This window comes from Leptosomus discolor, chromosome 1 (genome assembly GCF_034619465.1).
Source record: "Leptosomus discolor isolate bLepDis1 chromosome 1, bLepDis1.hap2, whole genome shotgun sequence".
Classification (NCBI taxonomy): Eukaryota; Metazoa; Chordata; class Aves; order Leptosomiformes; family Leptosomidae; genus Leptosomus; species Leptosomus discolor.
In genome coordinates, this window is record NC_141391.1 from 218,183,035 (window position 1) to 218,319,817 (window position 136,783).

Here is a 136,783-nt window from a genome sequence, read left to right on the forward strand (position 1 = left end):
GGCAGAGGAGGAGGAGGAGGAGGGCCTGCCGCCCCGGGGCTGCGCGCAGGGAGCCCAACGCCAGCCCCGCTCTAAAAATACAGGCCTGACCCTGTTCTAAAAATGACCGTCCGGCACCCGCCGCCGGCAGCGCCGCGGGCCCCGAGCTGCGGATCCGGCAGCGGGAACGGCTCCCGCTGCATCCCTGCCTGGGGAGCGCTGCATTGCACCGGGAGCCGGGGGCTGGGGGGGCTGGGGGGGCTGGGGGGGCTGGGGGGGACTGGCAGGGGGTGGCATGGGCTGTTGGGGACTGGCGGGGACTGGGGGAGCTGGCAGGGACTGAGAGCGGCTGGCAGGGACTGGGGGGACTGGCAGAGGATGGCAGGGGTGACAGGAGCTGGGGGGGGCTGGTAGGAGCTGGGGTGGGTGACAGGGGTCTGGCAGAGGCTGGGGGGGCTGGCAGGGGCTGGCAGAGGGTGGCAGGGGCTGGCATGGGGTGGCAGGGGCTTGGGGGGCTGGCAGGGACTGTTGGGGGCTGGCAGAGTCTGGCAGGGGACTGGCAGGGGCTGGCAGCGGCTGTGGGGGCTTGCAGGGGCTGGGGGGGGGCTGGCAGAGTCTGGCAGGGGCTGGCAGAGGCCGGCAGGGGCTGGTGCAGGCAGCAGAGCACACCCAGCGCCCTGGGGGGACAGGTGACATTTTGGGGCCCATTCCCCACGATTATGGCACCAGGAGCCACGACACACCCCCCTTCCCGCCCCCCCCCCCCCAGCTCCCCACAGGGCGACCCCATCGACCTGCCGTGCGGCCACCGCACCAGCGACAGACGGACGGATGGATGGGCGATGGGGGATGTCCCCATCATCCGGTTGCCATGGAAACCGAAGGGAATCACCCCCCCCCGAGAGCCTCCCTGCAGCACCTCGGGGACACCCCACCCCCCCCCCCCCATCCTCCAGGCAAGCAGCAGGGACGCAGACACGGCTAGCCCCCACCCCTGCACCCCGAGGAGGGGGCTGCCACCCCGTCCCCCATCCCCCCGAGGAGGGGGCTGCCACGGTTTCAGCGCCCCATCGTGCCTGGGGACAACTGGGAGCGTGGGGGGGCACCGAACCCCGAAGCCACGCCGCGAGGGGACACCGTGGCAGGTGCCACCCTGGGGCGAACCCGGAATGAAGGTGCCCATCACCCGCCCCCCCCGGCATGGCGGCGCCTTAATCCCCGTTTTGGATTTATTCGAGCCGCCCTCCTCAGCCGCCGCCCTCAGCGGAGGGATTAAGCCGCCGCAGTCTCCCGCACCCCGCGGGGGGAACCGTGGGGTTTGGGGGTTCCTCCAGCCAACGGCCCCGGCGCGGAGGGGGGTACGGCCTGACCCCCCTCCCCGCGGCCAGCCGGGAACCCTGCCCTGCCCCAGCTCGCAGGGAAGGGTCCGAGGAGCGGCCCCCAGGGACATTGGGGTCCTGACCCCCCCTGCAGAGGCCCTCCACGGCTGCACCCCGAGCGGGGAGCCGGCACCCGATGCCTCTCGGCCGTGCCGTGCCGTGCCGTGCCGTGCCGTGCCGTGCCGTGCCGTGCCGGCCCTGCAAGCCGCTGATGGAGGGCGCGAGCCAAACCAGACCCCTCTGCCCGCCGGGAGCCCCGGCTGCGCCTGCCGAGCCGGGATGAAAAGCAGCAGCACGGCGCAGCCGGCACCAGTGCCGTTATTACCGGTGCTACCGGCACCGAGATCCTCCCAAGCTGGTGGTGCCCGGCACCACCGGGAGGAGCAGGGTGAGACCCGCGGTAGCCGCCGCCATGGGCCACGGCCATCACAGGCCGGGGGTCAAAGCCGTCCCCCGTCTCACGGCCCCACCGCGGAGGGGCCCGTCCCAGCACCGCCACCCCCGCTCCGGCGGTGCCTGCCAGCGCCGAGACCCGGCTCGGCTCAGCCCGGGGGAAGCGGCAGCTGCGGCTTTGTTCGAGCCCCCATCGAAATTCCACGTGCATCCAGGCCAGATGGGGCGAAACGCCGCAGGGGTCGGCGCGGGAAGGAGGAACGCGGCCCGGCGAGGCGGCCAAGGCCGAGGTGGGGGGCGAGCGCCCGCCGTGCGCCCTCCCGGCTGCCCACCGCACCCGCTGGGCACCCCCCCGCGGCGGGCACCGAGGGGCTGGGAGGTCCTGGGCGGCTGGAAAAGCCACGCTTTTCCCCTGCCGATGGGCAGAGGTGGGCAGGAGGCCCCGAGAGCGGGCAGGAGGCGGGCGAGGAAGCGCCATGGGATGTGCCAGGGCCTGGCTGGCGCGGGGCGGCGAGCCTGGCTGAGCCGGAGCCGCCAGGATGCGCCAGGGAAGCCGCAGGATGCCCCTGGGGGGCGGGTCAGCGGTTTCCAGCCGCCGGCCGCACGCCGCAAGACGCCGAGGAGGGACGGGGATGCCGGCCACGTCCCCGCGGCCGCCGACCGGCGGTATCGTGGGTGGGCGCGGGCTCTGGGTGCTCCTGACGCCCGCGGCTGGGTGCGGGGCCCTGCCCCCGCCGCCGCAGGCACCTCTGCATCCACGGCCACGTCTGCATCCCTGCCCACAGCTGCATCCCTGCACACAGCTGCATCCCTGCCCACAGCTGCATCCCTGCACACAGCTGCATCTGCAGCCACGTCTGCATCCGTGCAGACAACCGCATCCATGTCCATAACTGCATCCACGGCCCCATCCTTATCCGTGCACACAACTGCATGTGTGTCCACATCTGCATCTGCAGCCACAACTGCATCCCTGCACACATCTGCATCCCTGCACACATCTGCATCCCTGCACACAACTGCATCCCTGCACACATCTGCATCCGTGTCCATAACTGCACCCTGTGGCCACCCCTGCACCCGTGCAGACAACTGCATCCCACGGCCACATCTGCACCCGCACCCCCGCGCGGTGCAGCCCCGGTCCCCACCCCGCCGGCCCCCCCACCCCCTCGAGGTGCCGGGGCGCAGCCGCGCGCTCCGGGGGTCCGGGTGCCATCCTGCACCCCGCTGGCTGCGGCGGAGAGGGGCGAGCGGGGCGGCGCAGCGCGGCGCAGGGCAGCCCTGTCCTCACGCTGGTGGGCTCGTCCAGCGGAGGCGAGGAGATGCTCTGCAGGAGGAGGAGGAGGAGGAGGAGGAGGAGGAGGAGGAGGAGGCCGGGGGAAACCAGGCCACGGCGCAGAGGCTGAGCGTGCCCGAGTGGAGAAACCCCTGGCTGCATCGCTGCTGCCCCCGCTCCGCCAGGAAAACGGCAGCTCAGCCACCCCAGCTCCTCCCAGTTTCTTCCCCAGCTCCTCTAGTTTCTGCCCCAGCTCCCCCAGTTTCTTCCCCAGCTCCCCCAGTTTCTTCCCCAGCTCCCCCGGGAATGGGGCAAGAGGAAGGCGCCACCTCTCCCCGTGCAATCCCGCACCGGCACCGCAGCGGGTCCATACCTGCCCGCAGCCCCCGCTTGCCTGAGGGGGCTCATTTAGTCGCGCTGGGATATAAGGGCGGCACCCAGCCCCCCCCCGAAAGCGAAGGGCACCCCCCGCTCCGGTTCCACAGAAGCCGGTGCAGGACCCCCTGCGCCGAGCAGCCGCGGGCGCCGCAGCAGCCAGCGCCGAGCCGGGTCCCACCACGAGCTGCCAAAATCGGCCGCACCTCGAGCGGGCGAGGGTCCGCGTGGTCAAGGGGGGGGGGGGGTCGAGCTGCTGCACCACGACGGGGAGGAGGGGAAGGTAACGACGGCCAACGCACAGGGAGGGAGGAATTACCGCCGGCACCGCCGCGAGGGCGGCCGTACAGCCGGGGAAGGGGCGAGAGCGGGGAAGAGCCCAGTCGTCTGCGCCTAACGTGCCGAGTTTTACCTGGGGGAGGTGGCTAAAGGCAGCGGAGGGGATTATTTTTGGGGTCCTATACTGAAATTTTGAATCACGGCGCAAAATAACCGCACAAAAGGGCTCTCGCGCTCCGGCGCCGCCAAAGTTTCCATCCAAGAAGTCACCCGGGAATTTCTGGAGTATCGAGAGACCGTGCCCCGGGGCGGGGAGGCAGGAGGGGGCTTCGCTGTGACACACCCCCCCCCCCCCCCCCCCCCCCCACTGCTCACACGCGTGTGCGCCCCGGGTCCGGCCTCGTGTCCCCCCCCCCAGCGCTCTGCCCCGCACCCGGCCTCGCCCGCAGGATGCGGCCACGGCGCTCACGTCCCCCCCCAAAGCCCTGGGGAGAATCGGGAGGCGAAGCACCGAGCGGCACCCAAACCTGCCGCCCCCGAGAGCCGCCCGCCGGGAACGCCGGCCGGGGGGCCTGGCACGCGGGGGGTCCTCGCCGGGTGCCGGGACCCTTTTTCCTTCCGAAGATCGAAAGAAAGGGAAAATTTCTAATTTTTTTTCAGCTGAGCAGAGATCGCTGCCCCCCTGCAGGGCGATTTATGGAATCAGTGTGAGCCGAGGCCGCACAAGGTCATCGGCCGCTCCTGGCGAGCAGGGCCCTGCCGGCGCTGCCGGGAGCTGCCTGCGCCGGTGCTGCCAAGGTGCTGCATCAGCCCCGCTGCCCACGGCAGCTCCGGCGCTCGCCGGCCGCGCAGGCCCCGTGCACCCGTCACGCACCCGCCGCGCGTCTGCCGCGGCCGCCGGGCAGCTGCTGGGCATCGACCAGCTCAGCCGCCGCGCTGCTGCCCTGCAGCCGCCCTGCATGCACCGTGCGTCTGCCCTGCATCTGCTGGGCATGCACCGTGCATCTGCCCTGCATCCACGGCGCTTCTGCTGTGCATCCACCACACGACCACCGTGCATCTGCCCTGCAGCCGCTGTGCAACCTCACACACCCACTGTGCATCCACCGTGCGTCCGCCCTGCATCTGCTGGGCATGCACTGTGCATCTGCCCTGCATCCACCATGCATCTGCCCTGCATCCACCATGCATCTGCCCTGCATCCACCATGGATCTGCCCTGCATCCATGGCACTCCTGCTGTGCATCCTCCACACGACCACTGTGCATCTACCCTGCATCCACCATGCATCCGCCCTGCATCTGCCCTGCATCCACCATGCATCTGCCCTGCATCCATGGCACTCCTGCTGTGCATCCACCACACGTCCACCGTGCGTCTGCCCTGCAGCCGCTGTGCTGCTCCTGTGCAACCGCCACACGTCCACCGTGCATCCTCCCTGCACCCACGATGGGTCCGCTGTGCAGCCACTGCAATTCTGCTGGGCGGCCCCACGCAACCGCTGCGCAGCCGCCACGCACCTGCGGTGCACCCACCCTGCATCCGCTGTGCAACCCCACGGAACCACCGCGAATCTGCCGTGCAGCCGCCCTGCACGTACTGAGCAGCCGCCCTGCATCCACCCTGCATCTGCTCTGCATTCGTCCTGCATCCACTGTGCAACCACCGTGCATCCGCCCTGCATCTGCCCTGCATCCACTATGCATCTGCCCTGCATCTGCTGTGCATCTGCCGTGCATCCTCCCTGCATCTGCTGTGCATCCGCCGTGCATCCATCCTGCATCTACCATGCATCCACGCTGCATCCGCCCTGCACCCGCCGTGTACCCACCATGCATCTGCCCTGCATCCTCCCTGTATCTGCTCTGCATCCGCCCTGCATCCACCGTGCATCCATCCTACATCCATCATGCATTCACCCTGCATCCTCCCTCTATCCGCTCTGCATCCACCATGCATCTGCCCTGCATCTGCTGCGCTTCCACTGCGCAACCCCACAGAACCACTGTGAATCTGCCGTGCAGCCACGCTGCACGTACTGAGCATCTGCCCTGCATCCACCCTGCATGCACCCTGCAGCTGCCCTGCATGCACCCTGCATGCACCCTGCATGCACCTGCAGCCGCCCTGCATGCACCCTGCATGCACCCTGCATGCACCCTGCAGCCGCCCTGCATGCACCCTGCATCCACCCTGCATGCACCCTGCACCCGCCGCTCATCCCGCCTCCCTGCAGAGCACCGCAAACCACCGCTGAGGACCCCGATCTGCTCCCCCCGCCTCGGCACACCCCGTCTGCTCGGAAGGGCCCTGACACAGCCCCACCCCGGCGCACCCCGTTTGCAGCGGGGGTACGGGGAAAGCCCCCCCCGGCAGCACAGGGGGCCGCCAGCGCAGCGCTTGGTGGCTTTGCCTCGCCGGTGCCGCCGGAGCAGCCGGCCGAGGTGATGCCCTGGGTGGTCCCGGAGACGGCCAAACCCTCACCAAGGCAGCTGCTGGGGGGGTGGGGGGTGGTGTTACCCCGTGTGCACCCCAACCCACCGCAGGGTCCCTCCTCATCTTCAGGGCCGCAGCAGCCCTTCCTCCCGCCGGTGCCGGAGCTTTGCCGGCGCGGCCGCACGCTGCGTCCCGCTTCCTCCGCGCTCTCCTTTTCTGCCGGCATCAGCTCTCCGCTCGCCCGGTTGCGGCAGGCCAGGTGCTCCGCGGGGTCACCGCTTCGGCAGCTTTGCCGGGACACGGGCCCGGCCCCCAGCAGGATGTGGCCCCCTCTGCCAAGCCGGAGCTCCCCCCCCCAGCCCCGGTGCTGTGCCGCGCCATCCCCCAGCCGGCAGGACCAGGCGGCTGCAGGAGCAGGGCGAGCAGATGCCCAGCCTGTGGCTGGCTCCCCACCACCGAGGTGGGGATTTGGGGGATGCAGTTGGGTTCCCAGTCCTCCCCAGTCCCCCCCAGTTCTCCTTAGGGTGGGACTAGTAGCGCCGCGCCAGACGAACGCGGGGTACCGGAGCTGCAGCCGCCACCACCGCTCGGAGCAGAGACCGTGATTCGGTACCGATTTCCACCAAAACCAAACGTCCGGGGATGCTCTTGGCATCACCCGCCACCCACCCGCCGCCGGAGCGTGCTGGGCCGGGGGTCCCCAGGGCACGGCTCAGCCCTGGCAGCCCCCCGGGCGCAGCCGCAGCTCAGAGCCCCGCGCACCGGCGCATCGCCAGGCCCCGGCACCGCGGCGAAACCACGGCGCGCCAACGCTAGAGCCTCGGTGAGGAGCGCGGGGCCAAACCCCGCCGTGAGCCGGGTCCACGCGGGGTTTCCCCGAGCACCAAGCCACTTGCGGAGACCGGGGACGAGTCGCCACCGGCCGGTCCCTCCCGCCCCGGCCCCGAGCCGGCGTGCCGCAGCCCCCCGGCCCCCTGTGCCGCAGCCCCCCGGCCCCCCGCGCCGCCGAGCGTCCCCTACCTCTCGCTGCAGCACCAGCTCCTTGGTGAAGTGCGTGGCCTCCTCGCTGAAGGGCTCACCCTCCTGCACCAGCCCCGGCAGGTTCCTGGCGCCCCGGGGACACTCGATGCCTGTGGGGAGGAAGAGGAGGAAGAGGAGAGTGAGGGGCTTGGAGGAAGGCGGCGGGGTGACGGCGTGCCATCGCTGGGGACGTCACCTGAAAGATGTGTTTCGGGGGGGGGGGGGCGCAAAGGGGCCACCGGAGCCTGGGTGGGATGAGACCAGCTCGTGGGACACGGGAGGGTCCCCAGAGCTGGCACTGGGGCAGGGAGAGCCTGGGACAGCTCTGGGGCCAGGAGGGTTGGGGACATGGGGACAAGGAGGGCAAGAGCCAGCAGGGATGGGGACATGGGGACAAGCAGGAGAAGAGCCAGCAGGGATGGGGACACGGGGACGAGCAGGAGAAGAGCCAGCAGGGGTGGGGACACGGGGACGAGGAGGGCAAGAGCCAGCAGGGATGGGGACACGGGGACGAGCAGGAGAAGAGCCAGCAGGGATGGGGACACGGGGACGAGGAGGGCAAGAGCCAGCAGGGGTGGGGACACGGGGACAAGGAGGGCAAGAGCCAGCAGGGATGGGGACATGGGGACGAGCAGGAGAAGAGCCAGCAGGGATGGGGACATGGGGATGAGCAGGAGAAGAGCCAGCAGGGATGGGGACATGGGGACGAAGAGGGCAAGAGCCAGCAGGGATGGGGACATGGGGATGAGCAGGAGAAGAGCCAGCAGGGATGGGGACATGGGGACGAAGAGGGCAAGAGCCAGCAGGGATGGGGACATGGGGACGAGCAGGAGAAGAGCCAGCAGGGATGGGGACACGGGGACGAGCAGGAGAAGAGCCAGCAGGGGTGGGGACATGGGGACGAGGAGGGCAAGAGCCAGCAGGGATGGGGACATGGGGACGAGGAGGGCAAGAGCCAGCAGGGGTGGGGACATGGGGACGAGCAGGAGAAGAGCCAGCAGGGATGGGGACACGGGGACGAGGAGGGCAAGAGCCAGCAGGGATGGGGACACGGGGACGAGCAGGAGAAGAGCCAGCAGGGATGGGGACACGGGGACGAGGAGGGCAAGAGCCAGCAGGGATGGGGACATGGGGACAAGGAGGGCAAGAGCCAGCAGGGATGGGGACATGGGGACGAGCAGGAGAAGAGCCAGCAGGGATGGGGACATGGGGATGAGCAGGAGAAGAGCCAGCAGGGATGGGGACATGGGGACGAAGAGGGCAAGAGCCAGCAGGGATGGGGACATGGGGATGAGCAGGAGAAGAGCCAGCAGGGATGGGGACATGGGGACAAGGAGGGCAAGAGCCAGCAGGGATGGGGACATGGGGACAAGCAGGAGAAGAGCCAGCAGGGATGGGGACATGGGGACGAGCAGGAGAAGAGCCAGCAGGGATGGGGACAGGGGGACGAGCAGGAGAAGAGCCAGCAGGGGTGGGGACATGGGGACGAGCAGGAGAAGAGCCAGCAGGGATGGGGACATGGGGACGAGGAGGGCAAGAGCCAGCAGGGGTGGGGACATGGGGACGAGCAGGAGAAGAGCCAGCAGGGATGGGGACACGGGGACGAGCAGGAGAAGAGCCAGCAGGGGTGGGGACACGGGGACGAGCAGGAGAAGAGCCAGCAGGGGTGGGGACATGGGGACAAAGAGGGCAAGAGCCAGCAGGGATGGGGACACGGGGACAAGGAGGGCAAGAGCCAGCAGGGATGGGGACATGGGGACGAGGAGGGCAAGAGCCAGCAGGGATGGGGACACGGGGACGAGGAGGGCAAGAGCCAGCAGGGATGGGGACATGGGGACAAGGAGGGCAAGAGCCAGCAGGGGTGGGGACATGGGGACAAGCAGGAGAAGAGCCAGCAGGGGTGGGGACACAGGGATAAGGATGGCAAGAGCCAGCAGGGGTGGGGACACAGGGACGAGCTCCTTGCTGTGTCCCAGGCTGGGGGCAGGGAGGACCCCCTGCTCCTGTCCCTGTCCCCAAACTTCCCCCCCTGCCAGAGGAGCTGCCCCCCCCTCCGGGTCTCTCCCTGCTGCAGCCGCCCTCACCAGGGGGGTTTGGGGACGCCAGGGTGCAGCTGGGGTGTGACACCCCATTCACGCCGTGCCACGGCGAGCCCCACGCCGCCAACCCCTGCCGTGGCGCAGACCCTGCAGCACCGGAGGCACCAGCTGGGCAAGGTCCTGTGCAAGGTCCTGTGCAAGGTCCTGTGCAAGGTCCTCTGCAAGGTCCTCTGCAAAGTCACCCTGTGCAAGGTCCTGTGCAAGGTCACCCTGTGCAAGGTCTTGTGCAAAGTCCCCCTGTGCAAGGTCCCCCTGTGCAAGATCCTGTGCAAGATCCCCCTGTGCAATGTCCCCCTGTGCAATGTCCCCCTGTGCAAGATCCCCCTGCGCAAGGTCCTGTGCAAGATCCCCCTGTGCAAGATTCCCCTGTGCAAGATTCCCCTGTGCAAGGTCTTGTGCAAAGTCCCCCTGTGCAAGATCCCCCTGTGCAAGGTCCTGTGCAAGGTCCTGTGCAAGATTCCCCTGTGCAAGATTCCCCTGTGCAAGGTCCTGTGCAAGATCCCCCTGTGCAAGATCTCCCTGTGCAAGATCCCCCCCTGCAAGGTCCTGTGCAAGATTCCCCTGTGCAAGATCCCCCTGTGCAAGGTCCTGTGCAAGATCCCCCTGTGCAAGATCCCCCTGTGCAAGATTCCCCTGTGCAAGATCCCCCTGTGCATCACAGCCGCGGGGGCAGGTCAAGCCCCGGCCCCACAAACCACCCCTAAAAACTAAACCACTGAAAAAACCCGGAGGGAAGGAGGCCGAGCGCTGCGGGGGGTCACCCCGACCCACGCCCAGGTGTCCCCCCCCAAACCGGGATGCCCACCCGGCGCTCCCCTCGGCCAGAGGGCTGCCAGCGCCGGCGGTGCCACCGCTCGTCCGACCGGGAAGCCCCGCGTTACTAATTCCATTTTGCATACTCGGTTGTTAACGAGGTGCCGGGGGTTCCACGCAGCAGCCCCCACATCTTGGCGGGGGGGGGGGGTGGGGGGGGTGTTCCAGGGCCCGGGCGGCTGCTTTGGGCACGGGGAGGGGGGCGGTTGGAGCGGTGGCACTCGCCGGCTCGCCAGGACGGTGGCACAGCTCGGTGCCTGCCGGCTCAGCACCCGCAGGGCTACAAACGCCACCTTGTTCCAGCCGGGACCCCCCCCAGGGTGGCTCTGGGAAGGTTGGGGTGACGGCCGCACCGCCGGCACCGCACCGGGCGGCAGCACCGAACCCGGGAAGGGCGACAATCCCTTGATTGAGCCATTAATTAATCATTTCCAAAGCGGGGGGTGCAGGCCCCCAGCAGAGCCCGGTGGCACCCCCCCCACCCCCCACCCCCCCCAAACCCCCCGAGATGGGGCATGGCGGCAGGCTCACCCGCGGCGGGGGAGAAGCACCCGGTGTCACCAAGGCTTGACGACGTGGCTGACGATTAAAAGGGGTGATTTGCATCGCTCCCAATTAACACCCTGCCATTAGGGGCTCGGGGGGGGGGGGGGGGGCTATAGGGGAGGGGCCGCGGGACCCCCAGCTCCCCCCCTGGGGCGCTCCCCACTGCATCACGGCCACCCCAGCTGGGACTGGTGGGGACCAGCGGGGTCCCCAGCCCCGCTGCAGGGATGGGTGGGGGTCCCCGGCTGCTCCCGGGCCCTGCAGCAGCGGGGAGGGGGGTGCGTCACCCCCACCTCCGCCCCGCAGAGCACCCAGGAAGGAGCCCGGTGCAGCGGGAAGCTGCCCCGCTGCCCCCCGCACCCCGGCGCTGCTCCGGCTCCCCGAGGGACCCCACCGAGGTGGCCCCACCGCCGCCTGGCTGGGGGGGCGGGAGCCAGACTGCAATCCAGGAGGACGTGTCCTTGTCCCCGTCCCAGTCCCCAGCCCTGTCCCTGCCCCTACTGCATCCCCATGCCCATCCCTGTCCTCATTCCTGTCCCTATGCCATCCCCATCCCTGTCCCTATCACCATCCCCATCCTTGTCCCCATCCCTATCCTCATCCCTGTCCCTGTCCCCATCCCTGTCCCTATTGCATCCCCATCCCCATTCCCTTCCCTGTCCCTATGCCATCCCCATCCCTGTCCCTGTCCTCATTCCTGCTCCTATCCCCATCCCCATCCTTGTCCCCATCCCCACCCCTGTCCTTGTCCCTATTGCATCCCCATCCCCATCCCTGTCCCTATGGCATCCCTGTCCCTGTCTCCAACCCTGTCCCTGTCCCTATGGCATCCCCATTCCTGCTCCTATCCCCATCCCCATCCTTGTCCCCATCCTCACCCCTGTCCCTGTCCCTATTGCATCTCCATCCCCATCCCTGTTCCTCTTCCTGTCCCCATCCCCATCCCCTTCCTTGTCCCTGTCCCCATCCCCATCCCCGTCCCTGTCCCCATCCCCACCCTTGTCGCATCCCGAACCCCCATCCCCATCCCAATCCCTGTCCCTGTCCCCTCCACCCAACCCCCGCCCCCACCATCGCCATCACCGCGACGGCAGAGCCCTGCTGCCGGCGCCGGGCAAAACAACCCACCCCAAACCAACCCCTTTTCCCCCTCTTTCCACCCCAAATTCTCCACGCTGGCGTCCCACCCAGCCGGGTCCCCCCCGGGGGAGGGGGCACCCCTGCACCCCAAGGGTGCAGGGATGGGAGGGGGGGACAGGCTTTCGGTGGCAGCCCCCTGACTCCTGCACCCCAAATCAGCCCAGCACCGCAGCCAACAGACAGACCCCGGTGTGAGCGGGAGGAAGGAGCGGAGATGCACCTCCTCCTCCTCCTCCTCCTCCTCCTCCTCCTCCTCCTCCTCCTCCTCCTCCTCCTCCTCCTCCTCCCGGTGCCCTGGCACTGGGCAGCGGCCGGTGGGCACAGCTCCGGCACGGCACGCATCCCAGCCACGGCACCAGCATCTCCAGGCAGGAGCATCCTCCAGCACCGCGCTGGGAGGGGGGGAAATGAGGAGCCAGAGCTGCCAAGAGCGTGTCTTCCCTTCCTCCTCCTCCTCCTCCTCCTCCTCACGGAGCGAGCAGGGGCTGGGGGAAGGGAGCCACGGCGAGGGCTCACGTGCCGTGACGGCGATTGTGGGGTTTTTTTTCCCTAAAGAATTTGAAGGAACAGCTGAGGAAGCGTCCGAGCCCTTCGCAGGAAAACGCGCAGCGCAGCGGTTCCCCGGCGGGCGGGCGGCCCCGCGGCGATGCCGCCGCACGCGGGCTCCCATCCCCAGCAGCCCGCGCCGCAGCTCGGGGTGCCACCGCGGGTCCTCGCTCGGCCCCTGCTGCCTCCTCGACCCGCACGAGCCTTTTGGAAAAGGAAAAAAAAAAAAAGGAAAAAATAATAGGAAAAAGAAAAAAAGGCTGGGATGAGGGCGCTCAGCCCCAGACAGAACCGCGCCGGCTGCCGTAACGGCGCGGGGACGCGGCTGCTCGGCACTCGCTGGGCCCGGCAAAGTTACCCAGCACTTAAAACCAAAAAACACCTAAACCCGAAGCCGCGGCTCTTCCCGGGAAGCCGTAACCGTATCGACCGGCGCCGACGGGGGCCGCGGTTCAAAAGGCTCCGGAGAATCCCACCACAAACCCCCGTTGCCACACGCTTCTGCCGAGCAGCGAGACCCGGCTCCTGGGCTGGACGGAGGCGACGGCTGCGGGGCTGCGGAGGGTGCTCCCACCCTGGCCGCCCCCATCTCTGCAGGGCTGGAGGTCGAGGGCTGGGGGGGGGGGGGGGGCAAACATGCTGCAGCATCCCGGCGGGATCCTAATCTCGGGGCATCCTGCAGCATCCCAGGGTATCCTGCGGCATCCCGGGGCATCCCACAGCATCCCTGGGATATCCTGCAGCATCCCACAGCACCCACACCATCCTGGGACATCCCACAGCATCCTGGGACACCCCGCAGCATCCCTGCAGTATCCTGCAGCATCCCAGGGGTATCCTGCAGCATCCCAGGGTATCCCACAGCATTCCTGGGGTATCCCGCAGCATCCCAGAGCATCCTGGGGCATCCCACAGCATCTTGGGACACCCTGCAGCATCCCAGGGTATCCCACAGCATTCCTGGGGTATCCCCCAGCATCCCAGAGCACCCTGGGGCATCCCACAGCATCTTGGGACACCCTGCAGCATCCCAGGGTATCCCACAGTATTCCTGGGGCATCCCACAGCATCTTGGGACACCCTGCAGCATCCCTGCGGTATCCCACAGCATTCCTGGGGTATCCCCCAGCATCCCAGAGCATCCCGGAGCATCCTGCAGCATTCCTGGGGTATCCCACAGCATCCCAGGGGATCCTGCAGCAGGGAGCACAGCCCCCAGCCCCCCAGCCCTGGCACATCCACGAAGCCACTCATTAACATTTCATCTCACCGGCTTCGTGGCCTCACCGGGTACCGCCGGCACGGCACGGCACGGCACGGCACAGCACCGGCATCGCCCGCCTCTCCCCTCCCTCCGGGAGCTCATTCAAAACCTCTCTCCGATTTCTCCAAGGAAAATGCCTTGGATTTACCCCCGAGTTCCCCTGGAGTGGGGGCTTTTCCAGCCCAAATTTCTGGGCTCTAAACAGCTTTCCCCCCCTCCCTGGCCCCGCCTTGCTGTGCCATAACCGCAACCGGCGCGGCGAGCTGCGGAGCGGGCACGGCACCGCGCGAGGGTCGCCTGTCCGGGAGCGCTCGCGCCGGCGCGGAGCTGGATCCGGGGGGGGATTTCTGGGCTTTGGGGGCCGAAGGGGGCAGAGGAGCCGCGCGGCAGCATCCGTCACCGGCACGAAGCCGCCCGGTAATGGCCGGGAGCACGACCTCAACGCCAAGGACCCGCGCCAGATCCCGGGATGCGAGCTGCTGCCGCGGCGGCACCGGACCCTGGTGGCCCAAGGGCTTCGGGTCGGATCGGTCAGAACCAGCAGCGCCGGGCAGGATGATGCTGCCCATCCCTGGGGGGGGAGCCGAGCCGGGGCTGGCGGCGCTGCCGGCCTCCGAGTCGTGATGGCAACTTGGCGGGTGCCGCGGAGCCCGTGTGGGAGCGCGGCGTATTTTTACCACCCGTCCCTACCAAAATAGAGGCTGTCGGGAACAGGGAAACAGACGGCAGCGGGGAGGTGGCCGCGCGCTGCCGAATCACGCCGGCTCCCGCAGCCTGGAGTCGAGGGTGGGGGGCTGCCTGGGGACCCCCCCCTGCCCGGGATGCCGGCAGAGGGGTGCAGCAGCCCAGCGGCGGCGCTCAGCTCAGCGCAGCCCCGGGGAGCCGCAGCCGGCGCCGGAGGGACCGGGGGGCACGCCAGCCTGGGGGGAGCTGCTGCTCCGCTGCGCCCCGGCACGGCAGGGCTGCGGTTTTCGGGGTCACCGTGTCGCCAGCACTGCACGTCTGCAGCCGTTGGGGTCACCGCACCCCAACACCGCCCACCTGCAGCCGTTGGGGTCCCCGTGCCTTGGCACCCTGCACCTGCAGTGGTTGGGGTCACCGCACCCCAACACCGCCCACCTGCAGCCGTTGGGGTCACCACACCCCAACACCGCCCACCTGCAGCCTTTGGGGGTCCCCGCATCCCAACCCCACACCCCCGCATCCCCCGCCGAGCCCCTGCCCCGTGGCCAAGCAGCGGCGCCCCAAGACCCCAGCGCACCCCCAACGTCCCCGGGATGTGCCCCCACGGCGGGAAGGGGCTCCCGACGGTGCCACCCCGCTGGCTCCTGCCGCGGGACCAGCCAGGCTGCTGCGACACCGTCCCCGCCGCGCTCACCCCTCCACGGGCCGCGGCGGGCACAACCTCGGGGGGCCGCAGCCGTGCCCTGCAACCCGGGCAGAAACCCCATTTTCACCTTCTTTTTCCGCCCAAAAGCAGATAAATGCCCCAATTTGGCACCCCGGGGCTCTCCGTCTCCCCTCTCCGCGGGCTGCCGGGCACGGGCAGCCCCTTCCCACGACGGCGGCCGGTTTCACCCCCCTCCCCGAGGCTTGGCAGCCCCCCTACGCCGATACACATCCCCCTCCTCGCAGAACAGACGCCGCGATCTCCAGCCCAACCTCACGAGGTTGAGGGGCACCCAACCCCCGGGGCCACGCAGCACCCCGCACCCCACCAGCGCCGGGGGCGCAGCGCGGCCCCCCTCGCCCCTCGGGGCACGTTCTCCCCCCCGCGCCGCTGCCGGCCCCCGCGCCGAGAAGGCGTCAGGCTGCAGAGTCTCGCCGGGGAAAGAGGAACCCGGGATTAAATTAGCGCCTCTCTATTTGCACATATTTATAGCGCTCCAACGTATATATTTTAGCTGGAAAGACGGGATGAGGCTCCCTTGGGAGCATCCCTGAAGTCACATTTACAAGGGACCTGTCTTCCCTTCGTGATGCTCATTTGCATTTGAGATATAGATATAAATATAAAAAAACCCCCGCAAGGTAGGCATTGATAAAATGCAGGTATTTATCACATTCCCGGCCCTGAGCGCCGGCACCGCGCCGAGCGGGTGGACGAGGGGCTGGGGAGCACCGGCGGAGCACCGCGCCGGCCGCTGCGGCGCTGCTCCGCTCGGGAGCACCGAGAGCTGCTCCTGGGATCGGCTGGAAACCATCCCCCTCCCCCCAAAAAAAAGTAGGAAAAAGGGAAGAGCGGGGGTGAGCACCCAGGCCCTGAAGCCCCCGCCGGGCTCGCTGCCACCAGCCCCCGCCGCCCCGCAGCTCGCCGCGCCGCGGCCCCGCCGCGGTGGTTTATATGACGCAATTAATTCATTAATCAATCAAGTGAGGAGCAAGCGCCCCGCGGGGGGCAGCATAGGGGGACCCCCCCCCCCCCCCGGCAGGTCCCCCAGAGAAGGGGGCCCATGGGAGCGCGGGAGGATGCCCACCGCGGGGGTGAAGCGCACTGGTGAGGGTCCCAAACTGGGATCCTCCCAAACTGGGATCCTCCCTCCACGCTGGGACCCCCTGCTCCATCGGGGGCCTGCAGCAGCGCTCGCAGTGGGCGCCCTGGGGTGGGCACCAAGCTGGAGGGGGGGGGGGGTGTGGCTGAAGGTGGGGTGGGGGCCCTCAGCCCCCCCCGCAGGACATGGGTGTTGTGTCGGAGCTAATGCTGGATGGGGAGTTGGGGGGAGCCAAGAGGCCACCCCAAAAGGCAGTCGCTGGGAGCGAGTGGAGGCTGGGGGGAGGGCTGGAGGCTTGGGGGATGCTCCGGCAGCCCTGTGGGGGACAGGGACACTGGGGTGTCATGGAGCAGGACCACGAAGCAGGGATCCCCAGGGAGCAGGGACCTCCATGGAGCAGGAGCATGGAGCAGGAGCATGGAGCAGGGACCCCCATGGAGTAGGACCCCCCTAGAGCAGGACCATGGAGAAGGGATCCCCAAGGAGCAGAACCACGGAGCAGGGACCCCCATGGAGCAGGGATCCCCAAGGAGCGGGGATCTCCACGGAGCAGGGCCATGGAGCAGGACCACAGAGCAGGGACCCCAATGGAGCAGGACCCCCACAGACCAGGACCATGGAGCAGGGCCATGGAGCAGCGAGTCCCACAGAGCAGGGACCTCCTTGAAGCAGGACCCCAACGGAGCAGGACCACAGAGCAGGGACCCCCATGGAGCAGGACCATGGTCCAGGGATCCCCAAGGAGCAGGACCATGGAGCAGGGCCACAGAGCAGGGACCCCCACGGAGCAGGGCCACAGAGCAGGACCCCAATAAAGCAGTCCCATGGAGCAGAGACCCCCACGGAACAGGACCAGGGAGCAGGGACCCCCACGGAGCAGGACCACGGAGCAGGGACCCCCATGGAGCAGGGACCCCCACGGAGCAGGACCAGGACCCCCACAGAGTGGGGCTCAGCCAGACGCAGACTCCACCATCGCGGGGCTGGGGACCCCCTGGGCTACCAACACTTGGAGGTTGGGGACCACCCATCTCCTTGGAGCAGGACCCCCCTCTTCTCCCCTCTCCTCTCGCCCTCCTGGCGCAGCCAGCAGCTCACCACGGCGACCCCCACCCCCCCCAAACTGCGGGCTGGGAAGCCCGGGAGCCCCCCCGGCACCCGACCTCTCGTTAGCGGTTTCACTGAGTAATTAATCAGGGGCTCGTCACCGGCGGAGCTGCTTCAATACCCAAATCTGCCTCCAAGCTCCATCTCCCAGCGCCGCGAGCTGGCAGAGGTGCCAACCCCCCACGTCCCACTCCCCGGCGGCTCCCGCCGGCACGGTGGTGGGCCTGGCACGGCGGTTGGTGCCGGCAGCTCCCCCGCAGCTTTCCGGAGAGCCACGGGAGCAGCTTGGGATTGCGGGCGGGATCCCGAAATCGCACCGGGCCGGCGCGCCATGGCGGCGATGGGCACGGCGGTGGCGGGCCCGGTGTGCCAGGGCAGGAGGGTGGGAAGTCACCCCAGTCGCCGGCACGATCCACGCTCCAAGGAACAGGTGAGAGGGCAAGGGGAGCGGCGGCAGGCAGGGCGACAACATCGGGTGCCGCATTGCCGGGGAGTTCCGCGCCATTCCCACCCCATCCCTCTCCTCGCCGGCTCCCACCGTGCCGCCGCCGCGTTCCCACTCCGGCAGCGCCCTGCCTGCACACCCTGCCTGCACAGCGGACCCCAGGAGGGGCTCAGGGTCCCCCCGACCCCCCCAGGGGTCGCACCCGCAGGATGCCGGGCTCTGGCTTCAAGGTTTGCCGCCGGCCGGAGCAACCGGGCCGAGGAGGGGACGCGGGGCTGAGGCACGGAGCTCGCCGGCGCCGGTTCCCGGCGCTGCCATCGGGAGGAATCCAGCCGAACGCCAGGAACACCGGCACTGGCAGAGGTGCGGGGTCTGCAGTGGGGGAAGACAGAAGGGGCGCGTCATCTTCCACGCTAATGAGCACGTTACCTGCCTTTTGGAGCCTGCAATTAACGTGCCCAGCTTGATTAGAGAGCCTGGGCGGGGGAAGGTCTCCTCGGGAGCAGAGCTGCGGGAGAGGAGGAGCCGCGGCTCCCCCAGCGCCAAGGGGGCCGGGGACGCAGAGGGACGGTTTGCTCCAGCGCCCCAGAAGCGGCTCCAGCAACACCATGAGCCCGGCTCAGCACGCTGAGGCTCTGGGATGGGCAAATCAGGATGGTCCTGTGCAACGCAGGACGGTCCCGTGCAACGCAGAAGGATTCTGTGCAATGCAGGGTGCTCCTGTGCAACACGGGATGGCCCTGTGCAATGCAGGATGACTTGATGCAACGCAGGGTGCTCCTGTGCAATATGGGATGGTCCTGTGCAATGCAGGATGCTCCTGTGCAACACAGGATGACCCTGTGCAATGCAGGATGCTCCTGTGCAATGCAGGATGACTTGATGCAACGCAGGGTGCTCCTGCACAACATGGGATGCTCCTGTGCAATGCACAACGATCCTGCGCAACACAGGATGACCCTGTGGCAATGCAGCATGCTCCTGTGCAACACGGGGTGCTCCTGTGCAATGCAGGAGGATTCTGTGCAATGCAGGATGGCTTGATGCAATGCAGGGTGCTCCTGTGCAATGCAGGGTGCTCCTGTGCAACACAGGCTGACCCTGTGCAACGCAGGATGACTTGATGCAATGCAGGGTGCTCCTGTGCAATGCAGGATGCTCCCGTGGGACGCAGGACACCCCAGGAGACGCAGAGCCTGCCGCGAAGGGCTGCAGCTGCATTTCTTGGTGGTGGCTGCCCACGGGCACGCCGGTCCCACGGCACTAGACCCCCCCCAAACCTTGGCTCCGGAGCACGGCCCAAGCTTCGTTCACCCGCTCGATATTTCCAACCCTCTGCCCGCAGCGGCCCCCCCGATTGCTCCAGGGACCCCCAACAGCTCCGGGCCCCCCCCCCCCCGCCCGAGACCGCCTGGGCTGGGGGGTTTAGTCACCCCTTTGGGAACTTTTTGGGAGCAAAAGCAGCCCCTGGGCGCGGGCGACAGCCGGGCGGTCTCCACAGCAACGGGGACTCAATCGGACCGGCAGCCAGCGCGCTCCCCCCGGAGCCATCCATCTCCAGGCTGCCCCGGCGTCCTCCCCGTTAATTTAAAAATTACCCGACTAAGCGGAAAGGCCGAGCCAGAGCCTCCCCCGCTCGCCGCGAGCGGCCGGGAACCACCGGCACCACCGGCAGGGACGGCTGGACGTAACCCCGGACCCCCGGGGGTGGGAGGGCAGGATCCCCGCTCACCCCACCGCGGGAGGGGATCCATCGCTGCCGACCCCACGGAGGTCCTGCGGGACCCGGGGTGCACGTCCCCGCACCGGCATCCCGGCGGTGAGGGCGAGGACGGGCCGCGGCCACCGGCACCGGGAACGGCGACGGCTCCTTCCCCGCTCCCACAAAACGGCCACGGCACCACCCCCGGGGGAGCGAAGCGAATCCCACCCGGCACCGGGAGGGGAAGAGCATCCCAGAGCGTGCCGGTGGGACCCGGGGGTGACGCCGGATCCGCCGGGACGGCGCTCTGCCAGCAGCTCCCCTCGCCGGGAGCGCTCGGAGGAGCCGGCGGGGTTCTCACGTACACGGAACGCGGCCGAACCCTGCGGCAGCCTCTTCAGCTCACCCAGAAATATTTAAATAGATCTAAATTCCTCCTCCCGAGCACGTGGGAGTTTTATCGCTTCTTAAAATTTTAATGTCTCCGTCGCAGGCAAGGGGGAGTCTCGTTTCCCCGTCTTTTGCAGCTGACTTTAAGAATGGTTAATTATAAATAAGACTGTGGGACTATTTATACGCACAAGCACGCGGAGAAGGACAGGTTTAGGACACGCTTCCCACACGGCAGCAGCCAGCCCGCAGCCGGGCTGGGGATGCTGGTGCTCCGGCCGCCACGGGGACGGGCTGTCCCCAGGCGAGAGCATCCCCCCGAGGGGGTTTGCTCACCGGAGGGTGATGGTGACCATCAGCAGTGGCGGGGGTCCCTGTCCCCGAGCGGTCCGCCAGCACCCGTGGCTCAGACAGACGGGGGGACAGGCAGGGATCCGCGCCTTTGGGTGCGACGGCAAAGGGCTCCGGGGGGCGAGGGGCCGGGGTTTGCTCCCCGGGGCGAGCGGGTGAAGGAGAGGGGGACCACGGCATCACTCCCGGCCACGCCGGCACAGCGGTTTGACCTGCGTCACCGGGACCAGGCACGGGCCTTCCCCGCTCCCCAAAGCCCTCGGCGCTCCCCAGCCGGGGTGCCGGTGGCCTTGGGGGACGGCGAAGGGCAGGTCCCGTGCCGCACGCTGGAACTCTGGGGTCAAAGGGGTGGGTAAAGCCTTCCCGACCCCACCCTGGCTCCCCCCCCCGGATAAATATTCCTTCGGTGGGAGCGGCGAGAGTTGCTGCTTACGGAAACCTCGGTGGTTTTATCCCCCTATAAGATCTATTTATATGCTTATTGAATTTTTCATAACCAAGTTGTGAACGATCGGCGTTCAGGGTCATCCTTCATACACGGTTATCGCCATAGAAACGGGAGCGAGCGACGAGCCGCCCCACATCCTCTCCCATCGAGGGACCCGGCTCTGCGAGCCGCCCTCCTCACCGGCAACGGGCTTCCCCGGCTCGCTGCCCTGCCACGACACCCCGGCACAGGCCACCGTCTGCCCGTCCCGCTGCCGGCCGAGAAGGCGGCACCTCCAACCACCCGGCGCTCCCTCGGCTGACACCCGCGCCACCAGCAGCGTGGGTTTAGTGGGGGAATCCGCCAGGGGTTGTTTTTTTGTAGGACCTACCAAAACTACCTGCGCTGTGCGCCCTCCTCCCGCCGCGTGGCCAAGCCCCTGGGGTGACGCAGCCCGAGCGCCCGCGGGCACCTCCACCGGCCCAGCCGCCCGGCCCCGCAGCCCCGTCACCTCCTCGCCCCGTCTCTCCTGGGGTTCGCCGCCTGCTCCCCAGTTTTGGGGGAGGAGAGAGTCCTTCCTGGGGCTCCCCCCCGCCATCGCTGCACCTCGGAGCAGCCCCCCCCCTGCCCCATCCTGCGGGCACAAGGGAGGAGGAGGAGGAGGGAAGAGGGGGGCGAGCAGCCACGCCACAGGGCACCCCAACGCCACCCCACGGGGGGGCTCTGCAGAGCAAACCCCGCAGTGCAGGGGGGGGCAGCTGGGAGGCGCAGAGCCCCACTGGGGCACAGGGCAGGAGCAGCCCCCCCAGCCCCCCCAGCAGCCCCCAAACCCTCTGGTCCTCCCCAATTAGCGCTCCCCAACCTCATTAACCCCCTTCAAGCTCGACGGCGTTACCTTCCCCCGCAGCCCCGTTGGGGTGAGGGAGGACCGTGCACCCAAGCGGGGCGACGAAAACCCCCCTCCCCCCCCCCCCAGTCTGCCTCAAGCCCGGCAGCGGGGCCCGATCCTGCACGCGGCGGGGGGCTCACCTGCGAGGAGGAAGGTGATGAGGCAGGTTTCCTTTGGCATGAAGAGCTTCAGCCGGGAGCCGCTGAAGACGTACTCCACCACGGCCTCGGAGCGGCCGGCGCGCTGCAGGAAGGGCAGGAACTGCTTCGCCTTCTGGGTGTCCTGGGCAGGGGGGGAAACAGCGGGGAGGCGGGGGGTCAGGGCGGGGGTGGTACGGCGTGCCAGGGGGGCACCGACCGCCCCCCTTGATGGGGCGGGGGGCCGCTGGCACCCCGACGCCCCGTGGCGTGGGGATAACGGGCGCCGCTTGCCACGGGCTCGGTGCCGGTGGATGCAGGGATCCGACTTCTCCCGGTTCAGGATGGACCGTGCACCCCGTGTCGGCACCCACGGCCCCGGGGAGGGGGCTCTGCCTGGGTGCAGGCAGGGGCGGGCAGGCCAGATCCTTCCCCACCTCTTCCCTCCCTAACGGAGCATCCCGAGACCCCCCTTTCCCGGGATAACCCCGCTTTCCCGGGATAACCCGCCTTTCCCGGGATAACCCAGCTCCGCGCATCACTCGCCCCCTTCCCAGCAGCAAGCCCCTGCGTACGAAGCCAGGCACGTTCGTTAATGAAAACCTAACAAGCTGCCGAGCAGCTCAGGAGGCCGGGGCTGGCGGGGTGCGGGGGTCCCCCGGTGTGTGCACCCCCAGCCAGCCGCACCGCGGGCGCCGCCGTCCCTGCGAGGGGCCGGGGCAGCACCCACGGAGCGGCAGACCCGACGCCCAGCACCGTCCCGCTGCCACCGCCGGCTGAACGGGCCAAAACCCCTCCGCACGGTGCAACCGCAGCCGGGGAACCGCAGGCCGCGGCGGCCACCAGCCCACCGGCGCCTCGGCCGGCACCTCGGCGCGCCGCCACGGGGGCGAGAGGTTGCGACCCCCCCGGTTTATCTCCCCAAGGAAGAAGGAAACCGAAGCAGCTCCCGAAAGGAAAGGCAGCCGGGGGGCTTTGCATCTCGCCCCGGCCTTGATCTAGAAAAAGGAGCTGCAGGGGAGAGCAGGGGGCGCGCCATGGCCAAAACCGGGCACCTCTCTCTCGGTGGGATCTGGCACCGGCTCTGCCGGGCAGGGATGGAGGCAGGAGCCGCTCCGCGGCCGGAGCGGGGCTCACCAACTTTCATCGAGCTCAACGCAACGCGCCGGCGATGGCAGCGGGGAGGGCAGGGGCAGGCAGGCGAGCGGAGGCGGCTGCACTTCTCTGGAGCGGAGGCTGGGAGCCAGGGTGGGAGCGGGGAAGGCGCCGGCATCCGCTGGCAGAGGAGCCGGTGCCGCTCCCAGAGCCGGCTGTGAGGTGGCAGCGGCGGAAGAGGCACATCCCCGTGCCCCGCCGGGGATGGCGGAGCCGCGGCACGCCGACACCGCCAGCTGAAGGAGCGGGAGCCGCGTGGCTCCGCCAGCAGCTCCGGCGGGGATCGGCGAGAGCGAGGGGGCCGGTGGGTCCTCCCCGTTTTCACGCCGCGCGACCCGAAGCCGCCGGCGCCGGTGGCCGGGGTGGAGCCGCTCCAGGCATCGAGCAGGCGCAGACCTCGGCGCTCCCCGCGCGCCGGAGCTGCCACCCTCCTCCAGGTTTGGCACGGGCAAGGACACCGTCCTGTGCCACGCCGGCGCCTTCGCCCCTTTCTCGAGCACCCGGGGTGCCCGCCCGGCTCCAGCCCCGGGCACCCACCCCGTCCACCCATGTCCCAGGCAAACCCGACCCCCTCCCAGCACAAGCCTCCCCCCCACCCCCAAAACCCTGCCGCACCGCTCCCCGCCGCGCCGGGTGCCGGATCGCTCGCCGCCACGTGCTCTCGGTGCACGCAACACGCCCGGGGAGGGTTTTTTTGGAGCAGATGTGCAGCCAAGAAGTTAATACGACACATGTAAGCGCGATCTGCACGCCAAGGCAAACCGCACTCCCCGACGTTAACCACTCGGGTCTAACATATGCAAATCTAAAATGGGAGCTGCTAATGAAGGCCGCTAATTAGCGGTAATCGCTATCCAGTCACGATTTGATTAGCTTAGGGGGAAAAAAAACCAAGGCCTGCGAGAAGGAGCCCACCGTGGGGTGGGTTTCCCTGCACGGTCCCAAAAGGGGGTGATCGGGGTGGGGGGGAACCCCCCACCTCGCCGGCTGGGTGGCGGAGGCAGCGAGGAAGAGCTCGGCGCCGAAGACCATCCCCCCCGTGTCGGCGCCGAAAGGAGGCGGCGGCGCTTGGAACGTGCCGGAGAATGACCTCAAAAATCCGCGGGGATTCGGGGAAGACAAAGCAGCCCTTCCGCGAGCAGGGCAGAGGCGTGCCAGCGCCCATCGGTCCCGGAGAGCGGCGAGTCCTGCGCGGCGAGGCGCGCCGGCGGCCCGGCCCGGGGCGGGGGGGTGGGTTTCCACTGGGCCCCCGACGGCCCTGTTAGGGGTGGTTTGTCTGGGGCTTTGGGCGCTAAGGGGGAGAGGAGCCGCCCCGCTGGGAGGATGCGCTGCCTCGCCCGCCCAAGCGCCCTGGGCGGGGGTGACGCCAGCTCCACCACGCAGGCCGGCACCCCGGTCTCCTGCTCCCACCCCCGCGGGCGCCGGGAAAAGCTGGGCGCGATGCAGGGGCTGGGGGTTCGACCCTCCTCCCAACGGCTGCCCCCCCACCGGGGCTGCCCCGGCGCCCACCGAGGGTGCGCAGTGGCCGCCCCGCGGTGCGGGGCGAGGGGACGGTGCCCGCCAAAAACGGGCCACGGGGGCGGGGAGAGGCCGGGCTCAGACGCCGAGCTGCAGCGTTGACCACCGGGGAAACGGGACCCCAAGCGCATCCTCTGCCCCCACCGTGGCGTCTCCCCTCCTGCCGTCCCCACCGACCGGAGCAGCGGGATGAACGGCAGCGCCGAAGCTCGCCGTGCGCATCCCACGCCTGCCGCCACGGAGCCGGTGCCGTCCCTGTCCCCGTCCCCGCACAGACCCCGCGGAAACTCCTGCATCTCTTCCCGGTGGCGCCGAGCGCCGCACCACGGCCCCACGCCGAGCCGGTTGGGCTCCCCTGGGATGGCACACGCATCGCCGGGACGGCATCGCCCGCCGAGGGGCCTGGGGGGCTGCGGTGCCGGCAGCCGGCGGGACGGGGGAGGAGCAGGGCGAGCAGCCGCCAGCGGAAGGGACGGCTGGGCCAACGCCGGGAGCGATGTCTGGGCAGCGCCGGGGGCAGCTCTGGCTCCGCGGCACGGGTCTGAGCGGCCGTGGCACAGGGGTGCGCGACTGCCCGGCGAGTGGCCTTAGGGACGGGTGGCAGCTGGGGCAGCGAGAAGCCACCGCAGCCAGCCTTTGCCTTCGTGCTGAAGGACACGGGCGGACGTCCTTCGCCGCCGCCGCCGGCTCCAGGGCTCTGCGGCGGGAGGAAGGAGCCGAGCATCCCACGCCGCCATGCCCAGCTCCGGCAGGGCCCTGGGGACAGCCGGACACGGAGGGCACGGAGACGAGGAGCTCCCGGATCCGCTCTCCAGGGCTGGCGAGGCCACGCTCCTCCGCCTCGGCACGGGCCGGCGAGGTCCCAGCCGCCCCGGGAGGGGCCTGCGCCGGGCAAAGAGCCCCCAGCCCGCACCGATCCCGCCGCGGGAGCTGAGCCGGCGGCCCCAGAGGGGGTCACGGCTCTGCGGGGGGTGCGTGCAGGAGCGGGTGCTGGGTTGGGGCGCTCCCAGGCGTGTCCCGTCGAGGGGACGTCATGGGACACGCCTGCACGGGGACGCGGTGACAGAGGATCTGCCGGACACGGCGGGAGCCTACGCCGGCGGCTGGGAGGCACCACCGGATAAATTCAGCCCGGGAAGCGACGCGGGGGATCTCTGCCGCGCTGGCATCTCCCTTTCCCCACCGGCTCCCACCACCCAGCACCAGGCAGGATTCGTCCCCTGCCACCGAGCCGGCAGCTCAGGCTCCTTTCACCATCCCCGGGGAGAAAGAGGCGCTTCCAGGGCACGACCCCCCCACCCCCCCTACTTCATCCATCCGCCTCGGGGGGGGGGGGGGCAAACCCCCCTCCCCCGGCACCCCCATCCTGCACCTTTTCAGGGCTCCCCCCTTCACCGCGGACCGGGGTGTCACACCGCGGCGCTGCCGGCTCTGCTCCCTCCTGCCCAGGTGCTATCACCCCTGTCCCTCTTAATTTTAACACTTCCAGCGTTTAATTAGCTGGGAATTGAAGGAAAATTATGCATCGAGCGAGGAGGGGGGTGGGGATAAAACCATCCGAACTCCATTTTTATGTGAAGCTTCGCCAATTATGCAAAATTATTCCAAGGACTTTGCACAAGGGCAGGAGGCTTTCCGGCGGCAGGGCTGCCTGTGCTCTCGTGCCGGAGCGGACGCCAACGTGGGTTTGCGTGGCCGCTGCGCTTCTCTTTTGGCTTTTTCTCCGTTTTTTTTTGGGTGGGGGGATTTTTTCTCGCTTGCAGCCTCGCGGGTCCATGAGGACAGAATTCCTGCCTGCGGAAGCGGGGAGGACTCGGGGTGCAGGATGCTCCTGGGATGCTCTGGTGTCCCCTGGCCCGGTGGCCACCAGGGCACCAGCCATCAGATGGCTCAAACCATGGGAAAGTGGCATTTCCCGGCAGGAGGAGAGGAGGCTGTGCCAGAGCCGGGAAAAACCGGGCTGAATCCTGTGTTTGAGCTAATTTGCCGACTTTTGCAGAGCCAGCCGGGATGCTGGGGAATGGGGAGGCGAGGTAAGGCAGAGCTGGGGACCGGCAGCTTGCCGGGGTGGGGACGGAGATGACAACGCAGGGACAAGGACATAGCGACGGTGTCACCACGGTGGACAGCACAGGTCGACACCCACGGGCAGGGGGTGCGCCGAAGCCACCCCACGGGGCGCAACGGCACCCGTCAGGGTTGGGGACCGAGGCATGGGTGGCACCGAGGGTCCTGCGCCCGCCCTGTCACCACGACCTGAAAGGTAAACCAGCCCAAAAGTCCGCGTTTTCCCGGCGCCGTCTCCCCACAGGGTGCCACAGCAAGGGCAGCGGGCATCGCTGGGAAAAACCGCGGGAGCGCCGGGCATGGAAGAGCCCGGGGATGTCTCCAGCGCACGAGGGACCCGGAGCAACGCCACACAAGCCAGGCCATTGCTAGCGCCGTGCCAGCGCCGGTGCCCCTTTGCCAGAGTGCCACGGAGCCCGGCGGCGCCGCTGCCTGCTCTCTGCCGGGCACGCCGGCGCGGCGGCTGGGATGGAACGGTCGGTGATCACGCTGTGCCGCGCGCAGCCACCTCTGCCTGGCGGCTCAGCGTCCCGCTGTTGGCGTCACCGGCACCCCAGTAGATCACCGTCCCCCAGCCCTCCCTGGCTCCTGCCTCCCGTCGTGGCACAGCACCGGAGAGGGCTCCAGTTTGGTGCTGGGCAGCCGGGAGGGACAGCAGGGCCCGGGGAACCGCGAGGCGCCCCCCTCCCGTCACCCCGAACCCCCGTGGGAGGCGGGGTGCCGGTGCTCGCCGATGCCGGCGGGCGCCGGGCAGCGGGAGGAGCGCGCCGACGCTAATTCGCCCGGAGTTATTTTGGCGGAGGCAAAGCACCCGCTGTCAGCTCGGCGCGCGCCCGCATCCATCACGCCGCGCAACCGCTGACACGCGGCTGACGAAGGCCCCCGGATCAATCGACAGCGCACTACGAAAGATTAAAAAAGATTAACGAATCTTCATAAAAGCCGTGATGCATCAGCCTAATTTTGCTGGCGGGGGCCCTCCCTCTTCCGTCCGCCTCCAACCCTGATTGCGTTATGGGGGCTCCCCACCGTCCCGGCGGCAGCTCGGCACCGGCGCGGGGACCCTGCCGGGAGCGGGGCCGCGGGGCTCGGAGCAGGGGCGTCCCCGCGTCCCGACGCCACCCGTTTGCCTCGCTCTTTGCAGGCACCAGCGGGTGGTTTTTACAAGCCTCAGGGGCGGCCGAGCCCCGGGGATGCGGCAGCTCTGCCGTGGGGGTGTCCCCAGGAGCGGGTGGTGGCGCGGACAGCACCCTCCCCCCGCACCCCGGCCGGTGGGGACCCCACAAGGGCGAGAAAGGTCCATCTCGTACGGGCAGCGGACAGCGCCCCAGCAACGAACAGCAGGGCAGGAGGCTTGGGCGGGCAGGAATCGGGGGGCCCGGGACGGCGCAGGAATCGGGGGGCCCGGGACAGAGCTCCGTGTCCCCCCCCCGCAAGGACACAAAGGACCTTCTCCAGAGCGAGGCCATCAAACCCGGGGGGGCCGCGGGGGCGCAGCCCCTCTCTGCCGGTTCAGGAACGCAGCCGGCACGACCGCGGGAGCCCTGCGCGGCCAAACCCCGCCGCACCTCGGGGTCCCCTTCGTCGCCGATGCTCGGGGTGACGCCAGCACAAGGCACGCGGTGAGACCTCCCCGCTCTTCCCCCCCCCCCCCCTCCCCAAGAAGAGAAACCCCCAGGACAAATCTCATTTTGGGGTGCGCCGGGGGTGACACCCGGCTTCTGCAGCGGCACCTGGGGGGCTGCCAGCCCCAGCGGAGGAAGGCGGGCTGCCAGAGACCCTCGTGCCAGCCCCAGCCGGGTGTCGCGGCTGCTCCGGCCGCGAGCGGGACCAGGGGCCGGGCGGGAGCACCGGCGCCCGGCACCGACTCCCCGCCTTCACACCGCGCGCCCCGACCCGGCCCAACCCCCGGCCGCTCCCAGCGCCGCCCGGTCCTTACCCCGGAGATGTCGGCCACCCGGTGAATCGGCACCTCCTTCTTGCTGTGCAGCCCTTTGCCGTTCTTGATCGCCCTGCAAAAGAGAGGTGGCACGAGCCGGTCAGCGCCCGCCGCGGCGGCCGGAAGGGCCGGCGTCGCCCCCCGCGCCCACCCGGGGCACAGACCGGCCGCCTCGTCGATCCCCATCGCCGGCCTTGGGCGCCTCACCTGAGCTCGGCGCCCACCTGACCGCAGGGACCCCCCTCGGCCCCGTTCCCAAACGGAACCGCTTTGTTCCCCGCACAAAGGGAGGGAGCGGCGGGAAGGCGAGTGCCCCGGCAAGACGCACAATTAATGCCCGTTTCTGCCAGCCTTGAATCACACGAAGCATTTTAAATGCAAAACACGCGGCGAACGCGCCGATTCTAATGGAAATAAGTTCCTTCCAGGTTAAAATAATCTAGAGGCGACGAGGAGCCTGAGCGAACGGCACCGTGGAAGGCACTTGGCGGCTGAAAAACGAGCGGGCGCCCACCACCTGATGCCGGACCCGGTTCCACGGCACGGGGTGCCGGCTTGGTGTGCCCGACCCGGCTTGGGTGCCGGCTCCTCCTGGGGAGGAGGGCGCAGCACCGCGACGGGAGCAACCTCCGCACCCGGCTGTGGAGGGGCCTAGTGCCCGCGCTCGCCGGCACGGCCCCGGCGTGGTGGTGGTGTTTATCTATCCAATATACAACACCCCCACGGTGCGCCCGCGGCCGAGCGGCACGGGGAGACTCAGGGCGCTGCGCCGGCATCGGGTTTGTCGCCTCGGTGGCTTGGGCGGCCAGGGCAGCCGCACCGGCGAGCCGGCAGCCGCTGGATTCGGTTTTCATGCCGTTCACGGCCGCGCTGGCTTCTCGCCGGGCGCAGGGGGGGAGGCGGAGGCGGCGCTGCCCTCGGCCGAGCTGCCCGCGCGGGGGAAAGGGCAGCGCGCGTTCATCAGAGCTCCTTCCCCTGACAGGTTTGGCCTTTTCCAGCTTCCAAAGGCCAAAGCTGATTTCCCAGGTGTTACCGGCGGCGCCGAGCAGAAGCCAGCGGGGAGCTGCCGCCCTGGCCGCGCCGCGCCGCGGCGGGTGAGCGTGTTTGGCGGCGCCGGGGCAAGCTCCTGCGCCTCCTCGGGGCTTTTTTTGGGTCGGGGCTTTTTTTTTTCGCCCGGCAGCAGCGGGGTGGTGAATCCAGCGGCCCAAGCGGGGCTGGAAACCAGGCCCCTGCCCCGCATCTCCCGGAGGGTGCTGAGCCCGCCGGGTCTGGCTCACCGGCACCCGCAGCCAGGCCGGGTGGAGGCTTCGGCTCATCCCAAAGGATTCCCAGAGCCGGGGATTTCCCCAGCAAAGCCAGCCCTGCATCCCCAAGGATGTCCCTCTGCAACAGGAGGGTGGTCAGCAGGAGTTCAACCTCCTTTCAAGACGCTCCCGGAACTCAGGGGAGAAGCCGCTGCGCCCCACGGCCCCCCAGATCCCCCCCTTCCCCCCGGGCACAGCTCCTCGGGCTCCTGCAGCGGGCCGGGAAGGAAAGCCCCTCGTTTTTCCAGGCAGCCTCATAGCTGCTCCCGGGCAAGAGGCAGGAATTTGGTCAGAGCGGGCCGTGAGGATAATAAAAACACGAGGGGAAACAAAACCCGCAAGCCCTACCGCGGCTTTGTACAGCCGTCAGTTTGCTGAGCTGGATCCTTCGAGGCGCCGCCTGGAAGGAGCTGACCTGTTAAATCAGCAAAAGGATTCCTTCTTGCTCCCTCGCCCTCCTTTGAGACGCCCTTCCCCGCTCAGGGACAAGTGGCTTGGCCAGAAATAGCTTTTTTTTTTATTTTTTCCCCCCAGGAAAACAGCTCTCCCCCCAGGTTAAGAAGAAAGACAACGTTAAACAAGCGCCGTAACGCCCCGGCACGCTGGAAGCCACCGCAGCATCAGCCGGGGATGCTCGTCCTCACGCCACATCCGTGCAGGGACACGGGCGGTGTGAGGGTCCCCCCCCAGGGACGAGTCCCCGCAGCCACCCCCGCCAGCAGCCATCACCCAAACTGCTCCATCGAGGGCACCCGGCCCTGAACCCCCCCCCCCATCTCGCCCCAAATCTCCCGTTCCCCATGGGAGCCTGGTTCTGCCCCCGGCATTGCCGGCGGGAGGGAGGCAGCCAGCCCCGCGCCGGCACAACCACCGAACCGGGGTGTGCCATGGCTAACGGCACCGGCACGACCCCCTCCACCCTGGGCAAGGGCAGCCCCACGCCTGGGTGCCAGCGGGGACGTGGGAGCACCCCGATATTGGGGACATCCGAGCTCAAGCCCCACCGCCACACCCAACCCTGGGTATCCCAGTGCCCGGCTGGAGAGTTGCCCACGCCGGAGCGTTCGGGGATGCCGATTTCACACCAGGCACAGCCGTTTCCTACCAGGCACATCCCCGTGGCTCGCTCGGCCACGCCACGCCGGGTTGTGGCGGGGGTGGGAGGGGGGGGAAAGGGAGGGCGAGAGCCCGTTTATCAACCTTCCCCCTCGCAAGCGAGAAGCGCGCCGGAAAAGCGAGCGCGGTCTGGCGCAGCGGGGCTGGCAGGAACCGCGCCGCAACCCCCTCAAAGCTGCTCTCCCCTGCTGCCGGCACGGCGCCGGCGCCTGCCGCCAACGTCGGTGCCGAGGAGGAGCTGAAATCCCACCGCCCCGCTGGGTCCAGCCGTGCCACCGCCTCCGGTGCAGCCAGAGCCGGGCTGGCACCCCCGGGGGGCACGGCGGCAGGGTGGGGACCACAGGGTGGGTGGCAGCTCGGCCAGAGGGGACACACGGGGTGCGGCCAGCTCCGGGCAAGCAGGAGCTCGGGCCGGGCTCTGCGGGCGGAGGGCTGGGGCAGGGACCCCGGCCCTGGGGAGGGGGCACCGGGCTGCAAGTGGGGTCCAATGATGCCGTCGCCTCCTGCAGGGCGATGGACCGTGCACAGCTGGACCGTGCGCAGCTGGATCACACGTGCCTGGGCCATGCACAGCTGGACCGTGCACAGCTGGACCGTGCATGCCCGGACCGTGCACAGCTGGAATGTGCACGCCTGGATCACGCACGTCTGGACCGTGCACAGCGGGATCACATGTGCCTGGGCCATGTGTGTCTGGACTGTTCACAGCTGGAATGTGCACGCCTGGACCACGCACAGCTGGAATGTGCACGTCTGGACCGTGCACAGCTGGATCACACGTGTCTGGGCCATGCACAGCTGGACCGTGCACAGCTGGACCATGCACGGCTGCAATGTGCACGCCTGGATCACGCACATCTGGACCGTGCACAGAGGGATCACATGTGCCTGGGCCATGCGTGTCTGGGCGATGCACAGCTGGAATGCGCACGCCTGGACAATGCACAGCTGGAATGTGCACACCGGGACGATGCACAGCTGGATCACATGTGCCTGGATCGCACGGGCCTGGGCCACGCGCATCTGGCCCGTGCACAGCTGGATCACGCACGCCTGGCCCGTGCAACCTCGACCGCGCACACCCGGACCACGCGACCTCGACCCTGCACGTCTGGCCCACGCCCAAGACAGCGACGGGGGAAGCGGGGCGCTGCCGGAGGAAGGCCCCGCTTCGCTCTTCCCTCCCACCCCAGCGCCGCCGCCACCAGCGCCGGCCGGCTGCGGGCACCGACACCACGGCCTGCGCGGGGGCAGCCGTGCCGGCGCGGGAGGCGCGGGCAGGCAGCAGAGCCGGCAGCGCTGCCCGCTCGGGCAGAAAACGCCGCCGGCAGAGGAGCGGGCAGGCAGCGCGCCCCTGCCCGCGTCGGCGCTCCCGCCGCCTCCGCCGAGGACGCGGCGCGGGGAAGCCTCCACACGCGCTTCTCCCGCCGCGAGAGCCTCGGCCGCACGGCGAGAGGCCGCAATGGGTCTCCAGTCCTTCGTCACCGACGCCACGGGGTTTAAACGCAGTTACTGCTCCGGCAAGACAGGCCGCGGCAGGGAGGCCGCGGCAGCGGCGTTCTGCCGGGTTCGCCGCCCCGAGGAGCGGAGCGGGGCCCTTGGAACCCCGCCACGGGCCGTGAGGCTCCAGCCGACCTCCCGCTGGCGGTTTTGCCAATGTTACCCACCGTCGGGCGCCTACCGCCAGCGCCAGCACGAGCGCAGAGAACTGGCGAGGCTTCCCACCGACTCACGGCATGCCCGGCCCTCCGCCAGCGCCGGTGCCGAGCCCGTCTGCGGTGGCGGCGTGGAAGAGGTTGGGTGTTGGGGGCCCACCGGGTCCTGCTCAGGGATGATTTTGGCTGCTGGGGGTGGCTGGAGATGTCGCCGAGCCAGGACCGCCTGCGGCGGGGAACGGAGGCTCGCCGCGGCCAGGAGGGAGGCGGGATAGCGAGGCCACCCCCGGCAGCGGGGACGGACGGAGGGACAGGGACACCGGGGCGGTGGGGGACGCGGTGCAGCGCTGCACCTCCCCGCGAGACACCCTGAGTGGCCGCGGGGAACGGTGCCACCCCGGCGCGGCACTCACCGAGCCTCGGCGGCCAAGAGCTCGTCGTAGTGCGAGGATCTTTGGTCGTCGTCCTGCCGGTAGCGGATGACGGTGGCCAGGCCCTTGCTCACCAGCGCTTCGGCGATGTTGCTGCAAGAGGGAAGAGCAGGGAGGGAGGGGTCAGCACCGGCTTGCGGGGGGCCCCATCTGCCCCGGCACCCACCGCAGCCGCACCCCGTGCGTCGCACCGCACCCTGACCCCGGAGGCGGGCGGCAGGGGAGACCCCCCCCCCCATTTCCCGCCGCTGGCCAAGGGAAGGCGCTTGGAGCGACGGCTCACGGTTAACTCCCGGGCACAGGAGCCGGCACCGCCACGGTGGAGGATCACCCCAAAACCCCCCCGCACCACCCCCCAAAACGAGGGAGGTCAGCGCCCCCGGGCCGTGGGAACCCGCTCCTCGGCTGTACCGTCCCGAGCGCTGGTTTGATCCCCGCCGTCCCCTCGCCGGAGAGGGGAGGTCGGCACCGGCCGGGCTCGGGGGGACGGCTGCCAACGGGCGCCGTGTGCCGAGGCGGCGCAGTAAATTGGCTGCCATTGCACTCTGCTGCTTTAAACAAATTCATAAATTCTACTTCGCTGAGCGCATCTGTAATTCTCCTCCAATTACGCAGGCAGGGCACGGAGTGCTAATTCACTGCTGGGGGGGGGGAGCGCATAGACGGGTCTATAGATATGTACAGGGGGGGCCTGACCCGTTCGCCAGCCCCAGGAGCACCCCCTGCCCTGGAGAGGGGGAAGGGCAGAGCCATCACCGGGAGCTGAAAATAGGTCTCGCCTCGGAGAGGGGGGGAAAAAAATTTAAAAAAAAAAAAAAAAATTTTTTTTTTTTTAAAAAAAAAGGATTCGTAAAGGAGGAAATAAGCTGCAGCAGGAGGCAGCTGCAGAGGTAGCGCTCGAAATGCCAAGCAACCAGGAATAAGCACCTACAGCTATTTTGGGCACGAACAGGAGGCTGTGCCGGGAGGAGGTGAGCGCGGGGCTGGTGGCACCCGCGGCGTCCCAGTGCCCCCCCCCCCCCCCCCCCCCGCGGTCCGCCCCAATGTCAGGGTTTGGGGCTGGCTGGGAGGCTCCGTCCCGGGGACCCCGGCGCCTCGGGGCACAGCCTGATGGCAAGAGGTGACCCCGTTAGGGATGAGCCGTGGGGACGCCGGCCCTGCTCCCCCTGTGACACTACGGGGTGACTCAAGCAGCCCCCCCAAAGAGGGGCAAATCTGCAAGAGGTGCCCGGGGGGCTCCTGCCCACCGAACGACGGGTGCTGGTAGATGTGACCTCCCCAGCAGCTCGCTGCCAGCCTGGCACCCCCGTGCCGAGAGGAGCAGCCGGGGTCGCTGCCGGAGGGAGCCCCCCCAGGACGGAGTTTGCAGCCCACCCCCCTCCAGCCGCCCCACGGCCCCGAGCATCGCTCGGCGCACGACACCCATCACCCCGGGGACTTTCTTCCCCAACGTACACCGGGGCGGGGAGGACACCGGAACGATCCTGAAGCCAGAGACGCCGGCGACGGTGGGCGCGCCGCCGAGAGCTGCCCACCCGGCCCTTGCCGCGGCAGGGTGCCGCGTCCCGAAACGCCACCTCCGTCCCACCCGCCCCCGTGCCGGGGAGCTGCCGCTGCCCCCCAGGTCCCGGCATACCCGCAGCACGTCGCCAGCGTGACCCACCACGGGGCCAAGCCCAGGGGGCCGCCCCACCCAAGCAGGAGCAGACAGCCTGGGGACACCCCTTCGTGCCCCCATGTCCCCAGGGAGCGGGCAGCTCTCCGGCCCTGACGGGATTTCCACGCTCATGCAAAGCCCGGCTGGCTCGGAGCGGGGGGGTCCCGTCAGCTTCCCCCCACCCCAGCCTGCAGCCGCCAGAGGAGGAGGCACCCAGCACCCTGCGCCCCCTCCCCACCCATCGCTCTGGAGGGAAGAGAGCGAGGAGGGGGACCCGGGCAGCGCGAAGGAGATTAAAACCCGCCACGGGAAGCATCAGGCCGCAAGCGCGCGAGCAGGCGCTCCGTCTGCTCGCTCAACGGCCCATTTTATTCTGCCCCCAGCACTCGCGGAGCGTTGTAATCTTGTTGCCACCTCTGGTTGATGGCTTCATTTATTCGGCAATATCACGGTTATGGCTTTTGAGGAGACAAGCGGAATTGCCAGCGCTCGCTCCCGGCCGCGCCGCCGGGTCCTAAAGGAGCCGACGCTCCCCACCACCCCTCCCCGCCAGCTTTTGTGGTCCCCAATGGGGTCTGCAAGAGGGGACGGAGGCTCCCACAGCAACCACGGATTCGGACCCGAGCATCAGCCGCGGTGCCGGGGACACACACACACACACACCGCGGTGCCAGCGTAACCTCCCCCATGGGCTGCGCCCCCAGTATGGACCCACCCAGCCTCCGCTCCCCGCTCTGCCCCAGCCCGGCTCCAATGAAGGTTTCAGAGACGACAGAGAGCAAACAGGAGGTGCCGGGTGGCCGCAGGGCTTGTGGGGGCACCGCACTGCCCGGCTGCCTCAGTTTCCCCACCCCCAGCAGCCGCGCTGGGCCCCTGTGTTCCTCCAGCAGCGGGCACCGGCCGCTCCCCCCCAGCAAATGCTTCTGCCCCCGCTGCGGAGCCCCGCGCCATCTGGGAAGGCGAATCAGCCAAGCGAGGGGCTAGCTAACCCCCCGGCACCCCTGCCTGCGCCGGCGCTGGGTGCCCAGGCCCCCTCTTTCCCCCGGGCAGCGGGTCCTGCAGCCCAGGCCCAGCTCTCGCCCGGGTTCGGGCTCCTCCAGCGCAAGGAAAAGCCACCTCCACGCCAGGAACGCCAAAGCCGGAGCGAGGACGGCACAGCGCGGGGCTTGCGGCGGGTCCCGAGCGGGCACAGCCGCAGCCGGCTGGGCTGGAACCCCGTCAGGGCACGGGGGATGCCGGGGAGACCCCCGGGACCTGCCTCCACCCCAAATGGCTCTGGCAGGGTCGGCGTGCCCGGGAGCTCTGCCCTGTGGGGCGACGGGGAGGAGAGAAGCCGCTCGGAGCCCCGCCGTGGGGCGAGGGCACCCTCCCTGCACCCTGCGCCGTGCGGCGGAGTGCGTGTGCGCCCGAGAGACAGGAGGGCGGGGGAGGACCTGGCCCCCGAGGGCCATCAGCCCCCTCCCCAATACACCCCTGCCCAGCCCAGAGGCCTGTGTCCTGCTCCCCATCCCAGTCACATCCCACTCCCCAACCCAGTCACATCCCGCTCCCTATCCCAGTCTTGTCCTGCTCCCCATCCCAGCCACATCCTTCTCCCCATCCCAGCTGCATCCCTCTCCCCATCCCAGCCACATCCCGCTCCCTATCCCAGTCGTGTCCTGCTCCCCATCTCAGTTGCATCCCACTCCCTATCCCAGCTGCATCCTTCTCCCCATCCCAGCCACATCCCTCTCCCCATCCCAGCCACATCCCTCTCCTCATGCCAGTCACATCCCACTCCCCATCCCAGCTGCATCTCTCTCCCCATCCCATCCCAGCCACATCCCCCTCCCCATCCCACTCCAGCCACATCCCACTCCCCATCCCAGTCGTGCCCCACTCCCCATCCCAGCCACATCCCACTCCCCATCCCAGTCGTGTCTCACTCCCCATCCCAGCCACATCCCTCTCCCCATCCCAGCCACAACCCGCTCCCCATCCCACCCACGTCCCTCTCCCCATCCCACCCGCCCATGCCCACCCCTGCCCCATCCCCCAGCACTTTAATCCCCGCCGCTCCGCGCGGATAAGCAGCTATTCCTGGCCCCAGACTCCAGAAGTATCCAATATGCATGAAATCAAAGTTTTCATCATTTCCACCGGTCAGAGGGCAGCGAGCATTAAATCCCAGAATACCGGGATTAATGGAGGGATCATTAAAAAATCTAATGTTAAACCACCTCTGCCACCAGAGCGCCGGGTGAGCCCGCCACAGATCACAGCCCGGTCAGAAGGCAACAAATCCCAATTCCGGAGCGGGCCAGCCGAGCCTCCGAAGAGGGAGAGCCGCGCACGCCTCTCTCGCACCGGGCTCTGCCCCTTCATCCACCCCTCACCCTCCTCGCCAGGGCGTACGGGGACGCCGCCGGTGGGACTTTGTTTGGGAGGTTTGGCTAAATGAGGCGAAGATTTTCGGCAGCATGATGTAAACCCGTGCCATTTCTAGTCAAACCCACCGTCCCGAAGCGAACGGGCCGGGACAGCCGGGCTGCGGCAGGCACCGATGCCCGCTGCCACCCCGGGGCTCGCCCGCCGCGGAGGTCTCCTGCATCCACCGCATCCCCTCCCTGGCAGCGCCGCAGCCCTTCCCCGGCACGACCCAGCCACCGCAAGGGACCGAAGGCGGGTCGAACCGGCGGCCCTGCGTCTCCCCGAACCCTCGCGGGGTGCTCAGTGAGCCTCTCCTGGCACGGGAAGCGGCTGGCACGGCGCTCGCGGCCCCCCGCCATGCCAAGGCACGCTCCTCGGAGGATGCCAGCTCCTCCCGGGCGCACGCACCGGCAGCTCGGCTCCGCCGCGCGCTGGCAAGGTAAGAGCCGGAGCTTCTCCTCCTCCCCTGGGCTGAACACGCGGTCGGCGCCTGCAGCCCCCGGCTCCCTGCCAGCCGCGCAGCACCAATTCTGCACCAGCGGAACCGCAGGACGATGCTTTGCCGGCGCTGAGCACGCCGTCCTTCAACCCCGTGGCGACACCGGGAGACCCAGCCCCGGCGCTGGTTCACGCCATCTCAGCACCGGTGCCCGCAGGAAACCACTTGGGTCCCAAGGGACCCCCCCCCAGTGGGACCGGGAGTGAACCCCCCCCCCCCGCTGTGCACCGCAGCATCCCACCATCCCCTGCACCGCCGGCAACACCGGGGAGAAACCTCCTCCCCGGCACCGACCGTATTGCACCGAAACCGGGGGGGTCGGGGGTGGCAGCCCGCGGTTGCACCGTTTAAGGGTGCGAGTGGCTTAACTCCAAGTCCCTGAGCTCGCAGCCACCCCGCTCCCTGCCAGCTCCCTGCCAGCACCCTGCCAGCACCCTGCCAGCTCCGGGGCAGGCGCCGAGCTCTGCCAGCCCTCAGCCAGCCACCGGCAGCTCCGCAGAGCTCACGCTCACGGCCGAGCTGCCGGGGCCAAGGCTGGCAGCAGCCATCTCCTCCCCGGAGGAGGGGAGCAGCTTGCAAAGCAGCAGCGGAATCTGGTCCTTTTCCAGCGGCTCGGGCTGCGAAAACCTACACAGCTCCTGGGCGCGAGCCCAGCTTTACCCTGGCACCGCGGCCCACGCCGGTACCGCGCTGCGCACGTGGCTCCGCCGCGCACGGCGAAGCGCTGGCAGCCGCTCCCCGCTCCAGCCCCTCGGGACCCCGGAGACACGGAGGGTAAATACCCTGTGCCGCGCCACCGGCTCGCCCGGGCACGTCTGGCGACGAAGCCCCCCCCCGGCTTTGCGGCTGCCCCTCGCTCCAGAAAGCCAGGCTGGGGGTCCTGGCGGGAGGGCAAAGCGCGCAGGCCGGGGCTTCTGGCCGCCAGCCCACCCTGGGGAGAGCTGGCAGCGCGGCCACCCGCAGCCCCTGGCCCTGGCGGCCCCTCTGCTTCGCAAAGGCATTTCCCAGCCCCTCGCCGCGTCCTCTCCCCGCGCCGCCCCGCTCGCCGGGTCCTTCCCCGAGCTCCGCTCCGGCGCACGGCAGCGCTCTGCGAAGGTCGGGATCCTCACCCGGCTTTTCGGGCGAGGAGAGAGACGTGGGGAGGAAGGGCAGCCCCCGTTGCCCACCCCCCGAGGGCTACAACCATCCCTCCTCCATCCCACCTCTTCTGCCCGGTGCTCGCACGACCCCGACGCGGAGATGCGTCCCAGGGCCGTGAGGGGACTCGGAGAGACGGGAGCATGAGTGGGGGAACGGACACCTTGGAAATGTCCAGACATCCGAACGGGAGCGCCTTGGGTGAGCGCTGCACGGCAAACCCCCCCCCCCGGGGTTGCACCAGGCAGGGGAACATCTGCAGCCCCCAGCGTGTGTCCCCCCGCGGCTCGGAGCATCGCCTCCCGGCCCAAAACGCTCCCAAGGGCTCAGGGCACGCTCCTGGTGCGGCGGCGGTGGGTGCCGCACCCTGCGGTGGGTGCTGCACCCCGGGCATCCTCAGGCGAGCAGCTCCCTGCCTGCCCCTGCCGGCACCGAGACCTCCCACCCGTGGCCGGGGACCTGCGTGGCCACGATGCTGCAAAGCCTCCGAGCACCGGGAGGACGGCGCAGCCGGAGCACCTCGCCCGGCTGGAGCAGGCTGCCCCCAGCCCCCAGCAGCCCCCAGACGGAGCCAAGAAAACCCCCCAGCCCCACGCTCCTGCGCTTTGATCCCCGCTCTGAGCAGCTTCCTCGGATGCTCCTCCTTCATTCCTGGAAAGGGGAGGGGAAAAAGTGTCCCCTTGTCACCCTCCCCGCGCCACCGGGGAGGCTGGATGCTCCAAGAGCAGCTGCTGGAGCGCGCAGAGCCGTGCCAGCATCCCAGCATCGCCAACACCCCCAGCCATGAAATCCAGAGCCGTGCCAGCATCCCAGCGTCACCAGCAACCCCAGCCACGAAACCCAGAGCCGTGCCAGCATCCCAGCGTCACCAGCTACCCCAGCCATGAAATCCTGGGCCACCAACACCCCCAGCCACGAAATCCTGAGCTGTGCCAGCATCCCAGCACCCCCAGCACCCCCAGCCATGAAATCCAGAGCTGTGCCAGCATCCCAGCATCACCAGCACCCCCAGCCATGAAATCCTGGGCCACCAACACCCCCAGCCACAAAATCCAGAGCTGTGCCAGCATCCCAGCGTCACCAGCACCCCCAGCCATGAAATCCAGAGCCACCCAACACCCCCAGCCACAAAATCCTGCTGCTTGAGTGCAATAACCCCCCCCCCCATCCCCAACCCGGGCTGTGAATCCTGGGAGGACCCCAAATTCTTCCCAGGTTTGGAGCTTTTAAAGCTCAGAAATCCCAGCGCTGCCCACAGGGGCCGATCCTGGCACTCGACCGGGCGCTGGGCACCCAGGGAAGCGCGACGGCAGCACCGCGGCGGGTGCGCCGCAGCCGAACCGATCCCCCCTCCTGCTGCGAGGGGGAGGATGAGGAAGAGGGGAGCGGGGACAGCAGCTTCACGAAGAAATTTCCTGACGGTGAATTAATGACGATGCTCCAGCCCTGCTCCCTGCTCCTCTCCCCGCAGCCCCTGCACGGGGAGCGGGGAAGGGGGGGAGCCGCCGCAGCCCCCTCGCTTCCAACCAAAAGCGTCGGGGGGAGAGGAGCCGGAGCTGCGGCGCGCGGGGAAGATGCATCCCCCAGTTAAGCCCCGATTAAAGAATGGGAATGTGAAGACGCAGATGAAAAGCTCTTTGCTGCGGAAAAAAAATCTTATTACGCCGTGAAATACAGTTTTTGCCACTTAAAGAACGGCGGAGTGAAAAATGGCTATTTGCAAGCTCCCCGCCCCAAAAGGCATTTCACGTTCCCCCCCCCCCCCCCCCGAAAATCCAAAAAGGAAGTTTTTGAGCTGCATTTTCATCCACCGAAACCCCTCCGGCTCTGGCTGCCGGGCACAGGCTGGCAGCGCCCAGCCCAGCCCCACCCGAGCTCCCCCCTCACCGCGCCCAGAACTCGCTGTTTGTGCCAAGTTAACCCCAAAACGCAGCGCCCTGGGAAAGCACCCCCGACCCGCATGGATTTATAGCTCAGGGCTTTCCTTAAATTTCTGTTAAAACGATTTTTAGCGGCCTTTTCCTCCAAGAATTGGCTCCATTTGCGCGGCGGCAGCCCCCGAGTCCCCCCAGGGAAGGGCTGCGGGGACGGGACCCCCGGCCCAAGGCATCGCATGGATCCAGCCCCCCGGCTGGGGGGGAGGGACCCCTCCCCGCGCGCTGGCAGCCAGGCTCTGCCCCCGAACCAGCTGAAAACCCGCGCGAAGGGGGTCTGGGCCCACCCCGAGGGGACCCCGGCTCCTGCGCCCGAGGCTGGTTACGGGGTGTCTGCAGGGCCGGTGGCCCCGGGGACAGCCTCGCCGGGGGGCTGGGGGCAGCATCCCCCTTCCTGCACCCCAACGCGTTCTCCGGGGGGGAGCCGGGCTCTCGGCAGCCTCCTGGGGAGCACCCAGCCCCACAGCCCGGCACCCCGGGGCTCCCACCCCGCCCCACAGCCTGCACCCCCCGGGCCCGCTGCCCACGAGCTGCGGGATGCTGCCGGATGCCCTGGGATGCTGGGGGATGTGATGGGATGCTGTGGGATGCTGCTGGATACCATGGGATGCTGGGGGATGTGATGGGATGCTGCTGGATGCCGTCGGATGCTGGGGGATGTTCTGGGATGCTGAGGGATACCATGGGGATGCTGTGGGATACCATGGGATGCTGCTGGATGCCCTGGGATGCCGTGGGATGTGATGGGATGCTGTGGGATACTGTAGGATGCTGCTGGATGCCATGGGATGCTGGGGGATGTTCTGGGATGCTGGGGGATACTGTGGGATGCTGGGGGATATCACGGGGATGCTGCTGGATGCCCTGGGATGCTGGGGGATGTGAAGGGATGCTGTGGGATGTGATGGGATGCTGTGGGATGTTCTGGGATGCTGTGGGATACCATGGAATGCTGCTGGATGCCATGGGATGCTGTGGGATGCTGCTTGATGCTGCTGGATGCTGTGGGGCGTTGCGGGATGCCATGGGACACTGCAGGATGCTGTGGCTTGCTGCCAGCCCCTGTGGGCTACCTGTGAGACATTGTGGGATGCCACGGGATGCTGTGGGATGCCACGGGATGCTGTGGGATGCCGTGGGATGCTGTGGGATGCCATGGGAGGCTGTGGGATGCCGTGGGATGCTGCAGGATGCTGTGGGATGCTGCGGGGTGCCACGGGCCTCGCAAAGAGCAAAGGCTGGTGTGAACCCCCAGCCCTCACGCGCACCCGCTCCCGCTGGTCGCGGCAGACCCGCCCCATTGTCCCCAGGTCCCTCTGCCACCGCTTTGCGGGCGCCTCTGCATTAATCGTGCCCGAGGGGCACCCTCCCAACAGCACCCACGGCGGGACGAGCCGTCCCTGTGAGCCCAGACCGGCACGGGAGATGCCCGCGGCGTCCCCAGTGTGCCGGCAGCTGCCTGCTCCGCCAGCCACGGCCCCGTGGCCCTGTTTGCCGTGTCAGCACGGCTTTGTGGTGACAGCCAAGCACAGACCTCTGACCTTACCTGTGCTCAGCAGGAAAACACGAGCTGGCAGCGGCGGTAACCGCTGACAAGGCACCCGGCGCGCCGGCAGAGCGGGACGGGGAGGGCTGCGGCACGTGGGCACCGGGCAGAGGCCTGCCGGGCAGCGGCACCGGCATTCCCCAGCCGGGGATCGAGCCGAAAACCCCCGGGGAGCTGGAAGGGAGAAGCGCGACGGACCCAGCGCGGGCAGAGGGACCCGGCTCAGAGCCCGTCGGCGGGACACCCCGAGTCAGGCACCGCAGCCGGCGCTCGGGCAGGCGAAGCCGCGTTTGGGCTCCAGCTCCTCCAGTTCCTGGTGCTCTGAGCTGGGAGCAGGGGCCCAGAGCCACAAACCCCCCCGGCAGCACCCCCAGGACAGCAGAGGCTGGGGGCAGGTCACTGTCCCCTGCCCATCGAGGGTGGACATTACCCTCCTGCCACGCTCGGGGAGGGCAAGGTGCCACCCCAGGGGTGCAGCCGACGGCTGGTTTGGCTCCCCGCTGCCTGTCCTGCTGCCAGCGCGGGCAGGGGGTCGCAGGACCGCCGGCTGCCTGCACCGAGAGGGAGCTGAAGGCTCCAGAAACCAGGCAAGGGGCGAGCCCCCTGCCCGGGCTGCCCGCCCCGGCGAGCTGCCGGCGTGCCCAGCCTGCCAAGCAGGCTCAGCCCAGCCCAGATGCCAGGCGGACAAGCCAGGCTTTCTTCCCCGCTCCGTCCCCGGACGGCACAGACCCTGCTCTGTTACACCCACGCCTTCGCCGGGGCGGCCAAAGGACCCCGCGCCCAGCACCGAACCGGCACCGGCGGGGCCGCGGGCGGCCGGGAGCGACCCCACGCCGTGCCCCGGCGGCTCGGACGCCGCAGAGATGCTCCGGCGTAAGCTCCCGGCGCTCGCTGGGCTCATTCTGCCGGCGCCCGATTACGGCGACGAAGTCCCCGCGCGCAGCGGCCCCGCACCTTCGCATCCAGGTTTCCTCCCGAAAACGGGGGGGATGCGACTCGGGAGGTGCTGGAAAGCCACTCGCAGCCGGAGACGCCAAGAGCAGGCGGCGGCGCTCGGCGAGATGCTCCCGAGACGGGGAACCCTGCCCCTCCGCGGCACGAGCGGTGCCGGGAGCCTCCCGGGTTGGGCAGCACGGCAGCCGCCGGGCGCGGGGGGAGCCCGGTGGGTTTTGCACCGCACGTTCCCCCTCCTTGGGCGCTGCCGACGACCCAAAACCTCGTCTTCCTAACAAACAGCCCCAAAACCGCACCGGCTGGGCCAAAACCCCGGCGATACACACTGCGCTGGAGAACTGGCTCCCTGGGGACACGGTTAAATAAACCAGGGGGGGTTAAAGCAGTGCAGGAGAGCAGGGCTGCTCCGCTGGGGCTCCACCGTGCCCGGCATCTCCGTCCGGGAAAGCCCTTCAGGCTCCTGCTGCCGGGCTTTCACCCCGGGAGCAGCATCCCAGCGTGGCCCCGGCAGCAAGCGCGGAGCAGCCCCAGCCCCGGCTCTCCCTTGGGGATCGTAAACCCACAAGCATCACCAAAAGTCACCCCAGGAGTGCGTGAATTAGACGGGAGCGGGGTGACAGGGAGCTTTCTGGCTTCGCAAGTGGCACGGAGCTGCGTCCCCCGCCTCCCCCACACCCCGGGCAGCGCGATGCTCCGCAGCTTTCCCAGCCCTTGGATTAAGGGGAAGAAAAGCGCAGCGCTGCAGCACTTTGGTCGCTTTCCAAAATAGCTGCTACGGGGGAAAAGACATGGGGAAAAAAAAAAAAAAAAAAGAGAGAAAAAAAAAAAAAAGAACCCAACGGCCTATGACAAATCGTCCCCGCGCAGCTCCCGGCGCCATCCGGCCGCACGCCTCGCCGGCACGACCGCTCCGGAGGAGCCCGGCAAACCCGTGTCCCAGGGGAGGAAAGCGACTGAACCTGCCCCGGGCGTGGAAACGGCGGGGGGCAGGGCTGGCGATGGGGGCGCTGCTCTGGCCAAGCCCATGCCGCTGCACCGCCGTCCAGCCCCCGGCACCGCGCAGCCCCCCGGCGAGGCCGAGCCACCCTCCGTCCCCACGGTGCGCGGCGAGGCCCCGGTGAGCGCCGGGCCGGTGCGCTGTGCCCGGCTCCCCGGGGTCACACTTACATCCCTCCGATGGAGACGGTGGCGCACGTGCGCTCGGAGAAGGCGGGCACGGTCTCGGTGGCGCTGCTGGCCGGTCGGATGTAGTCCACCGTCACGTTCACCTAGGCGAGACAGACGGGCACGGGGTCAGAGCCATCCAGCCTGGGGTTCCCCGTGCACCCCCATCCTCCCCCTGCCCCAAAACCCCGCTGCCGGTGCCCCGGCACCTCCCCCTGCCCAGGTAAAGGAGCCGTTCGCCAGCCGGCTGCTGGCACCGACGGCGCTGCCGGCGAAGCAACATCTGACACACCAGCGCGGGAGCCAGGGCCCGGCGCGTTAAACCAGGAGCCTCCCCGGGAGGACAAGCTGCCGCCCCGGGGTCCTGGCACGGGCGCTCGTGCTGCTGGGGATACCCCGGCTCCTGCCAGGCGTGCCAGCGAGCTCCCCGTGGGCCGGAGAGCCGCGGCGGGGATGCCGAGGGTGCAGCCAGCCCCGACGCCTCCCGCTTCACGGGTAATTGCGTTTTGGCCTGCGGAAGGAGAGCTCGCCCGTACCTGCAGGTAGACGCAGCTCCCTGCTACGCCGGAGCTGTCAGCTGGCATCAGCGTCGCCGGCACCGCGCCGAGCGGGACGCCGAGGCCAGTTTGCAAAACGCTTTGGCGCGGCGGGGAGCAGCCCCGGCTGTCCCAGAAACCCGGCCGTGCCCCCCAGCGGGCACCTGCGCTGTCCCCGGGTGCGCCGCGGCCATGCCACCGCTGAGCGCCTGGCTGGCACTGGGCTGTACTGGGGACAACCACCACCAGCAACCTTGGCCATCACCCCCAGTAGTCCCTGGCCACCACCCCCAGCAGCTCTTGGCCATCATCCCCAGCTGCCCCTGGCCATCACCCCCAGCTGCCCCTGGCCATCACCCCCAGCAGTCCCTGGCCATCACCCCCAGCAGCCCCTGGCCATCACCCCCAGCAGGCCCTGGCCATCATCCCCAGCTGCCCCTGGCCATCACCCCCAGCAGTCCCTGGCCATCACCCCCAGCTGCCCCTGGCCATCACCCCCAGCAGCCCCTGGCCATCACCCCCAGCAGTCCCTGGCCATCACCCCCAGCTGCCCCTGGCCATCACCCCCAGCAGCCCTTGGCCATCACCCCCAGCAGCCCCTGGCCATCACCCCCAGCAGCTCTTGGCCATCACCCCCAGCAGCTCCTGGCCATCACCCCCAGCAGCTCTTGGCCATCACCCCCAGCAGCCCCTGGCCATCACCCCCAGCAGTCCCTGGCCATCACCCCCAGCAGCCCCTGGCCATCACCCCCAGCAGCCCCTGGCCATCACCCCCAGCAGCTCCTGGCCATCACCCCCAGCAACCCCTGGCCATCACCCCCAGCAGTCCCTGGCCATCACCCCCAGCAGTCCCTGGCCATCACCCCCAGCAGCCCCTGGCCATCACCCCCAGCAGCCCCTGGCCATCACCCCCAGCAGTCCCTGGCCATCACCCCCAGCAGCCCCTGGCCATCACCCCCAGCAGTCCCTGGCCATCACCCCCAGCAGCCCCTGGCCGTCACCCCCAGCAGTCCCTGGCCATCACCCCCAGCAGCTCCTGGCCATCACCCCCAGCAGTCCCTGGCCATCACCCCCAGCAGCTCCTGGCCATCACCCCCAGCAGCCCCTGGCCATCATCCCCAGCAGCTCTCGGCCATCACCCCCAGCAGCCCCTGGCCATCACCCCCAGCAGCCCCTGGCCATCACCCCCAGCAGTCCCTGGCCATCACCCCCAGCTGCCCCTGGCCATCACCCCCAGCAGCTCTTGGCCATTACCCCCAGCAGCCCCTGGCCATCACCCCCAGCAGCCCCTGGCCATCACCCCCAGCAGTCCCTGGCCATCATCCCCAGCAGCCCCTGGCCATCACCCCCAGCAGCTCCTGGCCATCACCCCCAGCTGCCCCTGGCCATCACCCCCAGCAGCCCCTGGCCATCACCCCCAGCAGCCCCTGGCCATCACCCCCAGCAGTCCCTGGCCATCACCCCCAGCAGCCCCTGGCCATCATCCCCAGCAGCCCCTGGCCATCACCCCCAGCAGCCCCTGGCCATCATCCCCAGCAGCCCCTGGCCATCACCCCCAGCAGCCCCTGGCCATCACCCCCAGCACCAGTGACAAGCACTCAGCATTTCCATCCTGCACTAGACCTTCATGGTCCATCCCCATCCAGCCCCGCAGCTCTCTCGTCCCCATGAGCAGGGCTGGGGGACCAGGACCCCCCTCCTCCCTGCTCCCAAGATTCAGGGACCCCAGCTCCGGTGTGCGTCCTGCAACGCCACCCAAACCACCGGCCGCTCTCACAGCTTCCCCCCCCCGGGTTGGGAGACGCTCGGCTGCGGGGCAGGGAGCACCGGGGCTGGAAGGATGGGCAGCACCGGCAGCACCGGCGCTTGCCTGCACAGCAACACGGCGCTGCACGTCCCGGCCACGGCCGTGCCGTCAGGAGCGGGGCACCAAACCGGAGCCGAAGCCCCACACCTTGGGATCACGCAGCCCCACATCTGCCCGCGCCAGCTCTACGCCATCCCAACCCAATCCCCCCGCCAGAAAACCACCTTCCTCACCGCTTCGCCGGCCCTTCAGCCGGAGGAGGCTGCGGCCACCCTGCGCTTGGGGACACAGTGGGACACGGGGGTGACACGGGGATCTCTGGGGAAGGGTCCTGCCTCCCCCTCGCCCCAGCCCAGCCGTGGGGCTGTGTTTAGGCACTGCGGACCCGTCTCTAGGTGTGCCGCCGCGCAGCACCGTGCCCGCCCCGCAGCGCCGGCGGCTTGAGGCAAGGGGAGCCGGAGAGGCGTGCGGCTCGGCGGGGCGAGGGGGCTTCCATAAAACCCCTTCCAAGTGCCGCCTCTTCCCAAACCTCGCTTCCTCAACGAGCACAAAGATGCAGAAAACCCCCTCGGATCGCCTGAGAAACCCCCGCCGACAGCGCAGAGCCGAGCTAATCAAGGGCTGCAGCAGCAGAAGAGGGGGCTCTGGCAGGGAAGAGCCAATGAAGGGGAGCGGTGAAAGCAATTCCTCCGCGAAACTATTGTCCTCACAACTGCAGGGGAAACAAAAAAAGACGAGGAGGATGGCTGCGAGAAGCAGGGTCGGAAACCCAAGCTCCTCCCGGGCTTTTGAAACGCCGGCCGGCTCCACGGCTCGGCACGGCTGGGCTCGGGCAGCACCGCGCTTGGCGCTGGGCAGAGGGGCCGGCGAAAGGCCGGGGGGAGGCCGGGGGCGGCCGGCGAGGACCTGGGGGGGACACAGCGGGGTCCGCGCGGCCCCACAGCTCCATCCTGCGTGGGCACGGGCAGGGGAAGAGCAGGAGGGAAGGGGCTGGGCGTCCCGCCGCGGCCTGCGGCGGGGAGGCGAGGCGGCGTGCTGCAAAACACCGCTTCGTGTTGCGTTGCAAAGCGCTGCGTGGCGTTGCGTTGCCTTGCAGCGTGCTGCGTTGCATTGCATGGCGTTACCTTGCATTGCATGGCGTTGCATTGCATGGCGTTGCATTGCAGCCTGCCGCGTTGAGTTGCGTTGTGTTGCATTGCAGTACGCCGCGCTGCGTTGCAGTGTGCCGCGTTGCAGTGTGCTGTGTTGCATGGCAGCATGCTGCATTCTGTTGCATTGTGTTGCATTGCAGCACGCCGCACTGAATTGCGTTGTATTGCATCGCAGCATGCTGCGCTGCGGTGCGTTGAATTGCATTGCATGTCGCATTGCATCGTGTTGTGTTGCATTGCAGCACGCCGCGTTGCACTGCATTGCGCTGCATTGCAGCACGCCGCGTTGCATTGCATGGTGTTGCATCGCAGCATGCCGCGTTCCATCGCGTTGTGTTGCATCGCAGCATGCCACGTTGCATTGCATTGCATTGCGTTGCATTATGCTGCGTTGCATTGCATGGTGTTGCATGGCAGCATGCTGCATTGCATCGCGTTGTGTTGCACGGCAGCATGCCGCGTTGCGTTGCAGTAAGCCGTGTTGCATCTCATGGCGTTGCACTGCAGTGCGCCGCGTCGCGCCGCGTTGCACCACATTGCCCCGCGCTGTGCTGCACCGCAAAGCGCCGCGCCGCGTCCCCTGGACGGCCGCAGCTGAGGCCCATTGGGGTGACAAAGCTGGCACGTCCCCACCCCCCGCCGCGATGCCAGCGCCGCTGCATCCGACCAGCTGCAAAAGCCGAACTCCCTGCGCCGGCGCAGGAACACGCAGGCTCGGGGCGCCCCACGGATGCAGCACGGAAGGACGCAAAACTGCCGGGTCCCCGCTGCCACCACCTCGGCCTGAGCGGGACCGTGGCAGGCCGGGGTGTGACAGCCCCGTCCCCACCTGCCCCGGCAGCGACCGCAAACCCTGAGGTGCCCCCCAGCCCCACGGCGTGGCACAGCACCGGCCGCCCGCCGGGGTAGCCGGGGGCTGCAGCGCGGAGCAGGCTCTCACCTGCCGATTTTGGCACCTCCGAGGACCCGCCAGCGCAGGCACGGGTGCCCGGTTGTGCCAAAACTCGGGCTCTGCCACCGACATGCCCTCCCCGCAGGGCGCCGAGCTCCGGTCGCCGGATTTACCCCCCTCCCGGGGTGCTCCTGAGGTGAAAGCACCCACGACGCTATGACAGAGCACCCAGGGTGCGGGGACACCGGGACGGTGTTGAAGGACCCAAACGGGGCTCCAGGAGCCGCCGTCAGCAGCGCCGGCTGCAAACCAGGAATTAAAACCTTCCCGCCAGGAGCATCTCGGTCCCTCTCCCGCCGGTGCCCCCGAGGCGTCCCCTCCAGGGCTGCCAGCTCGGCGCGGTTCAAGGCAGCAAAGAGGCAGGAAAGTGCATTTTGCTCCTCGTGTCCCAGCAAGAACAGGGACATTCCCACCGTGCCCACCTCCGCGCCATCCCCAGCGCCCGCCGGCAGCAGCTTCGGGCGCCGGGAGCACGGTGGCTGCCCCCAGCTCAGGTCCCGGCTGGAGGCTGCGGCACCGTGGACCCGGGAAGGCAGTTTGGTGCCGGCAAAGGTGCTCCCGGTCCCCCGTGGTGCTTGATCTCGGAGGGGTAACGCTCACCTTGGGCTTGTTTATACCAGTGGAAAACCAGCTCCTGAAATCACCTGCGCCCCTAGCCCCACCTCGGGCACCTCCTGCACCCCCAAGTCCCATCTTAGGCACCTCCTGCACCCCCAGCCCTGACTCAGGCACCTCCTGCATCCCCAGTCCTGTCTTGGGCATCTCCTGCACCCCCAGCACCACCTTGGGCACCTCCTGCACCCCAGCCCTGGCTCAGGCACCTCCTGCATCCCCAGTCTTGTCTTTGGCATCTCCTGCACCTCCAGTCCCAGCTCGGGCACCTCCTGCACCCCCAGCACCACCTCGGGCACCTCCTGCACCCCCAATCTCAGCTCGGGCACCTCCTGCACCCCCAGCACCACCTCGGGCACCTCCTGCACCCCCAATCTCAGCTCGGGCACCTCCTGCACCCCCAGCACCACCTCGGGCACCTCCTGCACCTCCAGTCCTGGCTCAGGCACCTCCTGTACCCCCAGCACTGGCTTGGGAACCTCTTGCCCCCTCAGTCCTGTCTTGGGCACCTCGCCCACCCCCAGCCCCGGCTTGGGCACCTCCTGCACCCCCAGCCCCAGCTCATGTACCTCCTGCATTCCCAGTCCCATCCTGGGCACCTCCTGCACCCCCAGCCCCGTCTTGGGCACCTCCTGCGCCCCCAATCCTGCCTCGGGCACCTCCTGCACCCCAAGTCCCATCGTGGGCACCTCCCACACCCCCAGCCCCAGCTCAGCGACCTCCCGCGGCCGTACACCCAAACTCGGGGAGCTGGCTGTCCCAGCCCAGCCCCACCCGACAGCCCCAGACCCCCTCGTCCCAGAAGCACCAGGGGACACCGTGAGCACCAGCACGCAGCTCTGGGGCTCCGCTCGGGGCTCCTGCAGCCACCCCACAGAGCCGCGCTGCGCCCGTGCCACCAACCCGCAGGGACCCGAAGCTGCCACCCCGCAGACCTGCAGCCGGGTCAGCATTTCGGGGGTAGAAAAAATGAGCAAAGCGCTTCCCGGGCGCAGGGAGCGACGTGCCGAGCGCCGCCGAGGGGCCGGGAGGGCAGGGGGCTGCCGGGCCGCGGGGTGGGATGCGGGGTGCCGGGCCGATCGTCCCCGCCTGGCTCCGGTGGGACGCGCGGCGGGCTCTCGCTCCCTCCCAAAGGCAGGCGGTGTCGATGGCGGCCGTCTATCGGCGGATTTCCAAGGTCAGCTGCAGTCAGGGTGAATTAAATCACTCCGCCAGCTCTCCTCCCTGGAGGAGATCCAGCCCCGAGAAGAACGGCGCTACAGAGAGGCACATGCCTCGGCGCGGCCAACGCCGCTCAATGTCACCCGCCCCGGCTCCCCCGCCACCAGCCGGGGCTGCGTCCGACCTGCCAGGCCCTGCCCGCGCTTGCCCATCACCAAGGTGCCCGGCACCCCGGCAAGGGGAGAGGGTGGCCGAGCCGTGGTCCTGACCCCGTCCCCGCGGGCCCTGCGCCTCACCGCCGGCTCCGGCGCGAGGGGGTGCAGGGAGGACACGGCCCCTGGGAAACGCAGGGGCGTCGCTGCCAAAATCCTGCGCTCACACCCACGGCTGGAGGAGGAGGAGGAGGGGGAGGAGGAGGAACGGTGCCAGCGGTGCCCAGCGCCATGTCCCCGGTATGTGGGGACTGGTACGTGGTCCCAACACTGTGGTCCCCAGCACAGGGTCCCCAGCACATGGGCCCTGGCACACTGTCCCCACCATCATGGTCCCAACGCTGTGGTCCCCAGCACAGGGTCTCCAGCTTGTGGTCCCTGGCACATTGTTCCCAGTATCATGGTCCCAACACTGTGGTCCCCAGCACATGGGCCCTGGCACACTGTCCCCACCATCATGGTCCCAACACCGTGGTCCCCAGCACAGGGTCCCCAGCACATGGGCCCTGGCACACTGTCCCCAGCCTCATGGTCCCAACGCTGTGGTCCCCAGCACAGAGTCCCCAGCACGTGGCCCTTGGCACACTGTCCCCAGCCTCATGGTCCCAACACTGTGGTCCCCAGCACAGGGTCCCCAGCTGTGGTCCCTGGCACACTGTCCCCAGCCTCATAGTCCCAACGCTGTGGTCCCCAGCACACGGTCCCTAGCACATGGGCTCTGGCACATTGTCCCCAGCCTCATGGTCCCAACACCGTGGTCCCCAGCACAGGGTCCCCAGCACATGGGCCCTGGCACACTGTCCCCACCATCATGGTCCCAACGCTGTGGTCCCCAGCCCGTGGTCCCCGGCTCGCTGGCCAGGCTGGCGCTCGCAGGCAGGTCTTCAGGAGCATCATCCCGGCCCCAGAGGCAGGAGGGGGGGGGCGGCCAGGTCCCCTTCATGGCCCTGACACGCGGCACGAGCTCGCAGGGGAGGTAAAAATAGTCCCTGCGAGTTTGTGACGACGAAGGGCTGGGAGATCCGCAGGCGTTTCAGTCAGCAGTTATAGCAGAGCAAGTCTGGTCTGCCACCCACCCCTGCCATATGCACCCACTCGGCGCCCACCCGGCGCAGCCTGGCCCCCTCCTCCCCGCCGCGCCCCATGTCCCTGCGGCAGGGGACGGTCCCCGGGGTTGGGGCGCTGCCCCGGGGGGGGAAGACACCGTTAGGGGACACCTCCGCAGCCGTGGCGCGGGACACCGCGGGGAGACACCGGTGGACTCAAGATGTGCCGCGCTCCGGCACGCCGGGTCCCGGAGGGAAGCGGCGATGGCATCTGCTGCAAGCGGAGCAGCGCGGGAGGATGGGCTGGACAGCAGGTCCTGCATGCCTGGATGCTCTGCAACCCTCCTGCAGCTCTTCCACCCCGCCAGGCACGAGCTGCGGCCGATCACTCACACGAGCCCAAGCCCTTCCCTTGCCGGCACCGCTCGGCGAGCCCTGAACGCCAGCGGAGCAAATGGCTTCAGCCCACGGTTTGCCCCATCCCTAACAGAGCCCAGCGGGACCCACGTTTCCCCTGGGACTTGGCAGGACACCAGAGGTGCCACATCGTGGCCTTGATTAGCCAGAGCTGCCGCCGTGCCCAGCGGAGCCGTGAACCCCAGCGGGATGCGGGGATGCAGGAGGCACAGTGGGGGCAGCAGGACCCCCCGTGGCGGGGGAAAGATCCAGCGTCACGTTTTCCCTCTGGACCAGCAGGTTCCTTCCCGAGGGCCGGCTCGGCGCAGCCTCACCGCCCGTCCCACGGCAGCGACGGCGCTTGGCTGGGAGCGGCAAGCCGGAGCCAGCTCGGTCTTCGCCAAGCTCTCCGCTAACCCCCTCCAGCTCTGCTCCCCGGATCCTCCCGGCAACGTCCCTCTGGGAAGGTGTGTAAAGAGCCCGGGATGCGGGACAGGGGATGCTCCAGGCCGCCGCGCCGCAGAGCAGCCCCCGCGGAGCCCGCAGAGCCGCGGTCGGTGCCGAAAGCGGCGCCTGCAGCGGCCGCGGGGCTCTGCGCTCCCTCCTCCCCGCCGAGCTCCCTCGGGGCGCAGCCCCGGGCGGCTGAGCCCAGCGAGCGGCCCTGGGGTGGGACTGACCGTGCTGGAGCCGCAAAGAACTCCGGGCTGGAGCCTGGCAATGGACGTGCCCGGCACGGCCGTTTGAGGTGGCGTGGGAGGGAGCAAAACGCACCACGGAGAGGAAACGGCCCCAAATTTCTGGTCATTACACCCGGAACCACCCCATTCGCTCCCTTCGCCCTCCCCTGCTGTCAGGGAGCGCCCTGCAGCGCCCGGCGCTGAGCGTGCCGGCAGGCTTCTCCCCTCCTGCTCGCCTGCCTCTGCGCGCCCCGGTTCTCCCGAGCAGAACAGAGCCGGGAGAAGATCTCCCGCCGGTTCGGCGCTGGGGAGCAGCCAGCTTGCCAGAAGGTCTGCAACGGCAAAAATCCTGCCCCGGCTTCACCCCGCCGCGGTGACGCAGCGCGTCGCCACGAAGCCCCGGCCCCCCGCGAAGCCTCCGGCGCGCTCCTCGGCACAGCGTCCCGGCTCCGGCACGCGGCCAGCGAGAGCCGGCGCACGCGGTCGCCGCGTCCCGAGGGCCGGGTGCGGTTGTTGGCGGTGCCGGGCAGCGGCGCCCGCATCTCCCCTCCCCTGGGAGCAGCGGCCACCCCCCTCGCCGGGTGCTGTCCCCAGAAAGCGGGACCTTCCAAAAAAATTCCCCGGCGGCACCCCCACCATCGCTGCATTAGGCAAGCGGCTGCCGTGCCGTGCCGTGCCGTGCCGTGCCGTGCCGTGCCGTGCCGTGCCGTGCCGCCAGCTCTCCCTGAATTTGCAGACTGCCAGCAAGACGCAGCAAAAATGGCCCCGGCAGCGCAAAAATCTGCAGAAGTCTGCAAAACTTCTCTCCACCAGGGAGAGGGATGATGTTCCAGGGGAAAAATGTTTCCCCCAGTCAAACCCCATCCTCTGTTTTTTTTTTTTCCCAGGTCTGATCTCTGGTCCGCCTGGGGACGCTGCTTTGGGGAACCCCCCGAAAGGAGCACCCCGGGAAGCGTCCCAGCGCCCCTGAGCTCCACTCCGTGCCCAGACCCAGGCGGACGCGCTGGAAAACTGCAGGGAAAGCCGCAGCTGCTGCTTTCCAGGGAAGCCGGGGGCTCGGGGTGGCACTCGCCGGCGCTGGCGGATGAGAGGTTTTATCAGTTCGCTGTCAGCCTTCCCTTTGATGAGCTTCCTCCGGTCCCGGAGCCGCATCGCTGACAAATCCCTGGGCATTAAAAATAAGCCGAAGCTTTGCAGAGGAATCGGCGCAGGCGTCGGGATGGAGGGCGAGGGCAGGCCACCCACGCACCCCTCTGCCGGGGAGGGGGGAAACGAGGCACGGCTGTGGTTCAGCCACCCTCCTCCTCCTCCTCCTCCGGACCCTTGGCATCACCCGGGCGCAATCCCCCGGTCTCCACTTCTCGACCTTCCCCATCGATCCGGGGATGACCGTGCATGGCACAGTGGCACCTCCCTGCCCAGTCCAGGGGGAGGCTATGGCACACACCGGTGACACCACGTGCCGCCAGGCCTCGTGCCGTGGGAGCGCCACGTCCCCCTGGGCCAGCCTGGACCCCAAGCGCCCCTTTGCTGCGGCAGGAGCGGTGCGCCACCCCCCCTCCCCGCGGTGCCGGGCTTTGGGGCTGGGGCAGCGGGATGGGGAGCACGCTGCGGCTTTGGGGGTTCGCCCGTCCCCGCACAAGCCTCCGCTCACAGTCACGGGGTTGATGGGGTGCAGGGGGGTGAGAAACGGGCGCCCCCCACGTCCAGCCTGGCCGTGGCGGGGGGCTGCTGCCCGCCTTCGCCCGCCGAAGCTGCCGGCCCACCCAGGGCCCATTGCCGGGCAGGGAACGGGGGTCACCCCAGCGTCACCACCTCCTGGCGTCACCCAGGGACCTTCCCCACCAAACTCGCAGCGCCCCAGCACCGAGGCCCCGACCGCCAGCACCCTGCAGAGGGGAGCAGTGTGGTAGCAGCGGGGACCCCGGGGCACCCCAGAGCCCCGCATCCGCAGGGGCAGCAGCCCGTCGGGCACCCCTGGGTGCTCGGGCACCCCGGGGAGAGCCGCCCCTCCGCCCGCTGGCTGCAGGGCAGCCCTTAACCAGGGGGCTGAACCGCTCCCGTGCACGGGGGGAGATATTTCCCCCCGTTATCTCGTGCCGTCTCCCGCCATCCGAATGATTAACCCCCCCAGCTAATTAGGGGGAAGGGCCGAGAGCGCCCATCCAGACGCGATTCAATCGCCCGCGCGACGGCGTAATTAAACAGCAGCCGCTCGACGGCGGTGCGTGCCCAGCGCCGGGATCGATGGGCAGCGTCTGCACGGAGGGAGCCGTCCCCTCCCCAACGCGCACCCGAGGTTTATCCCACCGCGGGAGACAAATCCATACCGGGGCGCGGCGGCCGAACGCCGGCGGGCGTTGCGGTGGGGGGGGGGCCGCGGCGGCCAGCGCTTCGTCCCGCGCCACCGGGCTAATTCCACCGCGCCGGGTCACTCGCGTGGCTGCTCCCTTGGAGGAGCCGCCGTGGCTCCGGTGCCGGGCACGTGCCGCGGCGGCGCGGGGGACCCGGCATCGGCCCAGCGAAAGCTGGCAGAAGAGCGGAGAGAAACGACTCTGGCCTGCGCAAGGGAAAAGCAACGCGCCGTAAAAAACCCCGGCTTCAGAAACTTTATGCCGCTTTGATGAAAGGGCAGGAGAGAAAATTTATTATATTCCATCTGTCTCCGGGGTCCTGGGAGCTCAGATGCGGTTCCCCGCAGCCCGGCTCCCCTCCTAACGTGAAAGCCAAGGGGTGGCCGCAGGCAACGGCCACGGCCGCGAGGATGTTTCTTCCTCTCCTCCCTTCGGCGCTTGCTCCAGCGTCGGGGGGGGGGGGGGGGAGGATGGACAGAGGGAATTATTTCTGGAAGCGATCGCTGCGGTTTATTTATACCGCCGGGGCCCGGGGGAAGCCATCGTGCTGCCCCTGCGCTTCGGCAGGACAGGCAGCCGGCGGGCAGCGCGGGCAGCTCGGTGCCGCAGCGCGGAGGCGGCGCATGGAGATGGGGGGGGACGCGGGGCTGGAGGGCGAGTGGACGGGGAAGGAGGGTGGATAGGGGAAAGCAAAGGCTTGTGCCCGCTGTGCCAGGCTGGCAGCGGCCGGCAGCCCCGGGGGAGCCCAGTTGTGAACTGGGGCCGGTGCTGGAAGCAGCCGGAGCTGGAAAGCCCTTAGGGATGGAAGGACAGAGGGACGGGTGGTGGGATGGGCAGCGGGGTGCCTGGGAGCTCTGGGAGAGCTGGCTCTCAATGCCTGCAGACCCCCCCCCCCCAAAAAGCAGCCGTGGCAAAGCCCATCGTGGTGCCCACCCAGAGCCAGGGTCGGGCACGGCGCCACGGTGAGGGCTTCCCGGCAAGGAGAAGGCCATCCCACGGGAGCTGCCATGCAGCCAGGAGCATGATACACCGGCACAGCAACACGCAGCAGCAAGATTTATTAATTTCCAACTAATTTCATCTGCCTGGAGCGGGTAGGGGCGGCAGCGACCCCCAAACTGGAGAGCAGAGGGGATCACGGGATCTCACGGGATGCCATCGTGCCGAGACGGTGCTTTTGAGGCACCTGAGCCCGAGGGCGGCCGCCCGCTGCCTTCACAGAGCTCCTGCCCGCACCGGATGGCACGCTGCCCGCACCGGACGGCACGCTGCCTGCGGCACAGCCGGAGCGCACGCACCGGGAGGCGGCAGGAGGAGGACGGGAGGGCAGCTGAGGACAGGCAGCTCGCTGCAGCCAGAGGACTTTTGTCCTTGCCGGCGAAACGCGTCCCCGCAGCGGCTGGGGCCGGGCAGGGGCTGCCCTCCTGCGGCACTGGGCACGGGCAGGCGACGGCTCCGCCGGGGCAGCCACAGCCCCCCGGCCCAAGGGCGCGGGGATGGCCAATCCCTCGAGAGCCCGTGTGCCACCAGCAGCTCCCAGCACCTTGCACACGCGTGTGCAAAGCCCGGCAGGTCCCTGCCCAAGGGCACAGCACCCAGGGGCGAGGGGTGGCTTGTTCCCCCCGCCCTCTGCACATCCAGGCACTAAGGCAAACCGGCGCCGGGGTGGCGAAGGGACGGCGCTGCCTGGCGCGGGGCAGGGGACAGCTGTGGGGGTGAGCGGTGACTCCGCTCCCTGGAGTGGGTGCTGCTTGCTTTGGGATGGGGGGGATAGGGTGGGGTGGGGTGGGGTGGGGTGGGGTGGGGTGGGGTGGGGTGGGGGGGGGTGGGGGGTACACCCAGCTCCGTGATTTCCAAAGTGCGGCTCCCTCCTGCGCCACCCCAGCCCTCCAGAGCTGCCACCCTGCAGGCAAGGTCACCGCCGGGCAAGGACAGCACCCCCGAGGAGGGTCTCCAGGGCGCAGGGACAGCACCCATGCGCCAAGCCCCTTGCCGGCAGGCAGCGCCGGGGTGCGGGCAGCGGGCACGGCACGGCCAAGGCGCTGGCGGCCGAGGCGGTGGCGGCGGCTGACGAAGCACCCGGCAGCGAGACCGAAAACTCACCCTGGCCTAATTATTCCTAATATCCAATTCATCAGTCGTGAAGGGGACGATGGTGCTCTGCCGGAGCGGCTGCCAGCGGCGATCCCTCCCCGGGGCTCTCACGCCGTGCGGCCATGCCAGCCCTTCCCAGGCACACGGGAGGCAGAGGGAAGGCAGGAGGCGGCTCCAAGCCGGGCAGGGGAGCCCTGGCCCTGGGGGACAGCCTGTGGCGGGTGCCGGGGGGGTGCGCAGGCAGGGCAGACCCCAAACCGCCCGCGGTGAGGAGGGTCCCCGCCTCCACCGCTCCTCGGGGTCACGGGCAGCTCGGCCGCAGCGGCTCAGCACCCATCGCCCTGCCCACGCAGGAGAGGGGAGGAGAGGAGGGCCAGAAGGTGCTCGGCGGCGGGGCAGCGGCTCGAGGGGCCACCGCAGCCCGTGGGGACTCGCAGCCGGGGATGCCAAGAGCGAGGCCGGAACAGTCGGCACCGCTGCGACCGCCGGATCTGCCCGAGGATCCCAGAGATCCAGGATCTCTGGAGGATCCAAGAGATCAGCCGGCCCCGGGGCTCTGCGGGAAGGGAGGGTGGCGGGGCTCCCCGGAACGGGCAGGGCTCCCCACGGCACCCCTGCAGCCGTGCGCGGTGCTGGAGCGGTGCCGACGCCAGCCCACCCGCTTTGATCTCCCCGCCAGCAGACAGCTCTCAGAAGTCGCTCGCTCCCTGCCAGGGTGGGCTTTAAAAGTATATTAAAAAAAAAAAAAGGGGGTGGGAAAAAAGAGGGATTTTGCCGCAAAGATTGATGCTGACAGCGAGCCGCGAGGAGGCAAGGGCGAGCCACCCCGCGCCAGGCTGTCGTTTCGAATCAGAACGCGCCGCCAACCTCGAGGGGCTGTTTTGATCATTAACGGAAAGGATTTTTTCATCGCTTTCCTCAATCAAATTAATCTGAAGTGAAAAACGTGGAGCTGACAAAGGAAATATTTATAAAGCAAACGAGGCAACATCAAAGGCGAGCGGGCGCCCGGCTCCCAAGGCTACCGAAAGGGCGAAGGCAGGAGCCCGGCGCGTGCCGCAGCGGCGCGCTGCAAGGTTACGGGGAGCTCCGAACACGGGGGCCGGCGGCGCCCGCGGCCAAACGGCTTTTTTGCTGCTATTTCTGGGGGGGTCCCTGGCTCCCGACCAGCCCCTTCGGGCACGGGGACGGTGGCAGCTGGCGGCCGGCCCGCTTCCCTCCTCCTGCCGCCGCCGGCAGCGGCGACCCGCCGGCAGCGGAGCAGCGAAGGGTGTGCCGCTGCCTGCTCCGGCCCGACGGGCTGGCCCCGCTGCCCGCCCCGCTGGGTGCGTGGAGCCTCCTGCCTCACAGCGCTGGGGGTCCCGGGAGGAAGGCAGGACCCTCCTCCTCCTCCTCCCCGGCATAGCAGCCCACACCGCCCAGATGCCGTCGTGGGGACACGGGGGACGCGGAGAGCAGCCGCTGGCCTTGGGGACAGCCGGGGACCGGGGCTGCGCCGCACGGGGACGGCTCCCCAGCACCCCGGGGGACGCAGGACGGGCGCAGGCAGCACCCGGGGCTCCGGTGGGGCCAGCCCCATCCCCAGGCGCAGTGGGGACGTGGTGTCGGGAGCTTCGGCCAGGCGCCGCCCTCGGCTCCCGCCTGCCAGCGCGCAAGGGTGAACGCAGACCGATTTGGGGAGGAAAAGGGTGGTTCTGAGCCAAGCCCGGCAGGGCGGCAGAGAGCAAACCCCGCGCTGCTGCACCGCAGAGCGACCACGGCCGGAGGAAAGCCAGTGCCGGTGACCCCCGGGACGGCTGGCGGCGCTGAGACCGGGACCCTGCCGCGATGCAGCCCGGCACGGGGCCAGGACCCTCCCCAAAACGCCTGGGTTTCCATTTCAGAGGCCAGAGCTCTCTTCGCTAGTCCCAGTGACATAATTGCAGCCGCTTTTGACTACGACAAGTGACAGACTCCCCATCAGAAAAGCCTCGCAAGCTGCTATTTTTTTTCTGCCTTTCCTTTTTAATATATAAACAGGGCTCTGAAATGGAAAGATGCAATTAAGCATGGAAATAGTCCTCGATGAGCAGCAGCGAGCAGCCTCGCTATGAAGGAAATTGATTTTATTTGACCATTTTATGAGCATTTGAAAATTGCATCCTGAGCATGTGCTTCAGTAGTTAAGTGCACATTATATTCTTCATTCCCCTGAATTGCTCTAAACCAGCCTAGAAAAATATGCCGGGGAAACAAAGGGACACAGAAAGCGCCGCAGGTACACAGCATTCCTGGGAAAACGGGTGCAGCTGGAAGCCAGCCCGCAGCCCCTCGGAGGGCCAGCTCCAAGGGTGCTCCAGCTTCGGGTGCACCCCGCAACTCCTCACCCTCGGGTCGCCCCTAAGGACTCACGCAGCACCCAGGGCCCCTCGCTGCCACCCACCCGCGCCAGGGATGAGCGAGGACCTCGCCACCGTCCCTGTCCCCTCCGTACCTTCTTCCCGATGAGCTTCTTGCGCAGGAACTCCCGGGCCTCGAACATGTAGGGGATGTCGTAGAGGGGCCTCAGCTTCCTGTTCTTGTCCTGCAGCGGGGGCAGAGAGGGGGGCACGGGTCAGGAGAGCCCCCCAAAACCACCCCGGGAGGAGCAGCCCTCCAGGGAGGCAGCCCGTACCACAGCGGACACCCCAAAGCTGGTGCACCCAGCACCCACCCCCCCCCAGGGCCCGCTCCCGGGGGTGCCCGCCTGCTCGTGCACCTCAGGGTGGGCTCGCCGAGCATCGCCGCGGCCCCGGCTCTGACGAAACCCCCGCGGGGAGCCCCCGGCCGACACGAGCATCCTCCCGTGAGGACGTGCCCGCAGTCACCCCGCCGTGCCAGGCCGAGCATCTCCCCTGAGTTTCGGTGGAAGGGATGGAGGGGAATTTGCGGGGGTGGGGGTGGCCAGGGTCCTTCCAACGAGGCAACCACCACCCCCCCCCGCCCAGCCCCCAGCCCTGCTCACCCTGTGCTGGGCAGCTCAGCACCGGAGCCCGCAGCGCCGCGGGCACTGCCCGGGGATCTCCGCTCGCAGAGAGAAGCATCTCCCCGAAACGCGCGGCACCCCCCTCCCCGCACCCAGCACCCGCGGGAGGGGAAAATAAAGCCCGACGAGCTCCGTAATGAAGAGCTGTGCAAACCAGGTACACGGCCTCTGCTCACGCAGGCTCCTGCTCATTAGCCGAGCTCGTTATCAGCCAGTGATTAACAGCTCTTGCAGGATGAGATGCCCAGGAAAGGGAACCAGAGGGCATCTGGCCGCTCGCTGCCCATCAGCTGCTGGGGGCCTCTCGCGGCGATAAAATCCCCTCGAAGGCTGAGCAAAAAGGGGAGTTTTCCAGCAGAAAGGGCCGGGGGAAGGGGCTGGGGAACGGCTTGAGGCGGACGGCGCCACACGGCTGCACCCGCGGCTCTGCGGCAGGGCTGGCGGAGCAGGATTGGCAGCAGCGAGCCCGGTGAGCGACACGAGGCAACGTATAAGCTGCGCAACGTCAGTCATACAGGACACGGGGTGACCCTTCGCCCCTGGGAGTCCCCAGCGCCCCGCAGCACCCCGACGGGCTCCGCGGCACGGCACGGCACGGCACGGCGGCGCAGCGCCCGACAGCCCAGGCAGAGGCCAGAAAAGAGCCGGGGTGGGGACGGAGCTGCCGCCGAGGCTGGCAACCCCCAAGCTGCCCTCCCCGAGTGCCGGCGGCAGGAACAGCGTCCCCCAAGCCCTGGCTTTGCCGGGGAGGGCTCCAGGGGTCCCTCCTGCCCGGTCACCGTCACCGACAGCGGCCAAAGCAGGTGCCTTGCAAGAGCACGGGGCAGGCGCGCAGCGGCGTCCCCGGTCGCGCTCCCCGCGACGAGGCTTTGGGGACGGAGCCATTCCCGGGCCAGAGAGGGTCTCGTCGGAGCCACCATCCCCCCGCAAGGGGCTCGTCCCCTCCACGAACCGCGCCGCCACCACCACCCCTGGGGGCAGCACGCGGTGTGTCGGCACAACCGGCACCGAAAGCAGCGCCAAGGGGCTGCCGCGGCTCGGCACCATCCCCCGGGATGGGAGCGACGCAGCTTTCCCCGGCAGATCCCGCGGCCTCGCTGGTGGCGTGCTGGGCCTGGGACACGCTCCGCAGCTGGCCGCACCGGCACTGTTACGGTTACGGCGCCTTCGGGCCCTGCCAGCACGTGACGGGAGGCAGGAGAAGCCGAGCCGAGCCGAGCCGAGCCGAGCCAACCCTGGGAGCTCCCCAGCCCACGGGCCCTGGCACATCGCTCCGCTCACCCATCACCGTGCCGTGGGGCACGGCCCCCCGCGAGCCCCGCCGAGCTGGGGAGGGGAGGAACACCCCGAGAAGAGGGAGACCAGGCAAAAGCAGCAGGAAATGAAGGAGAGGAATCAGATGGGAGAGGCAGCGAGCGGACAAAGACACGCCGGCGCTCGCGCCCCGCGCTCTTCCGTAATGAATGAGGCTTTTGATCGAGTTTATTATGTCCTCGACGCCGTTCCCAGGCTGCTCCTCGGAGCCGTTCCCTCCTCCGCCCGCCCAGCGCCGCAGCCCCGGCGACGGGAACGGGCCGGATCCCACCACGGGCATCCCCACCCGCAGCAGCGAGAGGGCGCGGGGGCTGCCCCCAGCGCCCAACCCGTCCCCGGAGGAGGCTCCTGCTCCGCGCGACGGCCGAAAACCCGTCTGCAGGCAGGGCCAGGGCAGGTCCCAAGGCTGGCAGGGCGCAGGATGGGCCGAGACAGGATTTCTGCTGGAAACGAGGTTGTACATTCACCGGGGATCAGCCCGTTATCACTCGTGGCACAGAAAAGCTTCCTGGCACCTAACGAGACGGGCTTGACGAGGCTGGCACGGAGCTGCGGCAGGCAGCACGGGACGCGGTGCCAGCGAGGCGTCCCCGAAGCTGGTTTTCCAGCGAGGAGAGAGATTTTCTCCTCGCCCCATCTAAAATAAAGCCCCGGCTGAGCGCGCAGGGACGGCCCGGCTGGTGGGTGGCCAGAGGGAAGCCCTGGCACGGGGGCTTGGCGGCGTGCGGCCGCCGTAGGAACCACCGGTGCTGCTGCCGGCCCCGTCGTCGCAGCGCCGCAGGACGATGCATTATTCACGCCGCTCCCCTCCCCGGCGAGGTGCGCGGGGACGGAGGCGTCTCCATTATTTAGCTGGTGCCAGGAAAATTCCCGGCCCTGCGCCAGAGCTGGAGTCGAGCCGCGTGATAATTCCCGCGGCGTCGGGGAGCGCGGCAGCCCCCCCGCCACGAACCAGGGGCATCCCCCCGGCACCCCCGTCCCCGTCCCCTTGCGGCAGGGCCCCGGCCACACAGGGCCGGAGGAGCGGGGGTGACTAACTCCTCGTTTCACAGCCCAGTGCCGCGAAGCGGTGCCGTGCGGCCACGGCCGTCGCTTCGCTGAAACATCACCGCGCGGAGGCGGGAGAACGAAGCCGAGGGGCTGAGGCGCGGGGTGGGCCGAGCCCTCCGATGCCGAGCGTGCGGATGCTCCCTGCCTCCTCGTCTCCTGTCCCCCTGCCTCCACGCCGAAGCGGAGAGCGGGCTCTTCTCCAGCCCCGCCGGAGCAGGCAGGGGCTCGGCTGGCCCGGCAGCGGCGAGGGGCAGCGGTGCTGGCAGCCGTGTGCGGGCAGGGACGAGCCCGCGGGAGCTGCCGCTGGCCACGCTGCCTGCCCGCGGGGCCAGGAGAGCCCCCCAAAAGCCCAGGAGAGCCCCTCAAACTGTCCCTGCGCTCCCAGAGCGGGGTTGATCCCGGCTCGCCATGCGTCTTCACGGCGAGGAGGGGGACAGCAGGGGGACAAGCCCAAAGGCACGGAGGAACCGGACAGGCAGGCGAGCCCCCGCGCCGCTTGGGGGGGTGCAGCAGGCCCCGTGCCCTCCCCGCCTCTGCAACGACGGCGGTCCCAGCGCTGAAGCAGCCCCCCAGACAAACGCTCGCCCTCCCAACGCTGCCTCTCCCCTGCAGCCAAACCCGGCCTCGCTGCTCCCCAGCCCCGGCCGAGCAGCTCTGCCGATGCAAGAACGCCCGCTTTGGGGGCCGGCAGCGGGCTGCTGGAGCATCCCCCTTGTCCCCAAGTCCCCGGGGTGGCTGCCACCCCCCCCCGGACCCTGCACAGCACAGGCATGGTGGCACGCGACGGGACCCGGGCGACGACGAGCCTCTCCCGACCTCGACAAGGTCACGGCGAAGCTTCAAGATAAATAACGCCGCTCGGGCTCCTGTCTGCTGCTTTGCACAGGCAAAGCCCTGTGCAAACACTAATTAATCCTCGCTAACGAACTCCAAATTTATTGCTTATTTAAGTGTCTATCTGGCACAGGCTGTTAAGCCCCTAATCCCATCCCGCACGGCGCTGGAGCAGAGGAAGGGGGATGGCAGGAGGGAGAGGCAAAGCCCTGGGCGGCCCCAGCAGCACCGGGCCCACGGTGGGCTCCGGTGCCGGCGGCGATCCCGTCGGCAGGGAAGCCACCAGAGCGCGGTTCGGCAGCCTTTGCCCGAGGAGGGTCCGGGAGCTGCTCACAAAGATGCCCCGGCTTTGCTTCCAACGCTCCCGTGGGACGCGCCCTCCATCCCACCCGGCGCGGGGCTGGCGTGGTGCAGCCGTGGGTGCCGGCACGGTGCTGGCGCGGGGCCGGTGCTCTGGACGGGTTCCTCTGCCGCTGCTTAGCCAGGGATTTACCGGGCTCGTGTAAAACCCTGCAGCTGCATTAATGAGAAGAGGGGAAGTGCCTGCCCTGGAAGCCGCGTTCAAGTGCTTAAAAGCCTCTTCTCCGCGCGCGGCGGCGGCGGCGGCGGCGGCGGCTCACCCCGGCATGGCACAAAAGCCAATGTTTGCCTTTTAAAAAAATAAACCCAGCGACCTCAGAGCACCTCCTGGGTCTGCAGCCACGTGGGGCCGCCCCAAAACGGGGACCATCGGCACCAGCACCCCAGCGACGGCACCGTGCCTGCCGCTGGAGCAGCTGCTCTCCCCGTGCCGCGCCGGGACCCACGGCCGCGCCGCGCTGGCCCGGGAGGAGCCGGAGAGGCGCGGGCTGAGTCCTCGCTGAGACCGTGTCGTCGTGACGCCGATGAAAAATGCAAAACCCTTCTGTGGCTCCCGGCACAAGTAAAACGCAACGGGCTGTGCCAGGAGCCGGATAATAGAAGCGTTTAAGTGTCCAATACATATCGCCCTCAACCGCTGCCCTGTCAGCCACCATTAAATACCGTTTTGCTGGCCTGTAAAAATGATATTTCATATCAGAGGGGAAGTGGCCCGGCAGATGGGTCTGGGAAGCCGTTCAAGAACTCGGACACACGTTTGAGGCTTTGCAAATAAACATTAAAAATCAATATACCAGCAAGGATCTCAGCTAAATTCTACGACCGCCAAACATCCAGCAATTATAAACACAGAAAGAGAACTGCTTTTTTTTTTTTTTTTTTTTTTTTTAAAAAACTACTTTTCAAGCCAAAAGCTCGACCCGCAGCAGCACCCCTGCGAGCCGCCCTCCCCGTCGCCGTTCCACGGCGCACAGGGAAGCGACGTCCTTGGCCGCATCCTGCCGCGGGAGCGGGACGGGCGAGAGGGATGGCACAGCTCTGCCGGCAGCAACCGCCGAAACACCGGCCCCAGCTTTCCCCGGCTGCTGGGGAGAGTCATCAGCCACCCAAAAAATAATTAAAAAAAAAAAACCCAAACAACCCAACAGGCAGCACATCAGCCTCACCCAATCCAAGGGGCGCGGCGAGGAAGGCGTTTTATTAGCGAGCAAGTCAAGGCGTGGAGCTGCTGCCTCTTCGGAGAGGTGCTGGAGGAGCGGAGGGGGAAACAGCTCGCCCTCCCTCCTGGGACATGGAGACGGGGATTTCAGTCCCGAAATGGATGGGAACGCGCTGCGTCCTCGCAGCCTGCCCAGATACACACCGGGGAGCCCCGGGAAAGAAACCAGCTTTTTGTTTAAAATGACAAACAGAGCGTCTCGAAAGCAGGTGCTGCCCCCGGGGCTGGCAGGCGCTGGGTGCTGGCAGCCCCCCCAGCCTCCCTCCGCCCTAAATAACCCCCGTGTGGCTTTAAATCCCTCCCAGGCCGAGGGAATTAGGGCTCTCCTGTCAAATGAGCATCATCAGGCCGCACAGCGGCCAATTAAAGTCTATTTGCAGGAAAGCGGCGGCTGCGGCAGGATTGCGTCCCGCCCCGGCGGGGGTTCAACACCGAGGGCCCTCGGTGCCCCTGGGGGTCCCGCTCCCAGCCCCTGGCCCCCTTCCCGAGGGTGGAGACGATGGCCGCGGGTGCGTTCGGAGCAGCTGGAAACACACCGAGACCCCGGCCGACGAAACGCAGCCCGGCGTGCCGGCGGCACCTCCCGACACCCCGCCGGTCCTGGGGTGCTCGCCGGCTCCCGGACCAGGGGAGGGCGGCGTGACCCCGCAGGGATGAGCTGGAGCTCCCAGCTCCATGCAGGATTTTGGGGTTTCTTCCATGAATCCAGAGGCAGGAAGCCGCGAGCAGCGGGGGCGGGGGGGGCTTACCCCCCAAAAGAGCCGAGGGGTTGGGACCCGCAGTCCGGCAGCGCCGCGGGACCGCGGGTGGGGAGAGCTCTCCTCTTCCCCACCAGCGCAATTAGGGAAGCTGATTATTTGTGAAGCAATTAGCACAGCAAATGAACGGCAGGCGACACGCAAGAATAAGCCCTGTTCAAAACGGCGAGGCGAGGCGGAGATCACCAGCTGCCACCCAAAGCGGCTGGGAGCGGCGTCGGCAGCGCGCCCGGGGGCCCCAGCGCTGCTCGGGGACGCAGCAGCCCCCGAGGGACCCCAGGGTGGGGCAAACCTGCCCCGTTCAGAGGCTTGTGCCGGGGCAGAACCGGGGGAAGGATCCGATGGGGGGGACACGGGGCTTGCTCCCGCAGGCAGAGCAATCCTCGGGGGGGACCGGGGTGCCTGGTAAACGCCTGGGGTGCTGCTGCCCCCCTGCCCGGGGAGCACCAAGGTGGAGGAGGGAAGCAGGACACGGTTTGTTAGCAATGTCACGCCTGTGGCTCCAAACCCTCCTGCCCCGGCGCATCCTTGGCCAAATTTGGCAGGCTCAGCTCGCCGGGGGGATGTTGCCAAGCGGGAAATCCATCACGGGAGGCCGGCGAGGCGGTGACAGCGAACGCCGCGCCGGCGGGACGGGGGGCTCCGCGAGGAGCCCGCAGCTGGCGAGCTGGGGGACCGGCTCTTCCACATCAAAGCCTCCGCCAGCGCGTCGAAGCTCCACGGAGGGCGGCGAGGCACGCGCCCGGCTCCCCGGCGCGCACGTGGGCGATGCTCTCGCCAGCGGCGCCGGCTCGTTCGCGGGGGTCCGTCCCGGGAGCCCGGCAGCGCTTCCACATGGGAAAGGGGGTGACACCAGGAGCAGAAGGAGCGACAGGGAAGCGACAGCCCCGAGGATCGCAGGCGCTTGCGAGGGCGAGGGGCTCCTGCCGCCGCAGGAGCAGCGTCTCCGCTCGGGCGGCCCCAGCTCGCCCCGGCAGGGCCGATCCCTGGATGCGAGGCGTGAAGTGCCGCGTTCGGCTCCACCGCCGCTCGCCGCCCGCCCTGCCCGCTCTCCCGCAGAAGTGCTCTCCGCTCCCTAAGTGCCTGCAGAGCCCCTGAACCGCTCGAGGGATCGACGCCGGGTGGCCGCGGCAGCGCTGGAGAGGGTTTTTAACCGGCACTACGGGAGAGAGCGCGAGCCCGGAGACCCCGCCGGAGCGACCGGGTGCCGGCTGAGAGAGCGGAGGGCAGCCCTGCCCTGTCCTGTCCTGCCCTGCCCTGCCCTGCCCTGCCCTGTCCTGCCCTTCCCTGTCCTGCCATGTCCTGTCCTGTCCTGTCCTGTCCTGCCCTGTCCTGCCCTTCCCTGTCCTGCCCTGTCCTGCCCTGCCCTGCCCTGCCCTGTCCTGTCCTGCCCTGCCCTGCCCTGCCCTTCCCTGCCCTGCCCTGCCCTGCCCTGTCCTGTCCTGCCCTGTCCTGTCCTGCCCTTCCCTGCCCTGCCCTGTCCTGCCCTGCCCTGCCCTGCCCTGTCCTGTCCTGCCCTGTCCTGTCCTGCCCTGTCCTGTCCTGTCCTGTCCTGCCCTGTCCTGTCCTGCCCTGTCCTGCCCTGCCCTGCCCTGCCCTGTCCTGCCCTTCCCTGTCCTGCCATGTCCTGTCCTGTCCTGTCCTGTCCTGCCCTGCCCTTCCCTGCCCTTCCCTGCCCTGCCCTGCCCGGCCCTTCCCTCCCCTTCCCTGCCCTTCCCTGCCCTGCCCTGCCCTGCCCTTCCCTGCCCTGCCCTGTCCTGCCCTGCCCTGTCCTGCCCTGCCATGTCCTGCCCTGCCACCAGCGAGCCCGCGCTCAGCCCCAGGGGCTGCGCACCCTGCCAGTCCCCCCGGTTGCACCGGTGACGGCGGTGCCACCGCGCTCGGCACAGGGTTCGGTCGCAGCCCGGTCTCAGGCGGGGGCCGTGCAGGAGCGGAGTCGTTTGCGGCACCAACTAACGAGCTGGAGGGACCCGGGTGGATCCGGCAACCCCCCCCGGCAGCCCCCGTGCCAGGCTGGGCGAGCGGCTCTTTCCCAGCGGCTCCCTGAGAGGGCACAGGGGAGATCGGAGCATCTCGGCGGCAGCTCCCGAGACCGGCCGGAGTCACAGCCCTAAAGGATTAACGCCAGCAGCCGCTCCGCAAGCTCTGTGATACCCACACAAAGGGCAGCAGAGCCGGCGCGGTTTTGCCGGCACAAACCGCGCCGGACCTGGCGGAAGACGCCCAGGGAGCGAGCACCGTGGCTGAACATCCCCTGTGCCGTACCCTGGGGGTACAGGGCTTTTCCCCAGCCCCCTGTTCAGCCCTTGGGCAGGTCTCAGAGTATCTCGGGTCCCGGAATTACTCAAAGGTCGTTAAGCGGAGCCCAATTAAAGAGAGAAACCCCAAACTCCTCCCGAGCTGAGCCGCCGTACCCAAAGAAGGAAGCGCGGCCCCCATTTTAATCGCTTTCCTCCTCAAAACAGGCTCCCCGCTGGAAGCCGACCATTTTGAGGCGATTTCCCTGTTACCAAAGGGCCCTGAGAGGGCTCACAGGAGCGCCCCCCCCTCGGCCCCCGGCCCTGCAGGGCACCGGCACCAGGGTGGGGGGAGCCGGAGCTGCCCCCCTACCCCGGCACCTGCTCGCCACTGCGGGGACGACGCTGTCCCCCGCCTCGGCAGCAGGGACCTGGCACAGTGGCAGCGACTCTGGCCGCGGTGTCTCGGCACCGCGGTGATGCCGGCCGGGCTGAGCTCGGCGCCGACCCTCCCCGCTTCCAAACGCCACTCGCCGCCGCAGCCGCGTCCTCCCTGCTCTGCCAAAGCTCTTCTGCTGCTCCTGCAGCAGCTTCCCGGGCAGACGAGGGGCTCAGCACAACCGGCGCCAGCTCGGGAAGGCAGGGGACAGCCGGGATTTCGGTGGCCCCACACACAACCAGCCCAGCCCCAGCCACCGGCACACCGCGCAGGGACACCGGCGGCTTTTCTCTGCCATCGTCCCCAGCACGGAGCTGGGTCCGCAGCTGGGGCCAGGCTGAACCACGGACAGCACGGAGCGCGTTTTTCCACATCCTCCGGTCCCCTCGCCGAAACCAGCAACCAGCCTGCAGAGAGGGCCGCCGGGAGAGGGAAAGGCTGCTCCACCCTGGCCGCTGTCTTCTCCTCTTCCATCCCATATCCATCCTCCGCCTCCCCCATAAAACCCATCAAAGCCCAACCCCGGTATTGATGGTGTTGCCGGCGCACGCCGCTCCGGTCTCCTCCCCAGGGCGCTGGGGCTGACTCCTGCAGCCTCGCCAGCGACCATCAATCTCCATCAAGCCTGAAGGCACCGATTAATCACGTTAGCGAGAGGCCCTAATTTAAACCTTCTGCCCGCTGCCACGTGCTGCCTGCTGGTCTCCCTCCGCCAGCCCGTTTCAACGGCGAAGAGCGGGAGGACCCACAGCCCGTGGGGACGGGGAGCATCCCGTAATGGGCCCGGGGGGCTCGTGCCACTCCCAGCGATGCGGTGGCGAGGAACGGCACGGGGGAGCGGCAGCACTGGGAAAGGGGTGTCGAGGTGTCCCCCAAAATGGGGTCCCGCCCAGCCACGGGCATCTCCACACAGACCCTTGGCCCTGGTTAACGGGATGCCAAAGGAGGACAAGGAAGGTTTTCCTCCTCTCCGGACGCCCCGGGAGCCCTTTGAGCTGGGAGCCCCTTGCACAGAGCAGAAATGGCAGATTTCACCCCAAACTGTCCAGGTCTCGAACCCACCGCCCGCTGCGGCAAGAGGCACCTGGGGCTACCACAGGGGAGACGCCAGCGGGTCCGGCCACGGAGCAGAGAGGGGCTTACGGGGCTTCATGACGCAGGTGCCGGCGGCACCGCGGCGTGGTTTTTGGCAGCAGAGGTGCTTACCCGCTGCAGCGCTCGGAGCGCGGGGCAGCCCGTCCCAGACGCAGGCGGGACAAGCACGGTGCCGTAACGGGTCACCTTGAGGCTCCTCTCGCCTGCCGGAGCAGCAGATGAAGCAGGACGCAGCATTTTCTGCAGGAATTTCCTTCGTTGCATCCTGGCACGTGCTGCTCTGCACCTGCAGCGGGTCCCCGGGGGTCCCCAGCCTCGTTCCTCCATCTTTCTGCATCCCAGAGGGGTGCAGCCGGGGCGCACGGCCGACACGAGACGTGCACGTCCCACCGCGGGCTCCACAGCCAGCGCCGCAGCATCCCTGGGGCGTGCAATGCCGGCGACTCCCACCTGCACCGGGAAACCATCCCTGCTTCCCAGGAAATCGTCCTTGCCTCCCAGGAACCCATCCCTGCCTCCCAGGAAACCATCCCTGCCTCCTCTTGGGGCTCAACACCAAGCCCTGGCGCAGCCAAGACCGAAGCGCCGCCGTCCTTCTCGTCGCTTTGCGAGAGCAGAGCCCCTATCCCCGGCCGCCGCCTCCGACTCCTCAGAAGCGGGTACAAAGGCACGTTCTGTTCGCAGCCCGCAGTTCTCCGAAGGCCCCGCACCGGGGCTTTGCTCCTCGCCCGCAGGAGCGCTGCTGTAGAGGAATAAAGCCCGCCGTGCCTGCCGGCTCCCCTGCCAGGGCAGCCCCGCCGGCCGCAGCCCCGCCGCCCTCCTTCGCAGGGCCGCTCGCAACCGCACGAGCAGCGGCCTTAAATTAATGAAGTTGTTTGTCTCGTCAGCGCGTGTTACACGTTGAGCGAGCACCCCCGCGGGAGCCGCGCTCCGGCGGCGCAGGGACGAGCCGGATCCTGCCCAGGACAAGCTGGCTGCGCTGCCGGCGCTGCCCCGTTACAGCCTCCCCGCTGCCGCTGGCAGCCCCCGTCTCCTGCCTCCGGGCGACCCTCCTCGTCCCCGGGGAGGGAGCTCGATGCATCACGTACCCGCAGCCCCCATCTGGGAGACCCCAACGTGGGGGGACACCCCCCGCCCCGAGGCACCCCAGAGCGGGTCGCCCCCGGCTCATCGAGGCGCTGGCGCTCCCTCCCCGCTGGCTCCAAGACAGGACTAGCGCGGCCGTCACCGCAGCCGGCGAAGGAGGGCCCGGTGGCGCCCAAGACGGGGACGAGGGCAGCAGACAGCTCGCGGCACGGTGCCACGGCGAAGCCCGCGCCGCTCTGGTCTGCGGGGAAATAAAGCGGCCCCAGCAGAAACGCCGCGGGACTAACGGCAACGGCGCGACCGAGACGAGCAGCATCTCTTCTCCCGGCACGAAAACCAGAGGCGAAGCTCCGGGCGCTGTTTCGGCACAAAATACCGGCGGACGAGCGCCGGCTGGCAGGGCGCGGGGCTGAGCGAGGCGTTTTTGGGAAGGGCGCCGGTAGAGGCGTCGCCCCGGCCAGCCCGGAGCAGCGTCCCCCCAAATCCGAGCCTGGAGGGGCGTCACCGACGGATGCCACGGCTGAAGCGCGGCGGCGCCGGCCCCGCAGACGGACGGACGGACGCAGCGCTGCTCCTCGCCCCACGGAGCCCCCCTCCTTCCTTGGATCCCCACCCAAACCACCAGCACCCTCGGCGGCCGCGCCGAGCGCGGCTGCTGGAGCCCCCGAACGCGAGCCGTTTGCGGGGCGATTGCCAAGCTGGCCGCGCCGGTGCCGAATTAAGATAATTTGTAATTACGTGCGGCGCTTTCAGAATGCAGCACGTTTACGTTTTTTTAGTCACTTGTTTTATTAAATTAAACGCTCGGGCTAATTACAGGCATCCTTTGGATATTTCCCTCTCAACTGCCGACCCGCGGGAGCCTGCCACCGGCAGATAGCGCGTTCCTCGCTCCAGCGTTCGCTCACACAGGACCGGTCGGGGCTGTAATCAGCGGCTATAAATTACCTCGTTAAAAACGGGATTACCCTGGGCAAGGCAAGCCTCTGCTCGAACCCATCAAGATCGGTGCGAAAAGCAATTTCTAAGCAACCGAAGTTTTTGGTTTCGCCGGCATTAGAGGGGAATGTTTGTGGCTGAGGAATATTTGGGGGACAACTCCTCAATTCGGGCTTCGGCGCTGGAGCCAGAGCATCCGTGCAGCTCCGCGGCAACCTCTGCCCAGCTCCCAGAATGGCAAAGCCTCTTTAGGCAGCGGCAGGGAAGGCAGGGCCCTTTCCTGGGAACTAATCGGGGAAATCACCCGAGCATGACGTTACCCATCCACGGGGAATTCATTAACCGGCGGCGCTTTGGCAACGCGCACAAAGAGCCACCTCTCCGCGGACGAGGAGATAATGTCGCCGCTAATGAGGAAATTGAGATGTATAAAAATCCTCAGTAATTTCAGAAGAGGTTTGGTTTGGGGTTTGGTTTTCCTTTTTTAATTTTACGCCGCCGCAATGGTTGAATTCTACTTTCAACGAGCGAGACTTCCCCCAACGCCCTCGTCGAGCCGAGGGAGCACCAGAAAAGCAGCCCAGCGCGAGAGGCTCTGAACGGCTCACAGCCGAGATGCTGGGAAAAGCGGATCCAGCCCATTACCCAGTTGCACCATCACGTGCTGGAGACGCACCGGCGGTATCGGTGGCCCACGGGGAGCCGAAAGCCCTGAGCACGGACAAGGAGCGTCCCACCAGAGCAGGATTTCCCTGAAAGGAACGCTCAAACGGGGGACAAGGCATTTGCTTGCACAGCATCCTTCCTCCCAACCCCAGGCTTGGTCCGCTCACAGCTCCTGGCTCTTCCCCAGGTACGCTCTGGGCCGAAAAACCTGGAGAAATCGTGCTATTTCATTCGGGTTTACGCTGAATGCCCGCCTGCCCGCGGCAACGCAGACCCTCGCAGGGGCTTACGGAACAGTTGAAAAAAATCTGTTCCCCCGCGGTTTCACCCTCTCGTCTTTGCCTTAAAGCCCAGCAGCCCCCCCGAACAGGCCGAGGGGACGCGCAGCCCCCGCGGGGGTTCCCCCTGCGCACCCGCGCGCGTGTCTCCAACACGCTGCAGCCACCGCCGGAGGGGCCAGAACCCGTCCGGGGCAGGGACCCTGCGCCTCACCCGAGGCTGGGCAGAGCCCTCACATCCCCCCCCCGCTCCAAGTGCCCCCCTCCTGTGGCACAGCAGGGGCTGATCCATCCCCGTGTCCCTGCCCTGCTCGGCTCCCACGGCGGGACGCGGCGGCAGAGACGCCGTGCAGGACGGCAGCGACGACCCGGCTGGTCCCAGCGTCGCCCCGCACCCCCGGGGGTGCCGCTGTGCCGGCTGAGGACCAGCCCCCCACCCAGCAGCGTGCTGAGGGGCCCTCAGGGCTGCTCCACAGAGCCCCCCCAGGAGACAGAACCCCGGGGACAGACCCCGGGGGGGGTCCCCACTCTCAGCAATGTCCTGCCACGACTCAGCCCCAAGCAGAGGGCGACGCTCGGAGCACCGGGCTGCAGGAGGGAGCCGGCGCGGTGGCACGGCACGGCACGGCACGGCTCCTGCCCCAGCAAACGGGGGCCAGTCCTGCCCCTGCCCGCCTGCAAACTGGCAGCAAGGCTCGGCGAGGGCAGACGAGGCGACGTCCCCGTCCCCGCTGGAGGGAATCTTTGGGCTGGAGCGCCCCGCCAGGCCCCGCCGACTCCGCTCCTTCCCACGGTGCTCTCCAAGCCAGAGGGAAGGGAGCTGGCGGCGCTGGAGGAAGGCTCTCGCCAGCCTGACTCACGTGTGCGGGGGAGGACGACGGCAGCAGCACCTTGTGCCGCATCGCTGGCGCCGGCAGCGGGGGGCTGAGCCGGCCGCGGGGTCCCCTCCGCAGGACGGAGCGCGAGAGAACGGCGCCTGCAAAAACCACCCCAAACCAGCGCTTCTGTGGAAAGGGACCCACGCCTGGGCGTGCCACGGAGCACCCCCCTCACCCTGGCACCCACGCACCGCACCGGGCACCCGCGCCTGGAGCGGAGCCGTTGGCAGAGCCGCGCTGTGCCGGTGGGCTCTGCGGGACCAACCCGGCTCCCTCCTCGCTGCAGCAGCCGTCCCCGTCATGGGTCACGGTGGGGGACCCCGGGGGTCCCTTCTGCCACCCCTCTGTCCCCAAAGCACTCGAGGGAGGTGGCTGCCGCGGGCACAAAGCCCCAGCACCGATCCCACCCGGCCGATCGGGAACTGACCAACAAGGCCAGAACCCCCAGCGGAGCAGCAGCCCGGCTCCACAAGCGCCTCCCTCCGCGCGCAATGCAGCTTTTACATTACTTTCGACCGAAAAATAATTCATCATCCTCCAAAACCTCCCAGGGAAGTGATTCAATACGCTATTTGCCCCAACCGGCAGAAGCACCGGCGCTGGCACGGCTGGCTCTGCCGCAGGAGGGATTCCGCCCCGTGGGAAGGCGAGGGAGAGTGAAGGACGGGCACCCCCAGCCTGGGTAACGCTGGTACCCCCCGACTGCTGGGACATCCCCCCGCTGCAATTCCCCTGACACCCCGCTCAAACCCTGGGGCTACGCGGGAGCACCGAGCCTACCGCAGGCAGGGCTGGGGACCGAGCGGAGATTGACAGGTAATGGCCAAAACCCACGTGTCGGTTAAGAGATGGTGGGTTCTGGCTACCCCCCACCGAAGCCAAGCAGCCCCGTGGGTCACCCGGGGTCCCCTGTGCTGCCCACACGTCCCCGAGCTCCCCGGTGCTCCCAGCCAGACCCGCCTCGCCTCCAGCTCCGCCGTCGCAGCAGCTCCCCGAGGCTCAGCGCTGGCATTTCACACCCTCCCTGGCATTTCGGGGGCAGCGGGTGTGACGCCGTGCCAGCAGCCGGGGACAGAACAGCCGGCAGCGGGTATGGCAGGCTCAGCAGCTTGGCATGCGGCCGCACGCACGCTGGGACGGGGCACCGCCGCGGGCGTCGAGCAAGGGCTCGTGTGGCTTTTAGGTCTCGAGCAGCGTTTTGGCTGATCCGCTCAGAAGGAGCGTGAAAACGGGGTCACCGGTCTCAGAACGGGGCCGATTCAGACCCAACGCTGCGGGACTCTGCAGAGCTGGGAGATGCTTCTGCCTCCTTTCTGCCTGGCCCTGAAACCGTCCCCGAGGGGACAGGGACAGCTCTGCTCGGAGCAGAGGAGCCAGCAGCTGCTGGCAGGCTCCCCATCTCGGGCAGCAGCAGCAGCCATTTCAGGACTTCAGCAAAAAACCTCCACCCTTTCGGCACCGTGAACCCCCGTTTCAGACGATACCTGCCAACCCCGAGGGACGCGCCACGGGGCTGTCACTCCACGGACCCCCCTGCCCCGGCTTCGGGGTCGCTCGCCCTTTCGGAGCGCGGCAGGGGACGCACACGCGTCCCCTCCTGACCGCATCCCTGCTCCCGGCGAAGTTAATTTCTGCCGATCCTCCAGCCCACAAAGCGCAGCCCCCACGATGCCCCGGGGTGCCCGGTCGAGGGAGACGCTTTAAGTCGTGGGAGCAGCTCGGAGCCGCCCGCGGAGGCTGAAGCCGTTTGCGAGCGCACCGTGCCGAACCCACACGTGACGGAGGGGAAGAATAGCAGCCAGCAAAAACTAGGACAGCAGCGGCTGGGCCGGGCGGGAGGGAAAAAGCTTTTAAGGATGGAGCTGCCGTCCCCTCCGCAGGGCCGGGGAGAGGGGACATCTTGAGCTGTCCCTGTCACCATCACCCCCCTGCCCTGCTCGCAGGCCATCCCGTAACCCCCTCCCCAGCCCTGGGGAACCTGCTTCGTGCCAGTAGAGCTGGCGGCGGGGCAGGCAGGCAGGGTCCGTGGGGCGGGCAGGGTCCGTGGGGCGGGCAGGGTCCGTGGGGCAGGCAGGGTCCATCCTCAGACCCTTCAGCAGAGGGTCGGGGTCGGAAATGCCAAAGGGGGGTTGTCCTGTGCTGCCCCTCGTCCTCGCTCTCGGGCCCTCGCCCAGCACCTTTAGCAGAGGGGGCGGCTGCGGAGCCTCGGTGCAACCCGGCAGCCCTCGGCGCCGCAGCCGGAGCCTCGGTAGAATTTAGGCGGTTCCTCCTGCCGCGGACGCCGGGAGGCGGCTGTTTGCAGCAGAGCAGGGGGGCGCACGCAGCGTGCAAACCGTGTGCGGTCCACGTCCCGCGTCACCCACGGGTGACACCCCGGCAGCCCTGCGCTGGGATGGGACAAGCACCAACCCAGGGCGGCTCCTCCACGGGAAGCTTGTTTCCAAGGGGCCCAACAGCTCTACCCCTGGCACCAGGGATTTCAGGAGGTGCCAAGGCGGGAGCTGGTCACGTACAACGCGCCAGGGCGGTGACAACCACCCCGGTGCTCCTGCCACAGCCGGGCACCAGCGAGGGACGCGCGCCATCCCCTGCAGCACGGCTTCAAACATCTGGCGACTGGAGACGAGACCTCCAGCTGCCGGTGGGAACGGCGCGGGGAATATCCATGATCCCTCCGAGCCAGGAGAGTGCCGCACGGCGTGGGGAGAGGTGCGTGGAGGGAGGTGTTAACAGAGCTGAAACGCCCGAGCGGTGCCAGGCGGCGGGGCTGGGGGAGGCACCGAGCCCTCCTCCGCTCCAGCAATCCTCCGCCTCTGCGGAGAGGGATGATGCCTCTGTCACGCTCCCGGCTGGGTGTATAAAAGCTGAGCCCTGACCCGCAGGCAGCAGCGCACGTTGCTGCAACCAGCTCTGAAGCAAGTCAAGCGCGGGAGGAGGAGGAGGAGGAGGAGGAGGAGGAGGAGTGAGGCAGCGAGGCGAGGAGGCGAGACCGGGTCAGCTCTCGGCACGGGAGATCCCCCCGCCTGCCTCCAGCCCAGCACCGTGTGGTGATGGAGCTGCTGGTGTCGCCCCCGCACCGTGGGGAGCTGGGGTGGGGGGGTGCCCCCTCAGCCCCGCGAGGCACCGCGCGCCCCAGCCGTGCCTCCCAGCATCCCTGCGGTCCCCCCGAGGGGCAACCCCACGGGGCACAGGGCAGGCGAAAGGGTAAGGCCGGGGTGACGCCGGGTGACGCCGGGTGCGGAGGCAGAGCCCCGCTGCGGCCGTGCCAGGCGCCGACCTCCACCTCCTCGCGGGACGCGGCGGCTCCCCGCGGAGCAAAGCCGCCGTCGGACGGAGCAGAGAGGCTCCTAAAGCCACCGGCAGAAAAAAACCTAAGCCTTTGCAGCAGCAGGTTCATCACATACCTAAAATCACGGGCTGAAGTTTCCCGAGCCACAAGGGTGCCGTTGCTAGGCAGGACGTTAATTGCACGGTTCAGCAACGTGGCAGAATTGCACAGCTCCTCTCTAATTTCGTGCAATTTAACCATCAATAGAGGACGCGCAGTAGCTTCCCGAGGAGATCAAAAGGTCAGAGCCTCCTTCTCCCCTCAGCGCTTCCACGCTCGCCCAGCAGACCGAGAAACATTTGCCACGGCGTCAGACCCAGCCGCCCCGAGAAGCCGGGCGGCCCCGCGCCGAGGCCGTCAGCTCTGCCCGTTTCTGCTTTAACGCTCCTGGGCGGCGGGCGCTGGAGGTGACGAAGCCTCTCGGAGCGGAGCAGCTCTCAGAGAGCACGACGCAAAGCCCGGCTGGAGCGTCGTCCTCCTAAATGCGAGCTGGCAGGTGCCTGGATCCTCCTCAAAGCATCAGTGTCAAAACACCAGGCACTTCTGCTGGGTCAGAGGAATTACAACACTTAAATGTAAGTTGTTTGGGAAGTATTTTAGCGCAGCCTAATCTTCAGGGCTTATTACTTACACGGCATCAATAAGACCAAGCACTTAAGCGCCGCCGCTATTCACAGAGCATATGGTCTGGGGCTGCGTCTTCCTCCCGGCTGCACCTTCCTCCCGGCGACACGGGCCCTGGAGTCGCGCGGTGCGAGTTGGCGATCGCCTGCGGTCACGGAGCCGGTGCCTCGTCAAGAAGCTGCTCCGTAATTGCCGGCAAGCTCCTGCCCATCACCCCAAACCGGCACCAGCCACGGCGCCGGGGCTGGCCGGCTGCCCGCAGCCCCGTCACCAGCCGGGCCTCTGCTCCTCCACGCTGCTGCTGCTGCCCGCTTTACTGCTTCGGGGGGGTTTTTATCCTTGCCTTTTGTTTTTTTGCTGCTAAGCTTTTGCTCGCTAAGCCGTGAGCAATTTCCTGGGATGCCAGAGGCTGTAATCCATACAGGAACCCAGCTGTGCCAGCTCACAAAGTAATCCAGCCTGGATCAGGCCTCGTACCTGGCCCCGACAGATCCCCCGGGAGCCGAGCCTGGTTTGTCCGTTCGCTTCCAGCTCAGGGGGCCGGAAAACCCACCTGCGAGAAAGTAGCGGTATTTTACCGGGGGTCTGGATCAGCCCGAAGTCCCCCCAGAAGTGTCCCCCGCAGGATTTAGCACCGGGAGATGAACCTCAGCGATCCGGTAGCCCCAGATCAAACACCAAACAATCGCTTTCCCACCCTGGGAAGGCTGAGGGAGAAGGGAGAGCGGGACGGCGGAGAGAGGTGCAAGCTCATCACTTTTGCAGGAGGCGAAGCACGCTCCCCGGGGGGCCGAAAACAGGTTGCAGGAACACGCTGGCTTCGTGCGCCTTCTCCCTGGAAGCTATTGCAGCCCCTATTAAATATTGATCAGGGAACTCCAGTGCCCCCACTTGCTGCTCCCGCCTCTCCCCAGACGCACCTCTCCTCCGCCAATATTTAGAATACATTAAGGCCACACGCCCGAGCACTTAGCGCTTCACGCCGCGCTGCTCTGCCGCCGCGGCAGGGCTCACCGCGCGCCCCGTCCGCGCCGGCAATCAGTTCGGTTACACAATACATGGATGAGCTACGATGAGCCTTGTAACTGTAATTTAGCGGAGACGAGACACTGATGAGTTCATGGGTTTGTCTCTCATTAATCTTTCATGCTCGTTGAGTGCGGCGCGCTTTTCGTAGTACAAACCCTGCTCGAGCTCCTCGCTCTCCTCGCAGACCCCGCCGCCCGCACAGGCGATCCGTCTGCCGCCGCGGCGGAGCCGTACGGCGTCCCTCACCAGGCCGGGCTCGGCTCGGCTGCGGTAGACTTGAATTCAACTCCGGCGCAGAAATCCTGGCGAGCCGGGCACGACCCACAGGCTTCGAGCTGCTGCAGACAGGGACCGTCCCCACTGCACCAACGGGGGACGGTGGCAACAAGCTGGAGGGTCTGGGGGAGCTTGGCTGAGCTGGGGGATCCCTCGATCCGCCTTGATGGGGATCACCAAATGGCCTTGAGCCACCCGTTACTGGAAGGATGAAGGCACCAAGGACAGCCCAAAGTAGTGGGAGAAGCCGGCGGGGAAGCCAAGGAAACGAGGGATTCTCCTTGGGAAGGCATGGAAAACCCCGCCAAGCCTGGGAGCAGCCGGGATCCCTCCCCGTGACGGACACCAGGAGACGAGTTTGGTACCAGAGGCTCTAAAAGCAACGTGCCACGCACAGAAGGGGCACCTGACAGGACCCGACCGTGTTGCTGCTGCCCTAAAACTGCCCAGGAGGGGAAGTGGCGGGCGCACATCCCAGTGCCCTCGGGGAGCCCCAGCGCGGCTCCCGGCTCAGCCCTCGGCTCCGGGGGCACTTCCAGGGAGCCGAACAACAAGCCTCCCACCAGGCTGGCAGCTCCAGGCACTTCTCCATCCTTCCCAGCCATGAATGTCCCTCCGAAGACAGCGCTGAGAGCCTGGGCAAGCTGCAGCAGAGGAACCGCCGCGCCGGAGGCACCGGTGAGAGCTGCCGCCGCTGCGCCAAGGGGCTCACGGGCAGGGCAGCGAAGGGGGGAGGCACGAAATAACCCTGAGGGAAAGGCACTGGAGAAGTCCAGGGGGCCATGCCCGAGGGTTTCGGCAGCAACGGGGAGCTCCCAAGCAGGCAGAGCCCTCTGGACCACCAGCTCGCCGCTGATGGGAGCCACGGAGGAAAACCACCCCTGCACCCCGGCGCCGGTGCCGCACCGGGAAAGCCAGAGCTTGGCGGCAGAGCTGCTGCCGCGACCAAACTGGAGAGGGCCTGGGGGCGACAAGCCGGGGAAGTGAGCAGCTCCCTTGTTTTCGGGGCTGAAGAAGCCTGGGCTGCCTCGCCGCCGGCATCACCACGACCGTTTATTTGTGCCGTCGCCCACGACGGCTCCGGGGGGCGCTTTGCGAAGCGAACCGAGCACTCGGCTCCCCAGCCAACGTGCCACCTCCAAGCGGCCTCCACCCAACTCCCAACCGCCCCGGCAGCGCGGCAGGGATGCAGCCAGCCGCCCCGTGCCGCGCCACCACCCCCCGCCTCTCCTGGCAGCGGCTGCGGCATCGCCCGCGCTCCCCAGAACCCGCCGAGCCGAGGACGCCAGAAGAGCCTCTGCGGGGACAGGAGGAGCCGGTCGGCGCTCACAGCTAACGTTCAAACTTCTTGCCAAGCCCAGCGCAGCCGCCCTCTCTCCAAAATCCGGCTCGCCGCAGAAAAGCACCAGGCAGACACCTGCAAACCATCTGTCGAGCAGCCCTCGCCGCGCCGAGCGCGGCACCGACCGAGGGCGGCCCCCCACCGAGAGGGGCCGAGCAGGACGAAGCACCCACGGGCGCCCGAGGCTGTGCCAGCGAGACCCCGCACGCCACCGGGTACCCCGAAGTGTCACAAGGCTGGAGGGAAAAGCTCATTTCCAGGGATAAAGCAGCTGCGACTGCCAAAACCAGGAGCGACGGGCTCCTGCCTCGTTCCCCACATCTCAAACAGGGTTAGAATTCCATCCCAAAGAGCGTCAACACCAGCGGCTCGAGCGGCCTGGGCTGCCCTTGCCCTCAAGGTCCCTCCCTTGCCCTTCCTTGGCCGCGCAGCCCCCAGCAGCTCCCGCTCCGGCGGCGCCGGTCGGGGCTGGCAGCAAGCCGGGCAGGTCATTTTTACACAGCGCTGCCAGTTCCCCATAAATATCCTGGCAATCGGCGAGCGTCAGGGAAAGGAGAGGAGAGAAAGGACCGTCGTTTGATGGGGTTTGGGTAAAACACGGCCCTTCCTAAAATCTGCTGGAGTATGGCGAAGAGCCAGCGGGGGAAGGAGGAGGAGCGGGAGCAGCGGTGCTGCCGGGGGCCACCGTCCGTCACCCGCCCTCGCGCCGCGTGGGCGACGCTCTGCCTTCACCGGGGCATCGCTCGGCATGGGGGGGGATGATGAAGGTCACCAGGCTGCGCTGCTGGAAGACAGGTCGGACACGAGATTGGAGGCACAGAAAAATCCTCGTCAGGGCTTCAAATACCGGCGGCGCCACCGGGAGCCGGCGGTTTGCAGCCGAACGCCGCGGGGGGAGCACCAACCTGCCGGCGCCACCGCCCTCTGCGGCAGGACGCGCCGCGCCCGGCTGGGCGGACAGACGGACGGGGCCACGTGCATTTTGCCCAGCATCACCCCGCCACGGGCCCAGAGGGGGAGGGTATCGCCAGCACCGTGGGGACCCCGCGTCCCCGCCGAGCAGAGATGCCGAGACCACCCGGCAGGTCAAGCCCGATGGCGAGTGCCGGGCTGATCGCTGGCCGCCAGGGTCCCCACCAGCCGGGAACAAGGGCCCCGCTCACGGGTGACAGCTCCCGCTCTCCGGAGGCTGGCAGGCGTGGGGGCTGGCAAATCCCTCCTCTGCTCGCAGCCCAACGGGCGCCAGCAGCTCCCTGCCTGTGGAAACGCATCGGGAAGCCAAGGAACCCGCGCACAAGCTCATCTGAGAGCAAGGGGAAAAAAAAAACCCAAGCCCAAATCTGTCTGGTTTTTTCTTTTCCTGAAGCCATTTCCAGCTTCCCTACGCTTCCAGCTCCTCACTGCTTTCTCTCTGCGGCAGCGCCGGCTCCTCCAAGTTCGCCCGGTGCGGTGACAGCCCTGACGCTGGTGTCAGCTTTGCGAGCAGCTGCCGCCGTGCCAAACGCCGTGCCGGCAGATGCGAGGCTCGCCGTCGCTCTGGCAGCCGGAGCGGGCACAGCAGCGGGGTCCTGCTCCTCCAGGGAACACCCCCCCCCCCAACCCCGTACCCTGGCTGGAGGCGACTGGAAGCACCCAAAGGTGCCCAAGAGCCCTCCCCAGCACCCCACCGCTGGCACCGGTGTGGGCGGACAGGCGTGAGCCAGCACGGCACTGGTGCGGGGTGGGTGGGCAAGCATGAGCCAGCATCTGGGATAACCAAAAAACCCCAGCGAGCCTTGGCTTTGTGTCCTCAGAAAATACAGCTGGAAGGTGCCCCAGGGCCGTCCAGACAACCCTTGAAGAAATTCCCCCCCCACAACGTCAACCTTCTCTCCGCCGGGCAGGCAGGAGCAGGGACCTCCGAGTCCCGGAGGAGCGGCACAGCCAGGAAAGGAGCTGGGACATCTCCGCTCCCGATTCCCTTTCCACCTCCTCCTCCCTGCAGCTCCCAGGGCCGAGGAGGGGCCCCAAAGCTGCCAAAACCCCCAACCCCCTCCCTGCAGCCCCGCTGCGGCCAGGGGAGACACTGCCCCACTTTCAGGCTTCCAAAAAACCCAACCCTCCACCAGCAGGATGGGGTTTTTTTCCCCCTGTTTTGTCCTCTTTGAATCAGGGTCCATGTGTTTGACTCCCCCACTCCAAAAGTACGACCAATTAAGATATCAATTTAGATAAATTGGGGGATTGGAGCAGATTTGTACTTGCCGTTGCATCAATTGGGCAAATATAGCTTCCTAGAGCGCAGAGCCGCTAACGAGATTTTGTAATTTAGCTGCCCGAAGAAGCGAATTTCTGCTTAAAAAAGCAAAGCTGAAACCTCCTGAGCGCCAAGAACACCGAGACCCAGGAAAGCCCCGGCCCCCGAGCCACAATCACCGCTCGCTGCCCGCAGCAGGCAGCGCCCACGGATCCGGCAGGTCGGAGCCCCCCGCAGCCGCCGCTCCTCCCCGGCGTTTGCTCTTCCTCCCGGGCCACCGACACCCGCGCCGGCGGCGCTGCCGGCCAGGGCTCGGCTCCCACGCCCAGCCCGCCCACCGGTACACCGGCTGCGCTGCCTTCGGTCGGATCCGACGCACCGGCGACCTGCTTCGGCAGGGCCAGGCCCATCGCCGAGGCCAAAAGAGCACAAACGCCGCCACAGGGCGCGAAGGCTGAGCGGAGCGGGACGCCAGAGCGCTGGGCACCACCTGCAGCGACAGGGAGATGCCGGGAGCTGCCTCGCTCGCCCCCGGGGTTGCAGCACCCCATGTTTTCAAGCCCCAGACGCGGACCACCGCTGCAAAACGGGGTCCTGCTGCCAAACAAGCTTGTGCTTCGAGGCTGCGGGGCTTCAACGCGGCAGAAACCAGCCCTGGCTCTAGCCTGGACCCCAGAACTTCACCGGAGGCGAGCGCGGCGGTACGGCTCAGCCTCCAGCCCCGTGAGCCACGAAGCCCACGGTGGCGGCAGGACGCGGCCGGGGAAGGACTGCCGGGAACGCTCAGCCTTCGAGGCCGCACGGCGGGAAGGAGCCGTGCCGCACCCTGCTCCGGCGACGCCGCCCCGAACCAAGCGGGCCGGCCCGGCGAGGGTCTCCGGTGCTCCCGGCAAGGGGCTCCAGCCGGCACCGGCACCGCACCTGCAGACCCGGCACCTGGGCAGCGGCGGGAGACGCGTCTTCACCTGAATGCGTTATGTTCCTCGACAGAGACAAGCGATAGAGACATTAAACGCTATCAGCTCCTGCTCTCAGGATTCATTTCGCGCCGGGCGATGAAGGCGGGAGATGAAAGGCTGCAGGATTTTATTACGCTGAATTTTCAGTTTGTCATTTCCCATCTCCTCCATCAGGTGCCTTGGGACCAATTTGCGCTCGGCGGGATGGCGATGGAGCTCCCCGGCAGAGCCGCGCTAGATACGTGCTACCTGCTACGGTGGGTACGGCTCTGCTACGGAGCTGCCAGACACCCCCCCCCCCCCCCACCTCCTGGGTAAAGCCTTCCAGAACAGGCCAAAATCAACCCAAAATATGCCTTGAGCTCAGGCTCCACCTTTGTAAAGGCAACAACTAGGATTGGGGTCTCCCACGCTGAGCCCCCCACCCAGTGCAGAAAGCTCCAGACCACAGGGGCTGGAGCAGGGATTAAAGGGGAGCAGCAGCAGCAGTCAGGGGTCCCCGGGGGCTGGGGGAGCTCGGGAGCAGAAGACATCCCCCTGCGAGCAGCAAAGCACCGGGGATGGGGGAGAGGGGCACGCGGCTGAGCAAGGTGCCCAGGTCGTCTGACTTTTTTTGGTCGGTTATAGCGTTTGTTTTTTTTTTTTTAAACTAATGATCTGGAAGGAGGAGGGGGGTAAACATTTCATTAATTGTGTTCACAGGTAATTTAGCAACTGCCTAAGCAGAGCCAGAACGCAGAAGGGCCTAAAGGAGAATAAAACCCAGAAAGAAATGGATGAGGTTTAACTGGGGCACCCAAAGCCAGGGTGGCCGGACTCGCCCCTATGTGGCGCAAGGGGACCCGCAAGCAGCGCTGGGGAGACCACCGCAGGCAGGAGAGCTCGCACCGGTGCCGGGGCCTGCAACCTTCCCGCTTTGGGGGTGCCCAAGCAAGACGGTGGCACGGCGGTGGCAGGACAAGTAGCCAAACGGGCATTTTCTGAATCTCGTCACCACGACCGTCACGGCCACGCAGGGTCCCCCCGAGCCCAGGGCAGGACGGGCTCTGGTGGCTCCAGCTCTTGCAGGGTGTCCTGGTTTGGGCTAAATCACAACTAATTCTGCTTTAGTGCTTTAACTTTTCAGTTCGGTCTCCTCTAACTAACGGCATTTTCCGAACCAGCAGCACGTTATCTCCAGCCAGCGACTGCTCCAGCAGTGCCAACCCCTGATGGTCACAGCCAGCCCCAAGGGATGGGCTGCAGAGAGGCCCTGGCTTGTCCTTGTTCTTGGAGCCACCAAGGCCACTGCTGAGTCTTGTACCCCGTGTTGGGGTGCTGGGAGGGAAAAGGGTCCCCAGCCCGAAAAAGGCCGCCCCTGCAGGGAGGAGCGAACCGGCCAGGGGACCCAAACCTGACCCACAGAGTGTTCCACCCCACGGACGGCACGGTCAGTGGAAAGCTGAGGGGGCACCGGGGTCCATCTCTCTTCTTCGGTGGCGACACCTGAGGAGGGCTCTGTCTGTCCTTCTGTCGTCCATCCCGCCCCGTGCGTCCCTGAATCCAGGGCCTGAGCCCAGCTCCTGCACCCGGTTCCATCGGCTGCCCAGTCCGGCCTGGGACTGCCCCAGTGCCAGCCCTGCAGCGTGGGGGTGACGTGTCGTCATCGGGGTGGGGGCAGTTGGGTTTGGTATTGGGTTTGTATCTATTTGTACATACTGTGTATATTTTGTTATTTCCTTATTTTTATCTTTTCTCTTGTTGTTACTGTTCCATTAAAGCTGTTTCAGTTTTCTTTTCCAAACCGTAAAGTCTCTCTCCCTTGTTCTCTCTCCTTTTCCCTTTTGGGAGGGCAGAGGGGTTCAGAGAGAGCGTCTGTCACTTGTGAGTGGCCGGCCCAGCCTCGACCCGTGACGTAGGGGAAGGAAGGCGAGGAAGAAGATGGAAGCAGGTCTCGCTCCGCAGCGAGCCAGGGCCACGCTGGCCAGGACGGCTAACTTCACACCGCCGGAGGGTCTGGCAGCAGGACCCGGCCCCGGGACGCGGCCTGAAGGAGCAGAGGTTTCGCTCCACCCAACGAGCTCCCCAAAACGAGAAGCCAGACGCAGCGACTCGGCTGCGATCCGGCGGCTTCGGGGTGCCGGGGCATCTGCAGCGAGACCCCCCCCCCGACTCAGCGCAGGGAAGAGCCCACGTGTGGGGCATCCCCCGGGCAGCGCCGCGGGTGGCGGTGGGGAGCCGGCAGCTCGCAGCGGGCAGGGAGAAGGCAACCGCGGTGCCGAAGCCGGCGAAGGATCTCACCCGGGGAGCCGTCAGCGCGGCGGGGCGCAGCCGCCTCTCTGCAGTCTCCTTGGAGACTGCGACCGCTCCGCCAAGGAACCGCGCTCCTCCCGGCAGCACCGCACGGTGCCGGTGGGCCACGAGGGAGCGGGTTCCCGCCCCCCCACCAGCACGGGTGGCCACTTTGCGGCCACCCCGTGCCCTCGCTGCCGTGCCAGCGTGCCGCTCGGCTCGCGGCGGCTGCCGTCCGCCCGGCGCTGACGCCAGAGGAACAGCGGGAGGAAGAGGCTAATCTGGGAAGTTATTCATAATTCAGTGTGTACACAACAAGGCGGCATCCTAGGAGGGAGGAATTTCCAAATCGCCGTTCCCACAGCAACCCCGGCTCTGCCCCTGCGCGCGCCAACAGCTCCGGGAGCTGCGGCACGCGGTGCCGTCACTCGCCAGCGTGGCGAAAGCCACCCCGAGCGTCGGCGCCGTGCAGGATTAAAAAAAAAAAAAAAAAAAAAAAGAAACAGCCGTGGAAAAAACGCAGCTTTTGCGTAACCCTGGGTGAAGGTTGGCTTTCGGCGCCCCGTTGGAAAGCCTTCCTCCCGCCCGCAGGCGCGAGCGCTCCTCGCCACCTCGAGAGGCGCGGGGTGAGGTGGAGGTTTCCCCTAGGAGCAGCGTGGGGGCTCGTCGGGGGGCTTGGGAGCTCTCGAGTGCATCGACCGTTGGGGGGTGGGACAGACAAAAGAAAAGAAAGAAAAGCCGCAGCGAGCAGATAAATCCCTGCCCCCAGGAGCTTTGGGATGGTTTGAGATCAGCCGCTGCCAGGCGAAGCCGTGCGGTGCCCGGCTCCTGCGCCCACGCCGCAGGTCACAGCCCTGCCGGCAGGTCCCGGCTGCCACCGCGCTGCGCCGAGAAAGGGGCACAGGCATCAGACCGGCGTCCCGGCAGGAGCGCTTTGAGCGGAGGTGAAGGGGACTCAGCGTGCGCCCCGCTGCCGCGCGGCACAGCTTATTTTGGGCGCTTTCATGTCGCTGCCGAGCGCAGGGCTCGAGGTTCGGCACGTGCCGGCTTGCCGGATGCTCCAGCCAAGCACAGCGGAGACCAAACTCCGCGTGAACGACGCGGCGTTTTCCGCAAACTTCAGTCCCCAGGATTTCTCCGCCAGACCCCGGCGCTGGGGGTCTCTACAAGTCAGACCCGCAGCGTCCCTTCGAGGTGGAGGGCAGAGGAGCCCATTCCTCCCAGAGGCGGGGAGGAAGCAGGGAAGCGCTCCCCGGCGCCAGTCGGCCTCGCGGCGGAGGGGTGAGACGCTCGGGGCGGCGCGGGCGAGCACCTCGCCGAACGGGCACCTCGCCGAACGGGCGCAGCGGGGAGGGAAAGGAAAACCAAAGGGTTTCGTGCGCTTTGCGTCGCCTCCAGCAGCCCGGCAGCCTCCTGCTTCTCCCCACCCAGCGAGAGGCAAGCGTCAGGCCGCAGGGGAAGGGGAGGGCAGAGCTGCGGCCGCTGCGCCACACGAGCAGAGGAGCAGCCCCAGCCCAAAGCCCGCGGCCGGCCAAGGACCCGAGGGTGACGAGCAGCCCCGCTGCCCGCGTGCCCATCCGCCGAGGGGCGTGAGTCCGCAGGGACCGGGTCACCCGTCCGCCAGCGCGGCCCCACACCGTCCACAGCCCCACGGCCTGGAACTGGGGCTCTCCCACCGCCCCAGAGCAGAGAGCTGCAACGGCACCCGCCACACAGAGGGGGAAACTGAGGCAGGGGACGAGGGAGGCAGCGGTCTCCCTGCAGCGATCGGAGTATATGCTCAACCCTCCCCCAAGGCCTCCTGCGTCCCGTGAGATGGGGCTCCCCCAAGAAGCAAAAGGGGGGTACTCGGCAGCGGGGGTCACGCCAGATAGAAGAGAAGCCTCACAAGAAGGGGCCTCCAGCCAGGGATGGTCACGGATGCCGGCGGCTGCTGCCCAGCAGCGAGGCTGCACGGCTGGGGAGCGGAGCAGAGCACCCTCCCCCTCTCACCCCACGGCCACCTCCCCACCACGCATCCCCCCACGGTCACCTGCGTGCTGTCCCCTTCCAGCCGGGGGGGTCGGATGCTGGAGAGGTGAATGGTTTTGTGGTCCCCAGAGTGCAGCTTCACCACGATGGCGTCCGCGTTCAGCACCTGCATCACCTGGGGAGGGAGAGAGGCCGGGGTGAGCACCCTGCCCGCAGGCAGCGTGGCACCCGGGGCAGCACGAGCCCCAGAGCCGGGCACCGCCGCGACGCTGCTCTGTGGCACGCGCCCCGATGCACCCCGGCTTTTGGGGCCCAGCAGACGGCACAGGGCGAGCGGCGCCAACCCCGTCCCCGGTGGCTCGTCGGCACGTCCGCGGTCCCGCTCTCTGAGCCTGAGGAGCTCAGCGCTGGGCAGGGCCCTGCGAGGTCCCCAGATGGCGGCACCACGGCGTGTGCCACCCTGTGCCGGGGCTCAGCCGCGCCAGGGTTTCACTCCACAAACAAAACGGGCGAGGGGACTGGACCACGGGCATCGATACTGGATGACGGGTGAGCGCACGGGGAGGGGGGAGCGAGCACAGCCCACGGCGGGGACTCCTCCACCCCACAACAGCGTGTCCTGGCAGGCGGTTCTCCCCGCACCCAGGGAGCAAATTAGTTAGAAAATCCGGCAGAGGGCAGGCAGGGCTGCGCGGGCAGGCGGAGGGCAGCGGGGCTCAGGGCACGCCGCTTTAATCTTCTCAGTTTCCATTAACCGCCGCTCTCCAGCCCGGACCGAGCGGCAGCAGGCGGAGCAGGACGAGGCACCCGGGTATTCCTGCTGGCAGGGCAATGACCTTCCCCTGCCCGCTCCCAGCACAAACCCAGTCCTCCCAGTCACGCCAGGACAAAAGGTTCCCGCTGTTGCTCATCCACGACGAGCGCAGCCCCACGCATCCCCCCGCCGCAGAGCCGAGCTCAGTGGGGGAAGCGGAGCGAGGAGGGCACAGACTTGCTCCACTCGCAGCACTTTTTGCCCCAGCAAGCACATCAGTCCCTCAAAACGTGCTTAGCCAAAGGGATAACAGGATTATAAGAACTAAAATTAAAGCAGACACCGAGGATCGCCAGGGCACAGCAAACCCCCCCAGGGGACATCCCTACCCAGGGACTCAGCCTCTCCCGGGACCCAAATCCTTTGTTTTTCAGAGGCAGAACCGAGCCCAAAGCAGTTTGCATGCTAAGTGGAGTAATCAAATCTCATGCTTCAGGGCATCCTCACCGCTGGAGGGGTCAGGAGGGGACCCCAGCAGCGCGCTGGGCATCTCTCCCTTCCCTCGCGCGCAAGGCTTCGGCAAAGCAAGACGCGAAGACAGCGATGGCGCGGCCGGGGGAGCCGCAGGTCAGATCCGGGGGCAAATCCTGCGCTACATTACCCAGCCATCACGCACACGCCGCGCTCCCACGCCGGAGCTGCAGGAGCTGCGGTCACATCTCATTTGTTCCCTGGCAGGAGGCGGCAGCAGGGCAGGCAGCCGCCAGCTCCCGGCACAGCCCGGCCTCCGGCACAGCCCGGCTTCGGTGCAAGAGCCAGCAACTGGCACTGGGGACTCACCAAGCCCCTGCCGGCCCCGAGCATCCCCTTCACTGGCAGAATTAACTTGCAGGGCCCTTCGCCAGGCTGCGATGGCTTCTCTGCAGGGGCGTGGGATGCGGTGGGACGTGGTCCTGGGGTACCCAGGGGCTGCGAGTCGCAGGCGGGACGGGGCAGGGTGGCAGCAGGAGCCGAGGGGGATCCCCAGGCGCCCACCCTTCCTCGGGCACGCACTCCTCTCCTCCACGCGCATCGCCCCGTGCACGGAAGCAGGAGAAGGTGCTTTGCAGCCCCTTCCCCAGGGAGGCCGCGGGCAGGAGGGGGACACGGCGACAGCGGCAGCAAAATGGGAGACTCAGCACCACTTCAGAGGCTGAGTGATTTTTCTTGCTAACAATCTCTCAGCTTGCCGTGGCCAGCTTCCTTTATCCAATATTTATTGTGGCTTCACCTGCCTCAGAAAGGCACTTTGATAAAGGGATTAAAAGGATTTTTCTTTTCTTTTTTTTTAAAAAAAAAAAACCCTCTGCAGCTGCTTCTTGCAGAGCCTGCCCGCTCCAGCAGCACTGCTTCCCCAAATCCCCCCGGGACACAGCCTTCCCCCCATGCCCAGGCTCCTCCAGCCGGGTGCAGGGAGGGGAGGGCTGGGTGATGCCCCCGCAGGGCAGATGGGCTCCAGCAACACCCCCTCAAGCTTCCCACCCTCTCCCCCATCCCTGCTCCCCCGGGGCAAGAAGGTCAGAGCGGTGCCTCGTCAAGATTTTTCATGAGAGAACTCTCCCCCCAGCTCCCCTCCTCCTGCCCCGACACACCGAGGGCAGCTCGTCAGCTCTCCTAGGAAAGGGCTCGGACACATGGAGCAGCCCCAAAGCCGTGAGCGACCTCCTTGTACCCTGACCTTGCAAGACAAGGACGGTGGCACTCCGGGAGCCGGAGCCAGCGCTGTCCCCCCACCAGGAAACTGCTTTTGTGAGGGGTTTTGGCAGGGTCTGCCGCTCAGCTCGCCAAGAGAGCAGCTCCCGGGCTGGCGCTGGCAGATCCCGCTGAGATTTGAGACGACGCAACGAAGGCTCCAAGTATTTTGCAAAAGGGTAAAAAAAAAAAAAAAAAAATAAAATAAAATAGATTAAAAAGACGACACAGGCACAGCTCATCCACAACCGCCTCCTCCAGCCTGCCAAGCCGAGCCGGTGCGTGGCAGGAGGCGACGCACAGCCCAGCCAGGCTGGATGTGGCCGAGGGGCTGCCCACGGAGCCCAGCGTGCCCCGGGTTGCCCTTCAACCGCTCCCCCCTCTCCGACGCCGAGGGGCTGATCTTGCCCTGCAGCCGGGAGCTGGGGCGACCCAACCTCGGGCAGCCCCCCGCGCCCAGCTGTATCATCAACAGCTTTTGGCAGAGGGTAGCTCTCAGCGTAATGTATTCAACTCTAAGCAGCGCTGCCCCAAATTCCTGGGCGCTCTACGACAAGCTGACGCAGGGAATTCAGGAGAAAGCCTCCAGCCTCTTCGCATGTTTTATTCCGCCGCTTTTCTTCTTGCCACTCACTCACGGGCATCAAATCCGCAGTCGAGGCCAAGCCTTGATTTCTCCCCAAACCAACCCCTCCGCTCAAAGCACCGGCAGCTGACCGCCATGGCAGCGGGATCCAAAATTAGCCGAAGCCAATTTGCCGCGGTTGCTCAACGGTGCAAAGACAGGTTGGGATCTTCGTCCTCCTCCTCCTGCCACCACCACCCCCCACCCCCCCCCCGGCAGCTCCTACGTCAGCCCTGCCGCTGCAAACGAGCACCTCGGCGTTCTGCCGAGCACGGAGGCGGCTTCGGCGCTGGAGCAATCGCTGCCTGCCCGCTGCCTGCCTGCCTGCCTGCCTGCCTGCGGGGGCTCAGACCCCTCTGCAGGGTGCTGGGAGGATGGATGAGGGGCTCACGGGGAGGCCAGGCATGTGCCCAGCTCTGGGTTCAGCGCAGGGTTCAGCTCCGGCGCTCCGAGGCGTGCGAGCATTTGTCCTGATTTTCCCTGTCACTTATAATTCCCCGAGAAGGGAAAAAGACCAAAAATTGACACTGCAAAACCGACGGCGCCCGGGGGGACTTCGGCTGACAGCTCCCTAAATGCTGATTTGCACGGGCCAGCATAAAGAGCAGGTTTTCACCGAAAGCAGAGAAATTCTGCGTCTCCTCCCCGAGAAGGAGGATGGCATCGTGGTGCTCGCTGCGTTCGGCGGCTCGTACTGCGGAGCCGGGGCGGACCCCCGGGCTGCAGCGACCCAGGGGGCTGAGCGCTCCCAGTGCAGGGGGCACTCCAGCAGAGCGAGGGGCTGCGCCCAGAACCCGGGGGCCATCCTGCACTCTCTGCCCTACGCGGGATGCAGCCTGCACACGAGGGTCCTCTCCGCTCCACAGCGCCGGGGGTGGATTCCCACCGCCCCCACGGCGGGGGGGATGGCTGCCCCACGGCAGCACGCGGAGATGCCAGAGCCCCAAACCCGCCGCAGACACCTTTGCTGCCTTGCCGGGGGGCGGGGGGGGAAGGCTCGGGACAAGAGACCTGCCCGCCGCAGCTCTCCCAGCACCCCAGCCCGCGCACGAGCCATTCCACCAAACAACGGGCGTCTCCGAAATGCCAGGAGCGTCCACCCACCCCCTCCACCAGCCCTCCGCAAGCTGCTGAGCAAAGCATGACTAACGGCCCCGTGCCGACTCCTGGCGCGGGCTCCGGCAGCAGCCCTTGCCAGCGGCAGGATGGCGCTTCCGAGCGCGCCAGCACCTTGGCACGGCCATCCCCGCGCCCGCCGGGGGCATCTGCCCAGGTGCTGCTTCCCGCCGCGGTGGTGCCTTGGGTAGGGATCGTAGTCCTTCTCCCTGGGGACGGGCTCTCACCGCTGGCCTTCCCAGAGAGCCCCTGGCCTGGGCACTGGGGCCACGCTCCGTCGCCGCACCAAGGCGAAAAGCCCAGCAAACCCTTCACCGCCCCGGGGAAGCTGCGGCAGGGGGACACACACACACACACGACACATTTTCGGGGATGTCCGCTGCCATCAGCCAAACCCGAGCCGACAAGCGGCGGCGAAGGGCAGGCGCGGAATCTCCGAGTTACAAGCACGAGCCAGCACGCCCCCAGCCTCACCCCACGGGGCAGGAGCTGCGGCGCGCATCCCCGCCACAGCACCGCACGGGCGAGCGCATCCAGCCGGCTGCGCCGCTGAGGCTGGACCGGTTGCCAAGAGCTCCTGGTTCTGGTGTGCCCGGCGGCTCCCACAGCACCCGCAGCCAGCACCCACTCAGGCGTGCTCTGCCCCAAGCCCGGCTCCTGCCACCCTGGCCCACGCCGGGGCAGCCGGCAGCCCCCCGGGAGCGGCGAGGCTCAGCCCCGTGCCCGTAAGGCAGGGGTGCGCGGGCACGACGCTAGCAGGGACGGAGCAAAGCGGCTGGAAGGAGGCTCCAGAGCAGGATGGGACCCGGGTGCAGGGGGAGCGCAGGGGTTCAGCTGGCTTTCCAGGAAATCTGCCTGCTGCGCGTTTTTCCCCACTTTTCCACCAGAACTGAAGTGTGCGAGTCCCCGCCGGGTGCTGCGCTGGGCGAACCGGCAGCACCATCTAGCGGGCTGCTCCCCCCAGCGCTGCCCGGACCCCCCCGATGCTCCCCCCAGCGCTGCCCGGACCCCCCCAGCGCTGCCCGGACCCCCCCAGCGCTGCCCGGACCCCCCCGATGCTCCCAGCCAGCCGCAGCGATGCCCACCCGGGGCAGGGGCAGCACCAGGTCAGCCCCACGCAGCCTGCTCGGGGAACGGCTACGGGGTGGAAGGCACCTCGAAGACCACCCAGTCCCACCCCCCTGCCACGGGCAGGGACGCCTTCCACTAGAGCAGGTTTCTGCTCCTTGAGCGCTGCCAGGGAGGGGGCAGCCACAGTTTCTCTGGGCAGCCTGTGCCAGGGCCTCACCAGCCTCACAGGGAAGAAGTTCTTCCCAAGATCTCATCTCAATCTCCCCTCTTTCAGTTTGAAACTCTCACCTCTCAGCCCATCACTCCCCTCCCTGATCCAGAGTCCCTCCCCACCTTTCCTGTACCCCCCCTTTCAGCACTGAAGGCCGCTCTAAGGTCTCCCCGGAGCCTTCTCCTCTCCAGGCTGAACACCCCCAACTCTCCCAGCCTGTCCTCACAGGGGAGCTGCTCCAGCCCCTGAGCATCTTCGTGGCCTCCTCTGGACCCGCCTGAGCAGGTCCGTGTCTTTCTGGGGCCCCAGAGCTGGACGCAGCCCTGCAGGGGGGTCTCACCAGAGCGGGGTAGAGGGGCAGAATCCCCTCCCTCGCCCTGCTGCCCACGCTGCTCTGGGTGCAGCCCAGGAGGCCGTTGGCTTTCTGTGGTTCGAGCACACGTTGCCAGCTCATACGCAGCTTTTCACCCACCAGCACCCCCAAGTCCTTCTCCCCAGGGCTGCTCTCATGGCCTAGCCTATATCTGTGCTTGGGATTGCCCCAAACCAGGGGCAGGGCCTTGCACTTGGCCTTGTTGAACTCCATGAGGTTTGCACGGTCCCACCTCTCCAGCCTGTCCAGGTCCCTCTGGATGGCCTCCCTGCCCTCCAGCGTGTCGACCTCACCACACAGCTTGGTGTCGCTGGCAAACTGGCTCAGGGGGCACTCGATCCCACTGTCCATGTCCCCAACAAAGATGTTAAACAGCACCAGTCCCATTATCAACCCCTGAGGAACGCCACGCGTCGCTGCTCTCCACTCGGACAGCGAGCTGTTGACCGCGGCTCTCTGAGCGCCACCACCCAGCCAATTCCTGATCCACCGAGTGGTCCGTCCATCAAATCCACGTGTCTCCGATTTAGAGATAAGGATGTCACGCGGGACAGCGTTGAATGCTTTGCACAAGCCCTCCCTTTTGCCCTCCGAACCGTGCCGGGGCAGGGGTAGGCACCGCTTCCGTGTGGCAGGAACACGGGCACCATTGCGGTGGGGGAACCCACCTCGCTCTCGCACGCGTGGGGCTAACGAGGCCCCGGAGCTGGGCCAGCCACCGCAGGGAGGTGCCGGCCGAGGTCTCCAGAGCCCCACGGAGCCCCTCGCCAGCAGCCCCCAGGATCAGGGCAGGGGCTGCGCCTGACACGGTGCTGGAAACGCAGGCAGGAGAGCGGCAGGCAGGTCCCTGCGGCACCCAGTCAGCCCGAGCGAGGCCCCAGGGCATCCACCAGCCCTTCCCCACGCCCCCTGGCCCCTTCCCCTCTGCGTCGTTTCACCTCTTCCCACCCCAGGTCTGCCCGAGATGCCGGCGAGCACCTGGGCGGCCGTGCACCGTGGTCCGTGGTGGGGATGTAGCCAACACGAGACCCTCCGGCGTTCGTCCAAGCGCAGGCGGAGGCCAGCCAGGGCAGGCGGCCACCCTGCCCTCCACCCCCACGCGGGCAGAGCCTGCCCGCCCCTTGCCCTGCTCGGCCAGCCGCTCACCTTGGCGACGAACTGCTTGTCCTTCTGATCCAGGTTTGCCGTGGGGGCCACGTAGTCCCTCCAGATCCTCAACTTGCGCTCCTTGGCGAACCTGGCAGGAGGGGGGGACGGACACACACGACACAAACATGATGCTCCCGCTGGCGTCGCCAGCAGGGACGGACGTGCCGTACGTTCAGTTGTCCGGCAAAGCCCTGGCAGAGGGGCTGGTGCAGTCATGGAGGGATCCCATCTACCTCCCACCCAAGAGAGCACCGGGGGCACCCCACACGTGGACAGGGAGTCACCCCGGGCACCCCACGGGTGCAGCCGGGAGCGGGCCCACCCCGGCACCCTGCGGTTCCTGGCGCCGGACTCACCTTTCGGCCGCGCGCAGCTTGTCAGCGCCGCGGGTGTAGACGGCGATGGACCAGTCCACGCAGCGGGCAAAGCCCTCCTTCAGCAAGAGCTCGGTGATGTTCCCGTTCTGCGGGGAAGGGCAGGAGGCACGCGCTCAGCTGCGGGGGACGCGGCACCGCCATCTGCCCCTGCGCCCCCGAGGAGAACCGGCCTGCCCCTGTCCCTGCCCCACTGCCCCCCGCTCGGAGCTCAGCCCCTCAGATGCCACAGGTCCCCAAAGTGCCCAGCGAGGCCTGGCCACGGCGCCCAGTGCCCCCAGGGCTATCGGAGACCACCCCAGACACCCACAGGGCTCTGCTCTCCTCACGGGCTGCTCAGATGAACCATGGTCTCCCACACCCACCAGTAAAGAGCCCACAACTCCCAGGCTGCTCTGAGCCCCCACCGGAGTCACCCGGACTTCACAACCCCCTTTACCGTCCCCAGCGAAGCGATGGCCAACAGTCCGACAGCCCGCCGGGACCCTCTCCCACCCCTCACCCCCGCCAGCCCCACTTGCCGGGTGCAGGATGGTGCCCAGGATGTTCTGGTTGTGGCAGCTCTCCAGCACGATCTGCACATCCCTCTGCAGCAGCCGCGACTCCGTGAAGAACTTGGCTTCGGCCGCGAACGGCTCGGGGACTTCGGGAGCATCCGCCTCCCGCTTGAACGTGGGGCACTGCGGCAGAGGCGGGGGGAGCGGTCAGGGCACGGGCTGGCCCCAAAAACCTCGGCAAGGGGGTGGGAGAGCTCCTTGGGGAGGAAGGCTGCACGCAGCCCCCGTGCTCTGGCTGTAGCTTCTGGGAGAGACGGGCTGGGTAGGGGGCTGCACACTGGGGGCTGCGGGTCCCGATGCTTCCGTGCCGTTTTGCACTGACATAGCCCTTTACCCTCCCCAGCAAACACTGCTGGGAGCAAACTGGGTATGGAGACCAACTCCCAGCCTAATCCTGCCTAGGGTGCATCCACCCTGTGTCAGAGAGGCAAGGGGGGAATGGTTCTGGCTCTCCAGCAAGGGCACAGAGAGGGAGCTGGGGCAGGGACGGGCAGGCAGCCTCCCCGGGAGCCCCCAGCCCAAGAGCCACCCTGCACATCAGCCCCCTGCCGCGCCGGGTGGCCACGCTCTCCGGCCGATGCACCAGCAGCCACCTCGACGCCAGCAGAGCAGGGACCACCACTCACCCAGCGACCAGGGTCCGACCACAGCCCAGAGCTCGAGCTGCGGCGGGGCCCGTCAGCGCAGCGCTGGTACCCACCGACCCCAAACCTGCTCCCAGCCCCGTGGCGACACCCCGCGTTGGGCTGCACCCAGCCTGTTCCCGGAGGGGGCATGCAGGACGGCACAGCGGGCAACGTGGCAGCGGTACCCCCGCCTCCAGCCCTCCCTGCCCTGGTCCCGCGGGCCCGGCAAGCGGAGCAGCCGGCAGGTAGGGGCGCGAGCCCTGCCCACCGGCGCCGGGGCCGAAAGGCGCCGAGGAAGGTGCGCAAGGAGGGACAGCGCAAGTTCAAGGGGGAACTCGCTGCCAAGAGGACGGCTGAGCACGCCTGGCGGGGACGGGGCCAGCAGCCAAACCTCACCTTGATGCCCGAGAGCATGACGGTGACCAGGTAGTAATCGGGGAGGAGAAGGGCTCTCACCACGCTGCCATCCCGGACGTGCTCTATGATGGCTGCGGAGCAGAAGCACAGAGGTTGGTCCTGCCGCCGGCGGGAGCCGGTGCCAGCTCTCCGCGACGAGAGGGTGCCGGGAACAGCACCCAAACAGCCCGGCGCAGGCAGCCGGCCCACCCCCCCCCCCCCGAGGCTGTGGGCAGCAGAGGATGGAGAACAGGGGCGACCCCAGCGCCCGGCAGCGAGGGCCGGAGTTGGTGCCGGCTTACCGTTGACTGGCTTCTGGTGCATGGAGTCCACGAAGTGCCGGGGGTTTTCGATCGTGTACTTGAGATCCCGGATGGTGTGGGAGCCCGTCCCCTCGCTCCACATCCCCTTCTTGGCGCTCTTGGCCTGCTCCTCCAGCTCCGCCAGCCTGCTCTGCTCGGGGCTGCAAGGACAGGACGAGATGGGGTGAGGCCAGGCCCCGGGCAGGCAGGACGCCGCCAGCTTCTGCCTGTTTTATCACCAGGAACATCCATCTTCCAGGCACTTTCCTGGATGCTTTAGCGATTTGATCACTTACATCTAGAAAAGGCACCGCCTGGGTGAGCCGGTGAGCGATGCTTGTGCTGCTGACAGCACCACACAGTAAATCACACCAAGTTTCTCCGGCACAGAGGCCGCGCCATCGGTGCCCGAACGCCCGCCGCTGGAAGCACCATCTCTGGTAGACTGGGGAGGTCGAGCCCATGCAACCCCTTCAGGGGCTGCTTTTGGGCACCGTGATGGAAAGGCAGCCCCGGGGAGACAGGGAAGCAGCAGCCCCGAGCCCCGGCACGGCAGAACACGCCTTGGGCGAGGAGGGACGGCAAACCCAGGGGTACGCGCCGCGCCAAACCACAGACCGTCCCCGCTCCTGCCCACGCAGGCGGCCACCGAAGGCAGAGGGCGGCAGCAGCGGCCCCCTCCCAGCACCGACCCGCGGTGCTGTCTCTGTTTTAGCTCTCTTCAGCTCAGGGCAAAGCTGCAACCCGACGAATCCCGAATCCCCGCAGAACCGCCCGACCCGAGCGGCTGAGAACCACCTCACGCACCCTTTAATCAACGCACCCTTCGAATTAGGAGAGCAAACGCCGCGCAGCGACGCGCTCCCGGCGGCGCTTGACGGCGGGCAGCTCAGCCCTGCGCTAACGGCGCTGCACCGGCCCCGTGGCGCCGGAGCTCACGGCAGCGCCGCCGCCCAGCCTGGGGGGGCTGCACGTCCTGCTCCCACACCGTCATGACAGGGCTCAGGGTGACCAGCTTCTCCGGGCGTGCAACACCCAAGTGACCTCCGCGTGCAGGAGGAGGCCCAAGGAGCGGAGCAGCACAACCCTGCGAGCTTGAAGCCACCAGAAGGTCCCCGTGGGGCTGCCCAAGCGCCCCCAGCACAAGCAGTGGGCAACAGCACTCAACCTGCACCCCGATTTCCTTCCCTCCAGCACAACCGGCCCGTCCAGAAGCGCCCGAAAAGTCCCGGGCAGCAAATGACCCCTGTCATCTCTCCGGCCGGAGCGAGGGGGCCGCTCTCTCTGCCCAGCAGCACCGCCATGCCACCGTCCCCCGACGTGCTCCTGCGGCAGAGCCAGGGGAAGGGGCTACCCAGCCAGACGAGGGGGTTTCGGCTGGGAAGGCTGGCCAGAAAGCAAGGCCGAGCGGAGAGGAACCAAGCCGGAGCCGATGTCCCGCCTGGCCCATCACCCTGGCTTCAAGGCGCCTGGGGGCGCACCAGCCCGGCCGTCCCTACACCCTCCAGGCATCACGGCTGCACGGCCACGAGCGGCGGTGGCCGACACGGCCCGGCTGCTCACAGCCAGCCTGGCGTGGGCTCGTGGTCCCCCTTCGGCACAAGCCCCAGGGGACGTTTCCAGCGGGAAGCAGGAGGGAATCGGTGCAAAAGCCCCCGCGGGCTGGCAGGCGGAGGATTTCCTCCTTCACTCCACCTCGAGGCAGGAGAACCACGACAGGGCAGCGAGAGCCGACTCCGGCTGAACCCCACTCACCCTACGAACACCGCCGGGGCCTCACCGGGCTCCACCGCCGGCGCTGCGCCCACTCTCCCGGCGGCTCCTTGCGCCCGGCGCCACGGGCTGGTGGCTTCTGCAGCCCCTCCAGCGCAGGCACAGTGGCCTCCGCACCTCTCCCAGGCATCGCTGCCCTGTGGTGGTCCCCAACTGTGCCAAAGCAGAGCCACTGAACCCTGCCAAGGGCACCCAGAGCCCACCGGCACCAGGCAGAGAGCACGTTCCCCAAGGGCTCGGGACAGGGACAGTGTCCCCGGGCAGGCAGCAGGCAGGATCCGCCGGCACTTGAGGCTTCGGCACCGGCAAGCCGGGACATAAAATAACCCATCCACGCCCTTGGCAATGCACGCTCTGCTTGCTTGACATACCTGTTTACAGGCTGCACTACCAAAAACGCCGCGTGGAAAGCATCCAAGTGTGCCAGGAACAGTTTTAGGAAGCGACCCGGGCAATCTTCCAGCCCAACAAGCGCGGGGATGGAAGTAGTGCCCGGTCAGTATTTATAGCAGCACCCCAGCAACCACTTGCACCCCTGGAACAGGAGAGCCGGCGCCCGGGGCCGTGCAGGGGGATGCCGGCACACCACGGCCGAGGCCAGGCTTCTCCCTTGCGCCGGGACGCGCCGGGGCCACGGTGAAGCATCGGCATCGCTTCCAGCGGCGCTACCACAAGCACCGCACCGCCCCGACTCCACGCCAGGCGCTACGTTCCAGCGACCGAGAGCTTCAGAAGATTTGCTGCTCTGCAGCCCAAGGCCACAGCTCTGGCGCTTCAGCACCCAGCGGACACCCAGCGCCCCCTCCCCAGCCCCTCGCCACCCCAAGTCTGAAGACGAGGGGTCACCGCGCCAGGACGCCGATGCCTGTGAAACCCGGGCGCCGCAGAGAGCCCTGGAGCAGGGGCAGGTGCCCAGCCAAAGACGAGGAACCCAACGGCTCCGTGCCGGGGTAAGTGACAGCGGAGAATCGGCGCGGCCGCGCGGCACGGGCTCACCGGGGCAGCGCCGGAACGCAGCCGTGTACGTACTTGTTGGCTCGGATCCCTTCCCGGCGGGAGGCCAGCCCTTCGGCCACGAGGGACTCGGCAATGTTCTCGCCGCTCGTGTCTGCGGAGAGAGGAGGAAAGGGATCAGTGGAGGCGAGCCGCCAGCGCGTGGGGCGGCCCGGAGGCACGCGGACCTCGGTCCTGGAAAGCATTCCCAAGGCGATTCCAGCTGACAAGTGCAGGAGCAACCCGGGAGCAAAGGGGTCCCGTCACCAGCCTGGCGTCCCAGCAGCACACGGCCTTCGTGGTGCATCGAGCAGAGCAGCCCAGGGCTCTCCTGGGGACGCCGTTTCCCCCAGACCAGGGCTAAGCACGTGGGGAGGCGGCTCGTTGCTCTGACGGGCTATGGGGCTGCGAGGCTTGCTGTCACCCAGGGCTGTCTCCGTGGGAAGGGGACATCCTCAGCACCCAGGGGAGGTAAGCAACGCCCTCGCAGCCCCAAAGGGGCTCTCTGGATTGCCAACGAGGGCTGCGCTGCCAGCACGACCTGCCACGGGCACCTCCGCACAAGGCTTCCTTCCTCTGCAGAAACACGGGGGTTTCGTGGCCGCCGGGAGCCAGAGCCCCCGGGGGAGGCAGGGGACAAACGCCACAGTCCGGGTGGGATCCTGGGCCAGGGAGAGCAGATAAACGGGAGGATTCGGGCAGAACCCCCCCGCTGCCCAGGCAGAAGGGAGGGCGCAGGGTTGCACAGCCCCAAGTAGCAGCGGGGGGTTGCCAGGGAGGGGGCGTAGGGCTCTGCTGGGACCCCTACTCTTCCCCAGCACCTCTGCTCCGCCTCATCCACCACCGGCAGGCGACAGCAAGCCCCCACCTCTCCAAAACCTGCGCCCCTCCAAAGCCCAGAGCCGCAGGCAGCTGCTGCGTCACTGCCAGGGAAGCTGTGGCAGCGTTTCCACATTAATAGTATTTAAACCTTGACAAATTTCATCAGGAAACGTTTTATGCTTCATTTCTCACCTCCGCGGTGTGACAGGCTGGGATTTAACAATAAGGACGACACCTACACGGGAGGCACAGCACAAGAGCCCTTAACGTGGCAGACAGCAAGGCTGCAGGTGACTGAAAGGGAGCACTTCGCCGATCGCGGTGCCACCCAACCACAAAACCCCTTTCCAGGCTTATTTGGCGCAGACCGCGCCGTCAGGGCCCGCCAGGATTCCTCCTGAAGGACAGCCCGCCGGGTGGGAAAGCGGGGAGCAGCAGGTCTCCAAAACTATGGTTATTCCCCCCTTCTGCAGGGGGGCGTCCCCATCCCAAAGGGCTTCCCAGTCCCCCAGGCCACGAGCAAACTGGAAGCTCAGGAATGAGCGTGGAGGTGACTTCGATACCCAGTTATTCGTGGTCTCGTGGGACAGGCTTATCCTGGCAGCACGTATGGCCCCGCTCCCCTTTCTTGCAGCCTGGGGACTGTGGGGGTCTCACATTCCCACACCGAAGGGGGACCCCCCCAGGGACGTGGGAGATGCTGGCTGGAGCGTGCCGGGACGTGGCGGCGATGAGAAGCCAGCCCTGGGCTGCCCGTGCAGCAGCGACAGAGTGCTGGTGGAAAGGGGCTCCAGGCAGGGCTACTGCCCACCTCGGGCCACGCTGGCCCTGGTCACGTCCAGCCGAGCCTGGAAACCTCCAAGGAGAGCATTCCAGCCTCCCTGGGAGCTGCACGGCCACGGACGCACCCGCTGATCCTCCGCGGCAAGGAACCGGAGCCTGGTCCTTCCTTCCTTCCCAACTTCAGCAAGTTACCCCCAGGCTGCCAGGGAGCTCTGGCTGAGCCCGATTTACACCCTGGTTGTATCCCAAATATCCCAGTCACGGGGTCGTCCCGGCTCTATCCTGATTCCCCGGCGAGCGCAGAGGCGCACGGTTCGCTCGGCACATCTCCTGCCCCGTGCCGAGCCGGCGCGTCCATCTGCCCCGGTAACCCGGAGGCAGGCGGCACCAGAGGACAAGCTGGGTCCTGGGGAGCACCCACCTCCCAGGAGCCCACCCACATCAAGTGGGTCTCGTCTCCCTTCTCAAAACGCGAGGGCACGGGAAGCCTAACCAGGAGCTACGCCCCGCAGAGCAGAGCGGCCCAGAAGGCGGCAGCAGGACGCGGTCACCTCGACGCCGCTTCCTCTCCCCGGACCCGGCGGCGGCTGAGGGCGAACCGCGGGGAGCGAGAGCCCAAAAACTCCTCCGCCAGCACGGCTGGAACCTGAATCGGCCAGGGCTGTTGGCAGAGGGGACGCGGCACCCTGCAGAGCGCAGTCCGGTGCCACGGTCACCGTGAGAGGGGGCTTCACAGGGGCCAAAGCCCGCCTGTGCCACCACCCTGCCCCAGGCCGCTCCGAGCCAGCGGGAGTGCTGCCCGCGGGCCCGGCTTTGCTCCCGGCGCTCTGCCGCGCCCTCGGCGAGCTGGTTCCTTTCGAGGCACTTCCATCAGCCGGAGACAAGCAAGGGACTTCGACTGACAAAACCGGTGGCGAGGAGAAACCCGGGGGGATCCCCCCAACGCCACGGCCCGCGGCCGCACACCGCGGTGCAGCTCCAGAGCGAGCGGCCGCGCTCGGGCTCCGCGCAGCCCCACCAAGGGGCACCGCTCCCCTCCAAGGGCTGGAGCTCCGTGAAAAGCGCGGGCACATCCCTCTGCGGCCGACGCCGCGTCCCAGCCCGACCTTCTGGGGTCAGGCCCGGCTGCGAGCACCCGCACGCCGCCGCCGCACGCCCCCCGCCAGCCCTTCAGGTGCCCCAGGGAGCCCTCCCCGCACTCACCTTTCCCCAGGTACACCATCCCGTACTCCCGGCCCTGCGGGGTCTTGTACTCCACGGTGAAGCAGACCTCCTTCCCGATCAGCTTCTTCCGCAGGAACTCACGAGCCGGGAACCCCCAGGGCTGGAGGGAAAGAAGCCGAGGGGAGCCGGGGGGTCAAACGCAGCCGGGGGGGGACACTCGTGCTCTCCTCTGTGGGTGCTGCATCAGCCCAGGACGGCGCCGGAGGCTCTTTGCAGCCCATGAGCTTGCAGAGGAACCGACCCTGCTACTCCGCAGAAGGAACACCCCGTCTCTCCCCCCCACTCCGCTCCCACCCAGAGGGGTCCCAGTTGGTTTTTCGGCTGACCCATCTGGCCGAGCCCGGGGGAGCTCCTGGGGCAGAGGGAGCGGGGCTGGAGCTGCGGCGACGCGGGGGGCAGCTCCGGGGGATGCGGCCGGGGCTCCTCCGGCTCCTGCGCAAGGCTGCGGGGAGGAAGGAGCAGAGCGGGACCGGCCGCAGCGGCGGTGCCCAGCCGGGAGGAGCGGGCGCTGGTGTCCCCCTGGCACCTCCCTGCACCGCGGCAGGAACGCACCGGAGCCCCGGTGAGCTCAGCCCCGCTCCACCGCAGCGGGTGGGCGGGGAACGCGGTCCGGAGGAGAGAACATGACGTGCTCATAAACAATTAGCAAACCTGACAGGCGTAATTTTTTAAAAGAGTGACATTTAAAGGCTGAAGCAGTGTTTAGAAGACAAACTCCCCAGGGAGAGAGAGCAATTAGCTGCCAGCGCTCTGCACCACCCCCAGGGCTGGGAGGAGGGGTGGCCAGGGCTGGGCTCCCTCCGACACAAACCCATCGCTCCCAACCGCTGCCGGCGCAGGCAGCCCTGCCTGCACCCGATCTGCCAAAGTGACACCCCCGTTGCCTCCACTGCCCCCAGCCCCGGGGGGAGGCAAAGCCCCACAGAGAGCTTGGAGGCACCACCGGCTTGTCCTGGTCCTGCAGACCCTGCCTGGTCCTCGCCAGCAGGCGACGCCCGCCCCGTCCCGGGCACGCGTGCGACCATAGCAGGGCGAGGAAGGAGGAGCCCACCCCAAAATCCACACCAGGGGGCTGGAGCAGGGAAAAGATCTCTTAAAAGATGACCGAAGGGACCGCTCCATCCTGCGGCTGCAGCGCCCCGCGCGCCCCCCGAGCCGGAGTGGAGCTGCCCGCGCCCCCCGGGACGGCAGCAGCAGGTCTGGGAACGGGCAATGCCCCTCACCACGGCCGAGCTGAGGGTGCCGTGCTCTGCAGAGCTGGGCCACCGGCCTGGAGGACCACCCCCCCCTCCCCCCATCCAGCTGACCCACCGCTCACAGGAGGCACCCACCTCATCCGGGGTGTCCTTGGCGTCCGGCTGGCCGGCGGCGGCGCGGCGGGCGAGGTTGCCAGCGCGGATGTTGCTGAGGTTGATCTGGCGCTCGGGGGGCGGCCCACCCCGGGGCTGCCCACGGACGATGATGGCGCAGCCCGACAGCACCTGCGGGGAGGCAGAGGGGTTACAGGGGGTCCCCCGGCCGCGGGTGGTAACCTCAGCCGAGGGACAACGAAAAATGAGCCCATAGGGAGAAAACTCTGGGAATCCCCCAAAATGACAGGGGCTCGAGCTGGCCCTCTCCTCCCGGCACCGGACTCAAACACAGGAACCGGCATCGCCCTCGACGGCTCCGTCCCGGTGGAAGAGCCCAAGCCACCCACCCGCCAGCCACGGCGTCGGCAGGGCCAGCTCCAGCCGCCAAGCCGGGCTCCCGGCCAGGCAGAGCGAGCGTGCCGGGGATCACCCTGTTCCCGTTTTAATCGGCGTTGGCTCCCAGCACGTGGGATGGACGCTGCCGGAGCGCTCGCAGAAAACCGCCGGGTTGGATTTCAGCACGTGCCCTGGCTCACTGCCCACCCGAAATCCCCACGGACTCTCACGGCGCGTCCCAAAGCCAGACAGACTTGTACCCTGTCCCAGGAGCCAGCCCGGCCCAGCGCCAGGGACACCAGCTCGCACCGAGCCTCGCCGGAACAAGCCCCACCGCTCCAACCCCCGGGGGGTCTGGTGGCACCACGGCATCGCGCTTGCTGCCCCACACTGTCTCCCGCACGCCCGGGCCCACGGCGGAGACTGGCACACCGAGAGCTACCGGGAATCGAGCTCCCCATTAAGCCCGAGCCGCACACAGAGCGATCCCCCGGCAAAGGCTCAGCGCTCGATACTTGAGGATTTAGAGGTTTCAGTGCTGTAATTAACCTTAATCCTTAATTTATAGGGCACGGGGAAACAACTCCGATGCTGCAACTGTTTGATATCCCGCCTGCCAGCCCAAGCCATGCTCCTCCCTGCCGGCAAAAGTCAGCCCAGGCACCCCGTGAGCCCTGCCTTGTGCTCTGGGCAGAGAAAGCGGGATTAAACCGGGATTAAACTGGGCTTAAACCGGGCTTAAACCGGGCTGCAAAAGCTGCAGTGAGGGCAGGCTGCGCCGAGAGCGCGATGGACGTGCCAAGACCACGGCACCGCACAGGGGTGCCGGTTGGATGGACCCGGCTCCTGCCGCAGAAGCGTCCCCCGAGCGCAGGAGGGGACGGCACCGGCGTCCTGCCGGCGCACCCGTCAGCCCACGGCGCACCCGTCAGCCCACGGTTGCATCCAGAGTGGTGGCTGTGGGGCAGAAAGGGTTAAGAGCCCTCGCAGGAATGGGGAGGAAGAGGGCAAAAAAGGGCAGGCAGGCTCCCAAGGAACTGGCAGCCACCGAGCCGACCAACGCCAGGGCCCCGTGCCGCCGGCTGTGCCAGGCTGCGCCGCGCTCCCTCCAGCGCAGCCGGATCCCCCCCGTGCCCGGCTGCCCCGAGCCCAGCTGTACCCACCCCGGGACTCTGCTCCCCCCAAGCCCCCCAACAGGAAGGAACCTGCTGCCACCCCAGCCCACCCCGCGGGGCAGAGCCTCAGCCAGGCTCCCGGTGCCTCTTCCAGGCGGCGGCTGCAGGGCCCGGACCCCCATCGTGCCCCTGCTCCCGCCGCGCCAGGGCGAGCCCCCTCCCCGCTCCCAAACTTTGGAATTTCAGGGGAAAGGCGCATCAGGAAGGTGCAAAAGGCACCCCAAAACCTCCCGAGTTCCAACCGTTGCGATGGGAACCGCAGCGCCGGCAGCCCTCCGGCTAGCCCCAGCTTGGCGGCACCACCACGAAGCAGAGCAGCGACCGCAGAGAGCCAGGGAACCCCCTGACCTCTCCGGGGTGCCCCCTGGGCAGGGATTTTGGGCTGGCTGCCCTGGAAAGGGAAGGGGGGACCATGGGGGACAGCAGCTGAGGTGGCCCAGCCAGCACCGGGGCACCGTGTGGCCCGCGGGAGCCGGTGCCCGCCGCGCACGGGCGCTCTCTCAGCCAGCAGGCACCAAGCCCACCACCCAAAAAATGCCGCTCCGGGTCTGTGTCCCCTCGGACGGAGCCAGGCCGGCACGAGCAGCCGGGCGAGGGTTTCCCTGAGCGTCCCCAAATCTGCTCGTCAGGCACGGGGCGGCGGGAACGGTTCCCCACGCCGCCGGGGAGCTGGAGCACGGGGAAGGTCGAGCCCCCAAAACTCCGGCGTCCCGAAACGTGTCCTCGCCGCCGCGGCGGGCTCTGGGGTGGGGGGACACGGCAGGTCACGGGGCTGGGGCAGAAGAGGCACTGGGAGGGAACACGGGGACCTGGACATGGCGGCAGGCCCGGACACGGTGCCAGGCCCTGACCTTCGCCCTCCAGGTCTCCGCTGCCGGCACACCCGGGGCGGCGGGGCTCGGGGACGCCCGTCCCGCCGCTCCTTCCCCCGGGGACACTGCCGGTGAGGGAAGAAGAGGAGGAAGAGGAGCAGGTGGGAGACCCCCAGCATCCCCACGGGCAGTGGGGTGCCACGGGGCGCCCGCTCACGCCGTCCCGGGGAATCCCGAGCGTCTTTGGGGCTTCAGGACCGGCAGCAGAGCGGGGCCACCAGCTGCCGGTCCCCGGGGCGAGTCCCGGGGGACCCGTACAGTCCCCCCCGGGCCAGCCTGTCCCCCAGGATGGGGGCGGGGGGGGGGCTCAGGGTGCAGCCCCCGGCCCAGGTGGTCCCCGGGATGCCGGGCAGGGGGGACAGCAGCTGGTACTGGCAGCACCGGCGGGGGGGGGTCAGGGCCGGGGCACCGTGCACGGGGAAGGAGCCCGGGGGCACCGGAAGGCGCGGGGGGAGGCCGGGGCCTGGCAGCAGAGCAGGAGGGGAGAGGGGAAGTGAAAGTGGGGGGATCCCGGGCACCGGAGGGGGCTGCATGGGGGAGGTGGGGCGGGGTGGAGGGTTCCGGTTACCGGAACCGGAGAGAGATACCGCAGGGAGCTGCGGGAGCTGGGGGGAATCCCGGGCACCGGAGGGGGCGGCGGGAGGTAGGAGGGCGGCGGGAAGCAGAGCGGGGCTGCAGCCCCGGGCCTGGCCGGCGGGCGGAGCGGAGCGGCGGGAGGCCCGCGGGGAGCGGCGGCGGGCGGGCAGAGCCCTTACCATCTTGACGATGCCGCGCTGGACGGCGAGGGGCGGCGCGGAGCCGCCCTGCCCGGGGGCGGCCGCGGAGGCCATGGCGGGGCGGGGGCGGCGGACGGGGCGAGCGCGGACGGAGCGGACGGGGCCCGGTGCGAGCGCGGAAGGGAGCCGCGGGGCGGGGCCGAGGGGGGCGGGGCCGCGCCTGGACGGCGGGGAGGGAAGGCGGGGCCTCCCCGCCGCCCCGCCCCCGCCGCCCGGCCGAGGGCCAACGAGAGGCCGGCCCCGCCGCCCGCTGCGCCCCGCCCCGCCGCGCCGCGGCCAATGGCGGCGCGAGGCGCCGCAGCACCGGCCCGAGAGGCCGCCGCGGCGGTGGCGTCACGGGCGGTCCCGCCCCCCTCCCTCCCCAACCGTACCGCCCCGCGGAGGGAGGGAAGGGCGGGACTTCCGGGGCACGCGGCGCCAGGGACACGTCGGCAAAGGGCCGCCCGGGTTCCCACGTGGCCTCCCGCCGCGCCGCGCCGCGCCGGGGGCGGGGCCGGGAGGGGACACGCCCCCTTTGCGTCACCACCCGCCCCGCCTGCCTGGGAAGAGGGGGGTCCCGGGGGGCAGCCCCGGGGGGGGGCAGGGGGTCCCCCAGCACGGCCCTGAGTGGGGTTTCAGGGGGCAGGGGTCCCCCCAAAGCGGCCCCACGGGGAGCGGTCAGGGACAGGAGTCCCCCAAAAACGGTCCCACGGGGTGGGGGGGGGTCGGGGACAGGAGTCCCCCAAAACAGCCTCACGGGGTCAGGGGTCCCACCAGCGCAGCCCCACGGGAGGGGGGTCGGGGACAGGGGTCCCCACAAAACGTCCCCACGGGGGGGGCAGGGGGTCCCCAGCGCAGCCTCACGGGAGGTGGGTCAGGGACAGGGGGCCCCCCGAAACGGTCCCACGGGGCGGGTTCAGGGGACAGGAGTCCCCCAAAACAGCCCCACGAGGGGCAGGGGTCCCCCCAAAGCGGCCCCACGGGGGGGGTCGGGGACAGGAATCTCCCCAAAACGTCCCCACGGGGGGGGCTGGGGGCCCCCAGCGCAGCCTCATGGGCGGGGTTAGGGGTCCCACCAGCGCAGCCCCACGGGAGGGTGGTCGGGACAGGGGTCCCCCGAAAACGGCCCCACGGGGGGGTTCAGAGGACAGGAGTCCCCCGAAACGGTCCCATGGAGGGTTAGGGGACGGGTCTTCCCGTCCTGTCTCCCCCCTCACCTCCCCCATCGTCAGCTCTCCCCCACCCCAGCTCCCCCTGCCACACCCATCACCACTGGCCATGCTCGGGGGGGGCTGCAGGGTCACCCCCCCCTGCTGCCTTCCCCCCCCCAGTGCCGAGGCAGAACCACGGGGCTGCCGGGGGCTCTGGGCACGGGCCCTGGCATCTCCTACCATTTCCCAGGTGGTAGTTTTGGGGGAAAAGAGGAGGAGAATGGGGGACCCCCACCTGCGCCCCTGCTCAGCCGCTGCTGCACGGGTGATTTTTGGCCAGTTTCGGGGTGGGCAGTGGCACGACGGGTCCCTGCTGCCCCATGGCTCGGCCCCATCGACCCCCCACCCCTCCCGCTCTGCTGCCCCATGGACACCCGTGCCCTACCCGGAGGCTGCGGCACCTGCGAGGTGACCGGGGGGCACCGGCACTGCGAGGCGAGGTCCGTCTCCCCTCTGGCCTTGACTGCCCGAGGTCACCCATCACCATCGTCATGTCCTGGCAGCGAGGACTCGGCCGCGGCTCTGGGACGTCGTCCCACTGGGGACACCGGCAGAGTACGGCCGCCCTTCTTGCAGACGGGGCTGTGGGTGCAGACCTCACGTCTCCAGGTGACCCCAAAACCCCCCATCCAGAGCAGAGGGGCCTGGGGGCACCCCTGCTCTGCCCCGGCACACCACGCCGCGGCACGCCAGGACCCATGACCGCTGCTTCACGCGTGGACAAGCGCTCTGCCCCGCTTGGGCGGTGATTCGGAGATGCCCCCGGTGCTTACCCAGCCGGAGATGCCGTCCGTGGCCGTGCCATTCCCCAGCGGCACCTCTGCCCCCGGCGCAGCCGCGGTGGCGGTCGGTGGCAGCCCTGCGGCGTGCCCCTCGCTGTGGTGCCGGGGCACGACGCGGGTCAGGGCCGGCTTCTCGCACGCTGCTGCAGCCGCCGCTCGGCTCGGCGCTCGCCTCTGCCAGCTCGGGAGCTGCCAGCCCGGTACTGAGTCGTGTCATTTGTGGGTGGCAGAAAACGATTATCCTCAAATTTTTGAGTGGTCACGTAGCGAATTCAAGCAATTGCTGCATCTCTCTGCCATCCCCGCTCCGGGGAACGGGAGCGGAGCATCGCCGGGCTGGCGGGAGCGGCTGCAGCCATCACGGCTGCTGTGACAGCGGTCCCGGCTCCCACGGGGCAGCTGGACCCCAGTGCATGGGGTGCCAAAGCCCCCCGAGCGAGGGAGGGAGCCTTCCCGTCCTCCCTGGCTGCTCCCGCCTTGGGATGGACACCGGTACGGCACGGCCACCACTGCCGGGGTGCTGGGTCTGGGCATGGCTGCCACGGGGAGGGGGAGAGGCAGCAGGGTCTGCTCGCCCTGGCATGTCCACCCCCCCGCGCCCCAGTCCTCCCCGGGGAAGCGGGTGCACCGAGCGCATCGGGGCTCTGCGGGGGAAGGCTGGGACCGTCCCGCCGGGGATCGGGGCCGTGCCACCCCGCTGGCGTCTCCTACCCGTTCAGGGCACGTTGTCCAACCCTCGTGTCAGTGACGGTCCTTTCCTGCAGGGTTTATTTCCCACGTGCAAAGCCCTCGGCCCCTCTGCCGCAGCGTCCCCGGGGTCTTTGCCCCGACACCGCGCCGCCCTCGCCGAAGTCTCCTGCCCCGGGTCGAGCTGGTCTGGGAGGGATCCTCCCCCCAGCTCCCTCCCCGCCTGCCGCAGCCCTCCACCGCTTCCAATTGTCTTGCTCCAGCTCACTTCACGTTAATTTACTGCTTTGGGGGTTTTTCTCCCCTTTTTCATACTTGGCACCACGATTCGTGAGCGCCGGGGTGAGAGCTCGTGTGTGAAGGGCAGGAAATCATCTCCTCTGCCCAAAAACCTGGCAAAGCTGCTCTGTTACCCCAATTTATGGCATTTCTGGGCCCAGTCCTTGCCGTGCCACTGTCCCAGCTTGTGGCTGCGTCCCACCAGGCTACGCCCGGGGCGGCAAAGGGGCACGGTGTGTGCTCCAGCACCGGCTCTGGCGAAGGCGAAGGCGTCTTCAAGCCCCAAGATTGCCTCTTTTAGCCAGAATCTTTTAATAATCATCTTTTTGTTCAAAAAGAAAGTTAAAATGTAGGTGGAAATGCTTAGATAAAGTAGGTTTTCTTGGTTGGCTGACTCATCTGGGCTTTTAGCTTTCACGTGTAATTTCTGGAGGAGACAAGACAGGGTTTTTTCCAGCCGTCCCCCATGCTCAGTGAGGAACAGGGTCACCTGCTGCAGTGAGAAAGCCCAGAAAGACGCAGAACAGCCTCAAACATGTAGAAAGGAGCTGTGAAGAGGAAGGGAGCGCTCCTCTCCGCGCCGGAGGGACCACTCTGGGGGAACCAAGCCGACCCCAACCTGCTGCAGCGCCCAGCTTCGGTACCGCGGTGGGGTTTGAGGCCCCGTCCACCGCTGCAGCGTCTCCCACTATCACCAGCACTCAGCCTGGGTGGAAACTGGGGTCTTCTGCCCTCAGCACTCCTGCTCGGCCACCCCAATGCTGCCGCAGGCTGTGCGAGACCCTGGCACCGCAACGGTGCTGTCACCGGGTCCTTCGCGCGCCGGGGGAGCGCCCGGGCTGTGTTTCAATGCAGAGCCCACAAATATTTTGTGTCACAGGATCACAGGGTGTCAGGGCTTGGGAGGGACCTCGAAAGATCACCCAGTCCAACCCCCTGCCAGAGCAGGACCACCCAGCGCAGGTCACACAGGAACGTGTCCAGGCGGGGTTGGAATGTCTCCAGAGAAGGAGACCCCACCACCTCTCTGGGCAGCCTGTGCCAGGGCTCTGTCACCCTCCCAGGGAAAAAGTTTTTCCTGATGTTCATGTGGCACCTCCCGTGCTCCAGCTTGCACCCGTTGCCCCTGGTCCTGTCACTGGCCGTCACCGAGCAGAGCCCGGCTCCATCCTCCTGACACTCGCCCTTCACGTATTTATAGCCATTGAGGAGGTCACCCCTCAGTCTCCTCTTCTCCAGGCTCAAGAGCCCCAGCTCCCTCAGCCTTTCATCCTGAGGGAGATGTTCCACCCCCTTCATCCCCTTTGGGGCTCTGCGCTGGACTCTCCCCAGCAGTTCCCCGTCCTTCTGGAACTGAGGGGCCCAGACCTGGACACACTGTTCCAGATGGGGTCTCACCAGGGCAGAGCAGAGGTGGGGGGAGAACCTCTCCCGACCTACTGAGCACCCCCTTCTCATACCCCCCCGGATGCCACTGGCCTTCTTGGCCACGAGGGCACGTTGGTGGCTCATGGTCATCCTGATGTCCACCGGGACCCCCAGGTCCCTTTCCCCTACGCTGCTCTCCAACAGCTCAGTCCCCAGCCTGTGCTGGGACACGGGGCTGTTCTTTCCCAGACGCCAGACTCGACCCTTGCTGTAGCTCACTCCGTCTCTCCCCGCCCGGCTCTCCAGCCTGCCCAGGTCCCTAACGTCTAGTCCAGTGCCAAGCGCTGACATTTTGGCCCAACGAGGAGTGACACATTTTGCGAGGAATTGGGGTGGAAGCGGCGCGGCTCAGAGGCACCGAGTCCTGGGGCGGTGGTGCCAGCCAGTTGCCGGCACAGCAGCTCGGCACCGCGGCTGCCGGAGCAGGTCCGGACGGCGAGCGGGGCCATGAGGCTGTGGGAAGGGGCTGGTCGTTGCCCCCCGGGCTCCTACGTGCAAACCCCAGCTGAGCCCCCCCCCCCCCCCCCGGGACCCCCAGTAGCGCCGGGGCCGGGCGCATCGCTGCGGCACCGGGTGCCAGAAGGGACCCGGCTGGGACCGCGCGGCCGCGCGGGGTGGCCCCCGGGGTCTCCAGCCTCCTGGGCGAGCACGTTGGTGGGCTGAGACGCGCTGGCTGCGAGGCAGGACGAGGCGTGCGGGCACGTCCCCGGCTCTGGGAGGACCCGTGCGGGCAGAGGCTGCTCTGCGGGTGGTTAAACGGCGTCTCCCCCTGCCCCAGCACTGCCAGGGGCCCTGTGCCGAGTGCCGGGATGCCACCGCGGTGCGCCGATACCCCGGCCGACCCACTGACGCAGCCACCAGCAGGGCTTGGCCTCTCCTCCCTCCTCTCCCAGGGCCGCTTCTCCCACCAAAGCTCGCCAGTCCACCTTCGGCTCCTGCTGGAAATGCCTGGTGGCTCCAGGTCCCCCATGTCCCAGCCGTCCCCGAGGGGGGGGCTGCACTTCACCCCCCTGCCCCCTGCCAGCACTAATGGGCTCCTGGTGCTTTGTTCAGTTCGTTCAAACCCCTCCTGCCCCCTCTCCCACCGGTGGTACCCGGGGAACGAAGCCGCTTTGCCGAATGCCGGGCAAAGCCCCCGGCACGAGCAATGGCCACGCGGTAGCGGGTGAGCATCCTCCTGCTAAAACTCTCTCGGGATGACTGCGTTCCCGGTTCCGCTCCCTCTGTGTCCCCGTTCCCACGGCGGCACCGATCATGGCTGCGAGCTCTGCTCGCAGGGAGCCGGTCCCCTCCATCCTCCCAGCTCCTCGTCCCTTGTCCCGCCGGGGTCCCGTTGCCTCTCCCGTGTCCCTTCCCAGCCCAAACCCCGGCACGCTGCCGTTTCCTCGCTGCGAGCCCAACTACCTGATGCCACCATGAACCTCCCAGCGTGGTGGCCAAGGGCCGTGGCTCCCCGCTCCGGCTCGTTAGCGCTGACGAGCATCACCCACGCTCCCCGGCCGGGAAGCTCCTCATCACTCCCTCCCCACACAGAGGCTGTCTCCAGCTCCCTGGCAGCTCCCAAAGGGAGGAAAAACCTTCCAGACATCTCCTGTGGGATTGAGGATGGGGCTTTGGGAGGGGAACTGGTGTCTAAGCTTCTGTTCAGCCCCGGAGCCACTGACAGCAGCTCAGACCCCCCCGTGCAGAGCTGCTCTGCCCCAAGACGCAGCCGGGCTGGGCAGGGTTGTCATCCCCCGTTGCCCCTCACCAGCACAGCACGGGAAACACGGGGAGAGGAGGGCCCCCAAAGCACGTCCTCAAGGCCCCACTGTCACCCGCCTTGTTCGCAGGCTGCATCTCCCCAGGGAGCTCCCCAAGCCCCAGGGGGGTCCCAGGACAGGGCAGGACCCTGGCCCCGGCTCCGTGCTCTGGCTGCTGAGCGTCCTCTGGCTAAAGTCCCCAAATCGGGCTGGCAGGGGCACAGAGGCACCTCCTTCCCAGGCAGGGAGAGCTCAGCAGCACCCACCCGCCTGCAATTATGTTTGATTGCAATTACGGGCTAATGAAGGCTCGTCAGAGCTCACGCCTGCCTGCAGAGCTCGAGCTTTGGGGGGACCCTTGGGGGCTCTGCTTTCCCAGCTGGCCACCGGTGCACTGGCGGCCTCACCAGTCCCGGGTGCACCCTCCTCCCCCTCCGCTGCACGGGCCACCAGTGTCACCTGGAAATGCCACCGCTCAGAAAATGCAACGCCGGTGGCTGCGGCCGGTCCCCCCGGGCCCCGCTGTGCCGCTCCACAGCGGGCTGGCTCCCCATGAACAGCGTTTCCCGTTAGTCGGGAGCCAGCTCCTCATCTGCCCCACATGCGCTCGCTTAATTTCACGTAACGAGAGGTTTTAATCAAACCGTCGCGCCGTGCTAAGTCAGATGCCTTGCAGAAATCTGATTACCCTGTATCATCATGGGTGTCTTTATCAGCCAGACCTGAAATCTGCTTTAAAAAGGAGATGGAGATGGAGATGGAGATGGAGATCAAGAAGGAGATGGAGATGAAGATGAAAATGAAGATGAAGGTTCCATTTGACTGGACCCCATCCCGCACGAGCGCCCCCGCACACCAGCAGCCGTGGTAGACACCACCTCGCTGCTGAGCTGGTGCCAAACGGGCACCCCAGCACCTTGCCTGGGACGTGCCCTCCCGTAGGGACACCCCAAGTATTGCGCCCACCTCCGCAGCCCCCTGTGCCGCCGGCGTGCCCCCGCTTCTGCTGGTGGTGACAGCGGGGACCTGGGTGCCGGCGGGTGCTCCCCTGGGGCGGGAGAGCCAGGGGATCCCTCGGGCCACGGCAGCCCCGAGGCCACAGCAGCCCTGGGAGGCTGGAGGGAGCTGCTGGAGAGACGGCGGCTTTGGAGAGGGCCCCGCAGCCCGGCGAGCTCCCGGGGTCTCCAGCGAGGCCGTGGGCAGCCGAGAGCTCCCCAGCAGCTTCCCGAGCTGCTCAGTGTTGCCCCGTGTCCAGCAGCGTCCCAGCACAGCCCCGGCGCTGATCTCCCACCTCAGGGCCCTGGGGAGAAGCAGGGAGATATGGGGAGACCCAAAGTCTGCTCTGGGGTGCGGCTGCGGGCAGGGATGGGGCATGACTGTGAGAAAGCAGAAATTCCTCCTCCTCTGCCTCAGACTGTGCCTGCCTGGCTGGCGGCCCTGCCAGGCACCTCCGGGCATCTTTGGCGGTGCCAAAACCTCCAATCCGGGCAAATGTTCCAGGCAGAGAATTGCCAGTTATCAGGGAGATGGGGAAAAATCGATCCCTGGCAAAGGAATGCTTTTCCTGGTACTTAATTTTCTCATTTTTCATGCATTTGGATTTATTCCTCCACCGGAGAGCAGGGACCACCCTCAGCGCCACTGTGCCCCCAGCTGCCCCGCCGCACGGGTGGAGGCTGGGGAGGGTGTCCCCGGGGCCGGCTGCAGGGATGGACTGAGGCTCCAGGGGCTCCCCGGGGGATTTGGGAAGCCTGAGCAGCTGCTGCTCTTCCACACGTGCCTGAGCACAGGCTGGGACAGAGCCTGCAGCAGAGGAAAGCCCAGAGGAATATTGTGCCGCTGCTTACACGGTGTGAAAATCCCCAAGAGTGTCCCCTCTCCTGGGTTTCCTGCATCTGCCTGCCTTCCTGCCTGCTTGCCTGCCTTCTCGCCTTTTGCCTTGCCTTGCCTTCCCTCCCTCCTCTTCCTCCCTCTCCCTCCGCACTACACAGCACTCCTGGGCCCCAGGGAGAGAGCTCTGCTGGCAGCTGGGATGACTGGGAGCTGGTGACAGGGGACACTCTGGTGCCCAGCGGCCACCACAGCGGACAAGGTCAGGATGGGATCAGGCAGCAAGGTCCCCAGGCCACTGGGCCGGTACCACCATGTGCCAGCTGCTGAAAACCCAGGCAGCCCAGCACCCTTCCTCCGGGAAGCACAGCGTCCCCATCCTGCCCCTGGGGTGCTCAGCATCCTCGTCCTTCCCCTGGGAAGCACAGCACCCCCAGCGTCAACATTGGGGTCCCCACGCGCCGTCAGGTCCCAGCACAGGAGGTGCCCACACAGGCCCAGGGGAAGGCAGGGGAGGAGGGGCTGGTATCGCCCCCCCAGCTCCTGCCCGACCCCATCCCGCCGTGCCCGTCCCTGTCCCCAGGCCACCCCGTTGTGCTGCACGTCCCACCACGAAAGCAATGTCTGCAAAAAGCTCCTCCCTGAGGTGTGGGGGGAGGTGGACGGGAGGAGGTGTGCAAGCAAGCGCGAAATGCGGGTGGCACGGTGGGACCTGCAGCGTGTCTCCACCTCTCCACGTGTCTCTCTCTCCATCTCTCCGTCTCTCCGTCTCTCCACCTCTCCACTTCTCCCCTCTCCATCTCTCCCCGTCTCCATCTCTCCCCCTCTCCATCTCTCCCCGTCTCCATCTCTCCCCCTCTCCATCTCCCCACCTCTCCAGCTCTCCGTCTCCCCACCTCTCCATCTCCCCATCTCTCCACCTCTCCACCTCTCCATCTCTCCATCTGCCCACCTCCCCATGTCTCCATCTCTCGACCTCTCCACCTCTCCACCTCTCCCTCTCTTCATCTCTCCGTCTCTCCATCTCTTCACCTCTCTACCTCTCCATCTCTCCATCTCTCCGTCTCTCCCTCTCTTCATCTCTCCATCTCTCCATCTCTTCACCTCTCTACCTCTCCATCTCTCCATCTCTCCGTCTCTCCACCTCTCCATCTCTCCCCATCTCCATCTCTCCCCGTCTCCATCTCTCCCCCTCTCCATCTCCCCACCTCTCCAGCTCTCCACCTCTCCAGCTCTCCATCTGCCCACCTCCCCATGTCTCCATCTCTCGACCTCTCCACCTCTCCATCTCTCCACCTCCCCATCTCCCCACTTCTCCCCCTCCCCATCTCCCCACCTCCCCACCTCTCCCCCTCTCCTCCCCTCACCTCCCCCGACTCCCCACCCCCCGCCCTGCCCCTCCCGTTCCCGCCGCCCCTTCCCTCTCCAGCCGCTGCGCCCAACCCTCTCCGAGGACGCACCGGCCCGTTCTCCCCCCGCTCCCCTTTTCCCCGCGCCCGCAGGGCTCCACCGAACCCCCCGGGCTCCGGGCGGCTCCGCGGGCACTTCCCACCTCCGGGGCAGCGGCGGGGACCGCTCTCCCCCGCCGCGCCGCTCCGTGCGCCGCGCCGCTCCCCGGCCCGCCGCCGGCGCGCCCGGCTCCGGTGCGCACAGCCCCGGGGGCCGCTCTCGCCGCTCCCGGACCCGCCCGGCACCGCTCCGCCCGCCTCCCCCTCCCCCGGCCCGGGGAGAGGGAGCGCGTCCCGGCCTGGGGAGGGGGAGCGACGAGGGCCGCCGGGTCCCCCCCGCCCCGGGGCCGAGCCCCGCGCCCCGCTCCCCGGCGCCGCGTTACGCACGGGGCTCGCCCGTCCCGGGGGGCTCCGTCGGGGCTCCGCGGAGGCCGGGAAGGAGGTGGGGAAGGGGGAGAACCCGACCCCGGTAGCCAGCACTCCCGGCAAGGCCGGAGCTCCCACGGGTGGGGACGTGGCGGGGGGGACGGGACGGGACACGGGGACCGTCGGGGCGCCCCGGGGGTGGCGGGGGGTGGCGGCGCGGCGGCTCCCCGGGGGCCGGGGCCGGGCGGGGGCTCCGCAGGGCTGTGGTTAATGTGTAATTCGGAGCATATGGTATTTTCCAAAGGCGGGCGGTTGTGCGCGGAGCGCGGGGGCCGGGAGCGGGGTGCTAATAACGCTCAATTACTCGCGGGGCCGGGCGCGGAGGGCCGCGGTGCAGGGCTCCTCGCTGGCTAATATTTGCTCTTCAAATATTTTACTTGAAAGGTTTACAGCGTGGGGGTTGTGGGGTTTTTTTGTTTTGTGGGGTGGGGTGGTGGTTTTTTTTTTTTGGCTCCGAAGAGGGGGGACATCTGTGCAGGGCCCTCGGGTTGTGCCCATCCACCCCGGGGCCGCCTTCTATTTGCTCAAGCCCCGAACAACAACAACAAAAAAACCCCAACCACGGCCACAAAACTCCAATAAATGTCATAAATCTGGCTTTATGATCGAATCCCAAGCGCTTTACCATCTGGCAGCTCTGTGTTTGTCCCCGTTTGCTTGACGGGAAGCCCCCCCACCTGGGGAAACTCCGGGCTGGGGTTACTGGGGATGCTCAGGGATGCGGGATGTGGTTGGGCTTGTGCTGAAACACCGGTACCGACTCATTGCCCGGCTCGGGGGGGTCCGTCGGGGCTCGGGGCCGGCTGGCCCCGAGCCCCGACGGACCCCCCCGAGCCGGGCATGTGCTGGGCACTGCCTCTCGTTCCCCATCGGGCCGCCCCTTCCTCCCCATCCTCCTCTTCGCTGACACCACTCCCACATCCCGCACGGCACCGGCTCGCCAACACCTGCTTGGCTCCGAGGACGATTCGGTTAGCTCCTTGGAGGCTCCCCAGGTAGGTCCTTGCACCCCTCCAGGCGTCCCCCCCTTGCTCTCCGTCATAGCCGTGCATACACGCGTGCACAGTGGCGTGGGCACGTGTGAACGCACACGTGTGTGCAGCTGGGCCCACGGAGAGAGGAGCATGTGCACAGCCATCGAGGCACTTGGACGGACGCGTGTGCGCCGGCGTCCCGCCACGCTTGCACGCGCGAGGGGCGAGCTTGGGCACGGGAGGGCTGCTCTGGGGGCAGGGGAAGGTTGTGCCCTCTAGTCCACAGCAGCCGTGGGAAGCAATTCCCAGCAGGAACTGGGCGGCAAAGGTGCGTTAAGATGGAGAAGGTTGCGGGCTTCCTCCAGGAAGGATCTAGCCTGGCCGAGTCCCATCCTTCCCTCACCTCGGCGTGCCGCACAAAGACCGAGCTCACCACCCCTTCGAGATCCCTCAGCAGGACCCGAGAGGAACCGTGGGCTCCCGATTCACTCGGCTTTCCCAGTGCACCCATTTCTCCACAGGGAAAAAAATCCCGGTGTTGCCTCCCGGCACGGCACGAGCCAAGCCCTTGGCTGGGGCAAAGCTGGGGAACGCTGGTGGGGGCTGTGCTGGCCCCCGAGGGGACACGTGTCCTGCCGGTACCTTCCCGGAGCAGCCTCGTGTGCTTTGCTCCAGGGTGATCCATCCCCTTCCCCCAAGCGAGGGAGACGGGGTGCACCGTGCGTTTGCCTTTCCCCTGCGGGAAATCTGCCGAGTTGTCCCCGCTGCCGGATTTGTTTTGCTTTTGCTGAATTTTGTAACAGGGGCGAGTGTCCCTTGAAAACCGTTCCCAAGCCCTAGGGAAGCAGTGCCAAGGCTGCAGCAGGATTTGGGGACTGTAGAAGGGAAAGCCCAGCGCTGGGGGTGCCCAGGAGTTGTTGGGGTGTTTCAGGTTAAATCCCAGGTTAACCAGGGACGCCAGCCAGGCTGCGGTGGCAGCAGCAGCCGTGGGTCTGTGGGGCACCTCTGTGGCTCAGCGTGCTGCTCGAGTGTTTCTGCCTGAGCAGGCAGCCAGGGCAGCGGGGTTTTCCTTGAGAGAAGGGCTGGCACCAGCATCCCTGGGGAAATGTCCCCTGTTCCATGGGGCAGGGTGCTGCCCCAGACCCTGGACCTCGGCACTCGGAGCTGCTCTGCCTTTCCTTCCACTTCCACGGGGCTGAAACCTCCCGTGCCCCTGGTGACACCAGGGACGAGCCGGTGGTGATGGGCCCCCTCCTGCCCTGGTTCCAGCCAGAGCCATCTCCTCCAGGAGCAACGGCTGCTCTCCCCACATCGTGGTGGTCCCAGAGGCACCACCGGGACTTGGCGAAGTGTCCCTGGCTGCTGGCAAACCCGCAGGGTGGGGGGACGCGGCATTCACCCTGCAGACCCCAGGGGAGCAGCGGGACACCTGTAGGGCAGGACGGGGTGGAATATGGGGCGGCGTTTGCTCCAGAGGTGTTGGGCGCGGTGGTGGGGTCCAGAAGCTGGGGCATCGGTGGCGAAATCCGTGGGGCTGCTTTAGGTCAGGACCTGGAGCGAGGGAGAGTGTGTGGAGGGGCAGACAGAAGGGATGAGGATGGGGAAAAGCGCAGGAGCTCTGGGAGCGTGTGTGCACGCGTGTGGGGAGACCCAGCCTGGCCGAGGAGGCGGCAGAGCAGTGGAGCGAAGGAGAGGGAAGCTCCTGTCAGCCTGGTTGTCACCTGCCCGTCCCTCCGTGGATGCAAACCCAGCCCCACGTGGGGCCAGACCCTCCCTCTGAAAAAAAAAAAGACGCCGAGAGAAGGCGACGCTGCCGGTGGGGCGGAGAGGGGGGAGCGGTGACCCCACGCGCTTGGGCCTGAGCCGCACGAGAGGCAGCAGGGAAGGGCGAAAGTGGGTGACAACCACGAGCCAGCACCGAAGCTGTTGCCCACAAGCCCAGAGCACCCCATCCTGGCGTCTCCTCTGCTCCTGCCGTCCCCCCCTCCACCCCTGCAAAGCCCCGGTGCTCAGCCATGGCAGGGTGGGCACGGGGGAACCCTCCGTCCTCCGTGGCTCGCCCAAGGGAGCGCATGCAGGTGCTGGGACTCAACTCGGCCGAGCCAGCTCCGTTGCACAGGCAGCGTTCCCAGCGTCTCCCCAGCCACTTCAGAGCCCCAGTGCCTCTTGCAGCGGGGTGAGCACCTCAGAGCCCGGGTCCCATCGATCCGCTGGGCCTGGAGTGCAACGATGCCCCGAGAAGTCAGATGCCCTCAAGAGTTTCCATCCTCCGCTCGGTGTTTCTGCCCTCGTGCCCCCTTCTTCTCGCAGGAGGGTGGGCAGGGGATGCGGCTGAGCCCTGGACGCTGATTTATCCGGCCTCACGACAGCGACCATCTCCTCTTGGTGATTCCCAGGCACCGCAAGCCCCGTGAAGCCTCACCATGCAGCACCGAGGTGGGTGATGGTGCTGCGCCAGGGTGGCCCAGGGAGAGCAGCCCCGGCGTCCGTGGCCCAGGGGGAATCGGGGAGGTGCCGTGTCAGGGAGGCTCTGTCACAAACGAGGCTCCTTTTCCCCTGCAAAGCCCGGATTTAGTGCTGTGGCTGGTACACGTGTGGCTCTGCAGGGTTCCCCTGGTCCCCCGGGGATGCTCAGCGCTTCCCTGCCCACCCCACCCGGTGACCCCCCCATTCACAGCACCCTTCCCCTGCTGCCGCTGCCGGGAGGAATCCCCTTGCCCCGAGCTCCTCCGTGGGGTGTTTTTTTTCCACCAGCATCACCTGGGCTGGTCCCTCCATTCCCTGCCTGCTCCTGCCGTGCGCTGCCTGCGCCCACACCCCGGCAAACAAGCCCCGCGTTGCTCCAACCTCCAAATCCTCCTGCCCAGCCCCTTCCGAGCCCCGACCCGATGCACAAGGGTCCCCAACACCACCAGCCCTCCTCCCCGCAGAGCCTCAGGCCCCGGCGTTCCCCTGGGGAGCCGGGGAGGGAAGGGAAGGGCGGGCAGCGTCCCTCCTTGCAGCAAGCCCTGTCCCCCATCACCGGCTCCTCGGCCTCTCCCCAGGACCCAGCGGCGTGAACCAGCTCGGGGGTCTCTTCGTGAACGGCTGCCCCCTCCCCGCCTGCAAGAGGAGGAGGATCATCGAGCTGGCGGCGTGCGGCGTCCGGACCTCGGACATCTCCCGCAGCCTCAAGGTGCGCCTGAGTGGGGCTGGGGGTGGTGCCGGGGGGGGTGTGTGTGTGTCCCCTTCTCCTCCCAATCCTTTTCCCGCTGAGCTTCGGCCCCAACCGCCCCCCCCGCCCGCAGGTGTCCAACGGCTGCGTCAGCAAGATCCTGGGCCGCTACTACAGGACGGGGGCCGTGGAGCCCAAAGCCCTCGGGGGCAGCAAGCCCCGCACGGCCACCCCCGCGGTGGTGGCCAGGATCGCCCAGCTGAAGCTGGAGCAGCCCTCCCTCTTCGCCTGGGAGATCCGCCGGCAGCTGCACGCCGAGGGCATCTGCGCCGGCGACAGGACCCCCAGCGTGAGTCCCCGCCGGGGAGAGCCGCGGGGGGCTGCGGGGACGCCGGGGACAGGCACCGAGTGGCGGTTGTGTGTGACCCCACGGCTGGGGTGCTGCGGGGTGGGGGGGTCCGTTGCTGGGGTGGGCTTGGGGGCAGCGGGAAGGATGCGGAGGGAAGGGCTTGGGGGTCGGCGGGGCGGCGGAGGGAGAAGCAGGCAGGGAGGGGAGGGCGAATCGCTCCCTCCCGGCCAAAGCAGGGCCCCGCTGGCCGTCCCCAGCGAGCCTGGCTGTTGTCACGGGTGTTGGGACGCCACGGTGGGTCTGTTACACGTGCCACTGGTCGGCAGAGACCACGAAAAGCGACCTGCGGCGTTGGCGAGCTGTGCTGCCTAATGGCAGACCCCCCCCCCCCCCCCCCCCCCATAAATCTCACCGTCTCCAGCCCCCGAGGTGCAGATCACCTCACGTTCGGTATTGCCAACCCACCGAAACTAAAGGGTTGCCTGCATCGACAAAGAGCGGAGCAGGTGGGCACGGCCCCCCAGCACGGAGAGTCCCTGGCACGTGCTGAGGAGACGAGCTTTGGGGCATCAGCCTCGATTCCTTCCCACCTCGGTGCTGCCCGAGCCCGGCTCCGGCTCCTGCCGCGAGCGGAGGGATGCCCACCGCAGGCTGCGGGGCTTTGCCCAGCACCCACCCCCAGCTCCCGCCCTTTGCGGGGTCCTGCACCCCCTGCCCGTGGCGCAGCCCCCCGTCTCTCCCTGCCCAGGTCTCCTCCATCAACCGGGTGCTGAGGAACCTGCCCAGCGACCTGCGGCCGGCGGCCGAGCGGGGTTTTGCGGGGGACCCGCTGCCACGGGGTGAGCCTTGCTGGGTGCCACACGCTGGGGAGCAGGGGCTGGGGGTGGGGGCACCCCACGGGAGAGCTCTCGGCTGCGCGCACGTCCCGGTGTGCGGGCGCATACGTGGGCACACCCGTGTGCGTGCAAGCGGCTCCTCCGCACCCTCCCGCACTGACCCTCTGCCCTCAAAGCAAAGGGGCTCATTGGCCCCCCCCAGCCCCAGCCGGGGAGCCCCCAGGGCCAGGTCCCGCCACCACCTTCCACCTTTCTGTCCCCGCAGGGTCCCCTCTCGCCGTCACCGCCACCCCGCACCCCCCAGGCTGCCGCTCGCCCGCCGAAGCGGGTGCTGCCGTCTCCCCGAGCACCCAGCACCCTCCACGGGGCTCTGCGGCCGGCTGGCGGCTCCCGCTGGGCACCCGGCACAGGAGCAGGACCATCTTCTCCAGGCAGCAGTCGGAGGCCCTGGAGAAAGGTGCGGCTCTGGCGGGACGCCGGGGCATTCGGCACGCCTGCCCCGAGCTGCCGCGGGGTGCCGGGATGGAGCGGGGTCATTCCCAAGGGAGGGCATTGCCGCTTTGTGTTCCTTCGCACGGCGTGGCCACCGCTGAGGTGCCCCAAACCGCTCCGAATTGCCGGCGCCGGGGTCTGGCGCCGGACCGGCTGCAGCCGTGTGTCCTGGCATCGCCTGCCGCGGTGCTGGGGGTGCCTGATCTCACCCGTATTCCCCTTGCAGAGTTCCAGAGGGGACAATATCCGGACGCCATCACCCGGGAGAGACTGGCTGTGGCCACCCAGCTCCCCGACACAACCATCAGGGTAAGGGGACACCCCCCACACTGCCGTTCTCCGGCCGGGAGCGTGCCTGGACTGATCCTGTCAGCCAAAGTATCCCAGCCGCAGCAGCACGGGGTGGGGACAGGGCTCCCTCCTGGCACGCAGGGACATCTCCAAACCGTGCCGCTGCTGGTGGCGGTGGCAGAGGCGGGAGCGGGCTCAGGCGGGCAGCGGGTGTGCAGCGAGCAAGGGGGGAGTGACCCCCAAGAGCGGGTTCTGTCCCCAGCTCGGGGGTCTCTACCCGCTGATGGCCGGGCACGGGCAGGAGCGGGGCAGGGCTGGCTCGTCAGGACGTGGCAGTCTCTCACATCTGCCAGGACACCAGGGCAGGGCTGGGGGAGCGGGACCCTCAGGCTGCGCCCCCTGTGCCCAGCATCTCTGCCGGAGACAGCGCCCGCCTGCGTGGCACTGCCACGATGGACTCCATGCCCCGTCCCAGCGCCACCACCACTCCGGCCCCGCACCCAGCCTCTGCTCCCCACGGCTCTGCCCCGCCGTGGGGCCAGCACAGGGCCTGGGAGGTTGTGGGGACACTGCTGGACCCCAGGGTGGTGCCGCAGGGCAGGGGTGCAGGGGAGGAGAGGACAGCACTGCGGAGCCATGGCACGCTCCGTGGTGTGCTGCGTGGCACGCCTTGTGGTGCACCCCATGGAACAATCCATGGCACACCCCATGGCACAATCCGTGGCACAGCCCATGGCACACCCCATAGCACAACCCATGGCACACTCCATGGCATGCTCCGTGGCACGCTGCACGGGTGGCATGCTGCATTTCATGCTCTGTGGCGTGCTGCGTGGCACGCCTTGTGGTGCACCCCATGGCACAGTCCATGGCACGCTTCGTGGCACACTCCGTGGCACACTCCCTGGCACACACCCCTCACACGCTCGGTAGCTCCGGGCAGACACCCCGGCGCTGCTGGCAAACCTTCACAGGTCCGTGGCAGCCCCTTCCCCTCCCAGCCACAGACCACCACCGGCTGTCTCGGTGCCCCGGGCGGTGACAGCAGCGAGCCCCCCCGCTCTGCCGGGGCAGGGCCACCCACTCCCGCCATCACCCCACACCGCGGCAATGCCCAGCCATGCACACACGTGTCTCCCGTGCCGGAGACGCACCCCGGAGCCTGGCGTGTGCTTGCAGCCCGATGAGGTGGAGAAGACCCAGGACCAAACCCTTTCGTCTGCCCGTGCCCAAGCCCATGCCCGGGGTGTGTGAAGAGCCCGTGTCCAGGGCGAAGAGCGGTGCCAAGGAGCCGGAGCGCTGCCCGGGCCGTGGATGCCCCGGGACGGGGGGCCGGCAGCCTCAGCCCCCTCTCTCCTCCTCAGGTCTGGTTCTCAAACCGAAGGGCGAAATGGAGACGGGAGGCCAAGCAGAAGCTGGAGGCTGGCGGTGCAGGTGACAGCCCAGGGGCGGAGGGGACGGGACGCAGGATCTCATGCCTGGGAAGGGGACCGGTGTCCGGGGACCACCCTGGGTGGGTGCGTGGCTGCGATTTGGCACCGGGATGTCCGGGTTTGCTTCCCAGCTCCAGAGCCCTGCTGGGAGCTGGGGAGAGGACACGGCCGCTCCGTGCCCACCCCGCAGTAAGAGGCAGCCCTCCCCATCCCAAAACCAGGACCGGGGGCCGGTGCGGTCCCTGAGCCAGCACGCTGCCCTCCCTGCCTCTCCCCACGCAGGCTCCTGGTGCGACTGGATCCTGCCCCACGGGGCAGCCGTGGCTGCCTTCCACCCCCCCTCTGCGATAGCCACCGCCTCCGCACAGGTAGGAGATGGCCGGGGGTCCCTTCCCAGCCAGGGTGATGAGGAGGCCTCGCTGGGACCCCAGCATGGAGCACCTTCTGGAGCCCACGCTCCCGTTGCCCGGCTGCTCTGAGCTCCCCTGGGGGGCTGCTCTCCCCGAGGAGCCATTTCTGGAGCCACCCTGGAGGGTGACACTTTGCAGGTCCCCTCCGGGGTGGCCTGGTCCCAAAGCATCCCCGCGGACGCCCCGTGACACCCCGCTCTCTGCTCCCCACGCAGCACCTCCCGGCCACGTCCGTTGGCTCGCCGCAGCCCCTCCACGGCCACACTCCCAGCCACGGCTTCGCCGCCCACCCTGACCCCCCAGCCCCGCTGCACCTCTGCACCCCCGGCCCCGGCGCCTGGGATGATGCTTGCTGCGGTAAAAGGGCAGGGAGAGGGGCTGGGACCCCCGGGTAGGGCCAGGGTGGGAGCTGGCGGCAGGGCGCGGGACCCCACGGGGTGCTGGAGGGCGCAGGGAGCTGCTCCCCCTTCCCACCTGGCCCCCGCCCCGCAGCGCTGTGGGGTGGCTGCTGTGGGGTGGGTGTCCCCCGCCCCACGGCAGAGGGGGGCTGGGGGGCTGGGGGACAATGCTCCCCAGCCCCACGCGCCGCCTGAGCCCCGGTTTCCACCCCGCAGGCCTGGCTCCCGGTGGCAGCCCCCCTCCGGCTCCCTGGCAGCCCCTGGAGGGCCCCCGCTTCACCCTCCTGCCCCCCCGGGCTCACCTGCACCCCGCCGCCAGCCTGCTGCCCGCACCCCCGCTGAGCCCCCCCGCGCCACCGCTCCACACCAGTTCGCCAGACCCCCTCGCCCGCCTCCACACACCGATGTGCCCCTGGCTCTGAGGGTCCCCGGTGAGACGGGGGACCCCAATACACCCTCCGGCAGGTGGAGGGGAGCTCCTTCACCCAGACCGCGGTGAGTCGAGGGTGTCTGTGCACGGGTGCACGTCGGTGACGGCCGGGCCACCATCAGCTCACCGCCTGTCCCCTCCAAACCGGCGCTCCCCGTCTCCCTCCCAGGAGCTCAGTCACCCCCCAGGTCCAGTGGGGCAGAGGGGGTGGGTGCTCAGGGGAAAGCACCCCGCCGCACTGCCCAGGTTTGGGGCGCAAAGCCTTGCTGGCACATGGGGGGGTGATTGTGCCCCTTACCCAGCTGGGCAAGGGGTTTATTCCGGTGCTGCCGGCTGCGGCACAGCCCTGCCAGCCCGCAGAACCGTCACTCGCCCTGTCCAAGTGCGAGGCTTTGCCGGGGACCATCCCTTGCAGCTCACTCAGGAGCAGCCGGACAGACAGCGGGGGTCCCCACAGCCGCCCCACGCACTCGTCATCTGGCTGGCTGCTCCCCCTGGACCACCCTCATCTCCTGTGGCACCCCCCGACCCATCCCACAGACCCTGCAGCCCCTCTCCCCGGCCCCACACCCCCTCTGATCCCAGACCGTGTTTTCAGCCCAGCTCCAGTCGGGGCACAGCATGGCCGGGACAAGCCCCCAGCAGCTCCCCAAACCGTGCCCCTCCGCAGCGGGGTGATGCCCACCGAAAGCTTCAGGCTTTGCCTGGCCACTGGCCTCTTCCTCGGGTGGCTTGTGGGGACCAGGACCACAACTACATCCCCAGGGCCGTGGTTGGGGTCGGGCAGTGGGAGCCGAGCACCTTGCAGACCCCCTCATCGTGCTGGAGCATTTCTCACCATCCCCAGTTCGACGCCTCTGCTCCGGGGGCCAGGGAACGGGAGGATGGGGAGCAGCGGGGGCACAGGGTCCCGGCCAGGGACCCCTTCTCCTGCTGCCAGGCTCACACTGCGTCCCCGCCGCGGCACCACGAAGCACCGGTTCCCATCGGGGGCTGTTGGAAGTGGGGGACACTCCGCCACTAAATGGGGGCTTTTCCTGGCCCCTATGGAGAAACCCCTACCCCGGAGGGGGCTCTCCTAGCCAGAACACTGGGGAGTCTCTGGAGCTGGCGAACAGGGGCTGTGCAGGAGGGGCCCCCCTGGTGTAGCTGCTGGTGAGCCCCCGAGCTGCGGTATCGCGGGCAGGATGGTGCGGCGCAGCCGGGACCAGCTCCAGCCATCCCGGATCCCACGCCGGTGCCTCCACCCTGACTCAAGACCTCGCCGAGCCAATGGGTCCCGGCTGCACGGCACGTCCTTGGTCCAAATACAAAGTTTTGGGCTTCTGTTTGTTCAGGAGTTGAATTTAACGGTGGAGCCGGGGTAAAGGCACCCGGCCCCGGCACGGAGGGTTGCTGCAGGCTGGTGAAATGGTTTGATTTGAAGGATAAAGGTTGTTTCCTTCAGCCACAGGACATCAGCTGGGGGGGGCTCAGCCCAAGGCGAGGGCTTTCCCCCTTCGCAGCCCCAGAGGGGCATGTCCCGGTGCCACCGTCCCCAGCCCCTGCCCGGGAGCCCAGCCTCGGCAGATCACTCCCGACTGCAGAGCGCCGACCGGCCAGCCCAGCGTTGCCCTTGCTTCCCCGAGACAACGTTGGGCTCCAGCTCAGTTTGCATCCTTTTAAGCAAGAAAAAATAATTTCTGTTAAAAAAATGATTTCGGGTGAGGTGTGGCAGCATCCCGGGAGCGGGGCAGCGCGGAGAGGCGGGCTGAGACCCGCCAAACTCGTGGCATGTATTACCGACCAGCTGCCTGGCGGGGAAAGCCTCGGTGTCCCCATTCCCACTTCTCCGATGCCGGAGCAGACTCACAAGACGGAGGTGACCAAGGATGCCCCAGGCCACCCCAAGCCCCCCGGCGTCGCACAGCCCGCGGCACACGGGGCAGAGGGAGCCGCTCCTGCCAACAGCCGGCACAGCCCCAGGCAGCTCCACGACACGGCGCTGGGATTTCAACCACGCTCAGCCCCGGGGACACGGATGGGGACAAGACGGGTGGCATTGCCACCAGGGTGGCAGACCAGGACCGTGCCCGACAGCCCCCGCTGCGCCCCGGCAACACCGAAGCTGCGGGCGGGCGATGCGAGGCTGCGAAACGCCCCCGCGAGTCTGGGGCCTCCAAGCAGCCGCGGCAGCTCCGAAGGAGCCTTTTCCTTCCAGAATCACGGAGCGACTCGGCCGGGTTTGGGGGTTGTCTTGGTTTGAAAGACAGGTGTCCGCGGAGGAAGGCAGGACCCTCCCTTGAAATGGAAAGTGCAACCCCCTTCCCTCCAAATTATTATAATTTTGAAATTAACGGGCCTTCAGGCAAAGACATGGGGAATAGGAATAACAGTTCTTTACTAATATATATATATATAACACAAGGCAAGGAAAAAACAAACAACCCACTGGTTTACACCGACAGAGTCAGGAATACAACCTGACCCCCTGTTAGGGTGGCAGTAGCAGTCCGATCAGATGGTGGCTGCAGTCCTCCTGAAGTGATGGGTGTAGTTCTGTGGAAGCAGCGATCTTGTAAAAGGGTCTGGTCTTCCTCCGAAGGTCCAGTGGTAGGTAGGTAGCTCTTGTCCTCTGGAACTCCAGTGGGGGGAAAAGCTCCTCTGGGAATCCAGTGGAAGAAAGGCTGCTAGGGTGTTGGAGATCTCCGTTTTTATTTGGCATGGACTGCTTGGCTCCTTCCCCCCCCTCCCCGGGCGGAGCATCTCACAATGGGATGGGGAGTCGTGAGGCAGTTCCTTGATGGGCCATTAACAGGAGATAGCCCAGGAGCGAGTTATCGATGAGTCAGGCGATAAGGCATTGTTGTGCCCAGTAACAGGAGATAGTCCAGAGGGGGGAGGCAGGGAGCACCGCCCCACCTGGTCTCAACAGCTCCTGAAGATGGTCATAGAATACTTTTTTGGGGCACATTTTACACTGTAACCTAGGACAGGGGTATTTTTGGGGGGCTGCCGCGGTCGCCGTCCCCCGGGCCGTGCGGCACCGCGATTTCATACCCAGCCCTCCCAAAGCGCCGAAAAATCGCCGGACCCCCAGGAGAGACTTCAGCAGAGCGGCTGGTACCGATGTGCCCGTCCGCGTGGTGTCGGGCCGTGTCAGCGGGGCCGGGCGGGGCTGCAGGTGCCCCCCTGGGCCACCCAAACCGCTGCAGGGTGCTGGGAGCCCGTGAGGAGCCAGCCCTCGGGGTGCGTGTCCACAGGGAGGGGGGGGGCAGGACAGGACCCCCCCCCCCGCACCCTCAGCCCTTCGGTAGCTGATAGGAAGGCGGCATCCCACCGAGAGCGCCGCCGCGGCGTGGTGGTGGGCTCCCTCCCGGCTCGGGGTGCAGCCGGGGTGTTCGCTGCCCCCCCTGCCCTTTGCTGCGACTGGGCAATGCCCTGGGCACCGGCCACCCCCTCCCGGAGAAGCAAGCGGGCAGCAAGCTCTCCTGCCTGCCCTCCTGCCTGCTCTCCTGCCTGATCCCCTGACTGCTCTCCTGCCTGCTCTCCTGCCTGATCCCCTGCCTGCTCTCCTGCCTGCTCTCCTGCCTGATCCCCTGCCTGCCCTCCTGCCTGCTCTCCTGCCTGATCCCCTGCCTGCCCTCCTGCCTGCTCTCCTGCCTGCCCTCCTGCCTGCTCTCCTGCCTGCTCTCCTGCCTGCCCTCCTGCCTGCCCTCCTGCCTGCTCTCCTGCCTGATCTCCTGCCTGCTCTCCTGCCTCCAGGCTCTGGCAGCACCGACAGCTGCCAAGGGGATGTGTCCTGGCCACACCGCTGGAGGAGCTGGGCACCCACTGGTGTCAGGGGCCGTGGGCCAGCAAGGCTGGACGTGGCCAGGGCAGGGCGGGCAGCAAACCGGCAGGGCTGCAAGGGGCATCACGGCACGCGTGCTCCCGGGCTGCCGGCTCGGAGGTGCCAAAGGGGACGTCCCACGGCCTTGCAGCTGGCACCTTCGGGGCACTTCATCTCAGCCTGAGGGTGATGGCCAGGCCAGGCTGGAGGAACTGGTGCTAAATGGGGCATTAAATTATTTGCAGTGAGCGGCGGTCCTTTTGTTCCCTGGCTCTCCGAGAGCGGGGCGAGCGGGGCTCCAGCCCCACGCTGCGGGGCACGGGGGGGATTGTGCGTGTCGGCCGTAGAGTTGTGTCCCCCCCCAGGCTGCTGCGCTGGGAGATGGGGACACACGGCTGTCCCCAGCACCAGCAGGACCGCGCACGACCCAGGGGAGGGAGCCTGGCACCCGGAGCTGACGGGCACGGGTGAGACAACATCGCCGTGAAACGTCACCCATCTCGACCAACTGTCCCCCAGGAGCCGTGGCAGCGAGCGAAGCCACCGGCACCACCTTGTCCCCTGCTGCAAAGGCCATGGCTCAACCCCCACCTTCCACCCCGGGGCCACCTCGGGTGCCTCTCATCCACCCTGGGCTCCCCGCCCGTGGCACTGCTCTCGGGGTCTTTGCATCGTGAGCGACGCTCGCTCCGAGCCAGCACCATGGTGCTGCACCCCAGAGCCAAGTGCTCCAGGGAAAACTTGCACCAAAGCGCAGGAGAACCCCCTGGTCCCATCCTGTCCCCCCCCATTTTTCTGTCCCACAGGGACAGCCTGGGGGGACAGCCAGTGTAACCCCACAGGGAGAGCTTGGGGGGACAGGCGATGCACCCCAGCAGGGACAGTCTGGGGGGACAGCCAGCGTAACCCCACAGGGATGCTCCCCATGGATGCTCCATGCCTGCTGCCTCCCGCCAGCCAGCCTGGGGCTTTTTGGAGGCAGCACCCAGCACCAGTCTGCTCCCCCTTCTCCCAGTGCCAGCGGCTCGGCCCCTCGCTGCCAGAGCATGGCCACCGTTGGGCTGCCAAACGCTCGGTTTTGCCCAGTCCCAGTAATTATGACCCAATTAGCACTCCTGCCGCACGCAGCCTGAGCTGACCCCGCAGGGCCAGCCCCATTCGGAGGCAACGCCGACCCTGAGAGCACCCCGGCGCAGCTATAAAGCAGGTCAGACCCCCTCTTGGCACCAGAGGATGAGGGAATGAGCTTGCAACTCTGCGTCCCGGCACGGCACACACAGGGTTTTATTAGGGCCCAAATCCCCGTGCCCGGAGATGCTCGTGGGAGATGGGAGTTGGGGAGCGAGGTTCTAAGGTGGCACCCGGAGCCAGCCAGAAATGCGCCGGGCGCAGGGTACAAAGTGGTGGTGTTTAATCACTCGATATACAACAGCACGTTACGCAGCCATACGCCCCCCCTCCCCGCGAGAAAGAGAGCTATAAAGTTGACTGGAGGATAAAAAGGAGGATCCTTCCCGTCCCGCAGCGGCAGGGCTGCCTCCCAGCCCCGCTCAGCCTCCCACCGCCGGCTCCGGGGACACTTGGGGACATGCCACCCCAGCAGATCTGCGGGCAAGCTCTCGCAGACGGCACATGCAGGTGGGGAGGGCGGCCAGCACGCAGCGCTGGCGGGGCGAAGGCAGGACACCGTGGAGCTGCCCGAAGAGTCCTTGAGGTTCAAGTCCTACCAGATAAACACACAAGAGACGAGGCCACGCCTGGGAGAAAGGAAAAACACCCCCCGCCCCAAATTAAACAAAGAAACCCAAACCAAAGAGCAGCTGGAAGAGACGTCCCCGGCTCGTCCGGCCCAGCTAGCGCTTGGAGAGCTCGTGCGACAGCCAGTCCAGCCCGTCGTAGAGCCCCGTGCCCTGGGTCGCGCACGTCGCCTGCACGTACCACTGCAAAACAGAGCGAGACGGAGAAAGGGGCTTCGAGCCCTGCAGCCCGGCAGCCCGCCGCGCCCCAGGAGCAGCCCCACGGGTCCCTCCCGCAGGGACGGGGACGGGGGACGGCGCCCCGGGTCACTCACGGTCCGGCTGCGCAGCGCCTGCAGCCCCAGCTTGTCGGTCAGCTCGCTCACCGCCATGGCGTTGGGCATGTCCTGCTTGTTGGCGAACACCAGCAGGACGGCGTCCCGCAGCTCGTCCTCCTGCAGCTGCAGGGGGAGTGGGGACGGCTGAGCCGGAGGGGGGGCCCTCGGGGAGCCCTCAGGGAGCCTCCGCAGCGCCGGCACCCCAGGCTCGGGCAGACCCAAGGAGCCGGGAGGACTCTCCAGCTCCTCGGCTCGCTTCCAGCATCGCTGCCCGGAGGGCTCGGTGCGCTGGGATGCTCTTCCAGGAGCACCCGCGCCCTTCGCAGAGGGGACACATTGGAGCGAGGGGCTCCAGGGATGCGGGGACACAGCGGCCACCGCGGGGACAGTGCAAGAGGGCGGGCACGACGCTCTCCGAACAGCGGCAAGCAGGCAGCGGGCATCTGCCCGGCCCTTCTCCCCGCTCTCAGGCTGCGACGCTGCTCCGCTCTGCGCCAGCTTCCCACCCCAAGGATGCGCTGCCCCCCACCGAGAGCCGCACCGAGGACCCCCGCCCCGCAGGCTGGCTTTCGGGCACCACTTCTGGATGCTGCCCCCCCCTCCCCGTGCGCTCCGCTGGCAAAGCCCTCACTAAGCAAACCCCAGAACTGCGTTTTCTCGGCCGTTTTTCCCCCTTGCGATTGCTCCGGGTCTCACCTCGCACCCAGCCAGGCGCTGCTGCAGAGCCGGGCGAGCGGGAGGAGGGCTGGGGGACGCCCACCTCCCCGCCAGCCCGAATCCCCCCACCATCACTCACCATCTTCTGCAGCTCGTCGGCAGACTCCTGCACTCGCTCTCGGTCATTGCTGTCCACCACGAAGATGAGACCCTGCGGGAGAAGCCAGGCTGGAGTGGGCAGCTTGCGCGGAGAACAGCGGGGGACATCCCAGGCGGGCTGCAGGCAGCCCCACTGCTCCCCTGGGGCCCCCCCGTGCACCCCCCGCAGCACCAGAGCATCCCAGGGACGGCGCTGCCCCCTCGCCTCGCTCCCCTCCCATGGGGCAAACACCCACGTGCCGCCCCAGTGGAGCCACCGCACCGGGGACCGGGATACGTTCCCTGCCACCGCTCCCACCCCCAGGTCGGGCAGGATCAGGCCGCAAGCCCCGGGGAACCCCGGGCCAGCCCCGCTGCAGCTGAGGAAGTTTATCCCTGCCCTGACCCCCCCTGGTACCTGCGTGTTTTGGAAGTAGTGCCTCCAGAGGGGTCGGATCTTGTCCTGGCCGCCCACGTCCCAGACGGTGAAGCAAATGTTCTTGTACTCCACTGTCTCCACGTTGAACCCTGCGGAGGGGGCAGGAGGGGATTAAATCCATGGGGAGAGGGCGCCCGCTGCCTCTGGGGACAGCTGAGGATTTGCACACACGGAGGGGATCGCCCTCGAGCCCTCTCCTCTCCAGGCTGAGCAGCCCCTGCTCTCCCAGCCTGTCCTCGTCCAAGAGATGCTCCCGTCCCTTCCCCATCGCCGCGGTCCCACACTGGACTTACTCCAGCACGGCCCCGTCTCTCCTGCACCGCGGAGCCCAGCACCAGACCCACCACCCCCAGAGCTGAGCAGAGGGGCAGGAGCTCCTCTCCTGACCCATTCTCAGGGCTCGGCCCAGGCTCTGGTGGCCCCAAGCCACAAGGGCACGTGCCTGGTGCTTGCCCAGGTTCCCCCCCACCAGCACGGCCAGGGCCTTCCCCCCAGAGCTGCACCGATGCCTGGGGTTGCTCCTCTCTGAGGTCAGGACTTGGCATTCCCCTGGGTCCCTCTGCCCGTTTCTCCACCCTGCCCAGGTCCACCCTGGATGGCAGCAGGACCCTCCAGTGTGACGCCACTCCTCCTTGCTCAGGACCACCCGCAAGCTTGCCGAGGGGGCTCCCTCCCCATCACCCAGGTCACTTAACGATGTTCAGCGGCACTGGCCGGCGTGGTACCCTGCGGGTAACCAGCCTCCCTGACCTGGCGACTCAGCCCGGGGACCACGAGGGGCATTTTGGGGTGCGAGCCAGGCTCCCCACCAGGCACCACCGGCAGCCGTGCTGCAGCATCCAGACAGGCACGGGGTAACGGGAGGGTAACGGCTGGGCGGACGGGGCGCTGGGCGTTGTCAGATGGCACGTCTCACCCCACGTGGCCCCTGGCTGATCGCGGGGCACCAGGGCTCGGCCCGGAGCACCCAGGGGAAGGCAGGACCCGGGTGGGTGGCGTGGCCGGCGGGATGTGGCAGGGGGTCCCTGCCCGGTTCCCAGTGCTCGATGGGGGCCCAGCCGGTGCCGGCTGTCAGAGGCAGGGTGGGGGTCCCCGCCCAGTACCCGCTGCTCGATGGGGGCCCAGCCGGTGCCGGCTGTCAGAGGCAGGGTGGGGGTCCCTGCCCATACCCGGTGCTCCATGGGGGCCCAGCCGGTGCCGGCTGTCAGAGGCAGGGTGGGGGTCCCTGCCCATACCCGGTGCTCCATGGGGGCCCAGCCGGTGCCGGCTGTCAGAGGCAGGGTGGGGGTCCCTGCCCGGTACCCGGTGCTCGATGGGGGCCCAGCCCGGTGCCGGGGCACTCACCGATGGTGGGGATGGTGGTGACGATCTCACCCAGCTTCAGCTTGTAGAGGATGGTGGTCTTACCGGCGGCGTCCAGCCCCACTGCAACGAGGAGGCGGCGTCAGCGGCGCCGGTACCGGTACGTGCCCCATCCCCATCCCCCGCCCGGCCCTGCCCCGCCGCCCCCGCGCTCACCCATCAGGATCCGCATCTGCTTCTTGCCGAAGATGCGGGAGAAGATGGCGGAGACCGTGAGGCCCATGGCGGCGGCGGCGGGACGGGACGGGACGGACGGACGGGACGGACGGGACGGGACGGCCGCGCTGCCACCCCGCTGCCTCCGCGCTCCGCCGCGCCGCAGGCCCCGCCCCGCGTACCGGGCCCCGCCCCCGCACAACAGGCCACGCCCCCGACCCGACCCCACGGCTGCCGTCTCGGCTCCCTGCACTGTCAGACCACGCCCCTCAAGGATCGGCCCCGCCCCCGCCGCACTGTACCGCCCCCGCCCTGCTGGGAAACCCCGCCTCCCCCGGCACGCTCGGTGACGTTTGGCCCCGCCTCCTATAGCCCCGCCCCGTTGCCCACACCCCCTACCCGCAAGGCCTGCAGGCCTTTCCGTGCCTTTCTGACGCACATGCGCAGCGGGCAGGAGGCGTCAGGCGGAAGTGGCGCGGGGCTCTCTGCGCCTGCGCAGCGGGTGCCGGCCCGGAGGTAAGGCCTGTGGTGACCCGGGGGTTGCCTTGGGGACGCCCCCGCCCAGCGGGAACCCCCCCCGGCCGCCCCCCCCCCCCCCCCCCCGGCCACAACCGCCCCCCGCGACCCCCGCCCCGGGCTCACCGGCCTCTCCGCCACTGCCCCAAAGCCGCCTCTGCCCCCCCCCCCCCCCCCCCGGGGCCCGCGGGCCCCCTGCGCCCCACGGGTCCCCTCTGCCCCACGAGCCCCCCCCCGCCCCACGGGCCTCCCACGAGCCCCCCCCGCCCCACGGGCCCCCTTGCTCCTGTCCCACAGTCTCTCGCTGCCCCCCGCGGCCCCTCTGTCCCATCCCTGCTGCCGCTGCACTGCAGCCCCTTTGCCCCAGCGGCTGCCCCCCCCCCCCCCCCCCCCCCCCCCCGAGTCCCTCCCCCGCAGCTTGGCCCCCCGAACCCGCCTTCTGCCGTGGGGACCCCCTGAGAGCTGGGCCCCCCACCCGGAGCTGGCAGGGGCGGGATTACCCTCGCAGCAGGCGGGGACAGGCCCGGGGGCTGTTTCTGTTGAAAACTCAAAATCGGCTCATTTACGGGTGTAAACCCCCCCCCCCGCCCCCCCCCGTGGGTGACCCGAGGGGGAGCGGCTGCCGCGGCAGATCCCGCTGTGAGGCGTTCAAGCCGTTTTCTCTGGCCCTGGTGGAGGAGCTTGAGGCACCCGAGGGGCAGCAGGAGTGAGTTCAGAGCCGTCACCCCTGGGGGGGTCCTGGGGGGCTGTCGGGACCGTGGTCCTGCTTAGCCACGCCCTCCTGCCGATGGCCAGCGTGGCTTTGCCGCTCATTCAGCGTTGGTGCTGCTGTTCTCCCCTTTCAGGCTGCGCGAATGATGGAGAAGTTTGGCATGAACTTCGGGGGTGGCCCGAGTAAAAAAGACCTTCTAGAGACTATTGAGTCGCAGAAGAAGCAGCTCCTTCAGTACCAGGTGCGGCTGAAGGATGTCGTCAGAGCCTACAAGAGCCTGCTCAAGGAGAAGGAAGCCCTGGAAGCCAGCTTGAAGGTCCTCTCCGTGTCTCACGAGGCAGATGTCGGCCCGAGCGGCGCTCAGCCCGCGCCCCTGGCCGGCGCCGGCGGCTCCTTCGCCGATGCCGCCGACGACAGGAGCTCGGTTCACAGCGAAGACAGCGTGGGGACCGCCACCAGCGCCGACACCGCCGCCAGCCTGGCCAGCACCAAGGGCGAGGCAGGCTCTGAGGACGACAAGCCCGCGGCCACTGCCGGTTCCTCTCTTAAATCCGACGAGACGAGCGGGTCGGAGAGCGGCGTCAGCACGAGCAGCGGGGACGGGGCGGCCGCGGCGAGCGAGGCTGATAAAAGAGTGGTCCAGCTGAAGACCCAGCTGGCCACCCTGACCAGCGCCCTGGCCACGGTGACGCAGGAGAAGTCCCGCATGGAAGCCTCGTACCAAGCGGACAAGAAGAAGATGAAGCAGGACCTGGACGACGCCGTGAGGAAGGCGGAGGGCGAGGCGGAGAAGCTGGAGGCGGAGCTGCAGTCGGTCCAGGAGCAGCTCGCCGAGACCAAAGCCCGTCTGATCACGCAGCAGCACGACCGAGCCCGGGAGCAGGGCGACCACGGCGTGATGCTGCGGGAGCTGCAGAAGCTGCTGCAGCACGAGAGGAGCTGCCGCCAGGACGCGGAGCTGAAGCTGGAGGAGACCAGGGAGGCGCTGGCCGGCAGGGCGGGCCTGGCCGACCGCGCCGAGGGCTACGAGCTGCAGCTCGGGCAGCTGAGGCGGGAGGTGGAAGAGCTGAAGAGAGAGCTGCGAGCTGCTCGGGAGGAGAGCAGCAAGCCCGACCCCCGGGTGCAGGACCTGCAGGAGGAGATGGCCGGCCTGAAGAGCCACTTCCAAGTGCAGCTGCTGCAGGAGATGAAGAAGGTAATTCCTCATCCGGGCCCCGGAGCAGCTCGCGCTGGGGGACGTGTCGGCAGCGCTGGGGGCAGGGCTGGAGGCTGGAGGAGAACACATTCCCCTTCCCAGTCCCCGCAGAGGTTTGAAGTAGGTGAGAGCGTTGGTGGGTGGGATGATGGGCCCCGAGGAAAACCAGAGCTGTTTGTGATCCCGGCCCGGCCCACTCGGCGGGTTTCGGGGTGGGCGGATCTTTGGTGTCCTGCCTTTGAAAGGGGTTCTCCTCCGCACGGCGGAGGCCCTATGCTCGGCAATGGCAGCGAGTTCATGGCCCTCTTTGGTCAGTGGGTTGGCACCAATAACGGACTTCATTAGTAATATTTCACAGGTCAGGGAGAGGTATGGCTTTCCCCAATTCTGTCTAATAATATGGAGAGAGAAGAACAAAAAGAGTAAAAAAGTGAAAGCAAGAGAGGGAGAAAGCAAGAGGGAGAGAAAGCAAGAAAGAGGGAGAGGGAGAAAGCAAGAGGGAGAGAAAGCAAGAAAGAGGGAGAGGGAGAAAGCAAGAGGGAGAGAAAGCAAGCAAGCAAGAGAGGGAGAAAGCAAGCGCTATCCCCAC

The 136,783-nt window shown here is 67.9% G+C and overlaps 3 protein-coding genes across 3 annotated transcripts in view; 1 reads left to right on the plus strand and 2 right to left on the minus strand.

Moving 5' to 3' along the window:
• Positions 1-5,591: 5,591 nt before the first annotated feature.
• Positions 5,592-106,609, minus strand: SND1 (staphylococcal nuclease and tudor domain containing 1). Its single transcript, XM_086462552.1, has 19 exons — positions 106,535-106,609; positions 103,376-103,525; positions 102,024-102,144; positions 99,252-99,330; positions 96,450-96,610; positions 96,148-96,239; positions 95,090-95,248; positions 94,551-94,657; positions 94,192-94,282; positions 87,226-87,339; positions 59,445-59,534; positions 43,977-44,077; positions 32,656-32,766; positions 28,168-28,240; positions 21,492-21,633; positions 7,141-7,250; positions 6,779-7,011; positions 6,226-6,407; positions 5,592-5,668 (listed from the first exon to the last, which is right to left on the minus strand). The coding sequence occupies exons 1-19, from the start codon at positions 106,607-106,609 to the stop codon at positions 5,592-5,594; spliced, it is 2,268 nt and encodes a 755-aa protein (XP_086318678.1).
• A 23,908-nt stretch (positions 106,610-130,517) lies between these two features.
• Positions 130,518-133,861, minus strand: ARF5 (ARF GTPase 5). The gene is made up of 6 exons (XM_086475290.1): positions 133,772-133,861; positions 133,598-133,678; positions 132,233-132,342; positions 131,816-131,887; positions 131,017-131,142; positions 130,518-130,885 (listed from the first exon to the last, which is right to left on the minus strand). The coding sequence occupies exons 1-6, from the start codon at positions 133,836-133,838 to the stop codon at positions 130,799-130,801; spliced, it is 543 nt and encodes a 180-aa protein (XP_086331416.1). The 5' UTR covers positions 133,839-133,861; the 3' UTR covers positions 130,518-130,798.
• Positions 133,862-134,276: 415 nt separating this feature from the next.
• GCC1 (GRIP and coiled-coil domain containing 1) overlaps positions 134,277-136,783 on the plus strand; it is a 5,438-nt gene continuing 2,931 nt past the window's right edge. The window contains exons 1-2 of the mRNA XM_086475302.1: positions 134,277-134,287; positions 135,133-136,194. Coding sequence (XP_086331428.1) covers positions 135,142-136,194 — 1,053 coding nt within the window. The 5' untranslated portion in view covers positions 134,277-134,287; positions 135,133-135,141. The remainder of the gene's footprint in view (positions 134,288-135,132; positions 136,195-136,783) is intronic.

Excerpts from the sequence above, each read along its gene's own strand:
- SND1 (XM_086462552.1), bottom strand. The coding sequence starts at position 106,609 with ATGGCCTCCGCGGCCGCCCCCGGGCAGGGCGGCTCCGCGCCGCCCCTC. Across the intron at positions 103,526-106,534 it reads AGCGCGGCATCGTCAAGATG|GTGCTGTCGGGCTGCGCCAT; the intron begins GTAAGGGCTCTG and ends GCCTCCCCGCAG. Across the intron at positions 94,283-94,550 it reads AAGCTGCGCGCGGCCGAAAG|GTTCGCCAAGGAGCGCAAGT; the intron begins GTGAGTCCGGCG and ends CCCTCCTGCCAG.
- ARF5 (XM_086475290.1), bottom strand. The coding sequence starts at position 133,838 with ATGGGCCTCACGGTCTCCGCCATCTTCTCCCGCATCTTCGGCAAGAAG. Across the intron at positions 132,343-133,597 it reads CACCACCATCCCCACCATCG|GGTTCAACGTGGAGACAGTG; the intron begins GTGAGTGCCCCG and ends CCCCCTCCGCAG. Across the intron at positions 131,143-131,815 it reads CCGACGAGCTGCAGAAGATG|CTGCAGGAGGACGAGCTGCG; the intron begins GTGAGTGATGGT and ends CTCCCCCTGCAG.